Source organism: Arachis hypogaea, chromosome 19 (genome assembly GCF_003086295.3).
Source record: "Arachis hypogaea cultivar Tifrunner chromosome 19, arahy.Tifrunner.gnm2.J5K5, whole genome shotgun sequence".
Taxonomy (NCBI): Eukaryota; Viridiplantae; Streptophyta; class Magnoliopsida; order Fabales; family Fabaceae; genus Arachis; species Arachis hypogaea.
In genome coordinates, this window is record NC_092054.1 from 147,148,448 (window position 1) to 147,292,626 (window position 144,179).

Below are 144,179 nucleotides of genomic sequence, written 5' to 3' on the forward strand. Positions count from 1 at the left end.
TGTTGTATCCAACTTCACCACAATACATGCACCTGATTGGATTGTACTTTCTTTTCATCATGGTGCTTGACTCAGTTGGTTGTTCACCCTTGTCTCTTCTCCTCTTCTTGGTAGGCCTGCCGAGTTTTAGCTTAATTGGGGGTGGGATAGGGACAGGTGACGGTGTTTACTCCCACGGATCTTGTCCCTTCACCGGGTTGACATTGAAACAGTATGTCTTCTTATACGCCTCTACCATCAACCATACATGGCAGTACTCCTCAGTCCTCTTACCATTTTTATCCTAAATTGATGAGATTGCATGCATACATTGCATCTCTATAGCCAGCACATATAAATTTAATGAAAAATTGAAATCAATTCTTACTAAGTGAGAGTAAGGAAAGGAATGAAAGGGTTGGATGATTTACCTGTGAGTTTTCAGAACCTACAAGTGCAAATGTGCTTTTCCAGGTCCACCACCATGTTAGTGGGCCAGCCATGAACTTCAAACAATTCCTCTTTATCATCCCCACACCATTGGGGAGCCTAGTGACTAGATAACTTTGTCATAGTTTCTAGTCTGCTTTGCTGAACCAGGAGTAGAATTTCTTGATAGTTGCTCAACCTTTATCTGTTCTCTACCATGCTCTTCATGATTATTCTTCTCACCTTTTCAGTCAAAGTAAGAATAGGCTTGGTCCTTTCATGCTTGATTTTTGCATTGAATGATTTTCAAGCATTGTTGCAAATGTTATCAACCTTTGGATCCTCACTGAAGTACACTTTTGTCCAAGCTTCCTTTGGCCACTTGTCAAGATACTGCCAAGCCTGCTCATTAATCACCTTAACTCTCTTCATGTTCCTATCAAACTCATTGCATGTTCTTGATCTAGCGCACTCCCAAACCAGATCTTTTAACTCTGTGCTACCTCATTGTTTTGAGAAATTCCGCCATAGATGCCACACACAAAATCTGTGCTAGGCACTTGGCATCACTTCCTTCACTGCTAGAATAAGTCCCTGACCAAAAGAGACAAACCCAAAAAGATTGTTAATCATATCAATCCTTTAAAGATGCTCATTAAATCAATTTAGTCATACTAGTATATCTCATTAAATCAATTAAAACCCAAAATGATGTATTCGAGTATGAAAATGGTCCTCACCTTCTGTATGTCTGAAATGATGCACAACTTGTTATCATTGTAGTTGCCAAGGTCTGACTGCAACAGGTCCAAAAACCATTTTCAGTTGTCTTTATTTTTGACATCCATAATTACATAGGCAAGGACAAAGATGTGATTGTTGGCATCTTAGGCATACGCAGTCAATATTTGCCCACCATGCAAGGTCTTAAGAAAAGCTCCATTCAATCCAATCATAGGTCTACACCCAGCCTTAAATTCTTTTTTACACGTATCAAGACACACATAGAACCTCTCAAATTAAGGAGGACCCTCTGGCATCAGGATGACACCAATTTGAACTGTAGACTCGGGATTACTTGTGAATAATTCATTAGCATAGTCCCAGACTAATCCATACTGAGCAATTTCATCCCTATCTATCACTTTCCTAGCAGCTTTCAATGCCCTAGTGATGCAGGTGTTATTCAGATTTATATTACACTTTCTGACAAACCACTTATAAGCCTCTCAATGTCTCATAGTAGGATGCTTCCTACGCATTGGTACAAGTTTACTCAAGGTCCACTATTGTTTACTATGTGTACAGTATACTACCCAAGGACAACCCTCTGCCTTACACACAGTCCTAACCCAAATTTTGTCATTCTTTGTAAACAATATGTTTCTACCCCACTAGATTGTGTAGTCTCTAGTTGCTTGCATGAAATGATTCTTTGATTTGAAAATCATACTAATATCAAATTTGAGGTCCCCCAAACTTTGCTTTGTCATTATACTGAGGATAGACAGTTAGTGATTTCTCATCAGAGTCCAATTCCTGGCCTGAATTCTCTGAGTGCCATGAGTTGACATCCGAATCACCATCATCAACATCATTATCTTCTAGGTCTGTCAAATAAAAAACACCATGTAATTAGTCACTTTACCTAATTTAATCACCATAACATGTCAACTCAGTTAGTCAAATACCTGAATCACAACTTTCCTCATCATCAGAAGCTTCATAGCTCGAATTGTCAGTCTCTATTTCTTTATCTGCTAATCTGTTTTTAGCAGGCTTGTGTTTCTCTTTGGCCTCACTTTTTTTGTTCACCTTTGTAGAGTTCACACCGTCATCACTGTCACTACTGTATTCATCATCTCATAGCGCCTTTGGAGGCTTGTAAAGGTTGTCCTCACACTCTCATAGGAGTCATGAGAGTCACTGTCTTCTTCAACCTCTAATGTTTTCACATGCCTTCCAGCTCTTGTGGTGGTAGTGACATTGGTCTTTGCTTTGGTCTGAGGTGGAGCAGAGGTCTTTTTGGTAGGCTGAGTATACAATTTTTTGGACTGTGATAGAGTTTCAATAGGGTGAAGTGATTTTCTGGTGGGCTGAGATGATGGTCCAATGGGCTTAGATGATGGTTCAGTGGGCTTGTTGGGTACCTTAGTGGGCTGAGATGGTTGCTTAGTGGCTTGGGTATGCAATTTAGTAGGCTGACTTGGTACCTTAATAGGCTAAATAGGTAACTTAGTGGACTGAGAAGGCAATTTTGAGGGCTGAGAGTATAATCTGGTAGCCTCAGATGAGGCCTTCGAGGATTGAGAGCATGCTCTTGGATGGGATGGTAGCTTAGTGGGTTGAGAGTGCTGTTTCTTGGTTTGGGATGTTTTTTTCCACATCTTCTTCCTTTTCATCAACCACAAACAGCTCTGAAACATCATGTTCGAAATACAGGTTGATTAAATTGAAGTTTCTCCTACAATCATTGACTATTGCAATCAAATCATGATCTGTGGCTAGCCTCCTCAACCCAGATTCAAGGGAAACTCCGGGAGATTTTCACAAACATTCCCTAGCCTCAACATATCCCAGTTCCTTAAAGTAACCCTTCACAAAGAACACATCAAGTGTGTCACTGTCAACTCCCATTAACACCTCCGTATGATCGGGCTCATAGTACAGATTTCCACCCTCATTCCTCTTAAACTTTCCACCATAGTGAAATACAAATGTCATAGGAGGACTCTCCATCTACAAAAGTAAAAATCAAATAACCTTAATTAACAACAAAATATGCAACAACCTTAGAGTAACAATTGCATGTAAACACACAACAAAACAACATACTCATAATCATCACAAACCCTCGACTAAGACCAAACACCAAAATAACCCACAGCATAATAACCATGAAACCTGTCACAGAAACCTCATAGAGAACATGTTCTTCCTAATACCGTGCCTTGTCTAGCAACGTCAACTCCAAACCCTAGTCTAACTAAATGTTTCTTACAACTACGTCAACATAAAGCGACACACACCAACACTACAAACTCAAAAAAACTGACAAAAAAATAAATTTTTACCTATGGCAGTTACTGTCCCTTCCTGCAACCACGTAAGTTCTCCGCAAGCTCCTCCAACTTTCCACTCTAGTAGCGCCAACTTCTCCACAAATATTGATGCGCACAAAGGTCGTCAAGTAAACATGGATGTTATGATCATAGGCAAGTGTCTCAGGGCAGAGAGTCACAGAATAGAGAAGAGATGAGGGGTTTTGGAGCAAAAGTTGAAGAGGATTGTTATGAGAAGAGGTGATGGGGAGAAACATTTGAAAATTCCACTTTAGACCACAAACGACGTCGTTCCATGGTTTTAGGGTGGAGGATTGAAGCTACGTCGTTTTGGTGTGTTTGCCACGCTGTAACTTAACGTTTCAACTCAGCAAACGTTACACACCTCAGCAACTGATATGACGGAAGAATGAATGCCACCAACGTCGGTATCTTCTGGGGACGCTTTTGATTAATTTTATCTTTCAGAGACCAAAATAAAAATTAGGATATCTTTTAGGAATGATTTTAACTATTAACTTATTTAATTTTCTTTTCTTTTAGTTTTTTTTCCCTTCGTCTACTTTTTCCCCCTGAACTTACACTTAATTTTAATATAGAAGAATTCATTTTATATCAAATCACATATAAACATCTAGACTTTTAAATCAAACAATTAACTAAAATATTCAATCATATGTAAGGTAAAAGCTTGTTAGAATGCCATTTCACAATAAGATAGTAGTGTTAATAACTCTTTATATATAGCTAACTTTTTAAGATTAAGATATGTTGACTCAATTTTAATGTCTTATATATAATAATTTATCTTTTCGTCTATCATTCAAATAATTTTCAATGCAGACTTGTACAAAGGCGTGAATCTTGAATACTATATACTTTGGATCTTTTCCAGCTAATAGTAGAATAAGGAGAGGGAAAAAAAATTAATAAAACTAGCTCTTTCGATAACACATTCAAGCATAACTTAATCATTAAGAATTTCCTCATTAAAATTAGAAATTAAAAGAATTATATTTCCTTTTTATACTTTATTAGGCATCGCTATAAATTTGAGATATTATTTTCTGATGATGCTTACAGCTAAGAATTAGAATCTTGCCTTGGAAAGAAATTAAAAATGTACATTTCGAGAAATTTCTTGCCTTGTCCACCTTATTTGGATGCATTATTCTATGCATTCCAAATGTGCGAATCAAATATGAATTTTATATATGTGTGTGTGTAGGGCATATTCGTTCAATGCAAACCACATAGTGTTCTTACTTTTCATATATAGGTGGCTTTATTTAGTTCAGTCGTTTAATTATCTTTCAGAAACGAAATAAAATAGAATAGAAGATTGGAGAGGTTATTTGATTTGTACGATGAAACAAAACAAGAAGAGAACAAATATATTGGTTGATTGATAGTATTTTCGTTGTTATTGGTCAACAACTCAACTGCGTTCCCGCCACAGTGTCATGGCGTTGCAAATTTGCAACAAATTAAAGCGATGTCGTATGCTCATAGCTAAAATATTATCTAAATCTTAAATGAGATAACACGCTTTCTTGTCTTAATACATATGTTACTAAAATATAATTATGATTAATCAATTTAGTTTAATCTAGTAATTAGTTTATTATTTAGTTTAAGCAAGTATCGAGAATTTAAATTTTACTTTATGTATACAAATAACTCATTAATTCGTGACAAATTTTTAAATAGAGTTCAGAGCTAAAATGGATTAATCCTTGAGTTGACGGACATCAAGTATGCGTATGAAAAAAAAAAATAATTATGATTAACTACCACGGTTGAAATTATGTCGCACGGTTTCCTTAGCTTGGTTCTATTAACCAAAAAAACTAAAAAAGTTGTGATGTCACACGCCTTAAAAAGTCCTAAACCACTAATATAATATTGGACTTACGGCAATGTCTCTCTCTCTCATGTAGTCATGCTCCTAACTAAATTTGTGGCTTCAAACACCTTAATTAGATCTTAATCTCATTATAACACTCATTTTGGGACATAATCTTTTAAAATAAAAATTTAGTATATATAGATTGATTGATAGTATTTGAATAATTTTTTCTGGTGTCTATTCGAATAAAAATTTAATTATATATAAAAAGTTATTGTCATGATCCTCATTCCTCTATATTTTCATGCATGGGTACTTTAGAGTTGCTTCTGATGAAACACCTAGTCACGTTAATGTCTATTTGTCCAAAAAAAAAAAAAAAAACCTATCGATATGTTAATATCTACTAATTTACTAATAGCATATAGTATATTGCGTGGAAACTCATGCTTTAACTCGTTAGCTTAAATAAATTTTTGGTTTTTATAAAATAAAATATACTCTATTTTTACAAAAAAAAGTAATAATTCATATTAAAAATAAAATTAATATTTAAAAAATAAGTATAAATATGCATTAATATATAATTAATTTAGCGATTAATTTTTTACATGTAAGTTGCATTTTTTCTATAAAATACTCATTTTTTGTTTTGACTTTTAACATTTTTCTTTTAATTTGGTTCGACAAAATTTAAAAAGCTATGGTTCTAGTTTGAGTAAATCACCATAAATATTTTCAAATAATTAAATTGCCAACAAAAGTATCTTTTAAATTTGCTTATAACAAAAATATTTTTAAATGTAACAAAAAATATCCTTTTTTTATAAGTGGCAAATGGCATCTGCATTTAGCAAAACACATGTGTATTTAATTAATTTTTTTTACAATAATAGGATTCTTATTTAAAAAGTACATGAAAAATAGAACCAAAATTTTATATCTAGATTTTTATTTTAAAAAAATATTTTTGGTCATTTACAAAAAAATTCAAAAAAATTATTCATATAGTATAAAATTATCAAATTTTAACAATAAAAATATCTTGTTTTTTTAGTTATACTTACAAAAAAATACATCAAAACATATAAATTTTTTTTAAAATATATATTTAATATTAAGTATTTTTGTCACATTTTAAAATATTTTAAATTTATTTTTGTCTTTTAAAAAATTTAAAGATATTTTTGCCAACAATTTAATCATTTCAGGACAATTTTAATAATTTACTCTTATAGTTTCTAATATTGATTTGCTCCATTAAATACTAACTTGATAAGTTAAATGTTGACGCGACATGTCATTAGCATAAATAGAAACCAAAAACTTTTATTTCAACTAATTGAAATTCGTAATTCAATTCTTTGAAATTTATAAATCATTTTAATTGAATATATAAAAAATATTAGAAAGAATTTTAGTTATTTTCTAAAATCATTATTGCTCCATCCATACCGAAAATATTCGGGGAATAAATTTTAGTAAAAGTACAATTAATAGAAAAGCACAAAATATATTTTTTAAGAGTAACAACAATTTCATATTTTAAAAAATTATCTTTTTATATGTTACATTTAAATTTAATTTTATTCTTACAGTAGAAGTATAAACCTTACCTTTTTGAGGTTGACAAAATATGTTTGAATAAAAACAAGTTGTAGAAAAAGACATTAATTAAAAAGTAAATTTTGATGATATCCAAATCTTCAATAAATCATGACTCCCTCCTCTTTACTCTTTTAGAATTCTATTATCTGTAACACTGTTATCAAATAGTTATCATCTGATATGTATGAAAGACTTATTTTTTTTAAATAAGTAGTAGAACTAAGTATTAATCTCAAATCTTTTCCTTCCAAAAATTGCTCAACGAATTTTATTTATAACTCCAGGAGAAGGTAAAAATACAATTCAATATGGGTGATGAACAGAATAAAAACATATGATATTGTATCAAAGTACAGGAGTCCTTACCAATTTTACCATACTTCCATTAGATTCTATCCAAATTTCATGCAACAGAGGCCAATTTGAAGTCATTTATGGAAGTTGAAAATTCCTCACAAAATTTTGTTCTTTGCGTGTAAAATTTTCTATGATAAGCTTATTGTTCTACTTCTCATCCACCAATGGTTCCTATCTACTTCGACAACTTGTCCAACTTAATCTACAAGTAAGCACCAGAATCACTCATGCACTGTCTATTTTTCTGTGGAGACGTTATTCTAGTGTGGAAGAAGAGTCCTTTGGCTTACCTCATTGTAGATCCTAGATATTTTTTGTTCTTCGATTAGTGAAGAGATTCGGTGTTACAAATTGGATTTTAGGGAACAAGCTCTCATAGAGCTCGACTGATTTTGATTATAGTTTAGAATATTTGAAAGAACAGAGTATCGCCAATTCTTCGAGTATGTCTAGAAGTCTCCGAAAAAAGTGTTAACAACATCGCTTTAAGTTGAACTAAGAACTATCGCATAATACCCTAATATTTTTTTTTCTATTTACTTTTCTATATTATTTTTTTCTTACAATTTTATCTGTTTGTGAATATTTGAGAATCTCCTTTTTTTTATCTCTCTTGTCCTGACTTTTGGATATTGTATTTATTTTTCTATTAAATAAAATACCACTATTGTTTTTGAAAAAAAATGTTACATTCAATTATAAATCAAATTCACTTCAAATATCCAAATATAAACAAAATTTACATTTTAATAGATATTTTAACACCAAATCATTTTCTTTAAAAAAGTTTAGTTAATATATACTCTTAGTACATTTAAAATTACTAATTGAAATTTTTTATAAAAAACATATAATATTTTCAATGCATTAATTATTATGAGTTTATTAAAGTTAACAATTAAAAAAAATCTACTAATAATAATCTTTATTAGATAAATCCTAAAAAACAATCTTTCTAAAAAAATTTATCTTTATAAAAAAAATGCGAAAGCCTATCTAAACAAGTCGAGTAATCATACCAAATAGGAAAGAATAAAGTTCTACATTCAAGTAAGATACTTAACAAAGTCTAACCAAGTTGTTATAACCACCTTTTAAATCATCGTGCTCATTCTCCTTCTCCTTCTTCTTTCCTTCTTCTTCTCCTCCTCCTCCTCCAATGTTACATCTTCTTTTTCTGTTCCTTTTTCGTTATTGTCATCACCAATAACACCAACATTTTGCAAACATCTTTATTAATTCTGATTTTTTCTGATGCCATCATTAAATAATTTCGGTTTATTTGTGTGTTAATTGAGGTTCACTTGATGCTACTGATAAGTATTGACCAAATTTTTTATTCTTTAAGTAATTTTTTAATTATTTGTTTAAATTTGAATATAATTTGATTCATTTGTGAATTAAGTTAGGTTCACTTGATACCACTTTTAAGTATTCACCAAATTTATTATTTCTTAAGAAATTCGATTCTAATTTAATATTTCTTATTGACCAATATAGTCCAGTATTGCTAAGAAACATTACACACCAATTAAATAATTTTACTATTTTTTTAAGTTACCAGCTAATTTTGATCCTAGGCAATTATTATCCAGGTAAATTAATAACATTAAGATTACATAATTCTTTCAATTGAAAGTAATTATAGTCAATTTCTGGACTTCAAATCTTCAAACAAAATTTCTTTTCCAATGATAATAATTGATTGAAGCATTAGTTCAATAGTGTAAATGAAAATAATACGAAAGTCTATCTAGATGCAGAAATGAATTGAAATGTGGTTTTTTTACTGATTGAATGTTTTTTTTTTTTGTTTAAATCTGAACTGAATTCGGTTCATTTATGAATTGAGTTAGGTTCACCTGATACTACTTTTAAGTATTCACTAAATCTGTTATTTCTTAAAAAATTCGGTTCATCTCTTAGTTTAATTGAGTTCATTTACATGCAGAAATGAATTGAAATGAATTTTTTTTGCTGATTGAATTTTTTTCACTTTTTGTTCAAATCTGAATCAAATTCGATTCATTTATGAATTGAGTTAGGTTCACTTGATACTACTGTTTAGTATTCACCAAATCTAAATCAAATTCAGTTCATTTCTAGATTCAAATGAACCTCAAATTAAAAGGAGGAAAAGAAAAAACACAGCAACAACAGCAACAATAAAAGAATGACGACTGAGAGAAAACACGCAAAGAAGAAGAAGAATGAAGGCGAAGAAAAAGAAGGAAGAATGCGAAGAAGAAGAAGAAAAAGTAATGTGAAGACAAAGAAGGAGGAAAGCGAAGAAGAAAAAAGAAGAATACAAAGACAAAGAAACATTATTGAAACGCGAGTATGTACATACGAATGTAATAAAAGTAATTTTTTTTAAGTTTGGACCTGCTTAATTAAACTTGAATACAAAAATACTTGAAATATGTTGTTGCACTGAATAGCAAATTAAGTCTAATCATTACAAATCTTGATTTATCAAATTTTACTCTATTTTAATCTATCAAGCATGTCAAGTGGGTTAAGTGCCAATGCAAGTGCCAACTGATGAGTTAGAATGAAAATACTTTTAGATCTAGATTGGTAATTTTTTTTGGAGTTGTTTATGTTTTTTAAAGACACAAATATTTTATTTTGTGTTTGACAAATATAAAAAACCACATACTCATATTTGTAATTTTAAAATGTTAAGAATGATGTATTTTTTTAAAGTTAAATTATATTTATTAAAATTAAAAAATTTAATATAATTTTATATATTAATAAATATTAAAACTATTCTTAATCAAATTATTTATGTCAAATTCTATATACGATCAAAATTCCTTTTTATTTATAATTATTATGATATTTTTAAATTTTGAAAATTATTTAATAAACATAATTATTATCATACATGATTATTGAAAATCACTTTTAGTCTCATTTATCAAATAGAAATGTTACTGTTTTAGAAAATTATATTTTAAAAACTAATTTTAAACTATTATTTATGAAAAATAAAATCTTTATCATACCAACTTTATTATAGGATTTTAAAAAGTATTTCTATTGTATGTTAATGCTTTATGTAAAAATATTATAATTTAACAAAGCGAAATTAATACTTTGGTTGACATCAATTAAAAATTTGATCATTTAACAACTTTTCACATGTAATTTTTTTCTGAACCAATTTATTTGTTATAACTTGCAAGTGGATCACAAGATACTTTCTGTGCCTAAATTGATATTTTCAAACTTTCAACCTATTAATTATTACAAGATCCATTGATAAACCACCTAATTACCACCAAGCAATTCCACAAACATAAAATCTTATAAATCTCTGTATTAATTGGTCTAGTAAGTTATCTTTTCCACTTAATGATATAAAATATAAAAATAAAATAAAAAATATGAATTGAATATTTAGAGCAACATATTCCTGTTCATTCCACCTAGGAAATGGTAACACTAACACACAATATGAAAACAACAAAGAAAGAACCCATTTTTAAAGTGTAGCAAAGCAGAGAAGTGCCAATTTGAAGTAAAACAGAGAGGAAGGTAGTGTCTTTGTTTTGGCGCTTTCCTTCATTAAAACCCCATAACACTTCTCTCCTTAAATTTTTCTTTTTTAATATTTTTCTTTCTTTCTGGTTTTCATCGCCGTTCTTTGATTAATTCAAACATCTTTCAAACCATTTTCTTTCTTCTTGTTATATTCTGTGGGCTAAAAAGTTTGCTCCTTTGTCCCTATCATCGTCTTCTTCTTCTCCATGATCACAACCAGCATTTGAGTTCGTAGAAAGAAAAGATGGGTTTGTTCGGCAGTTTCTTGGGGATCATTGGTTTTGTATTTGGAATCCCTCTTGGCCTCTTGGTAGGGTTCTTTGTGTTTGTTTACTCAGAAACCAAACAAGTGAAGGTAATCTTTTTCTTTCTGGGTGTTCTGTTGTTGTATCATGGTTATGTTATTCACTTTGATTCAATGCAGATTGAGACGCCTTTTCCGTTTTGAATTTTGGGTGTGGTTCAAAATCTGATATTTGTGTTTTGACTGTTGAATTGCAGGAACCTGTTGTTAGGCCAATCAGTGAATTAGGCCCACATGCATTGCAAGAACTTCTGCCTGAGATTCCTCTTTGGGTGAAGACACCTGATTATGAACGGGTTTGTAATCTTCATAGTTTCTTTTCTTTTTGTTTTTTATTCTGTCTTGTGTCAATGTTACTGTGCCATTGATGTTGCATAGTTCTCTCTTCTATGCAGGTTGATTGGTTAAACAAGTTTTTATTGGATATGTGGCCTTACTTAGACAAGGTACCTCAGAAATTCACTTGCATATTTTTCTTTTACTTTTTCTTTCTGCTATTGAGTGATTCTTCAATAATTCAATGATATTTGGTTTTGATGTGTAGGCAATCTGTGAGATTATTAGAAGCACAACAAAACCGATTTTTGCTGAATACATTGGAAAGTATCAGATTAAAGCAATTGAGTTTGAAGAGTTAACGCTTGGTACTCTTCCCCCAACTATTTGTGGTATGTCTCTTAGCTAAACCATATGACTTTTAATTTTAGTTTTTTGGTTGTAAATAATTTATCCAAAGTTCTGTAGAAAAAATCTAGGATTAGGTATGGTAAGTTGGGATAATTTTTTCACAGAGGATATAACCTCCTTTGGCATGAAATGTATTGGATTATATGAATCCTTTGAAATTTGAAGCACAATGCATTTTCAAAAGAAGTGCACTTGAATAACTTCTTGTGTTGTGATGAGAGGGAAAAGAAAATGTTGAGAAGAAAACCAGAACTATGTTTTTTCAGCTTCTAGACTATGAGTTATTGCAGTATTAATGCACCAATTTGATTCTTTTGTTTGTTGTCGACTGTGCAATTCGGCAGGCATGAAAGTCTTAGAAACAAATGAAAAGGAATTGGTCATGGAACAAGTTATCAAATGGGCTGGAAATCCTAACATAGTGTTGAATTTGCAAGTGTCATCGTTGAATATCACAGTTCAGGTTAGATATATAAGCCTAATTTTTTCTGCAGTTCATTCAACAATGATGCTTTGTTTTCTGGAATCATTCTTTTTTTTTTCCCTAATTTTTCTTCAGTTGGTTGACTTACAAGTATTTGCAATGCCAAGGATAACTTTAAGACCTTTAGTTCCTACATTTCCATGTTTTGCAAAGGTTGTGGTATCTTTGCTGGAGAAGGTAAAAGGAAATTTTGTATTCAAGCTTAGCTATATTGCTTTTCTTTTTCTAATTTTTGGAGTCAGAAGAAATCCCTTCTTATATGATGATATGTAATCATGTTGAATATACAGCCTCATGTGGATTTTGGGATGAAAATATCAGGAGGAGACATCATGGCAATACCTGGTCTTTATAGATTTGTTCAGGTACAACAACCTTACTTATTCTATTCTTTTTAATGATAGATGTTCTTGTTTTTGTTACTTTCTTAAGGTTGTTCATAATCCATTAATTCTATGCACATCAAATCTCTAGTTCCATCAAATGAATTGAACTGTGCTCTTCTAATTGCTGTGGCAGTTTATTATTTAGTCATACTTGAAAGACTAACTACTTTGTTTGCTTACAGGAAACGATTAAAAAACAAGTTGCGAGCCTCTATCTGTGGCCTCAAACACTAGAAATTCCTATTCTTGACGAATCGACGTAAGTTTGTACAAAATCATTTTCCATAGTCTACAAGCTTTATAAGTTTCTTGTCTTGCATTGTTGCAACAAAACCTTCATGGATCATGATTCTACCTTATCATTCTTTTCAGTGGTTAATATGAGCATCTAAAAATGGTTGTTTCTGATGTGTATAGGGTGGCGATAAAGAAGCCGGTGGGAATATTACACGTGAATGTCATTCGGGCGCATAAGCTTCTGAAGATGGATTTGTTGGGAAGTTCTGATCCTTATGTCAAACTAAGCCTCACTGGGGACAAACTTCCAGCAAAGAAAACCACTGTCAAAAGGAAGAATTTGAATCCTGTGTGGAATGAGAAATTCAAGCTTGTTGTAAAGGATCCTCAATCTCAAGTTCTCCAATTACAAGTCTTTGACTGGGACAAGGTTTCCCCTTATCTTTCCTCTAGTCAATTTCTTCTATGACAAGTCAACTATAGTGGCCGACGTGCCATAGTATAATTGGACGATAGTGTAAAATGAAAATTTTCTTACATTGTCAGTATATTCAAATTAAATTGATTTTTTATTTACATTTTGGTTGAACCACAAAAACTCTGAACTAGATCTTTATTCGGGTCCGATTTCCAGGTTGGTGCACATGACAAGCTGGGAATGCAATTAATCCCTCTTAAGATGCTTAAACCTTATGACAACAAAGAATTCACACTTGATTTGCTAAAGGACACAAACATAAATGAAACTCCAAGTAAGAAGCCAAGAGGGCAAATTGTAGTGGACTTGACATTTGTTCCATTCAAAGAAGATAGTAACAAGTTTGGTGGGAACTCAGAAGGGTATGGAAGAAAGGAAAGTGGAATTGATGTGGTATCTGATGATGAGGTGCAAGAAGGAGCAGGTTTGCTTTCAGTTATAATCCAAGAGGCTGAGGAGGTTGAAGGGGAGCATCACAACAACCCTTTTGCAGTCTTGACTTTTAACGGCGAAAAGAGAAAAACTAAGGTATACTTATTTTGTATTAGAGTGTGTTTGGTTTGCGATTATATTGTTTTTATTCTCAATGTTTTTTGTTTCTAAGATTTTCTGAAGGTTAAAAGGAAAGCGTTGAAAGCAATAAGGGTGCATTCGGTTTGTATTTTTATTTTCTGCTTGGATTTTGTGAAGGGAAAAAAGAAAACAAGTGGTGAAAACAGAAAATACGATTTAATTGCTTTCACCGATTTCTTTTTTCTTTACAAAATTCTAAAAATAAAAATACAAATTAAACGCAGCCTAATTTTTTTTTTTTTTGAGTTTTTTTTTTACAAAATTCTAAAAATAAAAAATAAAATTGCAAACCAAACACAATAGTTTTTCAAACGTAGTCCGTGTGTAATTTTGTGGTTTTATTATTTTATATTAAGAAAAGAGAAATGATTTTAATAAACGTGCGCAGGTAATGAAGAAAACTCGTCACCCACGTTGGAATGAAGAGTTCCAATTCATGCTAGAGGAGCCTCCTCTACGTGAGAAGATTCACATTGAAATTATGAGCAAGAGGAAGACCTTTAGTTTTCTCTCGAAGGTGCCATTTCACTTGATAAATGTATATATATTAACATTTTTCATCTTTTTATGATTATGAAATGATTATTTTGTTAATGCAGGAATCACTGGGGCATGTGGAGATTAACCTGAATGATGTAGTGCACAATGGTCGCATTAATGATAGATACCATCTTATAAATTCAAAGAATGGTGAGATACATGTTGATATACGTTGGAAGGTCGTTTGATAAATCAAATCATAAATAATAATATAACAACAATTAAACCAAACTATTGTGGTGTACATTTTGTCATAAATTATCAATTATTTATTTATTTGTTATGCTTGCACGATTTCTAGACCTTTTTTTTTATATTTTTTTATTTTGGTTAACAAAAGGCTCATTAATCATGTGTGGCTACTGGCTAGCTGGCTGAAACGTAACTTGTCAATAACAGAAAACAATATTGACATATTCATACCAAAAATAAAAAATTAAAATCAATTTTGTCATGTATTTTGCTTCAACACGTGGCACTGTCCGCACGGAAAATAAAGATTACGTGATTGACAATTGGCAAAGCTGCGTTATGAAACTTCGACTAAATCACGTGAGAAAAAAATTAGACAATTTTGTATCATATAATATTTAAAGAATTCAACGTGTGTGCTGGTCATTGCCTCATTGGTCAAAAGATAGAAATATTTCTTTTTTTTTTTTCTGATCAGATAAATTGGTCATAAAAAAAAATTTGAAATAAGACCATTTAAATAAAATATTTTTTTATAGAATGAAGGAGAATAATAAATAAATGTATTAATATATTTACAGTTGATTTTGTGCTATTAGAGTTTGTACTTGTTTTTTAAATTATTGACTTTATTTCTGTACTGCTGTCATGTAGAATATTTCGTTAATTATTTAACTTTGACTTTACAGTGGGACTACATTGAAATTAAATGAAATCTTTTAGATTTAAATAGAATATTTTAAATTTAAAAGATCAAAATAGAATTATGTCCAAATATAAAAGACTAATTTAATACTTTACCCTAAAAAATATGTTAAGGTGTATTTCAACTGACCTAAACTAGCTGCAAAGATAAAAATACAATATTTTTTTCAATTTATTTATTTAACAAGTACCATGTGTATATATAACGAAATGGTTGAATTTTGTCATTGTCATTAAAGATTTAAGTACAATTGACAATATATTCAGCATCATAGAAATTATATATTACAGAATAAAATATATGAATTAGGTATATATGATTTCTTGTGCAGTAATAAATGAGTTCAGCATTAACTCTGCCCAACCAGGACTCTTAATGCATGTTCATAAAATGAATAAATGAACATTTATATTTATGAAAGATGAAAATACTGACATATGTATTCATATTAGATAGAAACTGAACTTATATCCACGTAAGATATTTTTCGTGTGACAAAAGTACTCTACGTGGCACTCTAACTTTTCAAAGATAGAATACTTTTGTCACACAGAGAGTATCTTACGTGGATACAAGTTTAGTTTCGATTTAGTGTGGATACATATGTCAGTATTTTCATCTTTTATAGATATAAATGGTCATTTATTCTTCATAAAATATATACATACGACGAACGAGTTGAGATTTGAGTTAAGGTTTTTCTTCTTTTTTTTTCTCACAAATATCTAATGCCATTAAACTAATAATTTAATTTACTCATAATATATAATTTGATATTATAAAATGTGAAAAGGTTAAATATTATATTTGATTGAAAACAAATTTATTTTCTACAACTATTATATATTTCTAATGGAAAAGTCTAGAGCCAGCAACTTTATTAAATTCTGCCCAATATGTAATCAGCAAAGAAAAATGAGCTATTTGATGAAATTTCACATCAATCTCACACCATTAAAACCATCATTGATGGCTATTTGATGGTTACAAATCACAAAAGTTGCTGGCTCCCTAGCATTCCTCGTTACTAATTATACAACTAAATTATATATATGTCACTTTCTCATTACAATTGAAATGAAATCTTTCTCTTTAAAATTAAAGAGTTCTCCCCTAATTTCTCTCATTTTTTCTATCTCTCTCATTCTTTCACTCACTCTATCTCTTTTATATATTTCTCTCATTCTTTCACTCATTTTATCTCTCTTATATATCATTATCAATGACTAATTATAAATTTGACAATCAAAATATATAACATGGTATTCTCTAATTACATTTAAATTAAATTAAAATAAAAATATTAAAATTAAAATATAAAAATTAAAATATAACTATATTATATTTATAATTTAATAACTAAAATGTGTCAATGTGTCATATGACACTCTCTTATTAAAATTTAAAAACAATATTTACCTCCAAAATTCGTAAACGTCCTTCTTACATTCTCTTATCTACCTCTCTTTTTTTATTTCTCTTTATCCTTCCTACTCTATATATAATTTATAATTTATATTTTATATTAGTAATTTGACAAATCAAAATGTATCACCAGATATTTTTTTACTACAATTAAAATAAAATTATTCCTTCCAAAATTAACAAACTCTCTCTCTCATTTTTCTTCTTTGTCTTTCTCTCTATTTTCTCTCATTTTCTATTTTTCTCCATCTTTCTGTTCTACAAAAAATAAAATTAACAACATAATATAATTTAAATAAAAATATTATTATATGATATTTTTTATTTAATTTTAAATTTTTACTGCTTATCTTTCTAATCTATATTTTTACTTCTTTTTTTTTCAAATAGTTATTACATATAATTTAGAGAAATATAATTTAGAGAAATACTAATGTTGTGATTAAAACTTGGAATCAAGATTTAATTGTTTTAAAAAAAATAAATTTGAGTTAATTTTATAATTATCATTATAATTTTTTTATGCTAATATCTAATTATAGTTTTACATACACAAAGAAAAAAATATTATTTTTAAATAACAAATATAAAAATTAATTATTTATATTTGTGAAATAGACTTAACACCTAATCAAATATAAAAGTATACATATTATATTTTTTTTAATTTTTTAATTTTAGATAATGAATATTAAAATTAATTATTAGTAAAAAAAATAAACTCTTTCATATAAAAATAATAACTAAAAATCTTATTATTTGATTTTTTTATCTATGAAGACCCTAATCTTCTTAGCCAATGAAAATTGTTGTGCCTTACGACCTTTTTGGTAAAAGTAGTTTAATGTTATAAATTTTTTGTGCCATAATTTATAATATCATGACCGACATAATTTTAAAAGATTTATATTCTCATAATGTTATTACGGGTAAGAAAAATTCAAATCAAAAGATTTTTTTTCTACGATATCCTCCAGCCTGATATGCTAAGGACTAATTCGTCGCGAATCGGAGCTCCAAAACATAGATATGGGCCTGCAGAGCAACCAGTTCGTTCAAGAAAAACGATGTGGCCTTATCTTTGGTTTTGAACTGGGCTAAAGCCCAAAAGAGATATTATTACCTACGCCTAGGGATACTTGACACCATGTTTAGGCCCACATATCACCATTTCCCTGATGGGATTCCTTTACTCTCTTTCTTTTCAATTTAATTTTCACCCTCAAAAGTCAAACCAAAAAAAGAAAACTTTTTTCCATGCTTTTCTTTTCCTTGTTCCGAGAGACGATATGGACACCAGGTTGATGACAATTGACAACAAACAAAAAAGTCAAAAGATTCAAAGATGGCTACACTACACTTTTCTATTAAATTGACATAGGATAAATTTTTGGTAACAATTAAAACCAACCAATAATCAACAGAATCAATTGATATATATAGTATCCTCCCGCCTCTCTAAACTCTAATATTGATCCCATCATATGTATTAACTGTAATAAAAATGGAAAAAAGAAATGAAAATTAATTAAAAAAAAAAAAGAGCTTAGATATACAAAATCTAAATATTTAAATCTATATTTTGGTGTGAAAACTTATAATTATATAAGGAGTTGAATGTATATGAATATGATGTACTAAACTATTTCTAGTACTATTCAGACCTTTTTCCTTGGCAAATTAAAAGCTTTGATTGAAAACTCAGTCCTTTTGGGTTGTGCAAGTGCAACAGTTATACCAACCACTCTTCAAAAAAAAAATTTTCTCTTTAATTTCCACATTTTGCTGAGTGTGTGTGTTGTTGGGGTCTAGGGCGTCCTTAATTATGCCAATCAATTAACAAAGGGTCCTCAAATATTAACAAAACAATAATAATAATAATATGCATGCATGGTACATCAAAAAAGAAAAGGGGGGAAAAATCAACTTTGGAGAATCAAAAGAAACTCCCCAATGAGACTTTCTCTGTGCAAAGATTTGCATGAACCTTCTTCTCATGTAAATTTGTCAGGGTATTTGCATGATAGTGTTTTTAAGGTACAGCTATGCAGAAAAAAAAAAAAGAAAAAGAAAAAGATCAAGATAGCTTAGCTAGCACACACTAAACTACTAAAGCATGTAAATAAATAATATATAATTATATATACGTATAAATAAATAAATAAATAAGAGTTGGATTTCTTAGCACAATCTGGGACAATGATTTTGAACAATGTGGACCCCACAGAATGTATGGATTAAGTTTGACTTCTTGATTATCAAAACATGTGACATCATAATTAACAAAAACTAACATGGGTTGGTTAGTTCTCCTCTTACGCTATGTTTGGTTTTAAAAAAAATAAGAAAAAAAAATTTATTTAGATGTCAAAAAAAATGGAAAAAAAAAAACTTTTTATGTGAATTTTACCAAAAAAATTTTCTATCTATTATAAGTAAGAAAACAAAAAAAAAATATCTTTTATGTATTTATGATGTTACCCATAGTTATATTATTATTAATAATTATCAATATAAATTTAATTTTAATAATTTTAATATATTATTGTAATAAAAATTTATATTTAAACATTATATATGTATTACATAAATAATTTAAATCATATATGTAAAATTATAATATTTTATAATATTTATAAAATATACATAAATAAAAATATTTATATTTTATTTTATTATAAAAATATTAATATAATTTTATATCATTATGATTGTTTTTATTTTTTTATCTAAACAAAAAAAATTCTCTTTATTTTTTTTATTTATTTTCTCTTCATTCAAATACACATAAATAACTTCACTTTTTCTTTTATTTTTTCTTCTCTCATTTTTTTTTAATTTTTTTGTCCATTTTTTTTATATCCAAACAAAGCCTTAGGGAGATCTGCATGGTTGCAACCCTTTTTTTTCATATATTTGCATACTTGGATACACAAAAGAAAAATAAAGTAGCTTAGTAATAATAATTATCACTTATACTTGTAATAATACCTCAACTTTATGGAGAAAATGAAAAAGAAACCTAGTGCTTGAGCTTTATGCATATATATATACTCCAATCACACAGTCTCATCAAACCATTGATAAGAAAATTAATTAATGTGATTCTTTGGAACACTTAGCTTGCTTAAACTAAATTATCTCAAAATTTGTTTCCATTCGGGATGGATAAGCAATGAGCCTTGGGAAGCTCTCTCTCTTAAATTAATGTATGTACTTTAAGTGCTTCGAATATGCTTTGTTAGTTTAATTAGTTGGGATTAAATAATTAATTGTAGTTTGTCTACTATAGTGATAAAAGAGACATGGACATATAGCAAATTAGGGTTTACAGAAATCAAATAATAAATCTTTGAAACATATCTCACAAAAATCCTAAACTATAAATTATAAATTTACAATAACATAATATTATTAAAATAAAAATTCAGATGCAGTTAATTTCATGTGAGTTAATAACTGAAAATCATTAAATGACAATTTAATCAAATTTATTAAACCATTTAATAATTCTTAACTAACTTTACATAAAGTTAACTGTACTTAAGTTTTTATCTATCTATTATTAATGTATTTTATATATGTAGAATAAAAAGATAAGTATATAGTAGCATATGCTAATTGCTAGCTTGAAGAAGCATTAGAAAAAGTGGGAGGCAGCATGAGAGGAGAGGTTCCCTTTCTCGTTGACTTAGCCCATAAAGTCTGGCAAATTTGAAGGTAGTTTAAAGGGAATCCAATCCTCCTCCCCACAAAAAGGGGGAGTTATTTGATGAGGGATTCTCTATTGAATGGTTCTCCACTACTCATTCATATATGTATCTCTCATACACACACACAAACATACGCTCTCTCTATCTCTATCTTCAATGTATGTGTGTTGTGATGAGGCATGTGTGCCCTCAAAAGGAGGAGAGTGATATTGAAAAGTAGTCACTTTCTTCGTTGCTTATTGATGTTTTCTTGTGGGGGAGAGGAATATATCATTTTTTTTGCATACTAGAAAGCTAGGGAGTTTTTTTTAAATATTTTTTTAAGAGTTTTATACTTTTTAATTTTAATATATTGAATGCATTGATCAAATTTAAAGTTCTTTATCTTTTTAAGTAAATATGTTTACTTTACATATTTTAATGAGTGTTAACATTTTATTGAAAACAACCCTGCTACATTACTAATAGCATTTCTGCTAACTTCTGCGAATAATGCTAACTTCTGCGAATTCTTGTTTATAACAGTATTTTATGGAAGTGTCTTTGTGGATGTGTCCAATAAAAATATCTTTTTTATAACTATGTCTAATGAAAGTATCTTTATAAATATATTTTTTAGATGTATCTCTTTATACATGTGTTTAAAATATAATAATTAATTATTATTGATAATTAGTTAACAGATAATATATTAATATCCTATACTTTTTCAAATATATATTTCGTTTGGGAGGTTCGTCAAGGACAAAATATTTTAGTAGGTGTAGTTCAAAAAATTTAAACAAATAAAAATACGTTAAAAGAGCACTCTACCAACAAATATATTTTGCATAAATGTTTTTCTCTCGTATGAAATAACGTTTGGCCTCTCCAACAATTGAATTTTCTCTCCCCAAAAAAAATTTCATCCACTGTGTATTACACTAGTGAGATCCACTATGTAAAATACCATTTTTTTTTACCTCTATATAAAACATAAAAAGCGAACAAATTTTTATTTTATTTAATATTTTATCTTTAAAAGTGACCTTTTGGGGGGAGTAGATTAAAGTAAATGGGAATAGGGCATACCACTCAAAAGCAATGTATAGCTTAAGTATCATTTTGGTGTTCCTATTCCAATCTCATTATGTGGATGCTCTTTGATTTGATTAGGCTTAGTGCATGAAAAGTGGTTGTCATGGAGATTCTTTATTGGAAGACCAATGCATAGAGGAGTGCTAGCCAGTGTAAGAACCCTTTGATTCCCCCCCTCAATATATAGACCAATTAGGGATATGTCAAATGGGAACAAGAATAGTTCCATATTCTTCAAAAAAGCAATACAAATAAGGTGGTTGTTATAATAATGCCTAAAAAATAGTATCTAACTTATTAAAAAATATTAAAAATTAATATTTAATTTTAAAAATATAAAAATAAATAATTTGTAAATATTTAAAATTTATTATAAAAAATAAATTAGACAAAAATTACACACTAAATTAATATACTATAGAATTCACCTAATAATCCAACTATCCATGTTTCTAATAAAAAAGGCCACTAGCCATGGATGTGTTATGTTATCTATCTACTATTCAATATAATAATAATGCACCAAATTTCAAAAGGAACCTAATTTCTTAATGCATGATGGCCACAAATCCATTGCAATAATCCACACAAGCATATATTCTCTAGAATTTTCCACTCCTCTGAAAAATCAACTTTTCTTTCTTTTTTATAATAGTGAAAATTAAAAACATGAAATAAAGTTTCTTTACCCCATTAATGGTTGGTACCCTTTGCCTTATTATATTCCTTTTTTCTCCTTAGCTAGGTTATGCCGTTATATTAGATTATTAGGACTTCTCATCTTGCTTGAGTACTATATTCCATTGACGCCACATAACTTAGTAGCTTTTTCCCCTTTAATTTTTTCTTTTCTCAAATTATATATATTAATTATTTGGTGAGATTAATTATATTTTGTTATATCAATAATTAAATGACTCCTAATATCAGTCAATTATCTTTTGTATATATATAATTCAAGCATAAGTATAATAGAAAAATTAAGATTAAATGACATGACAACAAATAATTGATAATAATTACACTAAAATACATCTAAATAAAATATTTTCTTGATCATAAAACGTGTTAGCAAATTATATAGTGTGTAACTATATATAGCTAGCAAAAGATTAACGCAATTTGAGTCAAGGTAAATGTTGATATTGATTATTATTATTATTATTATTATTATTATTATTATTGGTGTACCAAACATCTTCCTGATATTTTGCATGGGAGTTTTTCTAGAAAATCATGTGACATGTTATTTTGCTCTTCAGATTTGGAAGGTTTGTATAAAATTCGATTCAATCCAAGTTTTTGATGCGTGACATTTCAAGGCTCTAGATTTTGACTATTCGATTCAAATTTTGAGGTCTGTGTGGTTCATTGACCGAGATTATGTTCGTCATCATAAAATATAAAAATAATGGTTGTGTACGACGGTTGTTTTCTGTCCTAGATTTATTAGTTGATAATGTTAAATATTTGATATATACAACTATTTTTTGTCCAATCTTTGAATAGATAGTTAGATTCATCCAATCATAGACAAGTGTACGCTTTTTAATTTTCATATTGGACCGGGGCTGGGGTATCACAGGGATATGGGGGTGGCTGGTGTGTAACCAGGTTGTGTGACAGGAGGAGTGGGACTCGGACCCTCCGAGTTCAAGCAACAAAACGCACGGTCCGAGTCCAGTGCATGGTGATGAAGCTGGTGAGGGACTCGGACCCTCCGAGTTGGCCTGCGTCACGGACCGTCCGATTCCGGTCTGGGTAGTCGCACGGTCCGAGTCCAGTGCTGCAGTGTACACGCGGCGCTTCCCCCTTGAGTCCCTATTCGGTGGGCATCACACACTCAGTAAAGGAGAACCCTGCTCCCTTACCATCCGAATCCCTCCTTCACTCTCACCAACCTTTCTCCCCCAAAACCTTCATCTTCATTTCTCTGAAAGCTTGCATGGTGGAGGAGCATCATTGATGGGGAAAAAATTAAAAATTAAAGATGTTGATCGATCTGAGCTTCATATTATTCACTATCTCAGTGATCCTGATTATGTAAGTATTTTTTGAATTTCTTTTGAATTTTTTTAATTTTTTTATAGTTATAGTTATTAAAAAATAGAATTTCAATATTATGATTGTTGTTAGGATACACATTTGAAGAATATAAATAGAATGATTAGGACTGATTTGTTAGTATTAGTTAGATTATTTTAAATTATGTTGAACAGATTAATAATTATGTTTATGATGATTAAAATTTATTTTATGATTATATTATTGTTGTTAGTTAGACATGCATTTGAAAAACATAAATAGAATGATTATGACTTGTTTAAATTTATTTTACAGATTAATAATTATATAAATCATGATTAGAAAATTTGTTATGATTATGTAGTTGTTAGAGATTTATGTAGTTGAAGAATATAAATAGATAGAATGGTTATGACTAATTTTAAAATATTTGTTAGGTTGTATTTAAATATTTTTTTAAGTATTATTAACTATAAATATCATGATAAGAAAATTTGTTATGGTTATGTTGTTGTTCTTCTTTAGTTTTGTGTTTTTGGCTGTAGTAGTAAGTAGAACATAATGTAAATTTTTAATAAATTTATTTAATTGTAGTATAATTATTATTTGTAAGCCAATGGTATTTGAATGAATGTGTTTTTAAGAAATTAAGTGTAACTGTTATCGATTTTGCATAGATGTTATTATTATTGTGGTGAAGTGTTAATGCTGAGTTGATTAGAAAGGTTTTTTTAATTAAGCCATGTTAGATATTTCTTTATGGGAAAATTTAAATAATTTTAAATGTAGTAATTATTATTAGCAAGTTAATTATTAGCGTTGTTAGAATATGAATGATGGCATATATAGATTTATTCAAATTTTTGTATTGTATTGCAGGGGAAAATATTTTTAACAAAAGTGTAATTAATTAATTAATGTTCGATATTATTGTGGATGTTGTAAATATTGTTGAGATTTATGATTAGGAATATATGTATTTGTAATGAGTTTCATTAGCAATTCTTAATAATTTGATTAGTAATTTGTTATGTTTTTTTGTAGAAATCAAGAATGTTGACATGTAACCATCCACTTCCTCCGGATCGGTACAACGAAAGGGTGGAGGATCATCTGCGAATTACCGGGTTCTATCATGCATCTCAGATTGGGATAGTGCAGTGTCAGAAAGCATTGGTAAATGCTCTAATTGAACGTTGGCACCCAGAGACACATACGTTCCACCTTCCCATTGGTGAATGTGCTGTGACACTTGAAGATGTAGCTATGATTCTTGGTCTTCCCACAGATGGTCTTCCGGTCACAGGGATGACAATGAGCAGTTATGAAGCGTTGGAGGCGGAGTGTTTGCTTCAATTTGGAGTTGCACCGCGTATGTCTGACTGTAGATCTAGTTGCATAAAACTTACCTGGCTGCGTGATTTAAAAGAAAATTTACAGTTGATTGATGATATCAGTATACAGAGGTATGTGAGGTGCCATATTATGTTGTTGATCGGGACGATCTTGTTTGGGGATAAGTCTGGGGCAGGAGTGCATTGGAAATTTCTACCCTTGCTACGTGATTTTGGTAGTATTGGTCAGTATAGTTGGGGAGCGGCATGCCTGGCACATCTCTACAGGGCATTATGCCGTGCATCCCGTTTTAACTGCAAGGAAATAGATGGTCCACTAACACTTCTACTCTGTTGGGCTTGGATCAGGATGCCATACCTATCGCCGCTACCTAGGGAACCTCGAAGTTTTCCACTAGCAAACAGGTAATAATTTGTTAGAATGTACCCGTATGTTGATATTTATGATTCATTTAATGGTAGCTGAGGTAATTGAATATATCATAATAGGTGGCGGAACTGGGAGCGTGGTGACCGACGATTTAGATACTTGAAGTTAGCTCACTTTAGGAAGTCATTTGATGAACTTCAGGAAGGACATGTATGTTTCAATGAAAGTAGTATTAGTTTTATGTTTAGGGTCTAAGACATAAGTATACAGCATTGTCTTTGTAATTGGCTTTGTGGACTGTTATGTTGAGGTTCCTTTATTTTTTCCAGTTTGTTTGGGTTGCTTATGCTGTGGATCGGGTGGATCCGAACATCATTCCTCCTGAAATCTACATGCAGTCGGTGGTTTGGAGTGCTACAGTTCCGTTGGTATCATTTGAATGTGTCGAGTGGCATGCTACCGATAGATTTAGGCGACATTTTGGTTTGGTTCAGGGACTACCTAGTCAGGAGCGGAATCTAGAGAAGGCGCATGGAGAAACCCTGAAGGGGCCCAAGAATCTTAATTGGGCCACGGAAGCGAGTCATTCAAAATGGGTGATGCATTGGTCAAACAGGTATAACTACATTCTATCTGAGCTTCCGATGCCTTCACATGATCTACTAGATAGATACATGCATTGGTACCGATCAAAATATGGGAACCACTTGAACATGTCAAATCTTGTGGGTCAAGATAATGATGAAGGTGATCAGGATATGGAGGAAGGTGATCAGGATTTGGATGAGGATAATCAGGATACCGATGAGGGTAGTCAGGATATGGATGCTGACAATGAAGTAGAAGAGCCACATTCGCCGCATATATTACCTCCAACACCGATTCCAGAAGAACAACCTCAGTCCTCAAGCCATTATGTACCTCAGACACAGTTCCCCCCATCAGTTCCAATCAGTCAACAATATTGGGGTACCTCACAATTTGAAACAGGAGAAGGAGGTTCCTTTAGCCAGTTGCTTGGGTTGATGTCTGCAGATCCTGGACTACCACAGTATGGCCAACAGCCTGACTTCATGGCTGGTAGGTATTCATTGGATGCTAGGTATCCGGGCCATACATCATCGGTTGCTTCTGGGGGGTTTGTGTCGGTTGACTCTAGTAGGAGTAATGACGGACGCGGAGCTTTTTTTAGTCAGAATCCTAACCGTGTATCCATGGGACTCATTGAAGAAGATGCTAACACACCCGAGAGGGAGACAGATGCGTATCTAGTAGATGACCCGGATGACGAGGAGGATCATGATGACGATGAAATAGAGGAGTTTGACGAGGATGAAGAATCTCGTAATGATGGTATTATGTTTTGTATTCTACTTTACATGTTCCATTACTTTTTTATTTTATGTTCATAACTGGCATCTATTTTTTACTTTTAGTAAATCTTATCTGGTTTATGTCTTGCTGTGATTACCTGCTGCGCATAATTTACATATTTTTTACAATTTCTATACAGGTCATGCACGCACTCCGGATGAAACCTCCAAAGGTTATAATCTGAGGATTGATCCACCACGTCGCAGTGCTAGTCGCTACACTCCATCTGTCTTCAAAAAGGCGGCCAAGAAATGCAAGAATTTAGTCAAGGATGTGAAGTGGGCCATGAGAAAGTAGTTGCCTTGTAACTTATTTATTTAAGTAGTAATCAGGTGGACCATGTTGATCATTATGTAGTATGTTTTGAGTATGTACGCACTACATTTATGTTGTATGTTTAGAGTATGTACGCACTACATTTATGTTGTATGTTTAGAGTATTTGTGCACTACGGACACTATTCAGGTATTGCTAACCTTTAGTACGCAGTAAGGTACAGGTGCTGTATATGTACCCATTATTGTTGTTCAGTCATACAAGCAGATTGGACCGGAACCTGCCGGTTCATTTATACATTCAGATTGCACCGAAAAGGCCGGTTCAATCATAAAATCAGATTGCACAGGCCAGGCCGGTTCATTACGAAAAACAGATTGAACCGGACCGACCGGTTCAGTTATACAATCAGAGTGAACCGGACCGGTCGGTTCATTCATAAAATCAGCTTGAACCGGACAGGCCGTTTCATTCATAAAATCAGATTGCACCGGACCGGACGGTTCATTTCGAATAATAGATTGAACCGGACCGGCCGGTTCATGTATACAACCCAATTGGACCGGACCGGCCGGTTCATTTATACAATCAGATTGCATCGAAAAGGCCAATTCATTCAAAAAATCAGATTGAAGCGGACCGGCCGGTTTTTTCATAAAATCATATTGAACCGGACCAGACGGGTCATTCATAAAATCCGGTTGAACCGGACCGGACGGTTCTACAAGGAACACATTGCAATACATAAACCGTTTTAACATAAAAACATCAGAAAAACATTACATAATGTTCCACATATCAGGTCAAGTTCTATCAAAATGACAACCCATGACATAATAGTGACGTGCCACACCAACCACAATGTGAACCTACTGAGCATCTCCGTCGGCAGTTCTACCAGCTGACTGACGGCATCTACTACGACTGTGTCCCTCAGCTCCACATAGCGTACATCGCCTAGGACGACGTAACATTCGCGTGTCCATCTCATTCAAGAAACGCGTCATCCTGGGGCGCCCTTTCGAGACACGTCTCAGATACGGATTCGGTACGTAGCGAGGACCGTTGTACGCAGGCCACGTCGTCGGGTTACCTAGTGGCCTAAATCTTGCTCGGTACACCCGCCGAACTTGGTCCATCTTATACACATCATGCACATATAGCTTCCAATCCAGTCGCTGGTTTGCGCAACATGCGAACACATGTCTGCAGGGGATCCGGTCCACCTGGAACTCACCACAATCACATCGAAGGGCGCGTAGATCGACTGCAAACTCCAGTCCGCTTGGCATCTCACGCACCTCGAAGACCTCATTCTGCCGGTCAAAGCAACTGACCTGTATGTTTCCTGATGCAAGTTGGTTTGCATGCAACTTCGAGGTCACGACTTCGGAGAACACATGGCCAGCATTAATCCGCGCTTCTGCCTCTGCTCTTTTTCTGGTGAAAAGCTCGTTTAGCCTGTAGAATGTTGCCTTGACAAGAGCAGTAATAGGAAGATTGCGTGCACCCTTCAACACTGAATTGATGCATTCCACTAGATTCGTTGTCATGTGACCCCATCGGTATCCACCATCAAACGCCAATGCGTACTGTTCGCGAGGAATTCGGTTTAACCAGTTGGTATACGCTTCCCCCCGTTCCCGTAATCGCTGGTAACGCAGTTCATACTCCCGCACCGTCCTGGAATATCCTAGAGGAAACCAAAGAAAAAAAAATCATAAAAGTCGAAAACAAATATTAATATTTAACTACTGTTAATAAGTTACTTAAATTATTACCAATGTTGACGACCAATTTTTGGAGGTACGGTGCCTTGAATTTCCGCAGAAAATTCGACTCTATATGCCTGATGCAGAACATATGAAAAGCTCTAGGAGGTGACCATGCTCCGTTACTCCGTTCCACAGCTGCATTGATGGATTCGTGTCGGTCCGATATCAGTCCCACACCATCCCGAGTGACAACATGTTGACGCAAGTTACTAAGGAAAAAGTGCCACGCATCAGAAGTCTCTCCCTCGACAATAGCAAACGCAATTGGGACGATGTTGTTGTTGCCATCCTGTGAGACTGCGACTAGGAGACAACCCTTATACTTTCCGTACAAGTGAGTCCCATCCACCTGGACAACTGGCTTACAATGTCTGAATGCCCTGATACAGGGGTAATAACTCCAAAATACTCTATGCAGTACCCGAATATGACCAACCAAGTCATCGCCTTGGTATGCAGGCATAGTCTCAAAATGGACAACAGCTGATGGCTCCTTATGACACATGGCCTGAAACCATATAGGCAACGCTTCGTACGATGCCTCCCAACCTCCAAATATTTTTTCTACTGCCCTTTGCTTAGCCAACCATGCTTTCCGATAGCTAACAGTATAGTTAAACTTCGATTGCACTTCTGCTATAACGGACTTTACCTTTAAGGAGGGATCAGCCTCAACCAATGGCTTTATTGCTTCTGCAATTGTGATGGAGTCCAGCTTCGCATGATCCTGTGAAATCGTGGCTCTGGTACAAGTGTGACTACCATTATACCTCCGTATAACCCAACAATACTTCCTGCTGATCAGACTAACCCTGATAAGCCAATCACACCCTGACCCATACTGTGTACACTTGGCATAAAATGTCAAAGGCTCAGACTCATAAACCCGGTAATCTACGCTTCGTCGTATGGTATACTCTTTTATTGCCTTAATAACAGCTTCCCGGGAACTAAACTCCATCCCAACAGCAAATTCACCATCTGCGACAATAGGAACTTCTGCCAGGACAACAAGCATGGGAAAAATTTCAATAAATACATATATATTTCAAAACCATACTAAATCAATATTAACTGCATCAAGTATGACATAAATCAGACCCTAACGTAAATAATAATAAAATATTAAATTCTATGTTCTATATTCGTTTAAAATAACGTGATATGTTTCAAACATTACTTAACACATATGTTGACTTTTATTTTTTTAACTTCCTACTATTTTTAAATTTTTTTTTACATAGGATCAGGTCAACCGGTTCAATGTCTAACACATACATGACATCCACGCATGCTTAAATAATGGGTAATAAATAATAATTCATTCTTAAATAATTCAATAAATAAATAAAAAAGACAATAATTTAAATATTAACGTACCTGCAGTCATATATTCCGGAAACTCCGGAACATGCATGGCTTCCAAGTCCAGAACTCGCATGAATGAAGGCTCCCCAAACGGCATATCGTTTGCGAGTGCATCTGCCACCTCTGTCACATCCGGATCCATATTTCCCTCACCATGATCGTCATCTCCATCTGCACCAACACATTCGTAGTTGCTTTCGAACTCTTCTTCACTGTCACTATTATAATCTTCCCGTAGAATGTTTCGGTCTGCCTCAGATTGTTCAAACTCAACATACAACTCGATAAATGAGATCTGCGCCCGGTTTTCAATATACATTGAAAACATCTCCTGCATGCTCGCTTCGTCCGTCACATATCTTGTTTGAAATTGGACAAACCCACCAAATACCGGTACGGGATATCTGTATAGAACACAGGATATTTTTTTTGCCCTCTCAGAATCAATCTTTTCACAGATCAAACCTTTCAGTTCTTCAAAGGAAATGATAAAAGGAATAACAACATCTATTGGATTTTCACAAATAAATTTTACCCCTTCAGATGTTTCTAATAAAATTTGACCAAAATAATACACCTTTATTAGTACTCTATCACTCATTTCTCCTACTCACAAAAAAAAAAACATAACACTAACTACACAATCCTTTGATTTTGAACAAGCATATAAGAGATCCAGAAGAAGGAAACAGAGGAACGAAGCGGCGCATAAGAAGGGGAAGAAGAAGGGTCCCCAAACGCTAACTCGTTGCACACTTTTATATACACTCTATACTCAACTCGGACCATCCGACTAGGTTAACTTCATTCAAAAATATACTAAGCAACCAAATCGGACCATGCGTGTTCATAAACCGGTTCTGCCATCCCCAGCCAAAACGGACGGTCCGATTCCACTCCATGCACGCAACTCGGACCTTGCGTGTTGTACCTCCCCTATGCCATCTCGCAGGGTCCGATTCCCCCCCCCAACTCGGACCGTGCGTCTTCCGGTTCACCATAGCCACGAACAGAGAACTCGGACCGTCCGAGTCCTCCTCCCAAAACCTGCCAAAATTCTGCCCCACATCCATGTCTAACCCACCTTAACTCCATATCCATGAAAAGCTCACATACGAGCTCCATATCCAAAAAATTGACCCGACAAGTGTATGTAGAGTTTATAGGGTAAAAGTTAGTTTATTATAGTTATTTATAGAAAAAACAACTATTATACCCCCATAACTTTATAAATACTACTATTAAATAGGAAAATCAACGTTATATCCCATAAAAAATGAATTTTTTATAACAAAAATACTTAAATTTTAATTTTTTATTATTTTTTAGTAAAATTTTTAAATAATTTTTACTCTTTTTTTTTACCTCAATTACTCTACACTATTTTTTCTTTTTCAAATTTTAAGGTGGAGCTTCTGACGGTAGTAACAATACTTCTGTTTGTATTCATAAAGGTGCAACAGAAAAACGATGAGTTTGGATTGATGGAGAAAATAAACAGTATAGATTCGATGGTAAACATTCACGTGGCGAGCACAAATGATTACAGGACGTCGAAAGAAGAGAAATCGATGATAGGAGTGGGGACAGCGAAAAGAGGGGATTCGAATAGAGGAGGGGCGCGCGGAGAAGGAGAGGGGGACCTTGTAATGGTGAACGACAAAAAAGGAGTGTTTGGACTGCAGGATTTAATGAAGGCGTTGACAGAGGTGCTGGAAAACGGGGTTTATCGATGTACAAGGCAACGATGAGGAACGGGGTATGGTGATGGTGAAGAGGATGAGGGATATGAACAAAATGGGGAAGGAATGTGTGTTGATGCTGAGATGAGACATAAGAATATATTGGGGCGTTTGACTTACCATTACTGTCGGGAGAAAAGAAGCTCTTCGTTACTGAGTATATGCCCAAATGTAGCTTGCTTTATGTCGCTGCCCAGAACTGCCGGAAGCTCTACCTTAGAATTTGGGAAACAAAAGATGGTGTGAAGTTGAGGTTGAAGATAAAGGATGGGGTAATTTAGAATTTTTATTAAAAAGTCAACAAAAATTTAGAATTTTGATACTTTTATCACACAAAATCCATCTTTTATGTATAACATTAGTTTTCTTATTTGATAGATATTTTTGTCAATATTCGCAAAGTTCATTGGTACAAATAGTTATTTTTTTCGTTATTATATAAATTTAACAATCCCAATATACATACAAGTCTTTTTGCCAAACAAGTCCAAACAAGTTAATCATAACCCAACAAAACCCACTTACGTAACACGCGCGTAAAATCACCCCGTTTTTCTTCGCATTCCTCATCCAATATTTATATCCTGCGTTCATCCTCCTCTTCTTCCTCCTCCTCCTTCTCCTTCTCCTTTTTCTTTGCGTTCCTCCTCATTTTTCTTCGCATTCCTTATTCTTCGCGTGTTTTATCCTCATTGTCGTTCTTTTTATTGCTGCCATTGTTACTGTATTTTTTTCCTCCTCCTCTTTCTATTGGTTTTGCAACGTTATGTATATTTTTTTCTTCTTTGTTTGATTTTTTTCTTTCAAAAAGAATTATGAAAAATAAAAGAGTAAAGTATCATTTTTGTTCCCAACGTTTGGAGTAAGTCTCAAAGTTGTCCCTAACGTTTCAATCGTCCTATTTAAGTCCCTAACGTTTCAAAACTGACTCAATGTTGTCCTGCCGTTAGAGATCCGTTAACAGAATTGACGGCGGGACAAAATTGAGACAATTTTAAAACGTTAGGGATTTAAATAGGACGAAAACGTTGGGGACAAAAATGATACATAGAAATAAATTTTAATTGTATCCTTCAAAAATATCATTTTTTTACTATACATAGTATTCAATTATTTTTTAATTACATCTAAGTAAATTACACTTAATCATATTACTTTCATTTTAAATAAATTAATTTTTTTTATAATATTACTCTTAAATATTTTTAGTTATCATGAAATGTTTGTAGAATGACTAGTATATAAACTTACAGAAAAGAAAAAAATAATATATATACAATAAAATATAAATTATACCTTTTGTCTCTAATATATCAAAATTCTTTAAAATTATAAAAAAATAAATTTATTTAAAATGAAAGTAATGTGATTAAGTGTAATTTATTTAGATGTAATTAAAAAATAATTGAATACTATGTATAGTAAAACAAGTTAATATTATTGAAAGATAAAATTAAATTAAAATTTATTTTTTATGTATCGTTTTTGTCCCTAACGTTTTCGTCCTATTTAAGTCCCTAACGTTTCAAAATCATCTCAATTTGGTCCCGCCGTCAATTCTGTTAACGGATCCCTAACGGTAGGACAACATTGAGTCAATTTTGAAACGTTAGGGACTTAAATAGGACGATTGAAACGTTAGGGACAACTTTGGGATTTACCCCAAACGTTGGGGACAAAAATGATACTTTACTCAAAATAAAATAAGAAGATGAAGAAGAAGCAGCAGCAGAAGATGAGGAGGAGGAGAAAGATGAAGAGTTTTGAATTATGTAGAACTTATCAGAATACAAATACATCAAAAAAATTCCAAAATACATCGAAAGTTTTCCAAAATACACCGAAACGAGAATGGAACAGATTCATCACAATAATAATTCAAATTCATAACTCCTACACCGAAATTTTGCTATAAATGCACAAAAAATATTTCTTTTAATGCATTTTTTCTTCTTCTTTTTTTCTTATTTCTTTTTTTCTTTTATTTGAATGAATTTAGGTTCTTCATCTTCCAAGTAATTTTTTAGCATTATGTGTTTCTTTTTTTTCTTTATTTAATTTTTTTTGTTTTATTCTTGTTAAGAGAGCAAAACAAAAAGAAGGTTGAGAAGGTAAAATAAAAAAAAGATGAATTAAAAAAAAGATGATGATGATGAAAAAGAAGAATAAGCAGGAGCAGAAGATAAAGAAAGAGAAGAGGAAGAGTTTTGAATTATGTAAAACTTATCATAATATAAATATACCGAAAAATTTTTAAAATACACCAAAAGATTTTTAAAATACACCGAAAATTTTTTAAAATACGTCGAAGCGAGAATGGAATAAATTCATTACAATAATAATTCAGATTCAGAACTCTTATACCGAAATTTTCTTACAAATGTACAAAAATGTTTCCTTAATGCATTTTTTTCTTTTTTTTCTTTTTTTCTTTTTTTTTTAGTTGAATGAATGTATATTCATCATATTTCAAGTAATTTTTCAGCATTATGTGTTTTTTCTTTTTCTTTGTTTGATTTTTTTTATTCTTATTAAAAGAGTAAAACAAGAAGAAACTTGAGAAGGTAAAAGAAGAAGGAAAAGATGAATAAGAGAAAAAAAAAAGTGATGATGATGATGAAAAAGAAGAAGAAGCATCAGCAAATGATAAGGAGGAGAAAGAGGAAGAGTTTTGAATTATGCAGAACTTATCAGAATAAAAATATACCGAAATTTTTTAACAATAACACATAAATTTCTTAGTTTTTATACCAAAATTTTGCTACAAATGCATAGAAATATTTTTTTTAATGATTACGACATACAAACTAAGTTTGAAAACAACACACAAAAATGACTGAATTATCAACAAAAACACATCCAAATCAATTTTGGATCAAACAACGTCATCAATATGGCGAAAATTCTACGATAACGATAATAATAATGACGATACGTATAAGAAGAAGACGACAATGATTATAACGATGATGATCATGATGATGAAGATGATGGAGAAGAAGGAGAAAAAAGAAGTAGGAAAAGAAATTTTAACAAGAAAAGGAGGAGGAGGAGGAGGAGGAGGAGGAGGAGGAGGTGATGGCGATAATGAAATAGAAAAATAATGAAAAAAAAAAAAGAAAAAGACGAAATATCATAAGTGAAGAAGAAGACGTGTGCATCAAGGATGCGAAGAAAATATATTTGCATGAGTGTAAATATGACTTATTAAATTTATTTGGTTAATAAATTTGTATGTAGAAATTTATTCTATATTTTATTTTATATTTGTATATAAGATTCAGTTTCGTGTTCAACTCTTGCTCTTTTTTTCCTTAAATATTTTATAAAATAAATTTTTTATTTCTTATTGGTAGAAAATAAAAACGATAAATAAGGGTATACCAATTTATTAAAATATAATACCTGAAAATATATGTAATAGCAACAGATACAAGTACCTCTGTTTTCTTAATAAATGGTCTTTTGAATTAAACTTTTAAATTCGTTTAAATTATATTACAATATATGAATAATTTTTTGAAGCAATGTTATTTTCTAATCTAGACTCGGTTGAATTAATCAACAATTGAATTAACCTATCAAATCGATATATAGAAATAAACCTAATTTAAAAATCTTGGAATTTATTATGATAAAATGTTGAAAAATTGTGTGATCTTAAGCTAGTTAATATAAGACCTATCTATCAAAAGTATAACTTTTTATTTTTATTTTTTTACCCCTCAATTTAATTCAAACTTTGTTGTCCGCGAGGGTACAACTTAGGATTTGTTTGGGTGAACTTATAAGAAAAGATATTTTTTCGAGTTATCTTTTGAAAAGATCTTATGGAAAAACAAAAGTAATTTTATGTTTAGGTATCTCATGTAAAAAGATCTTTTTATCTATTAATTATGTTTGGATATAACAATATAAAAGTACTTTTTTGTTTATTTATTACATGAAAAATATTTTTTTTAAGGAAAAAATATCTTTTAAAAAAAGATGTAAATTACAGCTTCTCAAAAAAGATGTTTTTCTAATTTTTCTAGTACTTTTACTTTTACTACTCGAAATTTGCCAAACACGCTAAAAAATAAAAAAAGATATTTTTTCATTGAAATTTTTTTTTTTAATAAAAATAATGACATCCAAACAAACACTTATTATATTTTTTAGATTTAACTAATATATACCTAAAGTATAAGTTAAAATTATCAATTAAAAAAATTATAAAAAGAATGTAAAATTGAGTTTTAAATAAATGTATTTATTGTATATTTATTAAAATAAAAAGTTAAAAAACTTCTATTAATTATAACTTTAATATGTATTCTTAAGATATATAATAGCTAAATTCTTTACTTTTTTATTTTCGTATTACTATCTTTCTTATTTATTTAATAAATGACTCATTTATTATATTCCAAGCATAATTTTTTCAGAGAATATCAATGGTTCAATCAAAATAGGGATATATGTCAACTATAATTTTCAAACAAATATTTCATCTTCTATTTTATTTTTCTTGATTTTCCACATTTAATTTGTAGTTCTTGTAATCTCATTTAGTTTGTAGTTCTGACCTTAATACTCTATGACACATAATGTCCCCAAAAGTAACTTGACACACACTTGTTTAGAAGAGATACTGAAATTGAGAGATAAATATTAAATTAAATTTTTTATCATATTTGATATAAAATATATATAATTAAATTATGTCTCATTATTATATTTAATTTAAAATAAATATAAAAATTGAGAAATAGATTTAGAATTTAAAAAATTAAATTAATACGTATTTTAAATATTCGTAATATGAACAGTTTAAATATTATTTAAAAATTATTAGTTTATATTTTTAGAATGTTCAATTTAATTTGATATATTTTGACTTTGTTTATTTAGTTATATATTAAATTGAATTTTATATGTGTGGATTTAGAAATTTCTTTATTTTAACCTAATAAGAAGAGTGTTAAAATACTTTTTAGTTTTGTGACGAAAGCACACGAAATCAAAAGGTATTTTGACACTTCTCTAATCTCTCTATATAACGAGTACAATAATTTAATAGATATTTATAATCTTTTATTAAGTTAAAATGAAAAAAACTATAAATTTACATATATAAAACCTAATTTAATAACTAAATAAATAAAATAAAAATACATCAAATTAAATTGAACATTCTAAAAATATAAACTAATAACTTCTAAATAATATTTGAACTTTTCATATTACAAATATTTAAAATACATATCATAAACAAAAATATTTTTAAAAAAATATTATTAAAATTTTAATTTTATTTTATTTTTAAAAATTCCAGTATCTTATGTTCTTATTTTTTAAAAATATTAAAAAAATTAAAATTTATATTTCAAAACTAAAATTTTAATTTTAATTTTATTAAATATTATTCAATCCCAATTTTCTAGTTCCAATCCCAAAAAACAAAGGCCGTGTAAGGAAATAAGTGGACCATATACCCTAATTTGCTTTTTACCAAAACATTTAATGACATGCGCACATAACAAAACACTAATTTCCCTCTCACATACCTTAATTAGGGCACTTTCACTCCCAAAAAAAAAAAGGGAAAAGAAAAGAAAAGAAAGGACACTATTTATATTATATTAGGTAATTATAGAGTTTGCACGCCACAACATTTTTAGTTTGATTTCAACGAAGCATTTAGTCAACCTCCTAAATCATTTTTACCACTTATTGAATCAACAAGATATATTTAAGGAGAAAGGACGATAATCTCATTTGAGGAAATAAAAGTAAAAAACAATGACAAGGGCAAAAGGGTCAGAAGAGAGAAAGATGAAATTAAAGGGAATAAAAAATCCAAGACATGTGATGATGGGATCCATGGAGTGGCACTAATGTCAACTAACGGGGTTGACATGGGCACCACAATGTGCACGTGTGCCACTCTCTTATATCTCCCTAGCAAAATATTATCTATTATCTATTAAATATATAAAGGAAATATAATACGAGTTTATTGTATACATTTCTTTTTTAAAATATTTTTTATTATATAATTTATAAAAAATATTTTTAATATCTCAAAAACTTAAATTTAAAATCTCTTAATTAGATATCAGATATTTACTGTCTTAATTAACTTATTTATTTGTTATTATTATATACATCTAATTCATAAAACGATAGATAAATAAATACGTTAATATACTAGTATATATAAGGGAAAAAAATAAAATATATATGTTTCTAACGTTATTATTTTTTAAGGGTCTTAATTATTTAAGGTATATAATATAATGTAAAATATTATTAAAAATTCAAATTAAAATTTTTTAATGTATTTATAAAATATATAATATATATTAAAAATAAAGTTTTGAAAATTCTATTTTTTGATAATTAACAAAATCCTTTTTAAATGACAAAAAATAAGTATATCATCTTTAATATATTTTATCACAATATTATATACCATTTTAATTTTAAAATATTTTAATATTTTCTTATTCTTAACTTGTATTTATCTTGATTATCAAATACAACCTCAAAATGTTTGAAAATCTTATTTAATATGATTAAAGCCAAATCTTTGTATACTTCTTTGTTAAAATAAATAAATAAATAAATTGAAAACGGGGCAAAAATTAGTAATTTTATATTTTCAATCTACAATGATTAAGAAAATCCCACCATTTGACTCATGCCTAGCAATCATCCATCATGATGCGGATGAAGGCCATACCAATTCATGGAACTGAGTCATATACACAAACCAATAGGGGCAAATCAAAATACCCTTTTTCAACATTTTATTTATGGTCATGATCTCTCACCTCTAGAAGGGATTATGGCATGTTTCCACTAAACAACTTGTGATGATCAATATTTTTATCACTTAATTGATGAGGATGAAGAAAGAGAAATAATTAAATAATAAACCACTAATACACATGGATGCCCACTTAAAATTTAAACCTTTTCACAAAAGGTGAAAGGAGCTTAAAGGTTAATTGATCTTAAACCAAAGATTGCAATAATTGACAGAGTTGTTTTTATCAATTAGGTAGAAATATATGAGATAGATATAGCTGTATTAGCCTACCTATACTTTTATCTCATAATCTTTGTTACTCTATTTATTTATTAATTGCTCATTGAACTCATCAAGTGTAATTAAGTGTGGAAATATATAAACAAATTGAGACAAAAGCAAGTATAGATGGTAATTATCCTAGATAAGAAAAATATATTCTTCAAGGAGTTTAATATAACTTAAATAATTAACTAAGACTCATAAAGCCATTGTTGACTTTTACTATAAATAAATGAAACTGTGCCTAAAGTATAATCAGTGTTTAGATATAGCACTCATCCATAATAAGTTAATTAATTCCTTTTTAAAAGAGGGAATTTGTGGACAATACAAAAAGGAAAAATATGTCATAGGCAGCAAGACACACACACACACATACACACAATATAATATATGAATGAAACCAGATCTCATAAACTCATAATTCTTCATCTTCTAATATATTAATAGCCCTAATGATATTCTTTTTAATAAAAACATGTATTTAACTATTTATTACTTGAAACAACTTTTAGATAGTAATTTACTTCATGGGGTCAAGGTGTTGCTAAAATTTGAGTAGAGTATCTAGAGTAGACTGACATGGTGTACCTCCAAGGCCCCAAGTGAGTAGTAATAGTATAATTTGAAGGGCACAATGCAAGTGAATCTGAATGCAAAGAAAGGAAAGGATGGTAAAGGGGCAATAAAGGAATGCAGAGACATGATGATATGATACCAAGTAAAGAGGATAATAAAGCATCTAACTTTTTTCCCATTCAACCCAAAACGTGCTTTTATTTTATTTTATTCTATTACTATTGAAATTCAATGCCCTTTTACCCACTCTACTCCATTCATTCATTTATTACTCCTTTTTCCCCACAATAATCAAAAGGGTAAATAAGGAAATACAAGAAAATAAAAAGAAAAAGGAAACACAGGTCAAAATCCTCACCACCATACACATCCCATATTCCCATTCCATTATTATTCCATTAGCACCCCTCACAGCTAACACAAACTAGTCCATGGCCGCCACAACATCGTCAAAGACAGCAACATCTGCACATGAATAAATGAATATGAATGAATCAAAACACACAACAAAATTGAATGTTACAAATATTTCTACTACTTCTTTCTTCCTTCAAAGTTCCCTCCTTTGATATCCTCAACATTCAAAAAACACACTTCTATTAATTTTGCGTTCATTTCTCAACGCCTTGGTTCAATGAAGAACACTTCTTCCTCGGTTTTCGTGCCCCGTTCCTACTTTTCATAAAACCCCATTTTCTCTCTCACTTCCTCTTTCTCTCTCTATTTATCTCTCTTCTCTCCTTTCTCTTTCATTCTCTCTCTCTAACCCTCTCTCGTTACGAGGGCTCTCAGCTGAGCTAGGCTTGTCAAAGCTCGAAACTTTTCGCCGTTTGAGATCTGGGTTTTCAAGCATTTCGGTGGTTGTTGAGAGATCTCAAAGGGGTGTGAAGAAATGGGAAGCAAATGGAAGAAAGCGAAGGTGGCTCTGGGGCTCAACCTCTGCATGTTTGTTCCGAAGACATTAGACGACAGTGACTCATCTCCGTCGCACACGGAGGTTTCCGAGAGGCTTTCGAACGCAGCGCTGCTTCCGGCGGCGGAGAACATGGAGATGGATTCTTCTACGCCAACAGCGCCGGTTCCGTCGTTGAAGCTGTCGAGAAGTGTCAGCAGCAGCAAGTCTTCAAAGGTGGGTTTTTTTTGGTCTCTCTCTCTCTCTCACACACACACACACGCATTAATTATTGATTATGATTATTCACTTGTTTTGGGTAATGTTACTGCTACTATGAATATGATAGTTCTCTCTCCTTCGGTTTATTTTGGGGAAAAATAAATGCTTTTTTGTTTCTTTTTATGTTTTGTTTGATTTTGAATGTTAGGTTGCTAGGACAAATTAAATGCATTTAGGAAGAATCTTACAAGAGGGTATGTGCAAAATGGGATTTTTCATTTTTCTTTCCCTGATTAAGCAAAATGAAATTTTGTCATTAATAAAAATGGTTAAAAAAAATAACATTTCCGCCAAAAAAATATGCTTTCAGGCCAAAGAAGAAATTTTTTATAATTTTTTTTCTTTTTTTTTTCTTGGATTTGTGAAATTTGTTAAATTAGCATATAGTACTTTTATCAAGACCCCTGATGAGTGATGACCCTTATTATGTTGTCCCTTTTTTTTGGGAGTTTATTATGATTTGAGTGAACAAGCATTTTTGGGTCCACGAAAATATACATCGTCTACAATTTAGCCTCTAATTTGAATTAAGGCGTGTTTAGGCCCCAAATTATCCGAATTTAATTGAATGTGATGACAAAATAGTATTCATGGACAAAATAGAATGCATATACATATAGCATTAAATAAAGACTACATTGATTGCAAAAATAGTATTTATGGATACCTTCTGTTCATTTTGTTGCCTTCGACTCTTTCTACTTCCCTATGACGTGGGTTGTTGATAGAGCTGTGTTTTGTTGACCTTTTACCTTGTATACATATTTCAGTTGCAAGTTGCAACTATGAAGTTGTCATCAATTGTGTTTTTTATTTTTATTTATTTATTTTAATGCCTTGAACTAACATTATTATTTCTACCTTTAATGCCACTTCTTTTAGATAAGATTACAGGATTTCCCCATTTTCCTGTCCCCTTTCTATTGACTGAGCTATGTTTATGAAAAAAAAAAAAAAGCGAGAAAAAAAAATCAAGATATGATATTGTTAGCTGGCTTGTTCATTTTAGTCCAAGTCATAATAGCAGTCTTTGAGGACTAAGGTGGAAGTTTAGAACTGATTTTATTTGTTCAGATTAGATGTTTTACCATCCTTCTTTCATAATCTCACAATGTCGACAGCGTCATGTTTGTTCGAGATGCGTATGATTGATGGTAAAGCCTTCTTTTGGCAAAATGCCAGAAATGAAAAAGAAAGATTTGAATAGTTGGAAGGGATGTCTTAAAGCAACTTAATATTGGCCCTTTGCTTTTGTCACAATTGCTTGGTGCAAAAGCATTATTAACTTCTCCATAATGTTCTGATAGGACATCTCTTTTATCATAATCCGAAACTATTTTAAGATTATTTCCAATGGTGTACTTACTCTTTTGAAATTGAATATAGCTGAACAATGGCTAATGAAGTATTACTGCAACTTATTCTGAAATTGAGATGTGTTTTCTATGGAAATTACCCTTTGCTGATTTCCAGTAACACGTGAAAAATGAAAATCATATTTTCTTAGAATCTTTGAATGAATCGGTTTTGTATATCCCATCTGATTGTGGCCTTCATAGTGGTCTAGATGATTAAAGTATGCGGATAATAGAATACCTATATATCTGTAAATTATCTTTGTAAGAAGTAATATTTTGCACAAATACTTTTTTTCTGTTTTTTACATATGTTGTCTTTCATGAATTGCATCAGCATATGCAAAGTAATTTTCTTGGAAGTTTCTATATTCTTACAAGCCTTTTATTTTTCAATTTTCCAGCAAACTTGCGCAATATGCTTAACCAAAATGAAACAAGGATCTGGTCAGGCTATATTCACTGCCGAATGTTCACATTCCTTCCATTTCCACTGTATTGCTTCGAATGTGAAACATGGAAACCAAATATGTCCAGTGTGCAGAGCAAAGTGGAAAGAAATACCTTTCTCGGGTCCGAGTTTGGATCCTATACAGGGAAGAACGTCACCTAGTCCAATAAATTGGCACCAGAATGATGCTTTGATGGCCTTGGTCCATCCATTACCTCTACCTCTACCTCATCCTCCTCGACGAGACCTGAGTAGGCGGCATATTGTTCCCCTTTACCAAGAGCCAGGCATATTTAATGATGACGAATCATTGAATCATGAAACCGTAGTTTCTGAGAGAAGTCCTTGCAATAAGAGTACTGAAGATAACGATTCTGTTAGAGAATTGGAGATTAAAACATATCCGGAAGTTTCTGCTGCTCCTGGGTCCAATAGTTATTCTAATTTCACAGTTCTGGTTCATCTCAAAGCTGCTACTGCTTCTACAACAGCAGCTGAAGCCGGGAGTCAAAATGTCAGTAGAAACCAGCCTAGCTTGACACAGATTTCTCAGACTCCTCGTGCCCCTGTTGACCTGGTCACGGTGCTTGACATCAGTGGTAGCATGGCTGGAACCAAGCTGGCACTACTGAAAAGAGCTATGGGATTTGTTATACAGAACCTTGGCTCTAATGACCGCCTTTCCGTTATTGCTTTCTCTTCCACAGCCCGCCGTCTCTTTCCGCTGTCAAGGATGACGGATTCCGGGCGGCAACAGGCTTTGCTAGCTGTTAATTCTTTGGTTGCAAATGGGGGCACTAATATTGCCGAAGGGTTAAGAAAAGGTGCTAAGATAATGGAAGACCGAAAAGAGAAGAATCCAGTTGCCAGTATTATACTACTATCAGATGGACAAGATAATTACACCGTCAATGGCCCTGGAACTAACCAACCTCAACCAAATTACCAGTTGCTTTTGCCTACTTCTCTCGGTGGTCGTGATAATTTGGGATTTCAGATTCCCGTGCATGCTTTTGGATTTGGCACAGACCATGATGCTTTATCAATGCACTCAATTTCGGAGATGTCTGGTGGTACATTTTCTTTCATCGAGACTGAAGCTGTGTTACAGGACGCCTTTGCTCAATGCATTGGAGGACTTTTGAGTGTGGTTGTTCAGGAGCTGCAGGTGGAAATTGAGTGTATACATCCAAATCTTAGTCTTTCTTCCCTAAAGGCAGGGAGCTACCCAAGCCGTGTCGGGGCCGATGGACGCAAAGGTTTTATTGATGTTGGAGACCTATATGCTGATGAAGAGAGGGACTTTCTAGTTTCAGTTGATGTCCCAGCTACATCCAGCAATGAAACATCATTGCTTAAGGTCAAATGTGTTTACAAGGATCCTTTAACTCAGGAAACAATGACACTGGAAAGCGAAGAAGTTAAAATCGAAAGGCCTGAGCAAGCCGGGCAGGTTGTAATGTCACTTGAGGTAGATAGACAGCGAAACAGGCTCCAAGCAGCTGAGGCAATGGCCCAGGCACGGCTTGCAGCCGAACAGGGAGACCTTTCCGGCGCGGGGCTAATCCTGGAAAACTGTCGAAAGATGCTTGCGGAGACCATTTCTGCTAAGTCACATGACCGCCTCTGCGTTGCATTGGATGCTGAACTCAAGGAAATGCAAGAGAGGATGGCGAGTAGGCATGTGTACGAAGCATCTGGGAGAGCATACATCCTTTCCGGATTGAGTTCACACTCATGGCAACGAGCAACAGCAAGAGGTGATTCTACTGATAGTTCAAGTCTTGTTCGGGCATACCAGACCCCATCAATGACCCAGATGCTTACTCGATCTCAGGCCATGTTGCTAGGTAGTCCATCAGGCCAGAGGCTTCTTCAGCCTCTGCTGTCGTTCCGATCACAACCAAGCCCAAGGTAAATAAAATCCAACAGAATTTGTGAAAATCATCTTGAACATCAGCATTGGCAATGATTTTCCCTTTTTTTTTGCTTATAAAAGATCTGGGGAGGGTGGTAAACAGGAGAGAAACAGAAGAATTTCTTTGAGCCGTGATTTTGCTGTTTAATATAATGTATAAATGAATAAAAGATGAGGAAAGGGTTAAGGGTGGAGGGGTTACAATTTTACATTCAATGGAGAAAAGGGGAGTAGATAGCAATTTACTACATTATGTTTCTTCTATTTTGGGGGGTTTAAGGTTTTACTTTCCTCTGATTATGTGGTTTTGGTGTACATAGAGAAGAATGGTTTTTTATTTTCTGGGACACCTTGGGGTATAAAGTTTGTAATTGTGCAAATGTGCAAATGGTTGGGGATCTCATCAGTATAATATAATATGTTTTCAATTCTTTATGTTTTCATTTGATTCCACCCCTTGGCAAGACAAATAGTTGAGTATTAATAACCTTATCTAATTCTTATGAGCATTGATGATTCCCAAAATTCAAAAGTACTCACCTTTAATCAAATGCATCTGTGTATTGTGGTACATTTTTTTTCACTTGTAAAGGTAGTAAACTTTTTTTGTAAGTGAAGAAGTTTCACCTAAAAATCTAAAATGTTCTTATTTATTTGGGTTTAAATTCACACGCCTAAATGGCTAATGCGCAAGTATATGAATTACAGCATCATTTCTTTTGAAACAACAATATGTTGCTGATATTGTATCATTGGATGAAATAAAGTAGAGAAAAAAAAACTATAATGTACAAGAAAACTATTAGAGTAATGATCAAATTCAAATACACAACTCATTATAATAGTAACACAGTTACACACACTCATGAAAAGAGAAGTGGAGTAGGTCGCTGTCCAATTTGGTGTAAGTAATCTTTTGTACCGAGTCACATGTGAGAGAGTCACAGGTCACAGACGAACGAGTTGCTTGTGAGTACTCACTACTCAGTAGTGTGGTCCATTCAATCCCATGCTTGGTCATTTGTGGGATATTGTTCAACTGTTGCATGGTGAAGGATTATTACTTCTTTATTTACTGTCTATGGTATTTAATGATGGACCCATAAAGCATTAAATTATAAATATACCAAAAAGGTTGAACCAAAGTTGAAGTTATGACTGCAAAAATGGAATGGCCTAATAAGCATTATAGTTACTGCGTCCAATGCGCATAAATTGAAGAAATGATTAATATTGACCAACCAAATATGAAAAGACATATATACACTCTTATTAAAGTAGAATCTAACACAGTAACACACACTTAGGATGTGCTTTAAATTCTGTACTTAAAAATCCCATTAAAAAAAGAGACTCGTACAATTAATCTCAACTTCATCTTCCATAGTCAAAACATAATAAGTGGCAATAACAGCTTCCCTACTTGTATGTAAGAACCGACTCTTTGACCCCATAAAATTGGTTCTGTGCTTGATACAAGAGAAGTTTGGAAGTTGTTTAAAGTTCACAGCTATAATCTAATCTTACTTGCCCTCATTCGGTTTGGGAATTTTCTTGTACTCGTAATCGTCAATGTTCACCTTTTGTTGCAAGGCCTACACAACAAAACAAATAAAAGTGAACCTTTGGATAGTCATTATTACCTGAAATTACTAATGAAGACAATAATAACAACAACAAAGCCTTATCCCACTATTTGTTGCAAGGCCTACACAACAAAACAAATAAAAGTGAACCTTTGGATAGTCATTATTACCTGAAATTACTAATGAAGACAATAATAACAACAACAAAGCCTTATCCCACTAAGTGGAGTCGGCTACATAGATCAAACAATACTATTGCATTTTATTATATATCATGTCTACAGTGAGAATGTTTACCCTGAAATTTCTAATGGAAGGGAAGAAAATTTCTTAGGCCTTGCAACTAGATTATTTCTCAAAGCACTATATTCAATAGTCAAAATGTACACCAAAGCATTATCTATAATGGTGCATTCTTCATGCCAGTCCCATATTTTTCAACACGTTTAAGTTTAATATTAAATACAGTGCTTATTGAAAAAATTCATGTAAGTAGATACAATGTGTTGAGATATATTAATTTTCCATGTATTTAGGGGGAAAAACACACCTTGAGCTCATCCTCCAATGAGATGGTTTTTGGATTGTATGCATATACTGGTCCAAGTCTAGACAATGCTTTTCTTGCTTCAGTTATTTCCCATTCCTGATCATCCTTCACCTTTGCAATATCCTTGCTGCAAGCATAAGAGAACAAATAAAAAAGGAACATCTAAGTAGATAACATAACTAACTAAAATCTAGGGCTTTATCCTGTTTTCTTAGTTGCATTTAGGAACAAGTGACATTACTAGAAAACCACCATAAATATGTTTATATATATGCATACCAGTCTTGAAAACATGGTTAAGAAATTAAGAATGTGAACAGTGTTCTCCATGCATTAGATTCTATTGAATAATGTTGATCCAATATTATAAATAACATGAATCTTTGAACCTTGAATGCCTTCAATAAGTGAGATAATAGATTCGGAATGAGAGCTTCAAAAACCGGAAGAAGCATGAGTTTTCTGTGCCTTCCAAGATAAGCCTAATTGATAATGCAATATTCATATGTTTCCCGTTGTGTAGCCATATATACCTTTGGTTTTATAGACCCAACACCTTCACTTCTTCACATAACACAAGAATATAGATTTTCACTATTCACACCTAAAAGATTTGGATTTCAGAGAGATCAACATACCTGCCTTGCAAGAGATGACCAAGGCCAAGAGCACCAAGAACAGTAAGAGATATCATGGGAAGGCCATATCTCAGAAAGGGGCTTTTCCTGCCCCATCTCTTGAAGGAACCAGAAGAACCTGGATTCTTAGCTGTAGCACTTTGCTTCCCATTTTCTTCTTTTGCTTTTGCTGTGTGAATTGTACTCATTGATATCCAAACAACTCAACACCACACTGGGAGTAGTAATTCTCCTAAACTTTGAATTGCACACCATCATGACATGGTTTTAGATTTGAGAATGAATTCTAATTTCCATATTTTTATTTTTTATATTGTCTTAACTAAAAATCAGTTAGTTATTTAGTTAGTTACAATTCAGTGATGTTGGGTTCAATGGACTGTGTGTTGAGGCTAATATCATTCATTGAGACATTGTATCAAACATTTGGTAGGCACAAATTAATATTAAATCTTTTGAGGTAAATACCAAACCTGGATTATGTTGTTTTTAAGGAAAAGGCAAATGATTGTTTTCCTTGTCACTTGCTGCTGCAAAGGTGAAGATCCACTTCCTCCGAGAATGTCTCTTTAAGTTTTGTTGCAGCTTGCAACACACAGAACAGGAGAGAGAGAGAGAGAGAGAGAGAACCTCAGTGAATGACACAACGTCAGAGAATTATGGCCTGTGGGCCGTAAATTGGGCTATTTTCTTTTTTGTATACTGGGCTCTATATTTTGATATAATGGGCTATACCCTGTTCTAATTGGTTACTTATCTCTACTTTTGTTATGTTAAATATTTCATTGAAAGAGAGGTATCTGTTTTTTTTTTTTTTTTTTTTTTTTTTTTTTTTTTTAAATTTATTTGGAAATAAGTATTAAGTATTAAGTATTATCAGAGACCTTCATTCAATCTCCTTAATTCATTCAATGGTTCAATACAAAAGTTATATTATTTATTTATTTATTTATTTATTTATTTTTAAGCATATCAAAAATATTATATATACACAAAAAATTAACACTAATTTAGTATTATCTATTTTTTTATACTAAAAATAGAGAGACTCGAACTCGCGACTTCTTAGATAAGTATAGAAAAATTATGTTATTTGAGTTATAACTCATTGTCAATTTAGCATTATCTATTTATCTATAGATATATGTGGTATTTAATTCATTTTCAATCTATATTTCATATTGCAATATATATTTTGTATAAATGATTAATTTTTTGTATATACCTAATATGGTTGTAAGTATATAAATGTCAAACCAGCAAATCTCATAAAAGTTACCATATTCAAAGTTTAAGTAAAAATCATATCAAAAATTTAGAAGGGAAAAAAAGTTCAATCAAACTAAGAAAATTCATATCCAAAATGAACAATTGCTATCCACTCTAGACTAGATTGTATTTGCACTTATTTTAATGTTTACCAAAAAATTTTGAAAATTCACTTAAATTTATAATTTGATAATGTCAAAAACATTTTCCTAATCAGAAGTGTATTCTCTTTATTATGATTTCCTCAACCTTATATCAATTAATTTTCATGTCAAGTTTTTCTAAAATTTAGTCCAAATATTGACATTCTATGTGACCCAAAACTTAAAACAACTTGACAAGTACAATAAAATGTCTAATTAAGCAACTAAACATAAAACTTTAGAGTAATTAATTGCAAACTTTAGATACCAAAAAAGCATGTCATATTTCCCAACTTTATAATGTCTAATTAAGTTGCAACATAAGAAAGTGATAATTATTTAGATACATTATTATCAGCATAAGATTAAGAGCAACAAGGGAAATCTCCATTAAAACCAAACTAAAACAACCAAAAGTGAAAGCAAAGTCGAGAATATTCTTTCAACTTCAAAATCTTTCAGTTGAGATCAATTCACTTCAGTCATGGCCTTTTGATCTTCCATGGTGGTGGTGGTGGTGGTGGTGATGGTGGTTGATGTTGGTGTTATCTTGGTTTTTCTACATGATTTTGTGACCTTGTTGTTATTAGGGGCCTTAGGTATTAACCTACACCCCAATTTCTTGAGGATCACGTTCCAACTAATCTTGGACTTAACCATCATCTTCTCAAGCTCTTTCTTCATGTGCAGGTACTCTTTCTCAAGCTCACTCACACGCTCCCTCACATTCTCAAAGGCCATGAAGGGGTTAGTTTGGTCATTTCCTATCAGTGCTAAGTTATGCTGTTGTTTCTCTGAATTCTCAAGGCTGCTGCTGTTGTTGTTGTTATCAGATGAAAAGAACCAACCAGCAACTGACGTTCTGAGTTTGAGCTGCTCAAAGAACAGGACTTGGACCACAACTCGGAGCGGAAGCCTCTCATTCTGCGCCGCGTGTGTGCTGGCTTCCAGGGACAGCTTCTGGCAGTTCATGAGCTTGCAAATTTGTTCCTTCTCTGAGTCTGTTAGCCATGGATGAGCCTGTCAAGTTCACAATGAATTTTTTAGTAAATTATTAATGTGAATGTGACATCAACTTCTAGATAGCAACTATAGGGGTGGAAACAGGCTAGGACACACTAGGCTTCGTCCTCGACAGTCCAGGCCTGTAAAATAGTTAATTGGCTTGAGCCTGATCTAAACTTGTTATTGAGTCTGGCTTCGCTGAAACTTGTTAAAATGTCTGGCAATGGTGGCTTATTTTAAGAGCATTTATAATGGTGCAATATTTGAGCTCTAAAGATGTTATTTTCACTATTAAAAATATCAGGACACAAGCTCATGTTAGCAAAATTTTAAGGATTCAAAGAAAGAAGAACTGTGATTTGATTGTTAGTACCTTGAGATATATATCAATGGCACGATATAAAGCATCATCAAGGGTCCTAGCATAATCAGGAATGACAGCAGCAAGTGCCTGAAACTTTTGAAGCTTCACATTGGAATCAGGTGCAACCTCAGCAAGATAACTATCAACAAGATTAGCCACTTTTATCATTGGAGTTTGATGAGAGCCTTCAACCAATCCCCTCTCTTTTTCTTCCTCTATGTCATTAGAAGATGTTGTTGAATCAATAACATCATGCTCCACAATCATGAAATGATCAAGCATCCTCTGAACACAATCAATATCATAAAGGGTTTCCATTGAGTATCCAATGTTTGGGATCAGAAGATCATCAAGATCAGCTTCATCTAACTGAGCACCAATCTTTTTCTCCAAACTTGCACAACAAGATGAGCTAGCATACAATGCCATTGCTGTTCTAAGAACCCTTAACAAGAACTTGGTTGGTGTGATACCCTTTACATTTGGAAGCATTTCCACAATCTCTTCTATCATGTTCCTTTGATCTGCTTCAGAAGGAGTACAACAAGAAATTGATGATGACTTGTTAGAATTGTTACCACTGAATTGGCTTCCCAATAAAGGAACATTCTTTTTAGCATAGTAAACAAGGGAACCAGAAATTTTCTCAGCTTTCATGTGCCTTCCACTAGCACCATGCATGAATCTTTTGTATAATGGCAAGCTAAGTGAAGAAACATCCTCATACCACCAATCTTCGCATGTTATCTTCGATACGAGCCCTCCTGTTCTGTTCTCTGGACTTTGAACAACACTTTGAGAAGTAACCAAGCTTGGATCTGCAGCTTTCAGCACCAAAGATTGTATGCACCTTGAAGTTATGTGAAGCTCTTCAGCAAAAGGCAAAACATCTTCTTCACATGTTCTTAGAGCTCTAAGAGTGTCTGTCCAATAAGTGAAGATGTGGTTTAGGAAATTCTCAGTCTGTATGATGAGATTTCCCTCTCCATAGTCCTCGGTCATTTGGAGGTACTCGGCCGCACACCGGAGACTAACCACATTTGATGGTGTTAGCTCCATTTTGACACCATAACAGAACTTTGCTATAAGTAGAAAGGCCTTGGCTCCTCCTGGTAGTTCATGAAGTTCAATCACTGATTTTTCATTGTCTTCTTTCATAATTGTTTCTAGCAATTCACTTCTTGATATAAGTGGAAACTGGTGTACACAAAAAAAAATGTTTTTTAAGAATCTAAATATGAAAAGTAACAAGAACAAGCTAAGAGATACTCTTACTGATTTATTTATTACAGACAAGAGAAACATTTATGTTCCAAGAAATTCTTAGGTAACTAAATGATCCTAATAACATTTATGTTCACATAATGTCATATAAATACAGATAACTATTTTACATTGTTTGTGTATAACAATTAAATTCAACTAATTATCAGCTAAATTTTGGAATTAGAACAAAATTAGTTAGTTGAATTAAAAATGGACACAACCTCCATTTGTTATATGCTTTTTTAATCAATTTCATATTCATCTTAAGAGACATTTCTGTAAATTAGTCATAATAATAAGTAAAATGATGAAAACAAAATCTTGGGGTGAGGATTGAAAACACAAACCTTGTGAAGATGAAAGGATGTTTCACCAATTTCAACAATGACATCACTTGGAAGCCCAGTTGAGCAAAGCCTAATCAAACACCATGAACAATTTTGTGATTCACATACCAATAATTTCAGATAGGGTGTTAGGAACACGTTTGAAAAAATAAATTGCAAGAAGTGAAAGAAGAACCAAACAAGTGTGTACTAACCAATTTTGCCGATCAAGATAAAACACATCGGATTTTGATCCAAGCTTCATGCATGCCATGTCTGTCATTCACTACTTCAACGTAAAAATGAAAAGAGTCTCTCTTACAAAGTGATAATAGAGAAATGAAAAGGTAATAGTGTTAGTGGTAGTATCATAAATAATTATATGCAGTGCAATAAAAAGCTTTTAAGTAATTAGATATTCCTTGTTTTCGTTTTTTATTTTGTTTTTTCTGTTTTGAGTCTCAAGATTTTTCAGTTGTGTATGTGAATCTAGAAAGAGTACACACGTCAGTGTGAGTTATTTGATTATACCGAGTCTAAAGGAGGGAATTAAATCTAGGAAGAAGAATAGGCAGCAACCGTTAAGTGTGTCAATAAGTGCTTTGTTTTGGAGTGATTATCTGTTGAATTTGTTACAATATTATCTCATTTCTTCTGGAATGCTTCCCAACCTATGTAACATAATTTTATACCTCTTATTTATCTGTTGATTGTTGAAAATTGTAGTCTTCCTGACATAATTGTTAAAAATTATTAATAATACATAATTGAATATACTTATAAAATTTTTTATATTTATCAAAATTAAATTTATCATATTATTACCAAAAGATTTTGAAAATAACAATATTTTGATAATAAATTTTAAAAAGAATAAGATATTGTAAAAGAATCTATAACATGTATACATGACATTATTCTAATTTAGGTAATATATTCTAGGATATATGTCCATATAATTTATATTCAATTTATATTTGTTAGGTTTTATAGATGTACTCTTTAGTAATTTATTAAATATATATACATTCTATTTTATTGTATAGATATTCTTAGATAATTACCCAATATATATTATGATTTTTAATAGTTATAAAAATAATATAAATTTGTAGTACATTATGTATAATTAATAAAAATGACTATGTTACAATACAATACAATAAATAGAATTTCGTATTTAAATAGAATGACTAAAATAGGCATATTGTAAATTAAATAAGTAAGAGACAGATGGACAAACATGTAATAATATAATTAATTTAAAATATAATCCAGATTATAATGTCACATAAATCAACATATTTTTCTTTATATCTATTTTTATATTTGACTTAATACTAGTAATTTTTTTTACTAAAAATGTTAGTTTCTTAACCTTTGTTTGGAAAAGATTTTATAAAAAAATATTTTTAAAAAATAAAAGTAATTTCATATTTAAATATTTTATATAAAAATATATTTTTATTTAACAATTATATTTGAGTATAATAATATAAAATATTATTTATTTATTTATTTATTATGTTAAAAATATTTTTTTAAATAAAAAATATTTTTAAAAAAATATAAATAGTAGCTTTTAAAATATATATTTTTTATTTTTTTATTTTTATTACTACAATTTTTGTTAAATACATTGAAAAATTTAAAAAAAAAATTCATTGAAAAATAAATTTTAACAACATAATGACATCCAAACAAATTAATATTTTCAAATTCACAAAGGTTAAGTTTAATATTTTTTTATATTTATTTTGTATATAAACTAATACTGCTAAACTCTTATCTCTATTCACATATTTATTTATTTGTTTATTTATTTTGGACTTGCTATTTATTTATTTATGGCCAGATAATATACTTTACTCAATGAACTAAGGATTTAAGAAAAAAAATTCAAAGAATCAATAAAATTTATTATTTTTTACCAATATTTTGAGTCATTAGTCTAATTGTTTTAGTCTAAAAATCTAACAAATATATTTTTAGCTTATATTTTTAAATATTATTAGCAAACTAATGGCCAAAAATAATAAATTCTATTGATTCTTTAGTATTTTTTAGAACTTAATATATCGATAGATAAAATACTGAAATTTTAAAGACGGAGACTGAAATTTAAGTATCAGTCTCTATCTCAACAAACATAATACTGAATCTCTGTCTTCTAGTCTCAGTTCCAGTCTCTGCAAACAAACGCTACCAATTGATTTGATAATTAACTTAACTTGATTGAGTGGTCAACTTATTTATTTGTTTAAATAAATATTGAAGGTTTAAATTCTATTTTAGTATATACTATATAGGCCATGGATTTCTTACTCCTATTTTTATACAGGTGTATGATTCACCACTATTAAAATATTTACAAAATAAACCCCATGTTTTTATTTTTGAAAGAATTGATAATTAAACATTTGTCCTCTGCTTTTTTTGTTTTACACATTCCTCCTGTTTCTTTTAATCTGAGTTTCAAAGAGGAGAGTCCAAAGCTCTATTAGGGCTTTTGCCCCTCTGCTTTCCATCAACGTCGCTCGTTCTTTGGTCCTCCCCCTCCATGGTAGCTCGCTCTCTGATCCTCTCCCTGCGTCGTGGTCATTCTCTAATCCTTTCCATTCGCGGGATTGCTCATTCTCCCTTGTATTGTGCTTGTTCTCTGATCGTCGACGCCGCAACACGCTGTCGCCGCCGCTGCTATACTCGGGTCCACCACTTCATTGTTTTCTGTCACCTCTCTGTTCCTCTTCTTCACCAGCGACACTGATCTCTATCCTTCTCCCTCCACCTTTGCCTCTGCCACCTACTCCTTTAAGGTTCCATTTTGTTTTTATTTTATTGTACTTTATTTTCTTTTCTATAAAAATTTTATGTGAATTTGAATGTTCTTCGTTTGCCAGAGTATTGAATGTTATTTTGATTTCAAAAGAATTTGATAATAAACCAATAAAAAGTTTCAAAATGGATTAGGAGTCCTTGATTATGCTTGAATGATTAAATTTGATTGTTGTGATTTGGTTGGTAGTAACTCTTTTGATTTCTAATTGAATAAGGCTCCTACTTTTTTGTGGAAGTAGGCAATGATTGTGAAGAACTAAAATATAATACATGGTGTCTTGTATGATGGGGACATTTTGGTTAGTATGAGTTAACCAACCATTTTCCCTTATCAGTTAGTTTCACTTTCTATATTCAAATATTTAAGGCTTTAAAGTTCATGTTCTCTCTTTTCTTGTTCTGTAGTTATGTTGCACCGGAGTATGCATGCACTGGAATGCTGACTGAGAAGAGTGATGTTTATAGCTTTGGGATACTTATTATGGAAATAATTACCGTAAGAAGTCCCGTTGATTATATTAAACCCCAAGGAGAAGTTAGAGGCTATAACCAATAATAGTATACAGTTTTGGTTTTAATCTTCTTACATTGTTCTATGCTGATTATTTTCTCTCTTTTTCTGTTTTTCTAACTAGAATTTGGTATATTTGCAGATTAATTTAATTGAGTGGTTGAAAGCTATGGTTGGCAAGAGAAAATTAGAGGAACTCATTGATCCGAACCTTCCTGAAAAGCCGTCTTCAAAGGCTCTTAAGCTTTGCTCTGTTGGTTGCTCTTAAATGTGTTGATCCAGATGCCATAAAGAGACCTAAAATCGGACACATAATCCACATGCTTGAGGCCGACGAGATCCTATTCGGTGATGTATGTTCTTTCCCTTTCTTGAACTCTGTATTATACATAACTGGAGAGCAAAAGTAAGATGATTCAGCATTGCTATAATTTGATTCTCATTTATCACTATTTTATCATTCTTTCTTGGAGGAATGGAGGACTAGAGGGGAATCGTTGTGATCCCATGGCAATTATCATCATGAGCAAAAGGACTCTAGCAGAGATAGAAAGCTAGCAGAGAGAGAAAGCGAATAGGTGGAGAGATCATTGATCGAAGTGAAGATGATAATAGCAGTAAAAATCTTGTCCATCCCACAAGGTTGAGATGATAGTTGTTAAATGGTAAATGTAGCTATGTATTTATTATTTTTGGTTTTAGTAGTTTGCCTATATTAATTTCTATCTCAATCTGGACAACATGCAATGAGTGTATTCTTGCTGCATAATTTTCTCTCCCACCACAATTTGGGATTCATTGTATACTCGTTCATTATTACTAAAAAACAAAATTTTGATGTCGTCCTTCTGATTTATAAGACAAAAGTAGCTCAAGTGTTTTATAAAAAGTAATAATATTTTCAAGTTGTTCAAACTGTAGTATCAAACTACTGTTGTCTCATTCTGGTCCCATCATAACTTATGGCCCCATCATAAATTAAGTGCTTGTCATTTTGTGAGTGTAGTTGTTATGAGCACTAAACCTCCCAATGTGAGAGATAAAAAAACCTAGACAATGTAAAAATTTTCACTATTTTCCAAATCAAAGCTACAAACAAGTCTCAAAAGTCAAAACTTACAAGCACTACTAAGCATACATGCAGAATTCTTGTACAAGAACATAAACAAATAAACTAAATGGTGAAATCAATGATACAATAGACGACCGTTACTTACGAACTTTTTGGCAACTTTTTGGCTAGAGAGCTCGGATTGCAATCACACCTCAAAGTTGAAGGACTATGAGTGAAGAACTCCAGGTAAACCAGAAAAGAATTTAACCATCCGATCATTCATTCATTCAAGTTAATACACTAATTGTGATGTAGAGGAATTTTTTAAAAAGTGTTTGTTTGGGCCTCACACAAAGGAAAATGATCATAACCTGCTTGATAAATACACAATGATGTATTATTTCTTTATAGCTTCAAAAGCATAACCGAAAGGGACAAATTTAGCTTGAGAAAATATTGACACAATAATAATACCACAATGCAATATTTTACAAAAGTACTTATATCCTCACCAAGTTGCAACTGCTGCAGAAGCTGCCTAATGCACATTTTAATGGTTGAATCCAAAAAGAAAGTAGATCCTCAACTATAGCAATTATCTATTTTTTGATGTCCTTGGAAAATCTATTTGAGTTGGTATTCATATGAAATGATATGAGATAGAGCAGATTCAAAGGAGAAAAAACTAAAAATCTATTTATAAGTGATTTACAAGTTTTGAAAAGGATAATAACTTTCTAAGGGGGAAAAACTAAAAATGTAACTAAACTTATACATCCTCAATCAGAGGCTTCAAAACTCAAAAAAGGGAGAAAATTGAGTTTATAGAACTTCTAAGATCATTCCTACTACTGAGTACCAATGCTATATCCTATGGTGCATGGAATATAAGTGATAGTTCGAAGAGTTACTTATAGAATGTTGAATATAGATAATCATGATATAGTAAGTACACTTTCTTCCTTCATCTTCTCTATAAAGAGGTGAAAGAATGTCTAGCACAACACAAGGTGTTATTGCTGTGAAACAGTGCACATTTCCACCATGCTTTGGATATAAAATTGATGTCTCGCATGGTGCAGTCATGACTTTATCAACAGCTAGCTTAGCCAGTCTAACGACAACAAAAATAAATTACAACAAAATTATTTTAAAACATGGATGCAGAATAGCAAGTTTTATAAGCCACTAAATATGATATCATATTATTTAATAATGCTGATAAAAAGATCTCCTGAATGAGATATACAATTATGCAATTTTATGTCCTCAACAATAGTAGCAATTAGCCATAGAAAATTCTATAGAAAAATGATTAATCTCCCTAATACTCTTACTAATAATTCTTCCTAACTAATAGATTTAGAAAATCTTGAATGCTTTTTATATATATATATATATATTTACAAGGCATTGAATATCTTTACTTTTTCACTTAATACTTTTTTTTAATTTAATATTAGAAGGACTATTAGGAGTATATGTTAGGAAGATGTATCATTACTCAGTGCTTTTTATATTTACATGCTCTCATACAAAAGTGTAGGACAAGACAAAAATGTGTTACAGCGACAAATCAACAAAAAAAAATCTATTATTCATAACATTGAGAGTGTAATTCAACTGACCTATTGATTTTATGTTTATTGTATTTTTGCTTTTATGGAAGAATTGTTAGTATGAAAAAGAGACAGTTGGACCTGATAAAAGTAATAGAGGGCTCCATCAATTTAGTATGAAAGGTTTTTTATCTATCCTCTTTGATTGATTTGTTCTTCAACAAATTGATTCCAATTAACAATAACCTAGCAATTAAATCAAAATATTTCTAAAGTTTAAACAAACAAGTTTTACAAAATACATCATGAGGTAAAATCAATCAAATCTCTTTCTTTAGTCATCCTTATTTTATTTTATTTTACCGGGTAAATCAGCATAATTGGAAATATTATTGACTTCCTAATGATACAATCTCTGAAATTTACTCCTAATCCAATGAGTTCCCTCATGCAAGACACCATGTATTGTATTTTAGTTTTTTACAATCATTGCCCTACTTCCACAATAGAGGTTAAACTTCAAACAAGAAAAAGTAGGAACCTTATTCAATTAGAAATTAAAAGAGTTACTACCAACCAAATCACAACAATCAAATTCAATCATTCAAGCATAACCAAGGACTCCTAATCCATTTTAAAACTTTTCACTGGTTTATTATCAAATTCTTTTGAAATCAAAACAACATTCAATACTCTGACAAATGAAGAACATTCAAATTCATATAAATTTTTCATAGAAAAAAAAGTACAATAAAAATAAAAACAAAATGGAACCTTAAAGGGGTAGGTCACAGAGGCAGAGGCATAGTTGGAGGGAGAAGGACAGAAATCAAAGTTGCTGGTAAAGAAGAGGAACAGAGAGGCGACAGAAAATAATGAAGTGGTGGACCCGAGTGTAGCAGCGGCGGTGACAGCGTATTGCGGCGTCTACGATTAGAGAACAAGCACCATATAGGGGAGAACGAGCAATCCCGCAGATGGAGAGGATCAGAGAACGACCACGACGCAGGGAGAGGATCAGAGAGCGAGCTACTGTGGAGGGGGAGGAATAAAGAACGAGGACTAAAACCCTAAAGTGGTCCCTGAGATTGGGCGAGTTACCTATAATTGTCCTTGACTTTCAAAATTTCCTAACAGTATCCCTCACATTCAGCTCTGGGACCCATAGTTGTCCTGCGACCCTTTCTGGCGCACAGTCAGCAAACAGAGTAATGATATGGCACCTCCCATGGCATGCTGGAGCCAGCAACGGCTAGCTGACGTGGCAAATCTTAATTTTCTACCCAATGTGGTCCTGGTCCCATTAAAACCCTAAAAACTAAGAATGATTATTATATGTCGTATCTCTTCTTCCCTTCTCCTTCGTCCCATAATTGTGGTTCACCATTGTGATTTAACGGAAATTCCATTGATACTCTGAAGCAATGTTTGGAGGTGAAGGACAAGCCAGTGATTATTCAGCTAAACATAAATGCCTTTTATCTCAATCTACTCATTCCATTAATATAATATAATGCTAAAATACAAGAAAAAAATCTTGGACAAATGATAAATATTCATAAGTGAATTTCAACCCTAATTTTTAAACATGCAATCCAGACCACTGTGCTAGATTGATAATAGGAACAGAAGAATAATTAATACCTGGTTCTTCCTCCTACCAAGTGGGTGATTAAACTTGCAATTGAATCCAAATTTGCAAGTTCCATTTTTAAGATAGAAAGCACAATCTTCAGCATCAGGCCTCAGTGAATATTGCTGCTGAACTCTACCACTACTTCTATCTTTCTTCTTCTCCACTTCTTCATCACCTTCAACTTCAACTTCATCATCACCATTACCATCACCATCAACATCAAAATCTCCACTTACCTTATCAACCTCACTCTCTTTCACATTCTCATTCCAGCCATAACCCTCATCATCATCCCAACCATCATTATCATCACTCCCTTGTGCTTCACCTGTTTTCGGGGCACAACCACCTTCACCACTCAATTTCTCACCACCATATTCTCCACTACCAGCTACAAAGTCCGAATCTTTCTTCTCATTTTCAGCTACCCTTTCATCCTCATCCTTCAAATCCAACTTCTTGTGAAATTCTGCACCAAGTTCATCACGAGTTTCATCCTGCAACCCCAAATTTTCACTGAGATCTGGCTCTGACAGGTTGATTTTATTATGTGGAAAGCACCTTTGCACATGTCAATAGAATCTCCGTTAAATATTAATGGTGAACCACAATTATGGGACGAAGGAGAAGGGAAGAAGAGATACTACATATAATAATAATTCTTAGTTTTTAGGGTTTTAATAGGACCAGGACCACATTGGGTAGAAAATTAAGATTTGCCACGTCAGCTAGCCGTTGCTGGCTCCAGCATGGCATGGGAGGTGCCATATCATTACTCCGTTTGCTGACTGGGCTCCGGAAAGGGTCGCAGGACAACTATGGGTCCTGGAGCTGAATGTGAGGGATACTGTTAGGGAATTTTGAAAGTCAAGGACAATTATGGGTAACTCGCCCAATCTCAGGGACCACTTTGGGGTTTTAGTCAAGGAACGAGCGATGTTGATGGGAAGTAGAGTGAGGGGCAAAAGCCCTAGCAGAGCTCTGGACTCCTCTTTAAAACTCAGATTAAAAGAAACAGGAGGAATGTGTAAAACAAAAAAAATAAGAGCAAATGTTTAATTATTAATTCTTTCAAAAATAAAAAATGGGGTTTATTTTGTAAATATTTTAGTGGTGGTGAATCATACTCCTATATAAAATTAGGAGTAAGAAATCCGTGGCCTAGTATATATAATAATAATTCATTAGACATTAATAAATTATTAAATAAAATTTATAATTTTTTTACATGCAACAAAACTAAAATTTATAATGAATTAGTTTTTGATATTTTTTTTTTTGTCAGAAGACATTGATAGTTTTTGTTTTTGGTATTACATTGGTGTTTTCTGTTAAAAGAAGAGATGACTACTTTTGTCTTAGGCCAAATTCAATAAAATTTTGCGGAAAAAAATTGAACTGATTTTGGGCTTCAGTTTAATTCTCTGTACTCAAAATCTTAAATGATTCCCAAAACAATGACCAGAAAAAAAAGCTCCCCGAAACAATGACCAAAACCGAATGAGACCAAAAAAGCACAGAAAAAAAAACAATAGAAAAACAGCGTACTCCAATCTCTCTTGGAGTCTCGTTCCCTCAGCTTCGTCAACTGCAACTGCTCTCAATGCCAATGGAAGAACAACCTCACTTCAGAGTTCCACTCTCTCTTCCTCTCATCCTCTCTCTCTTCCTTCTTCCAACTTCCTTCTCTTCTACGCACGACCTTCAGATCCTCAATGCCGAACGCAGAGTATGCTCTCCTTCATTCATCTCTCTCTTATTTCGTCAAATGAAAATTCATCGATCTCTTTTTACCCCAATTCTTAATTCTCATTCCAAATTCTCTATTTTTTTATTCTTCTCCTTAAGTAGTTCTTCGTTCCTCCGGTTTCAGCTGAAGATCTGTTGGTGGAACTGAGATGAATTGGTTTGGGGGTTCAAGGGACTGTGTGAAAAATCTGAACTTGCGAGATGGCTATCATAATATATGATAAATTCGTTGCATAGATATTATATATGTATACCTTGTTTTGTGGAAACGTTTCATTTGTCTCTTTTGATGCCACTTTAGTTCGTTAGAGGGCCAATTATAGTTTGGAGGTTCGATTTGGATTTGTTTGTTATCTAAGTTTGGCTATTAACATGTGCTCTCTCTGTGAGTGTGATATTGAGGAATATGATTGTCTGTGAAGTAAGTTTGGAAGATTAGTGTTATTATAGTACTTTGATTATTTCCATATCATTTGTTGAAGCTGATATTTGAGCCTGATGTTAACTTATTTTAGAAAATGCTGTATGTCTTCGACACTTCGATCATGTTTTGTCCGGCGACGTTCACATAGTCTGTTTTAGACATTCTTTGACTGACAGTATTCCCATGATCCTTGCAGATTGATTTGACTTCTCACATCATTAAGGTGTACTTGACATTGAAGGTAACTCCTCTATCCTGTTTCTTGTATAAATTGGGTTCCATATTCTGCTTTGACTGAGTATTCTTTTACGTCGAGTTATGGACTATAGTCGCTGGATCATTTTATTATGTCTAGATGTAATGTGTGACTATGTATGCTGACTTACATTTGATAACAGTTATCAAATCGTGAATTGTATTCTGTTCTAGACTAGAATTTATTCGTGTAATTTTTGAACCTTGAAGGGATTGGCAGATCATTTATTTTCGCACATTTTCTCTTTCAGGTTGAAAATTTGGGAACATCCCCTGCTTCAGAAGTACATCTTGCTTTTTCACCTGCTGAAGCCGAACATCTTGCAATAGTCAAAGCTGCAGCAACTTCTGGGAAACGGAAGAAGAAGACTTACATCCCCCTTGATGTTAAATCTGCAGAGCTACCAGATGGACCTAATGGAACTAAATTCTTCACCGTAACTTTGTTAACTCCACTAAATAAAGGTGAAACTGCAACACTAGAGGTGCTTTACATATTGACACATTCTCTGGAACCTTTCCCTGTAGAAATAACTCAATCAGAGTCACAGCTGGTCTATTTCCGTGATAGTGCTATATTGTTGTCTCCCTATCATGTCAAGGAACAGACAACTTTCATTAAGACACCAAGCACTCGGGTAGAATCATTCACTGTGGTCGATCCCGCTAAACGTGCTGGTACAGAGCTGAAATATGGACCTTATGAAGATCAACCCCCATATTCATATTCTCCTGTTCTGGTCCATTTTGAAAATAACAATCCATTCGCGGTAGTTGAGGAGCTAGAACGTGAAATTGAAATTTCTCACTGGGGAAATGTACAGGTCACAGAGCGATATAGGCTGGTCCATGCAGGTGCTCGACATAAAGGAGCTTTTTCGAGGTATGTTTTCCATCACTTTAGTTCTTTGTAAAGCGCAAGATCTTGTCTTTGTTCTTTGAAGAACAACATAAGTAGTCATGTATCTCAGAATGCTCTCTTCAAAATCTTGGATTAGATGTCATTTTATGTTGAACTTCGATACAAGGAATGCAATTTTTAACCACTTTGAACCCCCCGGCGTGGCGGGGGTTATTAAATAATGGTAGTTATTGCATTAGTAAGGGGTGATATTCAAATGAGTGAATAAAAAGGTATTTTAGTCATTTAAAAATATTAATAATTTCCATGCATTGCCTTGAAAGACTATCATTTAGGAAGGGTGGGAGTAATAATTTTGTTTGCATGCAATCTTTAAGTTTCTTTTATTATGCATGAACTTAAAAAGTGGTTTTCTGTGGATAGGGTTGAATATCAAACTAGACCAGATGCTACTGGTGTATCTTCATTTAAACATCTTCTCGCAAAACTGCCCCCCAGGGTTCACTCTGTGTACTACAGAGATGAAATAGGAAATGTTTCCACTTCAAACTTACGTACAGATTATCGGAAGGTATGGCATATGATTGAGTTTTAAATGAAGCATACCATTTCACTGATGTCATGATTTCCGATCTTATACTTATTTACATGCTTATCATTTGCAGTCAGAACTTGAATTTCAACCTCGGTATCCCCTGTTTGGAGGCTGGAAATCAACCTTTGTCATCGGTTATGGGCTACCATTGCAAGACTTCCTTTTTGAGTCACCAGATGGTAGAAGATACCTCAACTTTACTTTTGGATGTCCACTTACTCAGACAGTGGTTGACAAGTTGATTTTAAAAGTGGGTTTGAGCTTGTTCTTTTGCTTTGCGACTTGTGATTGATATTTTTTACTGAAATCTGTGACCTTTGCTTTGACGGCTTGTGTACACAATAATGGAGGTTTAAATTACCCTTCTTAAACGATTAAATTTCAGGTTGTACTGCCAGAGGGATCCAAAGATCCCACGGCCGTGATTCCTTTCCAAGTGGACCAACATCTAGAGGTAATATTCTCTTTGGATAATCTGCATACGCTGTTACGCTGCATTGCGTTGTTTACAATTACACAGCTGTAGTGACAGCTTCATCCGAGTTTAACTGCCAAAGATAAACTAAAATAAAAAAAATTAAGTGTTTTCAGAGAGATTGCTTAAAACATAGATGGAGCAATGTGTACTGTTATGACAGAATAATTGTGTCAATGGAATTTCTGCATTATCTAAGAAACAATTTACGAAGTTGTCTAATTAATATATTGCTTTTCTTCTTGTTTTAGTTGTGGTGGTTATGAATTTCTGTTTTCACTTGTATTACTATAGCTTAATGAAGCATTTGTTTTCCTGCAGCTGAAACAGTTTTGCTTTTGAATTTTGCAGATCAAATATTCATATCTTGATGTGATCGGAAGGACTGTTGTTGTTCTAGAAAAGAGTAATGTAGTTCCTGAGCATAACGTTCCTTTCCAGGTATTACAGGCGATAAACCTGTCCACGGCAACCACAATCATGATTAAGATTCAAAGATTACATTTGTAGTTCTTTCCCGGGAACAAGCTTGGGACAGAGATTACTTAGGACTTGCTTTTTTCTAACCTTCATAGACTTTGAAAATGAAAACCATGACACTTTCAAAACTTGGCTGTTCGCAGCATAAAGACCAAAGTATAAAATATTTCATTTTATCTTTGGGCTACTGCGTTGAGTCTTAACACATAGTACAACATGCTAGTTGTGTCCTTGCCTACTCTAGTATGCTAGTTGTGTCCTTGCCTACTCTAGTATGCTGTTGGTTTCGTTCTACTTAAATAACGTTGTGCTTTATTCTTTGTCTAACCTTGTCTTCTGTTATTCTTTTCGCAGGTATACTACACTTTCAACCCTATATTCATGCTTGCCGAGCCATTGATGCTGTCGATTGCAATTTTCTTGTTTTTCGTGGCCTCAGTGTCATACCTACACGCCGATCTTTCCATACGAAAATGATGAACATCTCGCTAATTTCAGAAAGGCATGTGTTAAATCTCGCTTCAACAACTTTCTTTCGTTGTCTTCTTTGTAAAAGAAAAGAAAAATCGTATTCAAAACATTTTCTCTTGGCTGAGCTCTCACTTACCAACCATTATTATGTCTTTCTTATTGCAGTGACTGAGGAGATCCAAATTTTTTGGGGAGTATGAGAAGGTCATATACCATTATTGTATGCATTAAGAGAACTAATTGCAACTATAGATTTACTTGTTTGTACGATCTTCCCCTGAAAATTTGATCACATGCCATTCATCCAAAACTAGCATTCAACCTCCCTTTGAGAAAATTATAGGGTATGTTAGTTAGATCTTAAAGGCACTACATAATGGTTAACAAACTTAAAGGATCTTTCTTCTTATGTATTGAGAAACATTTCAAGTTTGAAAATGTGGTTTTGAATGTCTCATATTACATAGATTAAACAAGTTAGTTCTCGCTTACAACAAGGATTTTGATTTATTTATTTATTTTTCTTTACTAATCATTGTTGAGTTGAGATAGAAAACATGTGGTCTTGGTTGGCTAAAATGAACATTTCAAGGCAATTTGTTTAGAATTCTTGCCATGATTTGAAGAAAAATGTATCTTCCCGTAGTTGACATTGAATTATCTTGAAGCTAAAGAAGTTGGTGGATACTTTTTTCATTTTCTATATTATTAGCCTGTGAATTCTAATCTGTATTATAGTTTCCATCAACCTAAGCCTTGTGATTAATTATGAAAATGAAACGTAAAAAGGAAAAAAAAAAAAAATCTATTCAAACCATAAAAATAAAGAAAACTATTAATACTTAATAGTGTTAGAATTTAAGTACTCAGTCTATTCTCTGTAGAAAACATTGATTGGTTAATAACTGATTAAAGAAAGAAGGTAAGAAACAAAAGAAAATAACTTCATTCATAATATGGTCATTGTTTCTTTTCTGCAAATCAAGGGAAACTAATAAAAGAAAAGTACCCTCATTCCTTAATACTTGGCCCCATCTTCACGGCAATTACAATGTAATAGCTTTATTAATGAGGTTGAATTAATTTTAGTAGATAATTAGGTAGTATTTTAGAAATATAAGATAGGGTAGAGTTTATATTCTATTCTAAATAAGTGTAACCATAGAAGTTTAGAATCTTTTCATTCGATCCAACTAATAGAAATTTTTTTTCACCCAATTAAATCTGTTCAATCCATAAAAAAAATTAATAAATTATTTTAAAACAAATGTAGCGTACATGTCTAAACTACTAATTCGGTACTTAGAAGATTCAATTTCTAACAAAAATATCTCTAAAAAATATTATAGACAAAACCACCTCTGAATGATTTAAAAATACGACAAAAAGAATTAATAATTATTATAATTTTTGTAAGTAACAAAATAATTTTTATATTTAGCAAACAATTTATCTATTAGATCTAAATTTTATGTTAATATTTAAATAAATATTTAAAAAGTGCACAAAAGAATTTGGAGTAAAATTTTATCTCAAAATTTTTCTTTTTATTTTTAAAAAAATGTGGTTATTCACAATAATTTTTTTTTTAAATTCACTTAAAAAAAATTACCAAATTTCAAAGATGAAAAGATCTTATTTTTCTAATAATGTTTGCAAAAAATTGCATCAAAATTTAATCTCTAAAATATTTTTAAAAAAATACATTTAATATTTAATTTTTTTTTATCGTATTTTTAAATTTTTCGAAAATTTATATATCATTAACGTCTTTTAAAATTTATTTTGTCAGTAATACAAACTTTTGAATACCATTTTAATAGTTTACTCGTATATTTAAAATCTATCTTACACAACTCCACATACTCTAAAACTCTAAGTAAATAGGATATAGACCATGTAATAATTTATTTATTTATTTATCTATACCTATATATCGTTAATATTTGGTCAAGATACATGATGATGAAAACAAAAGAACTATCAATTACTTCACCATTCACATGGAAAACTTTAAGCATTATTATCAAAGAGTAATTAGATAAACCTATATGAAAAATTAAATATACTACGTACTACTTTTCTAAAGAATCTATTATATTTGTTATCTATCTAATATATTATTAATTTTATAATTAAAATATATCATATGTCATTTTTTATAGTCTTATTATAATTGAAATCAAACCTTTTTTTAAAAATTAAAGATTTCTGATCTCTCTCTCTCTATATATATATATATATCATTCATTCATCCATTTTTTTATATATCATTATTAATAATTAATTACAAATTTAACAATTAAAATATGTAATATTACATTCTCTAATTATAACTAAAATTAAATTAAAATTAAAATATAATTATATATATTATCTATTATTTATTATTTATTACTAATTTTACAATCAAAATATATCATATGTCTTTTTCATTGCAATTGAAATCAAAATTTTTTGAGTAAATACTCAACCCGGCCTTGACAATTACCTTGAAAGGACTACGAGGTCCTTAACAAAAAAACAATAGCTAATCCGGCCCCTAAACTTTACTTTTATGGGATTGATTAGCCCATGTGCCAAAAAAAAAAAAAAAAACAGACACAAGAGCTAATCAGTCCCATAAAAATAAAGCTTAGAGATCGGGTTGGCTATTGCTTTTTGTTAAGGGCCTCATAGTCCTTTTAAGGTAATTGTCAGGGTCGTTTAAGATTTTTCTCAAATTTGTTCTCCAAAATTAAATATTTCTCTCCTCTTTCTCTCTTCCTTTTTCTCTCTCTCTTATTTTTTTACCAATCATAAAGTTGGGTCAGGATATAAAATTGCTTATGGATTTTTTCATTCTCCTACTTCATTGAGGCCCCAAAACATAGAGTATGGAATAACATTTGGGAATTAAAATTACCTCCTAAAATTAAGATTTTTCTATGAAAAAGTCTTCATGAAAAGCTTCTGGTGTTGCAACAAGTTCACAGCCGGTTTGCGTCCACCCCTGCCACTTGTCCAAGATGTATGTTGAAGGATGAATCAATTTCTCATGCTTTGTTCCAATGCCCCTGTTTTCAACAATCTGGAGCCTAAGCTTAATAACTCATGACCTATGGATGAGAAAAGAAGAGACATTTTTTCAATTGGTGGCAACAAGCCTATCCTGAATAGCGGTTCAATTCGACGGTAGACAAAAGACCCTCTTCATAGCAGCGCTGTGTTGGAGCACTTGAAAAGCGAGGAATCGGTGTGTTTTTTAGAAGGTAATAAACACGGCACCTGAGATAGTGAAAGAAGCCAGGAGTTTACTCTTACTTTACTCTTTTTTAAGCTCTTAGTCTTTGGTGATAAATGAGAATACAAATTCTTTTGTACTTCCTTATAAGAACACCTTTATTTTATATTAATAAAATAATATTTATCTTTGAAAAAAAATAACTAAAATATATCATATGACACATTATTAAAATTGAAATAAAATATTTTTTTTAAATTAATAAACTTCCTTCCTACATCACTTTATCTACCTTTATTTCTTTTTCTATTTCTCTCTATCATTCCAAATTTATATATAACTTATAATTTATATTTTATATTACTAATTTGACAAATCAAAATGTATCACGAGATATTTTTATTACAATTAAAATAAAATCTTTCCTTTAAAAATTAATAATCTCTCTCTCCTTTTTCTTTATCATTCTCTCTCTTTTTTCTCTATTTTTTATCTCTTTCTACATTTCTATTTTACCAAAAATAAAATTAATATAATAATATAATTTAAATAAATTCATACAATTATAAAAATACATTAAATTTATAATTAAATATAACTAAAAATATTTTATAATATTATTCACATTTTTATTAATATTATTATTATATACATAATTTTTTAGTTTTTTTATTTAATTTTAAACTTTTACTGTTTATCTTTTTAATTTATATTTTTTACTTGTCTTTCTTCAAATATTTATTACATATAATTTAGAGAGAATACTAATATTGTGATTAATAATTAGAATCAAGATTCAATTATTTCAAAAAAATTTGAGTTAATTTTATAACTATCAAAATAATTTTTTATACTAATATATAATTATATTTTTATATATATAGAAAAAAATATTATTTTTAAATAACAAGTATAAAAATTAATTAATGAGTTCTCTCTTCTCCCTCTTCTTCTTCCTCCTCCTCCTCTTCTCTCTCTCTTTCTTTTTCTATTTCTCTCATTTCTTCACCCTCTCTATCTCTCTTAAGATAATGATTAATTACAAATTTAACAATTAAAATGTGCAATGTGACATTTTTAATTGTAATTAAAATTAAAATATTAAAATTAAAATATATAAATATATATATATATATTACTAATTTAACAATCAGAATATATCACATAACACTCTCTTATTAAAATTGAGATAAAATATTTTTTTCTAAAATTAATAAAATTTCTTCCTCTATCCTCTTATCTATCTCTCTCTCTCCTTTTCTATTTCTCTTTATCCTTCCCAGTCTATATGAGTAAATGGTCAAATTCGTCCTTGAAAGAACATTCATTCTCCAAATTGGTCATCGAACGATTTTTTGAATCAAATTTGTTTTTCAAAAATTTTAAGTTAGTTACATTAGTTCTTCTGTCACTTCTGTTATTAATATTAAATTTTGCTAACATGGCATGTTAAGTAACACTACTACACTGACCACACAGCATATACTTGGTAGTCCTAATTGACTACTAACATGATAGGTTTATGTAATTAGATCAAATTAACCCCAAATTGAGGGAGACTTTGAAGCATTGAAATCTTTCGATTTAGAGTTGATTTGATATAATTTTATAAGCTTATCATGTTATTAACCAATTAGAACTGTCAAGTGTGTACTGTGGTGTCACTTAATGTACCATATTAGTAAACTTTGACACCATGATTAATAGAAGTGATAGAAGGACTAATAATGAGACCAATTTAAAATCATTGAAGGACAAATTTGATTTAAAAAAAATATTTTGAGAATCAATTTGAAAAATGAGTGATCTTTTAAGGACAAAATTGACCATTTACTTCATTTTATATATAATTTATATTTTATATTTTATATTACTAATTTGACAAACCAAAATGTGTGAGAAGATATTCTTTCGTTACAATTAAAATAAAATATTTTTTTTTAAATTAACAAACTCTCTCTCTCATTTTTTTTATCTCTCTTTTTTCTCTCTCATTCTCTATCTCTTTCAATATATCTGTTTTACCAAAAATAAAATTAATAAAATAATATAATTCAAATAAATTCATAAAATTATAAGAAAATATTATATTTAATATTAAATATAATTAAAAATATTTCATAATATTATTCATGTAAAAAATATATTATTATATACATATTTTTTTAATTTTTTATTTATTTTTAAATTTTTATTGTTTATCTTTTTAATTTATATTTTTATTTCTCTTCTTTCAAATATTTATTACATATAATTTAGAGAGAATATTAATGTTGTAATCAATAATTATAATCAAGATTCAATTATTTAAAAAAAATTTAAATTAATTTTATAATTATCAATATAATTTTTTTATACTAATATCTAACTATATATATATATATAGAGAGAGGATATTATTCTTAAATAACAAGTATAAAAATTAATTATTTTTATTTGTATAATAGATTTAATATCTAATCAAATATAAAAGTATAAACATTAAATTCTTTTTTAGATAATAAATGTTAAAATTAAATTTTAATAAACAATTAAACTCTTTCACATGAAAATCATAATTAAAAAATTTATTATTTAATTTTTTTCATCTACAAGGATTTTGGTTTTCTTAGTCGATAGAGATTTTTATCCTCTAAACCTTTTAATAAAAGTAATTCGATTCTATAAATTTTTTTTGCCATAATCTATAATATAAGGATAAATCTGATATAATTTTAAATTTTCGTAATATTATTACAGATAAAAATACTAGTTAAATATATACCTAAACAGATTCTTAAAAAAAAATTATTATATCAGGCCTGCTACACATACAAGCCTTTTTGGCTTACAAGCTATACAAGTTGCTCCAAGTCCAAGAAAAAAAATACACGCACCACTCTTTTAGAATCAAGCGTCCAATGCACGCGCCTTAATCACCCTTCCACAACACGTTCACTCTTCCTCTTCTTCCTCAATCAAAACGCAAACCGTCGATATTCAAGGACATTCGAAACAAACTACGATTCTGCAGAAACGTTTCAATTCCTCGCGAAGAGTAGAAGAAATCAAGAAGAAAATATACAAATCTCTATCAAAAATCACCAGAAAAAATGAAGAAACATTATTTAAGGTAATGTTTTACTGTTTACTGTTCTTCTAGGTTTTTCTTCTAGATTGTCTCTGCCATGTGCCTCATCCTTAACCAGCAAAACATTAAAAGATTTGGGTGTATTTCTGCAATCGTTTGGGTGTATTTCTGAAATTCTATTATCTTCAAAACGATTTCAAAGCTTGATTTCAGAAATCATGAAAATCGAAAAAAATGAAGTAAAGAGAGAACGCACGAAGGAGATCCAACAAATTTGGCAAGAAACTCAAAAAAAGAAACGAAATCTTTTGAAAAATGGAAGTTATATATTTGCGCGTGAATTGATTTAAAAGTCTGTTAAAGAGGCACGTAACATAAGCAGCGCGTTTAGTGGGTTTCGTTCTCTTCACACTTGTAAAGCTTGTAAACACAAAACACTTGTATGCAGAGATTTTCTATTATTATATTAAAGTCTCTGAACTTTATAAAAGTAAGATATATAAATTTTTATTTTAATAAAATTTATTATTTTATTTGGACAAATAAATTTTTAAAAGTGTGAGAGAAGGATTTATATACCTTATTTTTAAAAACTTTAACGTAACAAAATTTTTTTAAAAATAAAAATATCTGATACAAAATTTTTTAAAAACTTATTTAAGTATATCTTCTAAAGTCTAATCTTCTAAACATATGCCGGAAAGTGGAGTATTACATTATAGAAAGAGAATATCAATAATGCAAATAAGTTTGACATTGTTAGAAGAATAAAATAAATAAAAAAAAAAGAAAAGAAAAGAAAGATTGACATATGTTTGTGATATGGAGTTCACGTCACAACAAAAACATGCAGAAGTAGTTATCGTTGAAGCGGGAAAATAGGAACACAAAACCAAACACCAACGTTGATCGTTGTTCGTTGTCATCATCACTGCCATCTCAATTCCGATTCTCTGTTATCCTTCCTTCATTGGCGGTTTCAGAGGATCAACCACCAACACCTTCTTCTTCTGCTGCTCCACCGCGTTTCAACGCTTCTTCCATGCCCCTTCAAAAAAGTTTCTTCCTTTCTTTTTCTTTGGGGTTCAGCGACAATAAAGATGGCTTTTTGACGATCATTGTTGAAGACGAAGCGCCAATCAATGTTGTGAATGTAAATAACGAATAACAATAATAATGGGTGTTCCTTCTCAGAGTAGTAGTGGGGAAAAAATGGAGGGTTTTCTCTATCTTCTTCGCCATAACAGGTTTGGTCAACATAGCTCGCGTAAGAGGTACTTCATCATCAAAGACAATGTCCTTAGAAGCTTCAAAACCAAACCTGTTTCTCAAATGGAGGTGCATTTTTAATTATATCATCCTTATTCCTTTTCTTTTTTCCGTTTAATTTGGAATGTTTAATTAGTAGGATTTAATGATGCTTCATTACAGGTGTTGTATTTTGCTGATGATTTTTAATTTTATACTCAATTTCTAATAATTGCTGATCTTTTAGAAATAATGATTGTTATTTATTATTATTATTATCATTGTTATGTGTTTTGACACTTTGAATCTGAAACATTGAAAAAATGTCACTTGTAGTCTTTGGTATTCTGCTTTGTTCTTCACATTGGAAAAAAAACTATTCCTTCAATTAATTACTATTGGTTTAATTTCACAATTAATTTAAATAATACGTTTCGTTGCTCTAATTAGATGACAACAACAATAGAATTTTCAGAAGGGTTAGTTTAGTTTTCACATAATTTAAGACAATAACCAATTACTTTTATAATTATTATACATTATAACTAATTCATAGTTGTAAATTAATGAACAAGCTGCTGTATATTTTCAGGAGCCAATTAGAAGTGCAATAATAGATTCCTCCATCCGTGTTACTGACAATGGATGGGAAAATATTAACAAAAAGGTAAGAATATTAATTAAGATTAAAAAAAAAAACAAAAAATTATTTGAATATATTTCCTATTAAATTTTCAGTGCTTTGAACAAATCAAGTGGTCGTATTGATATCTGTTTTCTGTAGGTGTTATTCACTTTCACTGCATATCATACTTCAAATCAAAGGGATAAGCTTAAGGTAAATGCATATATGACAGTTTATTTTCATTATATATTGGGTTGATGCATGGTGGTTGTTTAAATTTCAATTTTTTTATAGTTGGGAGCAACTAGTCCAGAAGAAGCTGCAAAATGGATAAAATCATTGCAAGAAGCTGCATTGAAGGTTCCACTCTGCACCTTAATTAAATGAGTTAGAATGCTTGTTTGTCTCATCATAATTAAGAAGCTTAAGTTTCTTTCATAATATATTTCAGGATTGCCCAAGTCCAACAAGGAAATATGTGACTTCCCACCGGAGAAGAAGACGTTCATCTTTGAGGTGCATTAATGACATAAATTTTATTTTAATATTATGAGCTTTTGTTTTTATTATTATTTTGTACTAGTCATTGCATATATACAAGCTATGTCTGCTTGATGTCTCAAAATTGTTGTTTAAAGCAGAAATGGAGGCACAAAATCAATAGATTGGAAACACTCTGAATTGGATTTAAATGGATACATATACTCAGAAGCAATGACATCTGATGTTATTGCACCTTCAACATGGAAGATATTTGGTTGCCAAAATGGTAAAAGATTTATTATTAGCTCATTGTCCAATACAAATTAAATAGTGACTTGGTTCTTATTTCACATAGTTCAATGCCTGTTTTGCAGGACTAAGGATGTTCAAAGAAGCAAAAGAATGGGATGCTCTTGGAAGGGTAAGTCTAATAACATTTTGGTTCTTTTTTTTTTCTTTTTTTGAAAAGTGAACATTCTGTTTCTGCATTCAACAGTGGGGTGATAGTCAAGCAATAATGGCAGTTGGTGTGGTTGATGGAACTTCAGAGGACATTTTTAACACCCTTATGTGTCTTGATCCTTCAAGATCAGAGTAAGTCTCGAAGGACTAATCAGCCGTCTTTTTTCGAATGTATTGAGGAACAAATTCCATCTAATTTGTTCTTGGAGTTTCCATATATTCATATTCCAAAGCTAAATTAGCAAGTGTGTTGTTGCAGATGGGACTTTTGTGTTAATAGAGGAAGTGTGGTTGAACACTTTGATGGTCACACAGATCTTATTCACCTTGAACTTTACAATGATTGGCTGCCATGGTAGATATTGGTACCTTGTATACAAGTTACAATTCAGACATAAAGAATATCAACCATGTTGCTAATATTAAGATGTATATTCTTCCTTTGAAGGGGAATGAAAAAAAGAGATTTTCTGTTACAAAGATATTGGAGAAGAGAGGATGATGGCACATATGGTACTTTTCTGTGTTTTTTGAGAAGCAAAGTGCATACACAGTTATGTTGTTAGTTATAATTTGTGTTCTGTTTGGTTGTTTTTCTTAACAGTGATACTATATCAGTCTGTGTATCATAAGAAGTGTCCACCACAGAGAGGCTATGTCCGAGCTTGCCTTAAAAGTAACGTACGCTTTAAATCTCGATATCATTGTTTAACATTTCACTGATTCCATAACAAGAAACTCAATGGAATGTTACTCCACAAGAAATTTTTGACAGAAATGAGAAAACAAATATGTAGGTTGGATGAAAGTTCAAGTAGGATTTTCCTGAAATGATGTTTTCTATGTTTCTTCTTCTAAATCTACATGTTATCCATGTATTGATCACATAGAAACAAGAGAGAATAGAGGGAGTATAAACAAGGATGCTTATTTTACTTTCTGTAACAATTGTGTAAATGGTTGGGCAGGTGGAGGATATGTAGTTACTCCTGTTAACAATGGAACACAATCAGTTGTGAAACACATGCTTGCTGTTGATTGGAAGTATTGGAAACTGTATTTGCGCCCTGCGAATGCAAGGGCCATAACTGTTCGCATGCTTGAGAGAGTTGCTGGTATGTTAGACTATGTTTGTTCGGTAAGTATCTCAAGACAGTAAATACAGAAACACCGAGACCATACAAGACTGAAAGTTTCTGTATTCATATCCTGAGATAGTTGCCAATTGAGGCTTTTAGATTGTAGAGTTTGCAGCTTGTTATGGATGAAATGTAGCAAGTCCTTAAATTGATTTTGACCCTTTTGCAGCACTAAGAGAACTGTTTAAAACAAAAGGAGGAAGTTTCCACACTGAATCAATTGCAGGGACAAAAGATATTGTTGGGTTGCCACCACTTGATGAGGACCAAAAGGATGAAGTTGAAGAAAAGAACAGCAGCAAGAATATTGAGGAAGGTTCTGTTGTGGAAGATGAGGTTCAGAAAGTTGCTGCTTCTAGTCAAACAGGCTTAATGGGATTCAATGATTCTAAAGATGAGTTCTTTGATGTTCCAGATTATACATCAGATTATTATGACACACCAAATGATTGGAACTCTGAATTGGAGTCAGAAAAAATGGTACATTACCATTTAGAATATGATTAATGATAACTTCAGATTGAATATGATTAGTTAAGATAACTAGGTCCTCATATAATTATGAATTCCTAATGATGCTAATGGAATGTGCAGCCTTTGACTCACACCAAAGCAAGCCCTTCTTCATTGGTCAAAAAATTACAAGACCTTGCAAGTTAGTGTTCATGTGTGCATCATATTATTCATTTGTTTAAAATATGAAAATAGATGTGATATTGTGAGAGAAATTAAATGTGGCAGTTCCAAAGAAGGGGTTGGAGTTTGATGTAGGCAAGGAGGGAAGTGGAAGATGCTATTATGGAACCACACTCCAAAAAGATCCAAAGTGTGCATTACCATGCTCCTGGGCTGCTTCTGATCCATCTTTGTTCTTGATTCGAGGCGAAACTTACTTAACAGATAATCAAAAGGTATTATTTTCCCAAAGTTATAAAACACTATAGCACTTTGGAAAAGTTTAATGGTCTATATTAGTATATTCAATGAAATTTTTGCTCATTTTTCCAACTATACATACTTTTTACCTTTTTTTACTGCAACAACAAAAAATTTTTGTTTTGCAGGTCAAGGCAAAAAGAACCTTAATGGAACTGGTTGGTGCAGATTGGCTTCGATCCAATCAGCGCGAAGATAATCTAAGTAGTCGTCTAGACTCCATAGTTCAGGTCTGTTCTCCTTTCTTCGCGTGTTGCTCATGTATGGTTTTCTTAGGTCCCATTTGGTAACTGTCTTGAGACAATTACACTGCTAAAAAATCTTAACCATAAGTCCTTTTGGATTCATTCAGGAATATGCGGCAAAAGGTGGTCCAGAATTCTTTTTTGTGATTAACATTCAGGTGAGTTTGACCACTCTAGATAGATTATCATATCCAAATAATTAATTATGATTAGCAAGCATTGATTTGTTTACCTGATATTGATTGAATTGTGATGGATCAGATGCCAGGAAACCCCATGTACTCCATGGCACTGTATTACATGATGAAAACTCCCTTGGAAGACTATCCCTTACTGCAGAGCTTTGTTGATGGAGATGATACTTACAGGAACTCAAGATTTAAGCTCATACCATATATTTCTAAGGTTAATCTTCATCTCTTATAAAACTACCGCACATCATACAACATCCTATTCAATATACAATGTGATCTTTGTTTTCTATCAGGGATCATGGATTGTAAAACAAAGTGTTGGAAGGAAAGCATGTTTGGTTGGCCAAGCTCTAGAAATCCGTTACATTCGAGGGAAGAACTACCTTGAGGTAACAATAACATTACTAGTCATTACTTTATATATAGTTTTAAAGAATCTAACTTGTATGTATATATATATCAGCTTGATATTGATGTTGGATCTTCAACGGTTGCAAGGGGGGTTGCTAGCCTAGTTCTTGGATACCTTAACAACTTGGTCATAGAAATGGCATTTTTGATACAGGTAAAGTTATATATCAATGTGATCAATGCTTATAGTTTTAAGGTGAAAACTCGCACTTGTCTTAATGTAAAGTTGATATTTGAGAACCGTTTGATGATTTGACAAGTTTGACTAAATTAACTTCAAACGGTTTTCAACTATCAACTTCACGTGAAGACAATTGCATACGAGTCTATACCTAGTTTTAAATTGCGGCCGCAATATTGCTGTGTCATGGTGACAATTGTGAGTGGGCAGGGCAACACACAAGATGAGCTCCCAGAAATCCTGCTTGGAACATGCAGAGTCAATCATATGGATGCATCAAAAGCATTTGTATTGATATAATTAAGTTGAGGATCAAGAGCTTGCTTCATATGTTGTCCATTTATTCAAATATCTGATACTTGTATTGATATATGTATTTATATCTGTGTTGCACAAACACTTATTCTTTGATTGATTCCATGAATTAGTGTAAAGTGTGAAGCAAGAATAACAGAAGAAAGGAAAAAGGGTAATAAAGTATGAGCCAATGAATAAGAGAATATGATGACTGTGGTGATGTTTTGTTTTGTGACTTTTATTTGTTTTTATTTAATTTATTTGTCTAATTATTTTTTTTCTACACGACTGAGTATCACAGAGAGATGAATTTGTCCAAAAATTAATGCTACTTAATTGAAGGACCATTTTAAAAATTTCATATATTGATAGGAATGTTTTTTACAATAAAAAAAAATTGGAGACGATTTTATTTTTAACATAAATCTTAAAAATTAAAATAATATTTTATTCTTATTTATTTCTTGATAATTATTGTTCACCTTTCACAATTTCATGTTTTATCTCTCACAATTACTACTTATACTAACTCATGACATGACACAATTGGTTAGGGTTAGTAAACTATAAATTCAATTGTACTGATGCTTCGCGTTTCACAAGTGTGGTTCATAAGTCATAACAATCAAAATTAGCATATAACTTCAAAGAGGTAATGTAACAATTTTTTTCTTTATCTTTTTTCAATCTATCATAATGGAATTAGGAGTGGCAACAGCAATTCTATTCACATATATCTAATCTAATCGAGTAGGATTGTCAACTCGAATGAGTTAATCTGTAGATTGAGACTTAGTCCTACTCAATCGATTTGCATCCACTATATATATAATGTATCAGGAGTAAATATCGAATCAAAAACTTTTCATTCGTATAAAAAGATTGTAACCACTAAATTAAGATCTTAATTAAAAATTTAATATTTTTACTTATATAAAACCTAAATCTGTTTAGTGATATATAAATACTAAATTATAACCCTAAGATTTTATTAAATTATTTAATATTGTATTTTTTTTAATAATATGCGGATAATGTCGGATACTTACAAATTGAGGGCTAGTGGAATTAAGATTGGCATGTTATAAATCTGATAGGGTTGAATTTTAATGAAAAAACTAATCTACAAATAGAATTAAGGTTAGGTCTAAATCCTTTTCTATCTTATCCATTATCATCTATAAATAAAATTATTATATGAGAATATCATGGTTAAAAATCCTACTAAAAAATTGAATCTTGTTCTCAAAATTATTTCGCAATTTAAATAAAAAAATTAGAGTAATATTCTTTGTAATTACAACATAACATTTTAGGCTTTTTTTTTTTTTAAGGCAATGGTAAGAAAAAAACAAGTAAGGTTAAACTAGATTTTGTCGTTAAAATATCATATTAGTATTTTAGTTATTTAGCCTATGGCGCGATAAAAGTATATTTAGATACCTAAATCTAACATGTTCAAAAGGTTGGCATGGTTTGAAACCTATTAACAAGTCTATTAATCAATAAAAAGTTTTAATTGGATTAAAATTTTCAATGAATCTAAGATCTAAAAAGATAGAAACAAAAATTTTTTATACATTTTGTTCGGTAGGTCGATTACCGGACGGTTCGGGTTGTGATCCGGGATGATGGTAGGGACTCGTCAAGTCGTGGACTGCCGGTCAACGATACGCGAGGTCCCGAGTACTTCGTGTGGAAAAAAGGGGGGGTGCCACCTACAAAGACACTCCGACGCTCTTGTCAGTAAATGTGCAGGCGGAAAGGGTAGTGTGATATGTGACGTACCTCAGGGGAAGAGCAGGTCTTCCCCTTATATACCTGTCAGAGGTGGGCCCGATGAGAACAGGCCCATGTTTCTAGGGACGTTGTCCCACAGCTGCACATGAGCTGTCTTGGACGCGTGTCCGGGTCGGTTGCGGGGCGTATATCCGGACCGGGTGGCGTTCGGGTCGGGCCGACCCGCATGGATTCTGGGCCCGGCCGTAACAGTGCCCCCGACGCACCAGTGATGGTCGTGAGGGACATTGGTGGCGCGTGATTTCTTCGTTCGTGTGTTGTCGTCGGGTCGGCTGACCGTGGGAGGGACGTGCCCCCTGCGCGCGTGTCTCTTGGTTGCTGAGGCGACCGTTTTGTCGCTTCGTTCTTCGCGCTGAGCATTAAATGCTCATAATGGGTTACGAAAAACCCCGCGCGCAAAGACCATTTTACCCCGGGCCTTTTCGCGCTTTATGCAGTGGTTTTTAAACAGTTTCTTATTTCCTTTGCTCCCACTTTCGCTATTCCCATTTTCTTCTCTCCCTGATATCCAAACCTTCTTGTTCGAGCGTCTATGTGCCTCTTCCTTCACTTTCAAGTTCCTGCAATCAACTCAGGTAATTCTAGAATCCTTCTCTTTTCTGTTTCGTTCTCGCATGCTTGTTGTATGTATTTGCTTTGCCATTTTTGCTGTTATGTGGCCTTTCGATGCTAGTTAGACGTGTTAGGGGAGGGGTACCATTCTTGGGTAGGTTTCTAGGTGATTTGTGCGATTGGTATAGTTCTTAGCCGTATTTGGTCATGATTGAGTGGAAAGGGTATAGTTTCTGGGTTTTTCCCGGACTCCCGACCTCGTAGACTAACGGAATGGTACCCCGCTGTAGGTATGCCACGTGTCGTCTCCCGGGCTTCCCCTTCCGCAGCAAGCTATGATCCGTACGCTTGGGTAACCTCAGATGTAAAGGACTCGCCAAACTAGATGGACCTGGCGGAGTTGACGGAGTTCCGGCAAGCCGGGTACTTATGCGGGGGAACAGACGAAGAGGTCAATTATGAGACCTCCGTGCCTGCCCCCCATGAGCGGCTGTACGAGATCAATCTTCACTCTCCCCGGATCGCCGACTGGATTTGGTTTTACAAAGCCATGTTCACCCAGGTCAGGGTTCGCCTTCCGTTTTCCGAGTTCCAGATGTCGCTCTTGAATCGGATATCCGTGTCGCCGTCACAGCTCCATCCGAACAGCTGGGCTTCTATCCGCTGTTTCGAGATGGTTTGCGAGTATCTCGAGCTGCCGGTGTCGGTGGATGTCTTCCTTTTCTTCTTCAACCTTACCAACCCTTCCAAATAAGGGAAAGCGAGGAAAGGGTTCCTCTCTTTCCAGTCTGCCCAGGGTAGGAGAATATTTGGTCTGTTCGAGGACTCCTACCATGGGTTTAAAGATAAATTCTTCAAAGTCTGCCCCGTTAAAAGTCGCCATCCCTTTTGGTTGTCTTTAGAGGGGGAACGCCTCATCCCCACTTATTGGAGTTTTGGGGCGGGGTCGAATCCTTTTATTAAGGTGACGTATAAGAGGATGTCCTCGGTAGATAAGAAAATAGCCGATGTGCTATTTGCTCTTTTTGAAAAGAACCTCGTGAATCCCCATCTCCTCATGGGTGAACGGGAGGCCGCCAGGAGCTATATCCGTGAGTCGTCTTGTTTTGTATTTTTTGTGTTGTTTATTACTGTTTGCTTTACGTGATCTAACGACTGATGTGTTTGTTTGTTTGCTGCAGTGGAGATGTCTGCTATAGTGACGGGTCTTGAGAACCTGATGAAGACCTTCTTCGAGGAAAGCGATGAAGAGAAGGCCAAGGAGAAAGACACCGGGAACTCGGGTGGCCCTTCTGGGGATAAAGAGGACCAGACTGTGCCCCCTCCCTAGGATACCGACATGTCGGGCAAGAACCCAGAAGGGGCGCAGGCTTCTCCCCCTCCTGAGGTCATCGTTGGCGGGCACTCGTCCTCTGCCCATCAGGAAGATGACGATGTGGAACTTATCCACACCCCTAAGAGGCGGAGGGCGTCTGCGAGCCCGGAGGGGACTCTCACCATCATGGAGAGAAATTTCGATGCCACAACCTTTATCGACTCGCAGCTGATCCCTGGGACGGAGGAGCATTTCCATGGAACCGACCTGGCCGGGCAGGCGAGATGGATGTACCGGACTTTGCTCCGGGGGGCCGTGATAGCTCGAAAGGCTGAGTTCGAGTTGTCGGGAATGCAGGCCCTCCGGAGGAAGCTCGAGTCCTCTGCCAAGGCAAACAATGACTTCAAGATGCAGGTTGAGCTGTTTCAGAGCCAGTTGTCTGAGATGGGGGAGAGGCTCAAGGCATCCGAGGAAAAGACGACATCCGCCGAGGAAAATTTGAAGGCTTCCGACGAGACAGTGGCCCGTTTAGCTGAGCGGGAGATGACCTTGGAGAGCCAGCTGAACGCCGCTCAGGGTCGGGTAGCGGTCTTGGAGAAGGAGCGTGACCAAGCCGTGTCGTCGGCTAAAGCCGCTAAAGTCGAGGTCGAGGAGCTCCGGAAGAAGCTGAAGGTGACCAAAGAGCAAGGGAAGAGCGCGATTTCTATGACTGAAGATGCTCTGAAAGCCTAAGTGAAGATCGTGGCTCCCGACTTCAACACATCGGCTATTGGGGTCTTCAAAATGATCCAAGACGGCAAGATTGTCGACATGCCTAGGAAGTGACTTCTTATGACTTGAACATTTTGATGTAGATTTGTTGAACATTTGTTTCGTGTTTTGTAATTTGATACTTCGTAACATTTATGTTAGGTTGGTCGTTTGGCCGGGTGGCCGTTACTATCTTTCGCCTTGCTCGTCGTATTATTTTTGTTACCGCCTTTTCGGGGTGGGCTCATTGCTTGTGCCCGTTTTGTCGTTTTTACGTTGGTAACGATTTGGACCGAATTGGTCATGTTGTCGCCGTGTTAATTATGGCTATGGTCCATCTGGCTCCCGGGGTGATCAGTCCCAGGCTGCCGTTTTAGGACGCAATCGTGTGAAACGCGTATTGGGAAGCAACAGATAAGTAGGAGAATATTTTGACAAGTGGGAATTAATCGTCAGCTAGGCAAGCTTGTTAATATGGCAAGTATTCGATAAGAGTAAATAGCTAAAAATTGACTAAAAATTAACATGTGAACAGAGCAAGCATACATGAGTCCGTTAGGCCTCCTGGTCGGCTTGTCCGAGTCAGGAGTAGAACCTTCTCAAGTTACCTGCGTTCCATGTTCTAGGGATTTCTTTGCCGTCAAGTCTCTCGAGCTTGTAGGCACCCTTACCAAGCACTTCTCTAATTCTGTAGGGACCTTCCCAATTTGCCGCCAGCTTTCCTTCTCCAGGGGTCGGCAGACCGACGTTGTTGCGTCGCAGAACGAGGTCTCTTTCTCCAAAATCCCTCCTGAGGACTTTGGCGTTGTAGCGCAGGGCTATTCTTTGTTTCAACGCTGTTTCTGACAAATGGGTCATCTCCCTCGTCTCCTCCACCAGGTCCTTTTCTACCGCTTCGTCCACACCTGCGAGCAGTAGCCGCGGGCTCGGTTTGCCGATTTCGACGGGTATCACGGCGTCGACCCCGTATGTTAGGCGAAAAGGGGTTTCTCCCGTAGCGCTTTGCTCGGTTGTTCGGTAGGACCACAGGACCGAAGCGAGCTCGTCGGCCCAAGCGCCTTTCTTATTGTCTAGGCGTTTCTTGAGGCCAAGTAAGATGACCTTGTTCGCGGACTCTACTTGTCCGTTTGTCTGGGGGTGTTCAACTGAGGAAAACTTTTGCTTTACCCCTAGGCCGGTGAGGAACTCCGTGAACTTCTTGTCAGTGAATTGCATTTCATTATCCGAGATGACGACCTCCGGGATGCCGAACCGGGTTATCACCTGTCTCCACATGAACTTCCTGCAATTAGAGGAAGATATGCTGGCCAGTGGCTCAGCCTCTATCCATTTGGTGTAGTAGTCGATGGCCACTATGAGATATTTGACCTGTCCTGGGCCAACCGGGAAAGGTCCTAGAAGGTCGACTCCCCATTGAGCGAAAGGTTGTGTAGTCGTCAGAAGGCTCAGCTCGGAGGCCGGCGCCTTGTGGAAATTGGCGTTTTGTTGACACTTTACGCACTTTCTAACGAATTCCCTGGAGTCCTTCATCATTGATGGCCAGTAGTATCCAGCTCGGATGAGCTTCCTCGCTAGGGCTTTGCCCCCGATGTGGTGGCCGCAACATCCCTCGTGGACTTCTCTAAGTACATAGTTGGTCTGGTCGGGGTGCAAGCACTTCAATAGGGGCTGGCTGAGCCCCTTTCTGAACAGTTGCCCTTGTATGATTGCATATCTGGCCGCCTCCCTTCTCAATGTTTTGGCCGCTTTCTCATCGTCAGGCAACTTGCCGAGTTCCAGGAAGTTTGTGATGGGATCCAACCACGAGGGGCTTGACTCCGTCAAATGGAGGGCGACCGTTGGCTCGTTCACCATGCCTTGGATGAGAGACCGGTTACCCGCTCCTGGCTTCGTGCTCGCTAGTTTAGACAGGAGGTCCGCCCGTGTGTTCCTTTCTCTTGGGACATGTTGGATCGTGACCTCTTGGAACTGACTTGTCATTTCTTTAACCTTTTCCAAGTATTTTTGCAGGAGGGGGTCCCGGGCTTGGTAGCTTCCGTTTACTTGTGAGGTGACGACCTGTGAGTCACTGCATACTTCGACCTTCGTTGCCCCGACTTCCCGCGCTAGTATTAGTCCGCTTAAGAGAGCTTCATATTTCGCTTGATTGTTCGACACAGGGAACTCGAACTTGGTCGATTGCTTGTAGATGACTCCTGCCGGGCTTTCTAAGATGACCCCGGCTCCCCGGACGTTTGGTTGGAGGCCCCATCCACGTGGAGCCTCCACCGTGTGCCCGTTTCTTCGGGGGATCACCCGTTACCTCAACCAAAGTCTGGCATTGCCTACGACTATACGGTGGCCCTGGAAGTATTGCCTTAACCTTCGGGAGGAAGTTAGGAGTGTCAACGCCAGTTTTTCCAGTTTGCTGTACCTCAGCTCGGCTCCTTGTAGAGCTCTGCTCACGAAGTAGACCGGCTGCTGAGCTTTCCCTTCTTCTCTTACAAGCACTGCTGCAAGCGCTTCCTCTGTTATTGCCAGGTAGAGGTAGAGTGATTCTCCGGCCTTGGGCTTCCCGAGCACCGAAGGTGCTGCTAGGATCTCCTTGAAGCGGTTGAATACCTCCTCGCATGCTGGGGTCCATTCGAATGCTATTCCCTTTTTCATTAGATTGAAGAAGGGTAGGGCTTTTGCTGCCGATGCACCGAGGAAACGGGATAAAGCCGTCAGTCTCCCCGCCAATCGTTGGACATCTTTGATACAACCCGGGCTCTTCATCTGGAGAATCACTTGGCACTTCTCGGGGTTGGCTTCTACTCCTCTTTGGGTGATCATGAATCCCAGGAACTTTCCGGCCTCCATGGCAAAGGCGCACTTGAGTGGGTTAAGCCTCATGCCGTGTTGCCGGAGGTATGCAACTACGCCCCCGAGGTTGTTCAGGAGATCGTCGGGTCGTGTGGTTTTTGCGAGGATGTCGTCCACGTAGACTTCCACTGTCTTGCCTATAAGCTCACTGAATATCTTGTTCATCAATCTCTGGTACGTGGCGCCAGCATTTTTCAGACCAAATGGCATTACTTTGTAGCAATAGGTCCCTCCTGGCGTTATGAACGCCGTTTTTTTCTCGTTGGGTCGGTGCATCGGTATCTGGTTGTACCCAGAGTAGGCGTCCATGAAGCTCAGATACCGGTACCCCGCCGCTGCGTCGACGAGTGCGTCAATGTTGGGCAGGGGATAGTAGTCCTTAGGACATGCCTTATTGAGGTCAGAGTAGTCCACACACATTCTCCACCTCCCATTGTGTTTTTTCACCAAAACTATGTTCGACAGCCAGGTCGAGTAGTCCAGTTCCCGGATGAACCCTGCTTCAAGGAGGCTGGCCGCCTGCCTGGCCACCTCCTCTGCCCTTTCCTGTGACATCTTTCTCTTCCTCTGGCCACTGGCTTGGCTTCTGGTTTGACGGCCAGATGGTGTGACATGAGCTGGGGATCTATCCCTGGCATGTCGGCTGGCGTCCAAGCGAAGAGGTCGGCATTGGCTCTGATCATCTCCATCAAAGGCTCCTTTAATTCATGGGGAAGGTTTCTGTTTATGAACGTGAACTTCTCGTCCCCATCACCGACCCTAAATTTTTCCAAATCCCCTTCCGGCTCAGGTCTGGGCTTGTCATCTATCCTGGCGTCCAGGTCGGCGAGGAAGACCCCAGATGCCTCTTTGGATTTTTTCCTAAGAGAGAGACTGGCGTGGTCGCAAGCGACTGCCGTTTCCAAATCCCTTCTGATGGATCCCACGGATCCGTCATCCGTGACAAACTTCATTACGAGCAGCTTCGTGCTAATCGCTGCCCCAAGATCATTGATGGTTTTTCTCCCCAAGATGATATTGTAAGCAGTGGAATCTCGTAAGACAACAAAATCAGCCATTACCGTCCTCCGCCTCTGTCCTTGTCCTAGGGAGGTCGGTAGGGAGATGATCCCATCTGGCTTGATGAAGTGATCACCCAACCCTACCACACCGTGCTGGTGGGTAGCCAGGTCGGTATCACGAAGTCCCAAGGCGTCGAAGACGTTGCGAAACATGATGTTCGAGTCTGCCCCCGTGTCCACTAGGATCCGTTTGACGAGTCCGGTTCCGACTCTGGCCGTAATAACCATGGGAGGACTTTCCGGTACCTCGTCGAACCATTGGTCCTCAGGGCCGAAAGAGATGGATGGGTGTCCCCGGGAACTCCTAGCAGATGAGGAGGAGAGCGCCAGGACCTTGCCGTCTTTCTTCTGTGCTGATTTCGACCTCGGGGCGGAGTTTCTCGCTGTTACCACATTTACCACCGTGAGACCGTGGTTTTCTCTCTCTGGCTCTTGACGTCGTCTTGTCGCCCGGGGCCTGTTCTCACCCTCGTGATCTCAATTCCGTCTCCTTGGTTCCCTTATGAGGTGGGAGAAGTCGGCAAGCTTTCCATCCCTGATTGCTTGCTCCAGGGCATCCTTTAGGTCGAAGCAGTCTTGGGTCTTGTGCCCGTACCCCTTGTGATATTCGCAGTAGAGGTTCTTGTTTCCCCCCGTCCTGTCCTTCAGGGGTCGGGGCCTCGACAGAATCCCTTTCTCGGCTATCTGTTGGTAGACCTCCGTGATCGGTGCCGTGAGGGGGGTGTAGTTGGTGAATTTCCCAACTCGGGGAAATGGTTTTGTCGTCTTGCTCGAACCACCGTCCCTAGCGTGTTCCTTTTGTCTTTCTCCACCATCGTAGTGCCGGGTTTGGTTGTAGGGGGTTGTCGTTTGTTGGCAGCCACGACCTGGCTGACTTCCTCGTCGTTGATGTACTCCTTAGCCACGCACTGGATTTCCTGCATTGTCCAAACTGGTCTCGTGGTAAGGTGCTTCCTGAAGTCCTCATTTAGGAGCCCATTCCTCAAACATAGACTCGCTACCGAGTCCGTCAACCCGTCGATTTCCAAGCACTCATCATTAAAGCGATCCAAGTACTTCCTGGTCGGCTCCCCGATTCTTTGGGTCACCCCTAGCAAGTTGATCGGGTGCTTGGCTTTGGCGATCCTGGTTGTGAACTGAGCCAGGAAGGCATGGCTGATGTCGGAGAACTGGGTCACCGAGCCCTGCGGGAGGTTATTGAACCACCGTATTGCAGGTCCCGCCAGGGTGACCGGGAAGGCGCGACACCTTACCTCATCTCCTACTCCTTCTAAGTTTATCCTGGCCTCGAAGGCCGTCAGGTGCTCCAGGGGGTCTTGCGTTCCATCATACCTCATGTCCGTTGGCTTGTCAAATGTTTTGGCAGCCGGACCTCGAGTATGGAACGGTGGAATGGGGTCGCTCCCATTATGACGGGTCCCCGTGTTCCCGTCGTTCTTCCCTCGTCGCTTTCCCGACGAGTGTCCTCGTCCCCGCGGTTCATGGTATGTCACCTTTCATGTCTGGCGTAAATGACAGGGTCACGACGCCTTCTCGCGCGCCCCCTTTCGTCGGCGCTTTCGGATTCTGCATGGGGGCTAGGCGTGCGTCTGGAGCGACTCCTGGAGCGAGATCGGGAGTAACTCTGCTCTGGGGTGCGCTGGTCGCGTTCTCTGTCTGCTAACCGGCGCTCTAAGTCTTGCATTCTATGGCGTAACTCTTGCATTATTCTGGCGTGGTTGTCGCCAGTCCCCCCGAAGGGGCGTCTCTCGTGCGCCTGGGTTACGTCCCTCGAGGGGGATCTCGGATGTTGTCGGGCTCCCGTCCCGGCGGCGTCGCCTCCGGGTACGGCCTCGCGGCTTGCCTCCGTTTCGACTAGCACGAAGTCCATGGACGAGTCCCCACAGACAGCGCCAATGTTCGGTAGGTCGGTTACCGGACGGTTCGGGTTGTGATCCGGGATGATGGTAGGGGCTCGTCAAGTCGTGGACTGCCGGTCAACGATACGCGAGGTCCTGAGTACTTCGTGTGGAAAAAAGGGGGGGTGCCACATGCAAAGACACTCCGACGCTCTTGTCAGTAAATGTGCAGGCGGAAAGGGTAGTGTGATATGTGACGTACCTCGGGGGAAGAGCAGGTCTTCCCCTTATATACCTGTTAGAGATGGGCCCAATGAGAACAGGCCCATGTTTCTAGGGATGTTGTCCCACAGCTGCATATGAGCTGTCTTGGACGCGTGTCCAGGTCGGTTGCGGGGCGTATATCCGGACCGGGTGGCGTTCGGGTTGGGCCGACTCGCAGAAATTCTGGGCCCGGCCGTAACACATTTATTAAGAAAAATTGGTAGATTAATGGTAAATAATAAAATTTTTAAATTAAATGTTTATAGTTCAAACCTCATTTATAACACTTTGGAAAATATATATATATATCGATTTTGTAGACTTTTCAATGAGTCTCAACTTGATTTCTTAAAATAAAGACTTTATTATAATTTTTTTTAGATGAATTAGACTGCTTCCAATTTTTAAACTCAGATAAAGCGTATTAAAATATGAAAAAGTATAGGGTATCAACATATTATCTGCTAACTTATTGTCAATAATAATTAATTATTATATTTTAAACACATATATAATGAGACACATTCAGAAAATATATCTATAAAGATACTTCTATTAAACACGGTTATAAAAAAGACATTTTTATTAGACACATCCACAAAGACACTTCCGTTAAACACAGTTATAAATAAGAATTAGTAGAAGTTGGTAGAAATGTTGTTGGTAACGTAGCGGGATTGTTAAAATATACATGATTTATCACTTAAAATAAAACCTCATCCCTTAACTACAAATTTTTTTTTGGTAGTATCTTTAGCTACATTTTTTTTTACGGTATCTGCCACCCAGCAGTTCAAGGACTAATCTATCACGGATTAGAACTCTATTTAAGAGTTTGTCACTGATTAATAAATTGTTGCATGAATAAAGTATAATTCAAACTTCCAACACTTGCTTAAATGGATTACCAAGCTAACAACTAAACCAAACCAACTTTATTATAAACTTGACCCTGAAATTCTTTTTATATGACCAGCCTAGCCTAGGCCAATTACAAGCGAGGCCCAAGGCCTCTTTTGTGCTAATGACACTTTTCTTTTCACTTTTTATCCAGAGTGTAAATGAAATAATGAATGATGAAAAATAAAAGCTTATGGTTTTAAATTATGGCCCATATAATTAAACAAGGGCTGGCCCAACCTGAGCCACCAATCACCATAAATTGATTCTATTGTTAATTTGTTTTTAGTGCCTACCTTATCCAAACTCAGACGAAGAAAAAAAAAACAGCAGCTTTTCCCACTCTGAAGACAAATCACATGGTTTGGTGAGCTCACCACTCTTCATTATCTACTTGTCATTATTGTGAAACAACCATGCATGAATCAATGAATTATTGATTGGAAATACACGTCAAAACTTTTTCTTTTTCTTTTTTCAAATAATGAATAATAACAAACAATAATATCATGTGATGGTGCACCATACTATTTGCAAATCCATCAACATAGTGTGCATTTTATTCACCTTAGCATGCTTCAATCTACTCCTATTTCACTTCATGACCCCCCCCCCCCCTATATTTCATGCATTGCATTATACATGTGAAATTTCATTGACAAGGAGATGGATGGTGCTACCTATGTAAAACATTGTTTTCATCTCCCTTTCTAATTCTTTTTAATTATTTAAAAATAAATAAATAATTTTGATAAAATGTGTAGGAGGGTTATCAATATCATTGCAAATTAATGGTCTTTATGAGATTCCTTTCAAAGAGGAACACCATAGAAGTCAAAATCCAAATGAATCTTGAGTTTTAAACCATGTGAAAGTGTGGCTATAATTTCCTCAAATATGTCACATTTCTGAGTGAATGAAATAATATATGATTATTGTTGAAACACATTCTTCTCAAATAAATTTGTGAAGCCATGTTTAAATTTAAATTTTGAACAAAGAGACAGACAAAAATATAAATGATTAAGTGGAAGATGTCGGTGACATGAGTCAAATAGTTTCATTGATGTTGATTTAAGCATCACCATTTTTATTGCTTTGTTTCTTAGGTGGTGCCTTTCCTTCTCAAATTTCTTCTAACTTCTCTTCTTTTTTCCAATTGGTGTTGTTTTTTATATATATTCTTGTGTGGTGGACCTCTGTTGGTTTCTCCATTATTGTTTTGTACATAGCTCCAAGCATGGTTTGGGCTTTGGGACAATGCTGCCTCAAGTTGTAGAATTTTGAGTTGGCCCACAAAAGTTAATGTGTTACTTTCTCAACAAAAACAACCTCATAATTTTAATTACAAGCTAAAAAAAATCAATCCACCACCGTAGTTTACTTGCAAATTACAATATATAATAGTATGAATTTAATTTTAATTTTACACCTGCATCTAATTACGTAACGCCACATCAGTAAAAATAACATCTTTTTATATTAACTATGTAAATGATTATCTATGTAGTTGTACGACTATGTAAAACGCTTTATATTATCAATACATCATATTATTATTATTATTATTATTATTATTCACTAAGGTACATATTAATTCACTTTTTATATATTAAAAATGTATACAAATAATAAAAATATAAGTAGTTGAGAAGACAAATAATTTATAATTTAATTAAAAATTTTGATTCAAGTCTCGGAAATAGTATATTCATTTTATAAATTAGATATAATAAAAATATTTTAAAAAAATATTCTTAGTATAGATATTATAGCAAGTGTTGAACCCATTAATAGCTCAAAATTACTAGTTTTTTTAAAGAGAAAATTAGTTAGATAAGAAATGATCACATCAAAATTGTGTATTCTATACTTCGAGATTACTCTACCACTATTATAATTAAATTAGATTGTGATTGATAGATACAATGTTTTGAGCCCTCTGTAGTTGTGTCGCACAATGTCTCTTTGATGAGGAGTGGGTTGCCACTCTATAACGTTAATTTATTTTTATTTTTATTTTTATTCCTACATTCTATTTATTTGTTCCCTTGAATGGGATGCACACTAATGTCTCTCTTATTTTCTTATTCTCCAAAATGTCCTTGTTTTATATATAGAAAATCAATGTGTACCGAGGACAATTAGATAATTGCGTTTGCACATAAAAGTTTTAAAATTTGCAACGTCGTCCCCACGTTGTGTCACTGTATTGTGGCACTCACGTGGCACGTGCCTACATTCAAAGATGTTTGCTGTTGTCTTTTTTTTTTTTTTTTTCTTTTAAGAAAAAAGATACACACTATCCTTTTTTGTTTTTTTTTGGTGACTCTATCCTTTTTTGTTTAATTCAACTTCTTCCTTCTTTTTTTTTTTTAATTAAATTGTTTGAACTCTGAACTATTTTACTAATAGAGGATTAGGTAAATTCAATATCGATCGGCTCATTAAAATTAAACATACTTTAGAGATACATACATATATACGGAAATTCTTACAAATTGTCTATCAAATTAATATTTATGATAGAAATAACTCAAATCCATATACTTTGAAATTTTGCCATCTTTATCAACTATTCTTTTGCATCCAACTTCTTTATTATTTGCATTAAAACACACATATATCTCAATAATTGCAATTTCTTTCGGTTAAACTATTTTTTGTTATGACCTTTTTTCAGCTAAACTTTGAAAATTTATAATTGAAAAGTTTAAAAAAGGCCTTCTTGGTCCTAAGCTCACATGTACGCATCACTTTCAGTTCCCTATTCTCGGCGTTCAATTCGGGGATCGAAAATATCTTTGTTTAATATATATTATATATTATGAATTTAATTTTAGTATATTATTAATGTAAAATAATTTTATATTTATATTTAGTTATATAATTATATTAATAAAAATAATTATTTTATATTAACAATATAAATAATTATTTAAAAAATATATATAATTATATGATTATATAAAATGGTTTATATTATGTGTGTATCAAAATTTTTTTATTTACATTAAAATATCTATCAGGCCAAAAATTTAATAATTAATCTCTCGAAAATCTGAAAAAAATGGTTAAAAAATACATAGTCACAAACTCTTATTTATAGGTTTTTTCACTAAAATAAGATAAAAAAATTAGTATTTTCTCAAACACAAATTTTAAACTTTAATTTTTTTAAATACAATTTTTTTTTGTATCAGAGTAAATTTGTCGCACCCCGACGAACTTTATAAAAATTAGCAAATTCGCCTTAATCCATTTTATAGAGTTTGCCTTATCTCAATGAACTCCACTTTAAATATATCAAAATGAATTTAAAAAGTTAACCATTATCATCTCCAGAATACATAAGAGTACTGCACAGTAATTAATAAGTCGTATTTTATTTTTGAAAAATAGTTATTTTTTAATTTATAATTAAAGAATTCTTGTTAAATATCGCTTATCCGGATGTACTTGTGTAATTTTTGAAACGATAATAATAGTTGTGATTGTTAAATATGGTTTATTTTTTAAAATTTATAATTAAAAAAATTTTCAATACTTGTTGTCTGTGTATTTTTGTGTACTTCTGTGTACTATTTATAAATCTATATACTATTTTAGAGACGATGATATCGATTAAAAACATAAATTTTAAAAAATTTGAGTGGAGTTCGCCGAAGGCAATACTAACTTGTTAATTTTTATAGAATTTGTCGGGGTACGAAAAATTTGCCCAAATACAACAAAAGAAATCGTATTTTAAAAATTAAAGTTCAAAATTCATATTTAAAAAAATAATAATTTTTTATTTTATTTTAGTGAAAAAATCCTTATCTATGTGTTAATTTGCGTGAATACGTGTGCATCAAAATTTAACTTCAAAGAAAAATATTTTGTCCTACGTGGCAAAATCACGTGCCCCATTAATTCTGCTTTGCAATCCAGCACCCTACACATGCCGTAACTCATAAGAATGCTGAGAAGTTAAGAAAATTTTTGTCTACAAAGTTTTACACAGTTTTCATATCTTTCTTCTTTTCATTATTCCTTTAAAAAACATTTTTTTATAAAATAACAAAAGGAGCTTACAGGCAAAAAAAAAAAAATTTAATATCGTTAGTTAATGGGTAAACATTTTCAATATTTTAAATGTACAATTCCTCCCGCAAATTAACCTTTCAAATTTTTATTTTTTATAATGCAATTCGTCTAAAGAAAATTGAATTTTTTTTTTATTATAAAGCTTTTTAAAGCAACGATTTGTTAGGACAAATTGGTAGGGTAAAATTCACTCTATTAAATTCTCAGATTAATCATATCTAACCCATATAAATAACAAAATTATATCATTCATGCATAATATTCACTTTTATAATCATCTTGAAATTTAAAAAAAATGATAGCTTACGTACTAGTTTGTGATTACATAAATAAAACGTAGCGACAAATCTAACCGTTGCCATAGTGTATTCTGCCTCGATATTATTATAGAAGCAAGGACAATTTCAGTGTTTGTTTTGTAAACATAAGTAGTTGGAGTGTACCAAAGTGAAATAAATTGTTCTTGGCTTTATTGATTTTCCTGGCTAACTTGAGAGAAAACCGCAATGGAAAGTATGTTCATTTTTAAATCCATTTAGTCTTTGACCTACATATATTATTAAAATCAAATTACACAAACTTATAAGATACTTTACTTATATATCATAGGATTCATTTAAAAATATTAGTTAAATACAATAATTTCTTTCCAATCCAGGGCTTATGAGTTGTAATACACATTTCTTTCATATTATTCATTTTGTTTTTTAACGATATGAAGATGGTGAGTGAGAAAATAGAAAAGACTAACGGAAAACCGTTGGGAAAAAATGTTAGTAACGGGATCACAAGAAAGTCAAAATAATACGCACCGACGATGTGCATCGGATTGAGCTCCACTTTTCTTCCTTAACCGGTAATCAACCCTTTACTTCCGGTCACCCTGTCGGTGCCTTAACTGTCGGCACCGACACGCCAGATTCATTCCCGGTTATTTTTTTTTTCCATTTTCCTTATTTTCCTATGCTTTTTTAATATTTTCATAATCCAAAGAACTGAAGAAGTGTATAGTATAATATTTGAAGCGGTGCACTTTGTTTCTTTTTACGTGCTATCACTATCCTAGGAGATTTTTTGATTTTTTCATTCACTGGAAATTTAATACCGTATGACGTGGCACTACTTATCCCGTGGGAATGTACTAGGGTGCGGTGGGCAGCATGGTAATATGAGTGTGGACTGAATGGAGTGTTAGAGAATAGGGTTTTTTTTTTTTTTAATATTGGATGAATATTTGGAGTAATGTGTGATTATGATGTAATTGTGTATTTTATTGTGATATTGAAAGTTAATAGAAATTGTTTCTCATAATTTGTAGACAGTAGTTAAAAGATAAAAAAAATTAACAAAAAAATTAGAAATCACGATTAAAAATATGGTGAGATGATTTGATGTATATTGAGAATAATTTGTGAAGGAAATAATAAAATTTGAGATTTATAGTCGCTGAAGTTCAATTTTTTTATTTCTCTCACAAATTATTTTCACTGGACATCAAATTGCTTCTACCATATTTTTAATTGTTCCCTCATTTTTCTTTTTCTTACTATTTTTTTATTTTCTTGTTGTTACTTACAGATTGCAAAGAGCAATTACTACTAGCGTTTAATATTGCAATAAAATACACAATTATATCATATATAATCATGTATTACACTAGCGAGCAGCCAATATTTAAAAGAAAAATGAATAGGGATTAGAGAATAGTGATGGATAATTTGATATTTGTATAGTTAAGTGGGGCCCATAATGAGAAGTGCACTTCCGTGGGTGAGAAGTAGCAGATCATGGACGCACGTGACTAACAACTAAATTTTGCTAAGTATCAACCTCAATAATTATTCCCGGACTCTAAACCAAGAAAAAGAAACAAAAAAATGAAGACCGTATCTATATTATTAAGCAGGTTTATTTGGTTAGATTATAATAAAAAATGCAATATTATTATGAGCCACAAAATTATGAGTAACTAGAGAACGTAGCATGCACATATATTGTGGCCTTCGTTTTGTGTTAGTTTGCTATCTTTGTTTAGTTGCTAGCGGTTTGTGTTTAAGAATCATGTCCTCAAGTTTAGGACATGCAGCAGGATGCAGTGTCTTTTTCCATTTGGTTACTCGTGTCTTTGTGTGTTTTTTCAGCCTTTGTTCGTGTTGTTTGTTGTTGCCATTTCATTTTCGTTTCTGGTGAAGAAAAAGGATAATTACGCAATTTCCTTAAGTATGTAAGTCCCCGTAACATTTATGTACATAATTTCATATTCATTATAATTCCACTTGGTAGTACTTCTTCTATCGGTACGTCAATAATGATAGGTTTTGTAAAGAAAATGTGAAGTCATTGGGACGCTAAATATTTTCTTGTTTCTATTTATTCAATTTTTTAAGAAAATATATCTCTAACATACAACAGTAACCAACATTTCCAAAAAAAATATATACTTCAAGAATAATAGTTGTTGATTAATGTAAGTGATATAATCATTCGTATGTATTTTTTAATTATCTGTTTGAATTTTTTAGATAAATAATTTCATAATATAATATATATTAAATTAAATTTTTATAATCAAATAATCTAAAATTTAATTCTTATTATTTGTAAAAGAAAGTAATTCGTCATAAATTAAGGCAAACTAAAATGAAAGAAAAAGGGGCATGACTCTTTTATGAGGAGCATGTTAAAAAGGATATATAAAATTTATACAATTTCGCTGCGTGCAGACCTTTTATATTTGACATACACCAGTATTTAATAAGTAGACACTTTTTTTTTGTTAATTAAAGAATAATTTAAATGCACAATTAATTAGTAATAATTAAATTTATATATAAAAAAATTAATAAATCAATAAAATTTATTATTTTTTGGCCAATACATTTAGTTACCAATTTGATTTTTTTAATTTAACAATTTAATAATATTTTTTTAGTCTATATTTTTAAATATTGTTAGATAATAACTAGTTGTTAAAAATAATAAATTCAGCTAATTCTCAAACGTTCCTTATATCATATGAATATCAAGAATGTTTAGTGTATAAATAATATTTTTTAAATTTATATGTTATTTTTTTATCTATTTAAATTTTAGAATAAGTAGTTTCACAATAGTTATAGTATTGCTCCACATAGGTTAGTAAAGGAAGATTAAAATTTTAATTACTTCATTAAAATTTGCTAGAATTATATTCACTCTTAGTGTTTATGTGCATTACTAGGTAGATTACATGTGAAATTATTAGAAAAGACAAAAAAAAAGTGGTAAGTGGTAAAAAATGTCATGGTTATGGTGGAAGTAAACCTAGAAATGGGCAAGCTTTAACTTTATTTATAACGCTAGGGTTTGAAATTATATTTGCTATTTTTAGCTAGGGAGGGTTTAATTTTCCCTAGTTAATTATTACTTTCGAGTTTAATTTTCGTTTTCTATTAATGACGTTTGCCAATGGTCAATAATGAGATAGGCCTGTAATAATTGGGCATAATTAGGAACTCATCACGAACAAGTTCGGAGTTTGGACATCGGTTGAAGGAGAATTTGCTCTTCTAGTTGAAGAGGAAACTGTTTATAACAACCATCTCATAGAAAATAATTAAGAGTAGCAATGGAGTATAATGGTAAAAATTCAAGTGCAGTTGATTTCACGTAAAGTTGATAACTGAGAGTCATTAAATGAAAATTTAGTCAAATAAGTCAAATCATTTAACAGCTCTAATTATCAACTTTACGCGAAGTCGACTGTACCTGAGTTTCCATCGAGTATAATAGGGTTTACGGTTTATGATTTAAGGTAGAAATTCAGGTGTAATCGACTTCAAGTGAAGTTGATACCTGAGAGCCGTTAAATAATTTGATCTATTTGACTAAATTTTCATTTAACAACTCTCAGGTATCAACTTCATGTGAAGTCGACTTTACCTGAGTTTTTATCATGATTTAAGCTTTTAGCTAACATACGTGATTGAATTAAAACACTATTGTCTATTATTCGCTACTTATTATTTGAACATGCAACTATGTAAGTCTACACTACTATAGTGCGAGTGCGTACGGCTACCGAGTTTTTTTCTTATAAATTATTTTTTTCCACTCCAATAAAATTAGTCTATAATCATGGTTTTTAAATATTTTTTTGTCACATTTAAAAACCGTGACGGTTTTTAACCCTAACCTTAAAAAAATTCTTTGATTATTGTTTTTTTTTTTAAATTGTAACTATAGAATATAAATATTCATTATCACAATTTTAAAGGATAAGATATCTAAAATTTGTTTTAACCGTAAAGTGGTATCTTAATATGAGTTGATTGAAGTCCTATAAAAGAATTTTATTTTTTATTGATAATTTTTTTATCTTTAAAATTCAAATGTAAAACTACTAATTAGTAATAAATAACTCTTTCTTTTCTAAAGATGTGTCTGTGAATTGGAAGTTTAGAAAGAGAGAAAAAGTAAAACTAAAATAAACTATATATACTTATAACTAATTCTATATTTAATGATCATCTCTCTCTCTCTCTCTCCTCAACTAGCAGCAAAAACAATCCTCTTAAAACATTTTTTTTTGTATATATATATATACGAGTGAATGTAATAATAGCAATTTCTCTTAAAACATGTTTAGGTTCATATGATCATAACTCTAATTAAGATATCAAATTACCGTAACTTTCACTTATAGGGGCTATTTATTATTCCGTTTTTTTATACGAAATTGATTCATTCATTTCATTTGATGAAGGATAATTCATCTAAAATACTAATCTGTGCTAGCACTGATGATGATCAGTACTTTTAAAGCTGTTGCAGTGCAATTTATTTATCTTAGTCCGTTTGTTAATAATTAAGATATTAAACATATATAAAAAAATAATTAAAATTAAAAATTTTAGAAAAAATAATAAATATATTTAATTTCTAACGTTTTGTTACAAAGACAATTAATAAGATTTTTACCAAATTTAATTATAAATAAATCATTAATTTTATAAACGGTAATACATACATAAGTAATTTCTCTGAACTGAATTCAAACTATTGTTAGAGACTTAGAGGGATCTATATATTTTCAATTTACAAAGATCAAGTATAGCACTTGTTTTATAAAGAGTGTCTAAAAATGAATCGTCAATATGACTTGTTTATAATTAAATTTTTAAGGAATTTAATTATCTTCACGATAAAATTTTAAGGATTTTTTTTTATTTTAAAATTTTAAAACATTTATTGCGTACAAAAAAGTTTTTGAAGAAAATTGAAATAAATAATCTTGATTAGAGGTATGTATTTAAAAAAACCCTTAATTTAATTCTCTAATTAAGGAGCATAAATTATGTTGTATATATGTCCATAAATGTGTAATCTTAGGAAATATAATCTGGTCCAACTAGAAAAGGGACAAAGAGCATTGTCACCCCACCAAAAAAAAAAAAAAAAAAAAAGAAAAGAAAAGAAAAGCGTTGGATAATATTACATGAAAGTGACAACTAATGATTGTCCACTAGGCTAGAAATTTTATTCAGATAAAAGAGGGTAAGAATAAATTGAATTAAAAAGAGTGGTAGAAGTGGAAAATCTGTGTATTGGGATCCTGACAACTGGTTTCCAAAACATTATTAAATAAATATTCTCATACTAACTATATAGCTACATACACCATATTCCAGTCATTTAATAATGTTAGGAATATTATATATGGTATCAATTCCATCTCATTAGTCAAATACTCTAAAAAACATGCATACTACTCAACTCTCCTCGTTGCTTCTCCATTATCATGCTATTTGAATCAAAGTTTCAGTTCAATGCAACGAGCTCGTGAGCTGTAATATCTGCAATGCCTCAGACATTCTTATCTTCTTGTGCTTTTCTCGTAACCAAGCACCTTCCATTGTCCTCTTTTTTTTTTTTTTTTCCCATCTATAATAGATAAATAATCTAGAGACCGATGATTGAGAAAGTATTATTTATATGCTGTTTTGAATTTTTGGTTGTATAGAATAATATGGCACATGACTCGTTAAGCCTAGTTGAACAATTGAGCATATTCCTAAGTTGATCTCATATGGAAAAAAGAAAATTTAAGAAACCCTCTTTTTTTAATATAAGAGTGGGAAAAAGTTAAACATCGTGTGTCACTGTGGTTAGGAGCATTGACCCGCTATAATTTTTGAATAAATCATACCATAATTTTTAATATTTATGCAGTAATAATCATTATTTGTTTATGAAAAAGTATAGGATACCAATATATTATCTGCTAATTTGTTATCAACAATAATTGATTATTATATTTTAAACATATATATAAAGAGACATATCCAAAAAATATATCTATAAAGACACTTTTATTAAACACAGTCATAAAAAATACATTTTTATTAGACACTTCCACAAAGACATTTCTATTAAACACAATTATAAATAAAAGTTGACAGAAGTTAATAGAAATATTGTTAGTAACATAACGAAATTGTTTGTTTATTTATAATCACCGATTTTAACTGCATAAAGAGTAAGTTGTCAAAAGTAATATTAAAAAATTTAGCCACCAATAAAAATATTTCAAAGTTGAAAACAACAAAAATATTTTCAAAAAATTTAAAAGATCACAAAGTGTCCCGATGTAAAAATATACAGAAATGAGTTTATTCTATATTAGTTCTTTTTATCGCTTAAATTTTTTAAAAATAATTTTTATCAAGACTAAATTTTCAAATGGTATTTTTTTTATGGTTAAATCCTTTAAATTTATCATTTTTCTGTTTGTTATATGTAGTAAGTAGTCAAATGGAAAATATTATTTGAAATAAACAAATATTTTTTATTTGTGGGTATGGAAAAGAAACAAATATGTTGAATCACTTAAATCAACCCAACCTTTTTGGCTAAATGATGATGGATACAATATAATAATATATATGTAAAAAAAATCTTTTATACTATATGTTAGTATAGATTTTAAAAAGGTTATATTTTTCGCAATGAATTTGTTAATAACTTAAAGCTTCTGGTGCTGAAGTTTCTATGAGCGCCGTTTAGGTTTTTTCACGCGATGATTGCATACTCCTTTAACTTATTCTGCTAGAATTTGTTTTAAAATAAAATTTTTGTACTGACTAAGTTAATGTTTGATTTTGTCAATATTTTTTTAAATTTTTTTTATTCTCTTTTTTATTCCTTCCCTTTAATTTGTCATGAGAATTTTTTTATAGAATTATCGCAGTTTGAAAAGATCCCTTACACGTCATAATCTTAAAGGGATGTGTCAATCTCACTCTCTTAAAATCGTGTTTCTATGTGAAACAAAAAATCAATCTCGTTTGGTAGAAAGTAAATTGAGATCTTGTCATTATATAAATTGAAAGATTGTTAGTCCGACGGGTATCGCTGGTGGATTGGCTTTAGCATAGAAGGAGGACACAACGGTTGAGATTATTGTTGAAAAAGAGTTTTTCATAACTACTAAGGTAACTGATCATGCTTTGAACTGTTTTTGGAGGCTGATTGGAGTACATTTAAATAGCTTGGATAGATTCGGTCTACCCAATACACAGAACTTTCCTCTTTTGTACAAGATTTCTTTGAAAAAGTTATAATTATGAGTGATTTTAATGCTATAGTGAGTCTCGATGAGAAGGAATGAGGGGGGTTAAAATCAATTTGATATATTTCTGAATTTGTGAATTTTATTGATGGTGGTGGACTGAAGGACTTGAGTATGATTGGGAGAAGGTTCACCTGGACTAATAGGCGACAAGGGCAGGACCAAATCAGGAAGCGGCTTGGCCGTGCACTTACAAACAATTAGTAGATCGCCACCAGCCTCGCTATCTCGAATCGCAGAAAACGGTTCAGATCATGCGTCTATCCTCCTTGATACAAATCTGGTCATAGAAAAATCTAATTCGAGGTTTAAGTTTCAGGAGAGATAGTGTGGTTTAGAAGAAATTCGGGTAATTATCACTGAAGTTTGGAAAGAATTGGTGGATGGCTCAACAATGTTTGTTTTGGCTAAAAAATTGAAGCATTGTAGGCACCATATTGTTCAATGGCAGCACAGAACAAATCTAATTCAAAAAAGAACATTGGTGAACTCACATTTCAGCTTTAAATTCTCAGAGAGGAGGGTATTACAGGGGGAGAACAAGTTGAAGCCTTGAAAAATAAACTTGAGGATGCTTACTTTAGGGAGGAAAGCTATTGGAGGAAAAAATCTCGTGTAAAGTGGCTAAAAGAAGGGGACAGAAATACAAGTTTCTTTCACCAATCATTCCAATCCAGAATCCGGATAAATAAAATTTGGAAATTGAAAAGAATGATGGTACGTATGCTACCACCCGTGAGGAAATTGCACAAGTAGCTGAAACATACTTCAAGGATATCTTCACATCGATTAACCAAACTAATCCGGCACATGCATTCGAAGATTTTGAAACCAAAGTTTCAGCAATCATGAACAGAAAATTAACTAGACCGATCAGTTTTGATGAAGTAAAACGTGCAGTCTTTAGTGTTCACCCCCAGAGCGCCCTTGGTGATGATGGATTTACGACTAAATTCTTTCAATTCTACTGGAGTTTAGTAGAGGAGGATGTTTTTAAGGCTGCCCGCTGTTTCTTTGTCAGTGGTAGACTACTAAAGAACTTCAATCATACACAAATCTATCTCATTCGTAAGATTCTTAATGCAAAGGATATGACACAGGTTAGACCCATCAGCCTTTCCTCAGTTGTGTATAAAATTATTTCTAAAGTACTAGTCCATCAACTACAGAAATTTATAATTTTGCTGATCAGCCCTAATCAAAGTGCCTTCATTAAGGCTAGATTGATTTCAGACAATGTCCTAGTCGCTCATAAATGTATGCACTAACTAAATACAAAGAAGAGGGACCTATCGAGTGAAATGGCTGTTAAATTAGATTAGAGCAAAGCCTATGATCGTGTTGAGTGGCATTTTCGTTGGTTCATTTTGGAGAAGTTGAGATTTGAATCTAGGTGGATTGGTTGGATATAGGAGGTAGTGACTACAGTTTCTTACTCTATCGTTGTTGAAGGTCAACCTTTTGATTTTTTTAAACCAAATAGAGGTATCTGTCAAGGAGACCCTCTATCTCCATATCTTTTTCTTTTCTATGCAGAAGGATTATCCTTTTTGCTAAATAAGGCAGAGCAAAACAGTCTCATTGAAGGTATTCAGATCAACCAAAGATGTCCTACTTTTAATTATTTATTGTTTGCGGATGACTCAATCCTTTTTTGCAAAGCGTCAGAAAATAATTGTGAAAATATTCTCAATCTTCTTTGGTCATACGAGGAGTTTAGTAGTCAAAAAATTAATTTGCATAAATTAGCTCTATTCTTTAGTAATAATACTCCTCCCGCTGCTCGATTACTACTGGCTCGCAAATTGGAAATTGATCATATTGGTGCACAGGATAAATATTTGGGTCTTCCATCTACAGTCAAAAAATAAAAAAAGGCCACCTTCGAAGAAATCAAGGACAAGGTGAGGAAGTGAGTTCAAGGGTGGAAAAGAAAATTTCTCTCCTCTGCAGGCAGGCATGTTCTAATCAAAACTATTGGGGAGGCTATCCCAATTTATTCATTATCATGTTTCCGTCTTCCTAACACTTTAATTAGGGAGATTCACAACATACTCTTTCAATTTTGGTGGGGTAAAAAAGGTACAAAATGAAAAATGGCATGGGTTAGTTGGGATACTATAACAAGACCGAAATTGGAAAGTGGACTAGATTTTAAGGACCTAAGGGCTCAGAATTTGGTGCTATTAGCAAAATAATGTTGGAAAGTTGTCTCTCAACCACAACCATTCTTAACTAGACTCCTCAAAGGTAAATATTTTCGATACAGTTCTATAATGAATGCAGAGATCGGAACAGTACCTTCGTGGGGATGACGTAGCATATTGGAAGGGTGTAAGGTTCTTGAAAAGGGGCTGGTTTGGCGAGTTGGTGATAGATCCAGTATCCGAATCTTCAGTGATCATTGGCTTGCTCCTCCACATCCTTATGTTGTTTCTTCATCTGAAACTTCTAATCTACAAAATCAACTACTCTTGATGGTCAAAGACTTTATACTTTCTAATGGTCAGTGGAATCAAACTCTAATTAGAAGTATTTTTTCTGAGGACACTAGTTAGCGTGTGCTAACAACAACAATTGGGAGTGGAGAAGATAAAATTTATTGGGCCCTTAATAAAAGTGATTTGTATGAAGTGAGTACTGGGTACCGTGTGACTTATGGATTCTCGCATCCTCCCATTGAATTTTGTCCAGAGATTATGAGGCAACGAAATTGGTGGCGAGAACTGTGGAAGCTGAAAATTCCAGGGAAGATTAAGATTTTTCTCTGAAGGAGCTTCCATGAAAAGCTTCCAGTGCTGCAAAGCTTCATCATCGCATCTCATCGATTCAACTTATCTGCCGAAGGTGCCTATAATTTTCAGAAACAATCAATCTTTGCATCTTCCATTGTGTAAAATCAAAGGAAATTTGGTCAAAAATAGGCTTACCGGCTACTAGAAGGAGCACCGAAGACTCTGATTTCTATGTTGAGTGGAACTTGAGAATGGGAGTCTTGCGTACCCAACCCAATAGCTCCTCTCAGATAATGATGACGGTGATTTTGAACCGGTCCTTATGGAAGACTAGAAATAGGTTCATCTTTGATAATGTATCAACTAGTGTGAAAGAAATAATGGCGTCAATTTTGAAGTTACAAAAAGAATTTCAACAAATTCTCACTTTCTAATTGATGAGTACGTTATTTTTTTATCTCTCTTATTAGATTATTATATAATATTACTTTTATAGTAGAGTGTTAGAAATTTGATATTTCTTTTATTTATCCCATATATAAACACCTGTATGTTTCTTTATTTTATGAATGGAATTATCTGAGTTTGAAAAAAAAAAAAAACACTTTAAGCTTGTGGTAAATTAAACTTGTCACATGCTTTATGATTAAATTAACAAATTGATGTTGAAGATAGTCAATACTTACAAGTATGAAGTATCCTTCAGAGGACAACTAATTGCCCCTCTTGTTCATTTTGTTTGTTCCATTTCCATATGTTTGCTAAACAAATTAATTAATTAAGAATGATTTTAAGTTATGATGATTGTCCTAAATTAAGGATTGATTTGTGGGGCAGCATCGTACGCGTCATGACCCACAAAAGTCCCTGAGATATCACATTGTCTCAAACCTTGTTTAGGTACGACGTGGGCCCTACCACCACATGATTATGCACCCAAATATCTTTCAACTGTACCATACAAAAGAAAATTAAAATAAACAAAATTTTCTTATTAATAACTCAAAGTTTGTTAACAAATCACATATGTTATTTTTTATTTACAAATTTAAAATTTCGTATATATATATTATACATATTGCAAAGTTGGAAGTCATGCTACGATTTCAAGTGTATGTCTTGAGTTTTATTTATAACCCTACCTCGGTAACCAAATTTACACAATATTCTTTGAAAATATTAATTAGTATAGATAAACAACTACTAACTAACTAACTTTAAATAACTACAATTAATAATCATTAATTTATATTTTTTAAAAAATAAAATTTAAATAATTATTAATTAATTAGTATAAAATATAATTTAAAAATACTTGTTGACTTATTGTTAACTAGATCTTTATTAATTATCTAACGGAATTGAATATTAATTATTATATATATAACGTAAAAAATTGTTTAAATGTTTATAAAATATGCTTTAGGGTTGTAAATGAATAATTAGGATATTTTCTATCTATCTATATGGAGAAAATTCATAAATTTAATATTTATAAAAAGATTAATGACAGTACGATATATTAGATATTTAGATTAGAGTAATTTATTTATGTTTTATTCTAAGTATTCTAATAATCACCTTATAAAGAATGGTTTAATTTTGTTAATGATTAATATAACAGCACTGTTAAAACCTTAATAATTAACAATTTTCACTTTAAAAACTTTTAATTCATAAGAGGGGGAAAAAATCATAGTAGCACTCCTTTTTCTTCTGGAAGCAAAAGAGGAGAAGAAAGCCGAAATATGGCCCAAGAAAGAAAGAAGATATGGTACTTGGCTACTTGGTTTGAGGCAAAAGTCAAAGAACACGTGGCAGTAGGTGATACGCAAGAGTGACGAATGAAAGTAGAAAAATGTGGAGAGCAGGGCCACGTGAGTAGGTCCGGGAGTCACGTGCGGGAGAGGAACAAAGACACTTGCGCGCACACACAAGCCAGCTCAGCTGGAAGGAGGGTAGGGTTCGTTCCATGGGTGGGGTCCACAGAAGATAGGGGTGGGTCCCTGAACGCCACGTTGATGAACGTGTGGAACATGCAGCGTGGGACCCACCCACGAGAATGAAGATGGGTGCTTAAGGAAGGGGCTAAGGTTAAGTAATGTAATTTAAAAGCCTTCTTTCTTTCTACTACTTGCTTGCACGCTCTGCCCGCTCATCTCGCCGGAAAATGCCACCTCATCACTTTTTTTTTTTTGTCTGGGAAAATTTATGTGTAATTTTATGCATAATATTTATTTATCAATAAAAAAATTTAATATTTTTGTCTTAGACTAAATTTAATTACATTTCTTATAACTATAAGTCATTTGACTTAATAAAGATTTCACAAAAATGTTTAAATAAATTTGAAAAAAGTCTATGAGTGTATATATAATACCAACTATACTACAAATTACTGGTCACGGGAGTAATTTATATATGTTATTCCTTAAATTAATAGTTTAAAATATGAAATTTTTAAGATGTAAAAAACATTGTTGGCCAAGACTTAATATACAAGAATTAGCCAATAAATTAAATTAAGTTCGTAATTTTTTTTTATTTCTCCGTCTCCCTTAATATGGCACTAATTTGAGCTTTATTAAAAATTTATTTTTATCAATAAATTGTTATATACATAAAATAAACTAGTTTTGAATTTAGGACATTTAATTATATTTTCACATAAATAGTTTATTCACGTTCCATTTATCGTCAACTTGTTATTAATAAGATAAGAAGGTAATTATAAGTTATGTTACATGTACACTAAAAGTAGCCACTAGTATAAAATATATGTTAAAATATAAATACACATTAAAAATAAATTAAATCACACATGTATTTATACACAAATACATTAGTGGCTGATTTTAGTGATTTATTTTATTATACAAATAGTATAGCATTTTTGTTAACGATAATATATAAATGTAATATATGTAAAATTGTGCAAACTAAATAATTATCAAAAGAAAAGAAACGCAAATGAGCTAATTATTGTTGTAAATATAATAATGTGCTGGGCCTTCGAGATTAACATTTGCAAATTCATTTGTTCTACAACATAAGCCAATTAATTCCTCAAAAAAAAAAAAAAAACTTGTGGAATACAATAAGACTAATGTATTACAGAGGACATCAAGCAATTGAACTCAATTATTTCATATAGATAGCGACCAATAAACAATTGATGCATAAGTAATAAAAATTCCAAATGATTGAAGTGTAAAATTTTGTACTTATTAGTATTTACTATTTGGGAGGGTCAGTACGTCACATGCACATGTGAATTTGCTTCGTTCAGGAAATTGGATAAATAGTATATAGCTATTACATTAGCAATTTGTTAATTAATTAGCATGCACAAAATAAACAAAATATATGGGGTCACATATGTGCTGAACATTTTTCCTTTTTTTAGGAAATCATTAGCATTAATTCTTTGTTTATCATATAGTATATGATGCATGCTCACACAATAAGGGAATATGAACCCATGTGCCATTCAAATTCGTACAAGTACATATTAGATCACATTATGCTCCTTCTACCGACACACACATAATTATTTTTATTTTTTATTATTACTATATATTAGTCCGATACTCTTGTAAAAAAAAAAAGGTATAAACATTGTTCAAATTTGTTAAATTTTTGGACAGAGAGATGTGACCTTATTAATTATGAACCTCAACTTGTGATGGAGTGATATATAACCGATAAGAGCGTCGGTGCAACTTTAAGGTTTAGACCTTCATCACATGTATTCTATTTTTTTTTTCCTAAAGAAAAATAGATTAACCTTTCCATGGTTTAATAATTAATTCCATTTTTTAATACAAAAAACTACTCGATATTTTAATAAGAGAAAGAAGGGAAAGGATAAACTTCAAATAAATAATTAAACATATATATAACATGAATCATATTTTGCAATGTGAAGTCAAAAAGTGTACAATAGTTGTATTTTAGCGTATAAGCGTGTTGAAATATACCAGAACAAACAAAACCATTTTTTTTCTCTTTCTCTATCTCGGTAATCTTGATAGAACTATTATTATTATTATTATTATTATTATTATTATTATTATTATTATTATTATTATGTTTAATTACTCTGCTAGTTTCTATAGTTTCGTAAAATTTTCAATTAGGTCCCTATATTTTTTTTAATTGAGTCCTTGTACTAATTTTTTTTAATTGGATCCCTACACTTTTTTTTCCTTTTATTTAGGCCCCTGTATCAATTCTTTTTTTTTTTAATTGGGTCCTTATAAAATTAAACCAATTACTATTAAGGGAGATTTAATTGCAAAAAAAAAATTAGTGCAGAGAACCAATTAAAAAAAAATATATAAAAATCTAATTAAAACTTTCACAAAACTATAGGACCAACAGACTAAACAGAATAATTAAACATTATTATTATTATTATTATTATTAGTTTAAAACATTAAATATATCATAAAATAATTACATATCTAGATGGAATAATAATAACAAAACAACACAAAAACAATTACAATTATTTTTAATTAAATTATATAAACATAAATAAATGTTGACATAAATAATATTATAAATAAGCAATTATATATTAAAATAATATAAGTTTGATTTTTTGTTTATTATCATTCTCAAATCATCATAACCAACCACAGTTAATAAGAAACAAAATTTTTATGTCAAAATTGTCAATTCCAAAAGCAGGGTGGGGTAAGGTGCACTGTTATGGTGTTAGTGTAATCGGACTGATATTTATTTTAGATATTTTTAGATTAATACCTTAGATTGCACTCATTTAACTTTACCAAATTTTATAAAATACATATATATCAAACTCGGTTGTTTTTTCAACAAACATTAAGGGCTGCTATATATTATTAGTTTAGGGATGATTGATTATATTGATTGCTAATAAGCCTAACTCTTGACTCTGAAAATCTAAATTGGGTTTTGAACCAATAATTATTTTCCCTTAATTTTTTCTTCGGTTGAAGTAGAAGTCTTTTAGAAGAAAGAGATTCATAGAGTGCAACTCAAGTTAGTTAAAGAAATTAAAGGATGAATATGGAAACAGCACCACTGCACTACCACACACACAGTGTCCCCTTGATCAGTTCTACTTCCCCTTTTTTAACAGTTTTTTTTTTTTTTTTTAAAGGGTGAGTATTTTTTAAGGGATTGATTCAAAGAGTGTAAGTCAAGGTAGTTAAGGGCCAAAAATAAAAATAAAATAATACGTTAAAGATAGAGATGAAATTAAAGTTGAAGATAGAATGTGAGTGTATGTGAACCCATCATTTCTATTTGGCCCAAACCAAACACACTTCAGTTATGCAGTCACTTTTGTTAACCTTTTTCTTTTCTTATTTTTTAACTTTTATTTTCTTTTGCCTTTTTTTTACTAAATAAAAAATCAAATGCAAAATTTACATGTAAAAATAATTCGTAAGAATGAATTACGCAGATTAAAGTAACAAGTTTTATTTATGAGGAGTGGTAGGAGGTCAGCAACTTTTATGATTTGTAACCATCAAATAGTCATCAATGATGATTTTAATGGTGTGAGATTAGTGTGAGATTTTATCCAATGACTCATTTTTTTTTTGTTAGTTACATACTGGCTAAAATTTAAAAAAGTTGTTGACCCTAGACTTTTTATTTATTTATTTATTTTTAACACTAATTATTATTTTGGCGTGTTATTTTCATTGGTTGACTTAACTAGCTAGCACATTTTATAGGGATACGATTTCATTATGAAATTTTAATTGACTATGATGAGCTTGGGATTTCAAGAACACTGTGTAATGTCAGGCCAAATATAAGCATAAGCTAAGCTTTGATTGGAGATTAAAATTATCTATCATCAAGTGGGTTTGGTTCTAACTATTTTTAGGACATAAGTTCAATCTTTAGGTAGGTTGCATGTGACCATATAATTCAATAAATATACTTATTTTGATTGGGTGTCATAAATAATTCATATATTTGTATATCTTATTTTCTATTATTAATGTCTCGACGTACTTTACTTCTAAATCGAAATTATATAAATAAAACATATTAAATTAAAGATATGCATTTTTCTTTTTTAATAGATATTTTGATATAAGTTCAAATAACGTTTGATTATTATAAAATTAGGCTAACATTTTCAATAACTCCACAATAATAGATCAACTTAGTAACTACAATATAACATATTCGAATTTAAACATTATAAAAAAAATAAAACAAAAAAAAGTACGTTATTCATCCTGAATAACATTATATTCATCTCTTATTTTTCTTATTTACTTTAGTGTCAGAATATTTTTGTAAGTACACACAATTTGATTTCTCTTATAATTAACATATACTTATTCCACTTCAGACAAAAGAAAAATCAATCATTAAATAGGACGAATTATACTTACTAATAGGCTTATTACGCAAAAATACCTTACAAATCAAAACTTTTAAATTTTGCTAGTAAATTTGAATGGGTTGAATTGACACTGCAAGAAAAATGCTAAAACTGTTGCATTTATCGTCGAATTAATGTCGGACATTAGCAGTGAATTTACCGACGAATTTGACAATAAATTTGTTTGATAAAAAGATTATCATTGGATTTAGTTTTTCAACGATAAATTCGCCGGTTATAATTGGAGTGAAAAAAAAAATGGCGTGATCATTATCGACGGATAAATCCGCTAGTCTAATCTAAATTAGTGCAACACTGTGTTTTGGTCATTTGCAAAGTATTACTGTCAAATTTATTTACTGATAAATCCAACAGTAATTTTGCCCTAAATTCAAACCGCAACCCCTCTCCTCCTTCATTTTCGAACCACTCTCTCTCTGACCTTCTCCTCCTTGTTAGTAACCACTTTTAATTTATCCATCTAATTTGTAGCCCTTGTTTATTTCTTAAAATATTGAACTTAATTAGTTATTAGTATTGTATTTGTAGCTTGAGATTTTAGTATTTTAATTTTAGACATGGATTATGATAGGATATATAAGGATGGAATTTGATTTATATAGCTTGATGGTTAAATGTTAATATACCCTCTAAATTTTTTAAGTTAATTAGTTGATTGTTGTTAATTGTCTGATTTATTATCGAGGCCATTAAACATTTTATTGACTTATTGTTTATTGTTTTCAATTTTTTAAATTTATTATTATCTGAGTTAATTGTTTTGTGAGTTAATTAGTGTTGTATTTTTTAATTTATTAGTTTAAAAATTATTAAATTTAAATATTTAAAATTATATATAAATTTTTAAACAATTTTTTAAAAAAATTAAAATTAAAATTTAATGTTGAATTTATCACTGAATAAATCTGTCGATAAATATTAATTTAATTATTAATTATTAATTAATAATATATTATTGTTGAATTTACTGTTGGATAAATCTTATGGTTAAATTATTAGTGAAAATTTTCTGATAGTAATTAACGACAAATAAAAAAATTTGTCGATAAATAATTACTATTAAAATTTATATCATTAAATTTATTTTAATAATAATTTCGATGATAAACATATTACAAATAGATTTTTTTTTTAATAAATTTAATGATACTCAATATTTTTCTTATAATACGGAAATTATATTAGATAGTTGAACAAAATATAGCTATATAATAATAAACAAGTCGGGTTGAGATTTGAGAACCAATTGAGTCCTTCATGCATGGAACTAATAATTAAAATGTGTTTGACTCATTTAGGGTGTCACATTTTTAATATTGCACTTATTATTAATATAGCTAGAACCAAACTTGTTAAAATAATTTTTTAAAGAGTAAAAAATATGTAGTAAAATTTTGTCACAATATTTATACCTCCTTATTACGGGTAATACCAAGAATTTAGAGAAGTATTATTAAAATAGAAAAAATAAATATATATTATATATTAAACAGGTCTTTATTTTATTCCTTAAAATCTAAAAAAATTAAGTTTTCTTAATATTAGACAAACAAGTTTTACAACACATCCAACAATTATACATATAATATGCCTAAAAAATATATTCCTGAAAATATAATTTCACGCGTTGAAACTGAACATGCCAAATTATCTAGACCCAATTAAAATATATTTGTATCATTACACAAATACACAGCAGCATTTATTGGAATTATACATTTTGCAATTAAAGCACTTAAATTTTTAGTCAAAGCTATGAAGATAAGTTTGAAACAATTTGCCTATTATATTATCTTATGAAGTAAATATACCGTGACTGAGAAAATGAGACCCGTTGAACTAATTAATTACATTTGTATGGCATTTATCTTTTTTTCGTAAGAATATATATTATCTTTTTTTCCCATATATTCCATATAAATAAAATTGTCTTAATTCCTACACGATATAAATTTTGATTTTAAAAATCACAATATTCATAATTAAGAATTGCACGCACGAGGTGTAACATAGAAATGACACTCAAAAAATGTGCCATAACAAATATAATGAGATTTTTTATAGCAACTAAATTAAATTATATATATATATTAAATTATTTTGATTTTTTTTATTTTTTACGTATTTTGTTTACATTAAATCTAAGATATATATATTTTACACGTGCTATCGTAAATGAGATAAACTTAATATACGTATACTATTTTATATTCAATATAAACGAAATAAGTAATGAAATATAAAAATATAAATAATTTTAAAACAAGATAGAAGTATAAACATAGAATTTAATTAATTAATCTTTTAAAAATCCAATATAATGTAACCAAAATAAGCATTTGATAATAGAAAAATGAGTGTTTCGAAAATAGAAAACCAGGGTGCTGAAAAGAGAAACTGCCGAAGTATTCAAATTGATATAAAATGACAGAAAAAGAGTATCTAGAACTCTTTTTTGGGCGTATATGGCTGAAAACACGGAATTTTTAATTTGGACATATATCCAAAATTCTTGATTGAATTTTCTCTTTTGCATTCAAATTTGTACGGTGACTAATTTTCATAATTGTCACTACCTTCGATTTCGTAACATAGTAAAAGAAAGGATTTTTCCATGCACAAAAGGAATGCTCTACCATAATTCGGAAAAGTCAATAATTTAAAGAAAAATGAAAGCTGTAATTTGCAAAATCAAAGATAACACTGGCGAGCGCGTAAACTTTGGCTAACACACGTAAATATTTAATATTATTATTATTATAATTTTGGGGTGGCAAGCGCGTAAATATTTAATTAATAAAATACCCTATCCAAGATTACCACGTAGAGTAGAATAGTGGACAGAGGAATCATCGAATTCTGGACCCTCCGAAACCAAAAACTGGTAAGTAGCACACTTTGCGTGTATGTCACGCGCTTCAAGCGAAGTCAGAAACTCTGACTTTTTGGACATTTTACGATACTACTCACACTTTACTGCTCCCTATGCAGTGGTAAATAAGACAATAATTAATTATGAAAATGAAAAAAATGCAGTTACTGTATAATTATAGTAATAGTAGTACTATGTTTTTGAGGTTAATGAAAAAGAAAGAAAGAAACAGTGTGTCTGAAACAACGGCGGTTAAAGGCCTGACACATCCAATGTGGGCACACATTTCTTCTTCCTATTTATGCAAAGCCTCTATGCGTTTCTCAGCTTTTTTTTTTTTTTTTTTACCTTGTTTTTATCCCTACCAATAATAATCTTCAAAGTTCAAACTCAAACTCAAATCAGTGGTTGCACTCTCCGCAAACAATGAAAAAGTAAAAAGCCAGCCCCTATTTTATTTTATTTGTTGGCTTTGTAATGCTAAAAATGTAGTCAAATCTTTATTACTTGAAAAAAAAAATATTGCGTTAAAGCTTTGTACTCCTATATACCATAGCATTGGCTTAGATGATACATGGATTAATAGTAATAGTTTTTGTAATTGTATGTAAATTTAAATTTTATTTAAGTATTTATCGTCGGTCAATAGATTACATATAACAAATATAGTACAAAATTTGAACCTTCTATAACTAATCAACTAATTAATTGATTAATTCAAATTAATTAACTCTTTGTTAATAATAATAGTTATAATGTTAAGACAAGTGAATGGGAAGAATTGAATATCCGTGAATGGAGGAGATAGAGAGAAGTGGGGCCAAAGAGGGTAATATGAAGAGAGAGAGAGAGAGAGAGAGAGAAGACTTCAACATCAAGACAGTGAAGGGATAGTAAAAGACAGCTAGCAATGAAGGAGGAGCCTCACCTACCAGTGCTCCTCCACCCTCTTTCTCTTCTTTTCTCTTGTCTTGTCTTGTGTTGTGCCTTCATAACCCCCCCTTCCTTCATTTGTTCCCTTTTAAGCCTCCTTCATTCTCCTCTCTCTTCTTTCAAAAACCCCTCCTTCTCTCCTCCCTCTCTCATTCTCTTCTCTTTCTACAACTAAGACTAAAACTACCTCTCTCCTCCTCCTCACTCACACACACTCTTTCTCTCCTTTCACCTTTCAGTTTGAGCTAACATACACAAGCAAAGGAGTTTCCTTTTGTAGCTTCAGGTTTGGCTCTATGCCTTATTATTATTCTCCCCATTCACAAATTTTTCATTTTTAACCTTAACCCATGCATATCATCAAACAATTGGAATGGGTGGTTTTCTTAAACCTACACTTTTGTTTTCCCTTTTTGGGTTATGTATATAGGACTTGAATTTGAGGTTTAATTCTACTTCATGCTCAATAATTCAACAAGTATAGTGGGGGCAGAAAATGGAGTTCATTATCCTCAAGAAAATTATATAAAATAAAAGTGATTTTTGGGATAAAATGGAACCAAATTGAAGCTGGTGGGTTATTACTTTTGGGACCAGCTGCCACTAACGTGCGCCCCTCTCAAACTTGAAACTTTTCAAAGTTGTATTCATATCCAGATGCTGCAAAATCTTCAATTTCGGCTTTTCTCATTTCGCAAAAAAAAGGAAAAATATATAATTAAAAATGATAAAAATATTAAACCCGCTTTCTCTTTATAAACTTTTTTTATTTCTCCTTCTGTCTCTTTCCAATGATTTTCCTAAACAAGGAAAATTATTTATTTAATTCTCGAAATAATGCAATAAATGATTCACAGTCACAGCAAATTGCTAACATGCGCCGCCATTAATAAGCTTCTCCATTCAACAATTGCTTCTATAATAACAATATACTCTTACTCGTTTTCTCAGTTCTCACCCGATTTTCCTTTTCCTTTTCTTTTTCTCTCAAATTTTCTCAGGAAAAAAATCTCTCCGTTGCAGAGAAAATGGTTGGACCAAACTTCATGGACGAGCTAGACTGCGGCAACTTCTTCGATCACATCGACGACCTCCTCGACTTCCCCGTCGAAGACGTCGACGGTGCCGGAGCCGCCGCATTTCCCGCCGCCGCAGCCGCCGGGAACTGCAACTCGCTCGCCAGTATATGGCCTCCGGAGACCGACTCGTTCCCCGGCTCCGACTCGGTGTTTTCCCGCAACAGCGCCTCAGACCTCTCGGCGGAGCTTTCAGTTCCGGTGAGTTGCCCTAAACGACGTAGTTTTATCTGCGTTTCTAATATTTCTTTTATTTTAAATTAAAAAAATAAAATAAAATAAAATTGTCGCTTTTCACATGAATTCCATGACCTGGCAAGTAATTATATCAAACGCTCCCGGTTTAATATCTTCGTTTGAGTAGTTCAATTTTTTATTTTGTTTCGTTTTTTGGTTTTATCTAAGTTTTGAATTAAATTGGAATTTGGTGACACTGAAACAGGTACTTCCAAATATTGTTGTGATGGGAACAAAATAGTTTTTGTTTATTTCGTTAAAGCTTGTCCATTGATGAAGTTTTTAAAATTTAAAAATTATTATCTCTACTAATTTAAAAAATTTTAAATATTATCAGAGGAGGACATTTTTGACATTTTAAACGGACACTTGGTTTTGTCGGTGACATGTGGCATGTCACATCGTCTGTACCCTCCGTTGCGGTTGCTTTGTCTAAATTATTTGGGTCATCATTATTGAGTATCACGTGATTTAGCATGTGACGATCACGTGATGTGACGAATAATAATCACAATAAATAAATAATAAAGATTGGAAGAGAGTGGTTGCTGAGTTGCTCTAGCTAGTTGTAGCAACTAGCAACCCATGCTTGATGATTATGCTTTTTTGGTACATAAGCACAAATTCATATTCTTCAAATTCAATTTGAATAGCTTAGCATGTGACATTCTTTTTTGGTATGGCCTAGGCCTATGATTTGATTCCATACTTGGTTTTTCTTTTTTTTTTCTTTTTTTTTTTAGAGAAAGAGCTTAACACTTGTAGGAGAGCTTATTACTATTGAAAAATTAAAAAAGAAATGAAGACAACTAAAGTGCTCCATACTTAGTTGTTTACGCATTAGTTGAATTGTCAATTGTGAATGTATTAGGATTAAAAATAAATATGTTATGTGATTGGATATGGTTTTGATCAATGTGTTTGTGAATTTGTTTCAGTACGAGGACATTGTCCAATTGGAATGGCTGTCCAATTTTGTGGAGGACTCTTTCTCCGGTGGGAGCCTCACCATGAAGAAGGTGGAGCAGCCATCCTGCACCACGAAGGATGACTCTGCTCACAACCAATTCCAAACATCCAGCCCGGTTTCTGTCCTGGAGAGCAGCAGCTCATGCTCGGGCAGCAAGGTGCCGCCTCGCAGCCCGGAGGTTTACATCCCTGTGCCGTGTGGGCGTGCACGCAGCAAGCGTCCACGCCCGGCGACATTCAATCCTCGTCCGGCCATGCAGCTCATCTCCCCTGCCTCATCCTTTGTTGGGGAAAACATGCAGCCAAATGTCATCTCGGCCACCAAGGCCTACTCGGATTCCGAGAATGTTGCCGAGTCTCAACCGGTCATGAAGATGCCGAAGCAAGTTTCCGGGGAACCCAAGAAGAAGAAGAAAATCAAGGTGACGCCTCCATCACTAGGCCAAGCTGATGATTCAAACCAGAATGCTTCACAGCCAGTTAGGAAATGCATGCATTGTGAGATCACCAAGACACCTCAGTGGAGGGCAGGGCCAATGGGGCCAAAAACACTCTGCAATGCATGCGGCGTTCGCTACAAGTCCGGCCGGCTTTTCCCCGAGTACCGGCCAGCCGCCAGTCCAACTTTCTGCCCATCCGTGCACTCCAATTCCCACAAGAAGGTCCTTGAAATGAGATGCAAGGGCATTGAAAAATCCGGTTTTGCAAATCATCATGCAGATGCCTCACCAGAACTCATTCCAAACACTAACAGCAGCCTTACCCTGGAGTACATTTGAGGGCGGGGGAAGTGATCCTAATTGGAGAGATTATTTCTCTTTACATTACCTTCCTCTTAGAGAGTCATGGTCTTATGCTATTTCTTATTGATATTTCATTTCTTTTAATTGGTTTTTGTACAGGGTTGGAATGGGGGAATAGGAACAATAGATTATGATGATCATATTTTAGCAGTTAGGGTAAGATTGTAATGAGGACTTAAGAAGAAAAGAGGGGTTATGGAAGTCAAAAGGGTAGGGCTTTAGGTCTAGTAATTGGTAGGTCCCTTAAGGTTATATTAGGAGTTGGTGTCTCCGTTGTCTTTTTTTCTTTTGGCATTCTTTTCATTTTTTCTTCTCTCTTTTTAAATATCCCTGTTGTGGGAATTCTTTTTGCAGTTCATTTGTAGCAAAAATTCTGAGTTGAGTAAGAAACTTTTAAATTTGTTATTTCCCCATTTGCTCTCTCTAAATCTCTCTATTGATCTGCTCATTTCACCTTACATATATCATATGCTCTATATAATATATATACACACACTCTTAAGTAAAAGTTGAAGTGTATCAGACTTTTATTTTACTCATGGCAGTATTAGATTCTTGGAAAATTGCCTTTATTTCAGTGCTGTAAAATGCATAAACGTACTATAAACATTTGCTGTTGGAACCACCTTTGTCTTTTTGGTTAGTTATGTGAGGACCATAAAGAATAGCTTCTTTTTCAACTAAGTTGTTAAGAGTTATGAGGTTGAAGAATTCTGCTAATTCAATATGTATGACTAATCAAAAATGTTATTTGCACACTAAAATTAATTATCAAAATCAGTCATTATATATTTGTATATAAAAATATATATACACTTTTATTTGTGTATTTTATTCTAGTGACTGATTTTGATATGTATTTAACATGGTTGATTATTAATATTTGTAGTGATTTTACGAATGCAAGATTTAATGTCAAAATCAGAATGGAGTAGAAAAGAAATATTTGACCCTGCTTAAGCTAAGGAATGGGGGTGTTAAGAAAAAGGTTAAAAGGGTATTAGTGTAACCTTGAACATTTATGTTAATTACTTACAATGGTGGAGTTGTACCAAACCAATAGGAAAAGGTAGAGATGGAGAGAAGGGAAATGATGAGTCTTATTGGTAAGACTCATTCATTCATGCCTTGAAAGGCAAGAACAATGCTTATATATAAACAAATCTAATTATGGGTTTGAGGCTCTTTCTAAAGGGATTTGGCAACATGTCATGATCTGTCACACTACTTTACAACCAACATTAAATTAAATGATACCTTGCTGGTAAACCCAATTGATTGCTCAAATTAATCCCTCACTTAAACTTCTCCAACCGATATGATATTTCTTTCAAATATCTACAACCCCCCTTCTTTAAGTTATGCCTCTAATTATTAATTTATTATTATTATTTTAAACCACATGTATCCTATTCAAGATAATTTTGCTTAAGTTGAGTAGGAATTATTTGAACGACAAAACTTTTCTTTACAAAAATTAATTTAATTACATATTTATAAAAATATGAAATCAAAATTTTACGTAAAATAAAAAATATAAATTAAATATGTAAAATATAAAATTGTAATAAGACTTAAATCATAAAATCAAATGACTTAATAAAATTTTATAAAATCGATTAATTTATTTAAAATTATAATATCAAAAAATTTTAAGAGTTAAATAAAAATTTTTGTTATTAGGATTGAATTGACCTATGGGATCATTGGTGCTTCTAACCCAGGGGTGAAATCATCAAAGGGACAAAAGTCCTCCATCAACAAATTTTGGTTTCCGGCCACATTGAACCCATGACTGCTCTGGGCTACTGAACAGAGGCCATTTTATTATGTGAAAGAAATTGGGTCAATTTCATCAACAACCTCTTAGGTCTAACCAATCTATTACAATGTGAATCTGTTTGAAGTTCTCTATCAAACTTGGGTTGGTCTGGGAAGAGTGAGGGCAACTTCTTCCAACCCTTTTGAGCAGAAAATGACCACAAAACAGTCCATTTATTAAATGCTTTATGCATATGCTTCACATTTCTAGCCGAAACTATAGAATTTACCAAGTTTTTGCCTTAATTTATTTCACATGACTAATAATGAATTTAGCATCAAGGGTGATTAATCATAGGGTTTATCACAAGATATCATAATAATACCAGAAATGTTAGAGAACCAATAAAATTTATTATTTTTGACAGCAGTTAACCAGTAATATTTAAAAGTGTGAGCTAAAATATATTATTTGATTGCTAAACTAAAAAAATTAGGTTGAGGACTAAAAGTGCTAGCCAAAAATAATAAACTCTATTTGTCCTTGCTTTTTTCTAATAATATTTGATCTATATAATAGACCCTACTTAACAGCTCCTGCTAATTGTTAGGTTTGGTAAGCAATGATGCTAAATTAACTTTTGTGCTTGCAATTTACTGGTTAAAAAGGATTCACCAAAACAAAGAAAACCTAGCCACAACCACAAATAGTCAATCACTCTCAGTGTCCTATTGATTTTTTTTTTCTATTGATTTTTTTGACAATGGCAATGAGTTTAAGCCTTGTTCTTAGCAAGTAAAAAGATCATAGGAAAATAGAGATAGATCAAGTTTTTAATTTGCTTCCCGCAATCTGTAAAAAAAACTTTCACTTATTAATTGTGATTGTGTTGAGCTGTTCTCCTTTTTCTTCTCCGGATTAATTGTGTTTATCTTAACATATTTGTGTAACTATGTTGAGGGCAAAAAAATAATGAAGAAGCAAATCTGGGCTTTTTTGGTGGTCTTTTAGGCTTTTTGTCTTTTGGCTATTGTAATAATAGAATTTGCCCTTTTGAGTGTATAATTCTTTTGGGCTATTATACATATGTTATTTCTTAAGAAATATGCTCCAGATTCCAGAGATAGCCCACAAAGTTTTTTAACCAATTGATGGAACTGCAATCCCACTTTAAACGAAAATATTCAGGACCAAAAAATGATTGCCACCTGCCACCAGATACTTGGATGAGAATTGAAAAGGAGACCACAAAATCAAATAAAAATATAAAAATACAGGCCGTACTAATAATGATAATAGAAGTTTTACTTAAAAAAAAAAACTTACTAAGGTTATCAATATAGAAGTTTTGTACAATTTTCTTTTCTTTTAAAAAGCAGTATTTTATTCTCATCTATATTTAGATTGTACAATATGTCTATATATAAAGGGGTTTGGTGCACAGAACTACTCCAGCATATCATCGTCTCATCTTTTACAATAATTAGCAAGATCTTTGTTGATTAATTGCAAATATTTTCTTTTTCAAATAATTTTTGTTTCTGTGAGAAACTTTTTGATAAAGAACTTAGAAGTCTTTTTGTAAGCGCTTGCTGAATTTTCTAGGTTATGGACAGAAAATAATATTTTTATCATTGTTTTTTTGGTAATAATATTGGAGGAATATAAATATTTTAAAATTACGTCTATTTTATCCTGATATTATATATTATGGCACAAAAAATTTATAGAATCAAACTATTTTTACAAAAAGTCGTAGGAAACAAAAATTTTCGCCGGTTAAGAGAAGATCAAGATCTTCATAGATTAAAAAAATTCAAATAATAAGTTTTTTAGTTCATGTGAAAGAATTTAATTTTTTACAAATAATTAAATTTTAACATTCATTATCTAAAACTTGAAAAATTTTAATGTGTATACTTTTACATCTGATTAGATATTAAGTCGTTGCACAAATACAAATAATTAATTTTCATGTTTGTTATTTGAAAATAATATTTTTCTCTCTATATGTATATAAATATAATTAGATATTAATATAAAAAAATTATATTGATAGTTATAATATTAACTTAAAATTAAATTTTTTTAAAATAATTGAATTTTTATTCTAATTATTAATCACAACATTATTATTTTTTTAAATTATATGTAATATATTTGAAAGAAAAAAAAACAGAAATAAAAAAATAAAAGGTAAAAATTTGAAACTAAATAAAAAATTTAAAATATATATAATAATATATTTTTTATAGAATAGAAAAATAAAGAAAGCCAGAGAATGAGAGAAGAAAGTGAGAGAAGGATAATAAAGAAAAAGAAAGAGAAATAGAATTTATTAATTTTGGAGAAAAAAATTTATTTTAATTATAATAAAAGAATATTTTGTGACTTTTTTTATTTGTCAAATTAATAATATAAAATATAAATTATAAATTTTATATAGAATAGGAATGACATAGATAAGAAGAATAGAGAAGGGAAAAAAGATAGATAAGATAATGGAGGAAGAGATTTTATTAATTTTAGAGAAAAATATTTTATGTCAATTTTAATGAGAGTGTTATGTGACATATTTTGGTCATTAAAATAATAATATAATATAATTATATTTTAATGTTAATATTTTCTTTTTAATTTAGTTATAATTATAACTATAATTAGAGAATGTCATAGTATATATTTTGATTGTCAAATTTATAATTAGTATTAATAATAATATATAAGCGAAATAAAGTAGACGAACGAAGAATGAAAAAGATAGAGAAAAGGAGAAAAAAAAGAGAGAATTCTTTAATTTTAGAGAAAAAATTAATTTTAATGATAATAAAAAAGTAATATATTATACATTTTAAATATAAAGTTAATAATATATAAAATAAATTAAAAAAAAATAATAATGGGAGTACAAACTGAAACTTTCTAAAAAAATTCAGAATAAATTAAAATAGAATTACGTAAGAAAAAATATTTAATTTGAAAGATACATACATTTGCAGTTTTTAATTTTATTATGGAGGTTAGAATGGGGTAGGACTCCATTATGGAGATCAGATGTGCTTTATCTGCATGTGGTGTCAACAGGTAAAAAATCGGACGGTGCGAATGGGGTGAGGTTTATCGGACAGTCCGACTTGTTCACTACAACACGGATCATACGAATTGTTGAGGGAAAATAAAAAAAAAAATTTATTCATGCAGAACTCGGAGGGTCCAATAAACTTCATGTAAATTTCAATATTCCCTCTATGCAAAACGGACCTCCGATTTGCTTATAAAAAATTTTCAACATAAAATCGGAGAATCCGATTTCTTAACACCAAATCTGAACAAAAGCTGTCCCACAAATTGGTCTACCACCTCTAACATTCATAACTACGCACAACACATTCACAGCTTCTATAACCAAAAAAATCAGCCCATACACTTGTCATAAAAACTTAAAAATAAATATCTGATGATCTGAATCTGAAGGGCATACAATAAGATTAGATGTATCCTAGCTATATCGATGAGACTTGTAGTCAGAACTTAGAAGACATTGAAAAGACTAAGAAATTATGCATTTCACTTTCAGGACCCTACAGACATTGGTTTATGCCAATGAAAGACTTTTAAATTATATCATTTAATTTACTGACTCCTACCCTACCGACTTCTTTTCCTTTTCGTCGTTATATGAAGTTGGTGTCTACCTGTAATTGATTTTCCTAGTATATATGATAGAAAAATTCGGTCTCTACTCCTAAAATTGTATGGAATTGAATGGGACAATATTTTGAATACTTGTTATAAAATATTTTATTTGTGTTCAAAATTCTTAGTAATTCGACATTTGAAGTTAGAACACATCCAATAACAAATATGGACCAAAATGCAATGTGTAATGTTTTGACGTACAAGTCATGGCAAATAATCACATGCATGGGTTGTTAAAATTCTGAGACATACATGCTCTACTAGTAATTAACATAGCATGCAACTTGTACCAATTATCCATCATATATAATCTGTTACCCTTAGACATATTGCCCTATATATATATATATATATATATATATATATATATATATATATATATATAAATATATATATATATATATATATATATATAAAAGAAGTGTAGGGTCAGTAAATTTTGTGATTTGTAGTCATTAATTAATTATTATTGATATTTTTAATAGTATGAAATTTTATCCAATAGTAAAATTACTCACTTTTTTTTTTATGATTAAGTGTTGGTCAAATTTTGATAAAAATGCTGGTCCCTAAATTTTCTCTTTCTGTCTCTCTCTATATATATATAGCCTTATATATATGTTTCAAATCAAGTATTTTTTTTTTAAATTTAATTTTAATGCACTATTAACATAAAATAATTTTATTTATATATCTAATTACGTAATATTATATCAATAAAAATAATTATTTTTTATATTAATCCTATGAATAATAATTAATTAGATAATTTAGATTGTTAGTATTTTAAAATTAAACTCTTATTTAAAAAAAAAAATACATTATTACCGTATTTTTTATTACTTATTGTCTAAAATAAAAATATTATTTGGTAATCTTTAAAGTGCTATACAATATTATTAAATTATTAGTATATTTTAAGATTCGGTTAACGATTCGGTTCACTCTATTATTTAATTTCTTATATGGTATAAGAATCTGATATATAAAATATTTCTCTAATATATATAATAATCATTGAGCGTGTGAGGGTGTATCAATTTCAATGCAAGATTGTTGTGTTTAAAAAACAGACCCCCCTCATAATTAAGTTAACTCACCGTATAGTTTGGCTTTTCCATGCAATTGTTATTGGTGTCTTATTAGTTTTAATTTGCTTTCAATATATCAATGTCTTCTTACCCTACCTCAGAACCAGTACCCCTATTATACAAACAACACACTTAATTACAATAATCAATGCCTGCAATTCACAGAAAACGACCTAAATCGTTTTCATGCATGGGATCCATTTCATCCTTTTTTTATTATTTTTATTTTTTTACCCATTTTCATTTTACACTTGCGTCACTAACTTCTAAAAGTGATGGAATACTTAGCTGTTAAAAATTGTTTTTTATTGTTGAGATCCAAATAATAATAATAATACATGGTCTAACAAATAATATAAGGGTTTTTCTAATAAATATACAGTTATTAAGGACACTACAAGTTGAAACTTTTTAATAGAAAATATAATTTAACTAAATAAATGCATTGACAAATTAAAATGATTTATTTTCATTCTCTTGACCAATATCTTTAATTAGTTAAATTCATACTATGTAAAGTAAAAAATAAAATACATTTTGAGTGTTATTATGGTCACTTAGATAATTTTTTATTAGTAGCAGATGTAGGCTTAATTGCGATTAGTTAGTCATTTTAGCATACACTAATAAAAATTAAGAAAAATGCTATTTGTACACCAAAATCAGTCACTAAAATCAGTCACCAATATATTTGTGTATAAATACATGTGTGGTTTAATTTATTTTTAATGTGTATTTATATTTCAACATGTATTTTATACTGGTGGCTGATTTTGGTGTACACATACATAACATAACCCAAAAATTAATTAGCTTGTTAATTATTTAACGTGTGGCTATAATTAATTGTAGAAGAAGTATATAAGGTGTAACCACCTAATTAATAGTTCAATTTTCACTATTTGTAATTTTTTTAGAAATAAAAAGAATTTACTTTCTTTTTCAACCTTATTCTTCATCTTTCTTCTTCAGTTGATCAAAACTCTTAACATCACAACTTGAAACGGTTCAGAGCATGAGATTTTTTTTATAGTGCAATAAGCATGGAGAGCAATTAAGCCGCGAATCGAATTGAAGAAGCTATGAATTAAGATTCAATCGTCACCATTTTTTTTCTTCCCCCACTCTTCTCTTTGACATTTTCTTTTCCACATTTAATTTCTTACCTCTTCTTTCAAACTCATCAATAGAGTTTTATGGGAGACTATTTCGTAAGAATTTTTTGGTGAATATAATTGTTCTCAACAACAAGTTAGAGAAAAAAGATTTGAATCCTCATTACTTATGATTTATTGATTTCTCAACAATATTAGACATGGTGAATAGATCTTCGATTGGTGGCTCTAATAGCCAGAATAACACAATACAGATGGACATACATGCTTTAGCAAATCTCCTAAATCAGCTCATGAATATTTAGCCCCAGATTTTGAAGAGCAACACAATCTCAACTCAAGATCAATCAAATTGTTATTTTTTTTATATTGAAAAAAATTCAGGTACACCGATTATTTCAATCATGTTGACACCTAGAAATGATAATAGTTAGAGTCATGCTATAATTAGAGCATTGAGTTCGAAGAATAAACTGAAATTTATCAACAGAACCGTAAGAAAATCTAAGACTAATGATGTTGAACATATTGGAGCATTACTATACCAAGTGGCATTCTACACCAAATTCATCATGTTGCTAGAGCATTACTATGATTAGAGCATTAAGTGGCATTCTACACTAAACTTTCTGTGTAAAAATACTAGAGAAAAATTGGGGTTGTAGAGAGAAAATACTAATATATTTTAAATATTGCTAGAGCACTATTATTTCAATTAAGAGTTTCACATTGATTTTTGTAATATGCAGTTGCTCACGCTATTCACTTAATTAATAGGATGCCTAACATTAAACTGGACAATCACTACAACAATTCCTTAAGATAGCGACGGTTATTTGGCGGCGGTTGTGTGAAACCGCCGCGAAAAGACAAACTACGGCGCATATAGCGGCGGTTAGAGGTAGGGTTTGCAATCAGGCCGACATTTAGCGGCGATTTTTTAAAACCGCCGCTATATTTCCATCAGGTTTGCATTTCGCAGCGTCTTTTCGAAAACCACCGCTATATGTCCGCCGGGTGATTTATTGTTTTACATTTTGTGGCAGTTTTGTTTAAACCGCCGCAAAATACGTATTGCCACATATTGCATTGTTCTCTTTAGAATAATCGTCTGGATATAATCTAGTTGAGTAAAGACTACTATCTGAAGCTACATATGTTTAAATCATTGTTACTTAAACTCAACACTTTTTCTACATTCGTTTTACGTAAAAAATTCACAAATTACTTGTAAGCTATATATGTTAACTTATGTGAACAAATTTACCAATAAGATTTTTTTGATTACGTTATTGCCATTTAAAATTGCATTCAATCATGGATGTAAAAGAAGAAAATATAATCAAACTCTGAATTTATAAAGTTAAAATAAAGTTCTACAGAATATAAATCAAAGTAGTTACTCCTCTTTGAAGTTAATGACATACTAAACCTAAATCAAGAAACTCTAAAAGTAAAAAAACATGTACAACTGCGACCCAAATCATTAAACTAAGGAAATCAGCGTAACTGTTATAATAAAAGATCAAAATTTCTCTCCAACATCGTATTGACCTGGCGAAAAATACTCTGTTATGAATCTATGGGCTTCACGTTTTAGAGGATCTGATATTTCATCTCCATACCATGGCATTTTATTCAGATCAAAGTACCTTTTCTTAACATGTATATCATCTTGTTTATCTTTTTGGTCTTCTAAAGTTTCATCCTCTTCATCTGGAACCTTATTCAGATCAAACTGCATGGATCTGTCGATTGCGACAGAGGATACATCATCTAAATTGTCTTCTGAATAAGACTCTTTTCCATCTAGATTGTCAGGAACTATTTCTCCGGAATATTCAGGTAAGACTGAAAATATCAACATGCACAGAATGAGTATACATAGAAGAAATTGAGAACTCTGGAGTCATTAAATACTGACTTAGAGAAAAAAACTAATCTACAAGATGCAAAGACAATTTTAAAACTAAACACAAATTTTCGACAATTACCATCACCCTTACTAGTAGTTTGGGCGATTTTCTTAAACAGAAGCTCTGTAGCAATTATTGTGCTTGAAGAGGATGACGAAAAGTCCTCATTTTTCATCGATGCTGTTCCACCGTCATGTTATTTTCACTATTGTTTTCAAAACATAACACTAGTGAAATTATATTGCGTAATACATAGCAAGATTATAAAAAATGCAACCCTAAGAAAAATAACAACTAGGGGTGGCAGTGGGGCGGGTAGGGGCGGATTTTAGCCCTATCCGACCCCGCCCCGCCCTCCTTGCATTCCACTACTACCCGTCCCACCCCTACCCGCGGGTAGTAGGCGTCTGTACCCTAACCCGCCCCCACGGGTACCCGCCCCACCCCTACCCGCCCCTATAAAAATTAAATGACATTTTATTTTTTACACATTTATTTATAAATTAAGATACAAACTTAAAATTTATAATTAAATTAAAATACAAACATAAGATTCATATAATATCAAATAACTTGAAATTTAAAAAGGTTCATACAATGTCAAATAACTTAATTAAAATACAAACATAAAGAAATTACATCGTTAAAATATTAAAGAGTCTTCAATCCTTATTCTTGATCACTTTCCACATCTTCATCATCATTAAAGGTTTGAAGATCAAGATTTAAACCTAAAAATCAAAAGAGATAGCAATTAATAAAATAATTACTATAATGTAAAAAATTAACATAAATGAATATTAAGTAATATGTCACCTTTATTCCCTAAAACTGCCCACAGCCAACTTTGGCCACACATTAAAGCTTCAATTATGCTTTCTTTGAGCTTTCCGCGATGAGGAGAAATCACACGACCACTTGTACTAAAAGCAGATTCAGAAGCAACAGTGGATACCGGAATGGCATATATATCCTTGGCTATTTTTGCCAAAACTTTAAATTTCATTTGATTGTTCTTCCACCATTTCAAAACATTAAAGTTAGGATCATTTGGAGGATGAATGTCCTCCTCAAGATAATGATCAAACTCAACATTCACACATGAACCCCTTGTCATCTTTCTTCTTTTAAGATACACCATATAATCATCACCCCCAAATATGCTTGTATTTCCACTTTCATCAACTTCTTTTGTACCAACATATGACACATCAGAACTCATTTTTTAATTGTATTCATTAACCAACTCATTACACAACTGATGAATTCTGTCAACTTGCTTAGAACATTCTATTGGATCTGGATACATTTTTCCAAATTGAAATTCAACCCCAACCATCTTGTACCTAGGATCTAAAACAGCAGCAACACCCATAATGCCATGAATCTCATCCCAATACTTCTCAAATTTCTTCTTCATACTAGATGCCATATTAGCAATTAAAGAATTACTAGAAAGTTGCCATTCATCCAATGAGACTTTTATTTTACAAACCAGAGTAAAATAAAGATTGGCAGTCGGAAATTTAGAACCAGAAAACAGTTGAGTAACCTCATAAAACAACTTCAATTTATCACATATTTCCTTGGCAAGTTCCCACTCCTCATTACTTGACACAGTTTTATATTGGGGTTCCTTTTGTCTTAACCTAGGAAAGACAGCTCTATACAACAATGCAGTGTCTAACATCAAATAAGTTGAGTTCCACCTAGTCGGACAATCAAGAACCAATTTCTTAGTAAATGGAATCGCTGTTTTAGCACACCAACTCACAAAAGTTTCGTTCCTTTTCGGCGTTGCAGTCCAATACAATACACTACTACGAATCTTTTTAATACTTTCCTTAACTATACTCAAACCATCCTTTACAATCAAATTCAGTATATGAGCACAACAACGCATATGCAACAATTTACCCCCAACATCAAGAATGAAGAATCTAGTCGCCCCAACAATTCATCTATCATAGCATCATTAGTAGAACAATTATCCAATATAACAGTAGACAGTTTTCTATCAACATTCCATTCTAACAATATTTTCATCAATGTTTGAGTAAGAACTTCACTTGTATGGGGATAAGGAACATAACAAAATCTGAAAAATAAAACAAACATACATGCATTTTAGATGTCAACATACTAATACAACACAATATATAGAAGTTTATGAAGTTTATGAAGTACCTCAATAGGCGCATTTGCAACTTCCACGAACTATCGATATAGTGAGCTGTGACAACCATGTAACCTTTTTCTTGATTGGAAGTCCACATGTCGCTAGTTATTGCAACTCTGCTATCATTTTCATCTAGTTGAAGAGTTAGCTTCAGCTTCTCATCCCCAAACATCTTCAAGATGTCTTTCCTAACCGTATTGCGACTAGGCATTTTAAATGTTGGTTGCATTGATGCAACCAATCGCCTCAGTCCATGGTGGTCCACACAACTCAAAGGATACTCATGCAGGATAATCATTTCGGTGACACACTTTCTTGTCTTTGAAGGATCAAACACAAAGCCATCTTCATTTACTTTTTGCACATGTGCTTGTTTTGCTAGTGATTCAACAATTGATGATTGCCTTGAGTTCACTACTTTTATTCTTTTACAGTAGCGGTCCACATGGTTTCTCAATGGCTTAGTACCATTCTTCGGATTTGCACTAAGCACACTCTTGCAAAATTTGCATTTTGCCTTCCATTCACCTTCAACTTTTAAACGATCAAAATACTCCCAATAAGCACTCTTAACATTAGCCTTATTGTCACCTTCAACAGGATTTGATCCTTCTGAATTTGAAGCATTATTATCCGTTGGTTGTGGAGTTTCTGAAGTTGGATTAGCGTTACTCTGAACTTCAACTTCAATATCGGTAGGAATATTATTGCTTTGTGTGTCTTCTCTAGCATTACTAGCCATGAAACTATCTTAACAAACCTACATTGAAAATACCTATATCAATAAAATCCTCCCAATAAATGCATAAAGATCAGAATGCATAAATGAAAGAGTAGAGAATCAGAAGTTTAAGCCACTAGCTAAGATAAGTAAACACAAATTGAAGTACACTAAAAATCATAATAAGCCACATAAACCACTTGACATAGTCATTGAACTATGCAGCAGGCAACCACAACCAGAACCAAAGCAAAATATTTTTTTTTCCTTAAATCACAATAGTTGAATGAAGAAGATATAGCTTTATAAAATTTCCACTGAAATGCAAACAAACTAAAGGCAATTTGACCATGCAGCATGCATCAATTTTCAAAATTAGGTTAGCATATATAGCGTGTGCTTCTTTTTCTCTAATAAACATGCTTGTCTATTAAAACAAGTTTGCTTACTACAATTGAATGAACTCCATCCAGAACATGCTTTTATTTCAATAAGGAGCACAAAATTCTTTGAAACATAGTAACCTATAGCTGAGGTGAAAGGGTAACATATGCTTTTGGAAGCAACCAAAATGCATGACATGAATGTTAGTTATATTAATTGCGTCTAATCAGTTAGCAAAGCCAGTAAATGAAAAAAGCAACATAATCTCAATTTTGTTTGTTATCTTAATTTCATTCTTTAATAAATAACATAAAAATCCATCCATGCTATCATAAGATCAGCTCATTTCAATTAAGCATACAAGATTCTTCATGCAAAGAATGAAAGGGAAGAGCCATAACATGTATCTTGAGGGACAGAGAAACAAAACTGGAAGCTTAGCATTATAATTAAGTGAGTGATATGCAATACGAATATTAAAGAATGAAAAAAGCAACATAATCTGACAATTTTGTTTTAATTTTATCCAATCTTTTCAGTAAAATTATATTAATTGAAATTTAGTAGGATTTAAATAGAATAATAAATAAATTAAAATTTCAGAGTAGAAACTCCTCATAAATTAAAAGACATTGCAGTCCCAAAAATCATGACAAAAAGTGGTTCAATTACAAGTATATTCATTGAGATACACAACTACTAAAGAAGAGTTTTCGAGATCACAAAAGTAAATAAACTGCATCTGTTTGTATACAAACTTTGAAATAGTAGTACAAGGTGGGAATTAGATGCATGAAGTTTTATAAAGCTATGGTTGGTGATTAACCAACTACAAATTAAATAGATCAAGCTTTTTCAATATTTAAATTAGAAATATCTGAAGTTCTTTGGTTACAATAAGCATAAAAATAGAAGAGAAAACACCACTCTTATATTAAAATTGGATCTGTTTACATTTATAGCTGTAAATGCTTGAAAGGTACAAATATGTTGGAAATTTAGAAATGTCTATACTGTATCTTATAGTATCATATAATGTCTCATATCATATCTTAAAATATTACATTATCAGTTTATCTCTTAGGATTCATGTTTATATTTCCTTATACTTCAGATTTGTTTCTTCATCTAAATAAGATTTGATTTTGTAATATTATTATAAATAGGGAATAGTGCTTTGTATTTTGTTTTTGTGTCATAGCACAACATACTCAATTTGACCACACCTATATATTTTTATACTACTGATAGTCTTAATTCTCTCTTCTATTTTTCCGTTACTGCCTAAAGTCCATAATCTGAATATGGCATTACAGTGGTGTTATCTTTCGTGGTTTATGTGACTATTATGCTAGAGTTTCATACAAATTGATATACAATATTTAAATTCATCACTGGACACATCAAAAAGGCTCAAATTAAAATTAACAAGCAATTGTATGAGAATATTGTGAAGACAAACTCTAGCATTAATTTGGCAAGCAAAACCTCAATCACAAGAGAAAACAGTAAAAACTCTAACTAGTTAAACTCTAACCAAAACTATGAAATTAAAATTAATTAAAGCTACAAATACTGTGAAGGCAATCTCTAGGAGGGCAGCGCAGAGACAGGGAAACTTACCACTTGGAGGAAGATGGTGAGAAAGAGGGGTTCACTCAGTAGCTTCGGTAGTGCAGCAAGGAGCCAACGATGAGTAAATTCGAGGGTTCAGCAGGGCGATGACACGGCGCCAACAGGACGACAGCGCAGTGGCAGCGACTCGGTGACGGGCTCGGCAGGACGGCAGCGCAGCGACGGCGACAAGCTCGGCGGAAGGCTCGATGGCGCAGTGAAGGTCACTAGATCTGAGGTTCACTATGGAGAAGAGGAAGTGAATTTCCTTCCCTCTTCAGTCTTCTCCGCTAGGGTTCTTTGGGGAGGGTGAAACGCGTAAATGGAAAAATGAAATGAGTACAGTGTTAGGGTGGTGGCTGTAAGGATTAAGGAATAGAAACCCTAAAAACTTAAAATGGTGTATATATATATATATATATATATATGTACTCCGGGGCGGGTAGGGGCGGGTTTAGCCTGACCCCGACCCCGCCCCGCCCCGCTCTTCCACCCGTCCCGGTCAAAACCCGCCCCGCTCCGGGTCGGGTTTAAACCCGCCCCGACCGGGTTGGGGTGGGTCGGGTACCCGCGGGTTCGGGTCCTCCTGCCACCCCTAACAACAACTATAGAAGGAATAAAGATTTAATGTAGACTAACTTTTTCGTATTAAAATCGTTGAAAGAACCAAAAAGTCTGCTTTTACTCATGAGAATTCACAATAACATAAATATTTAACTGCAAAAAAAAAAAAAAAAAAACTACACAAGTATGAAGTAACCAAAGAAAACAACGTACAACGCTGAGTTTATTTAACTTAGTTTATGACAGAAAGATCACATTTAAATTACATTAAAATGCTTCATAGAATACATTACGCGACATCATCGAAATTCTCTGAGGCATTTTCTATGAGGTCTTCTATATCTTCCTCCCTTGTCAACAGTAAATCTCCAATGTCACCTTCCGCTAACATGTTCAACTCTGGCTGTGGAGAAAAACCAACTTCAGCTTCTTCATTCTCTTCTCCCATGTCATACAAATCCCTTGGTTTCACATGAACCACAACACTCCATTCTTTAGCTACTTCATCATCCACATAGTATACAAGCTGAGCTTCTGATGCCAATATGTACGATTCATCTTCACGATTTTCAGTGTGTATTGAACGAGAGAAATTAACGCTGGTAAGCCCCAAATGGTCTTGTTTGATGCCTCTACTGGTAGTGGTATCAGCCCAAACATATTTGAACAATACCACTGTGAAGGAACAACTGTAATTCAATTCAATTATGTCTACAATTTTTCCGTAATACGGAACACCACCAACAGCCACTCTATTATCACGCATGCTTGCATAACTTCTTGTATTAAATGATACATATACTCCACTATTTTGTGTTTTCATCCCATTTTTCTTTGTGATAGTTCTAAACTTGTACCCGTTAATATTGTATGCCCCAAAACGTCTGGCCTGAATCATGGGATCGCACGCAAGCAACTTCAGGTCTTTCGATTGAAGCGTACTTTCCGTAAGAACCTGGAACCACATAACATTCATGCTTTATATTAAAATCGGTTTTCATATAGTACTAATTCCAGGCTAAAAAAACATTGGTCAGGTTAGTATTCTGTCAATCTCATGCTTGAACCACCGAGAAAATTCTGCATGGACGACACTATCTATCTTAGCTTGCGACCTTGTCTGATGACGCAAGCTTTGCTTTGTCTTTTTCCTAAATGTACTTTATTGGAGAGAAGAAAATTAGTCCAACTAGTCACTGGGAGAAAATAGTTATATTGGTGTTTTAGAAATACATGCGTATACTTACTCAAGGAACGGAACCACGGCATCGCAGTTGACTAGCACATGACGATGAGCTTGATGTTTTTCCATTGGAGTGAGTTCGAAATGCGAAACAGCCCCTAATGCTTTTCCAATAGATGGGAACATACTTTCCCCTGAATTATGAACAACGTCAATGGGCTCATCATCAACTCGCCCTGGTCGGTTGATTCTAGTCTCAATATTATCCAAATACCTAGAACAGAAAGTCAGGATTTTCTCAGATAAATAGCCTTCTGTAATTGACCCTTCCGATTGTGCCCTATTACGAACATATTGCTTCAGACGTCCTAAATACCTTTTATACAAATATAATAAAATGCTCAGTATATAAACAATTAATTGAACTAAATGTACTATAGGGGTTTATCAGAAAGCTAACCTTTCTATTGGATACATCCACCTATAATGTACTGGTCCACCAAGAGTAACCTCATCTACGAGATGCACGGTGAGGTGAACCATGACGGTGAAGAAGGATGGAGGAAAAATCATTTCCATCTGACACAAGGTTTGCACAACATGATTCTGAAGCTCAGCAAGCTGCATAGGGTTTATGGCTTTCCCACAAAGTTCTCGAAAAAATGACGACAAATTTGCAATCACATTGGACACCGGACTCGGAAGTGCATTCTTCACTAAAATTAGGAGTAATTGTTCCATCAGAATATGACAGTCATGACTTTTCAACCCAGATAACTTCCGTTGTCGCAAATCAACACAACGAGCAACATTGCTAGAGTAACCATTTGGAAAGACCACATTCTGCAAAGTCTTCAGGAATACATCCCTCTGTGAATTCGACATCACAAATATCGCAGAAGGATATTTACCACCTTCCCCCGGCCATAATTCAAGTCTTATTCCCATACATTGTAAATCTCTATGAGTTTTAAGATTGTCTTTTGATTTGCCGTTGTCATTTAAGATTATCACACACGTTTTTTTCTATATGTATCACATCGAGGTTATGACGCAACATTTGATCCTCCCAGTACAGAAGGTCAAAGAAAACAATCTTCTTCTTCCAATGCGAGTCATCTTCATCCGTATCCTGGCCATTGCATCTTTTTTTGGATGTCACACTTGAACTCTTCCCAAATGAAATGTGCACCTTAGACTGTTGACTCAATACATCTGTTTCGGATAACTTCTTTGGAGGATCTCTACCTTCGACCTGTCTGTCAAATCTATTTCAGTCTAGTCTGTATTTGTGTCCCTGATTCAAAAAGCATCGATGGCCCATGAAACACCATTTTTGACTGTCTTTCAGTCGATGTGGATTAGCATCCAAGTTACACGTAGGACAGGCTAACCCACTGTGCGTATTTCAGCCGGATAGGTTTCCCAATCCTGGAAAGTCGCTGATAGTCCACATCAGTGCCGCACACATCTTGAAAGTGTTTCCCTCTTTGGCATCATAGGTTTCAACGCCATTCCATAATTGCTTCAACTCATCTATTAAAGGCTGCAAATAAACATCTATGTCGTTACTTGGCATTTTCGGCCCAGGAATAAGCATGGATAGAATGAAAGATGTCTGCTTCATGCAAAGCCAGGGTGGTAGATTATACGGAATAAGAATCACAGGCCAGATGGAGTACTTTATGCTCATATTCCCAAAGGGATTAAATCCATCGCTCGCCAAGGCTAGGCAAACATTGCGCGGATCTGCCGAAAAATTAGTAATCAAACTTTTTCCATGCTTCAGCGTCCCTTGGATGCCTAAGGAAACCATCGTTATTAGACGCCTGTTTATGCCATAACATATCACTCGATGTCTTGCTGCACATGAATAACCACTGCAGTCGTGGTATGAGGGGAAAGTAACGAAGGGTCATGGTTGCTATAGGTTTTCCATTTCTCTTCACCGGTACGTTGAGCCTAAGAATAGAGCCATTTTTAGTCTTCTGCTTCCATCTTGAACACCCACATTTCTTGCACCTAGTCAGGTTCGCATCATCACCTCGGTACAGCATACAATCATTTGGACAAGCATCTATCTTGGCGTATTCAATACCCAGCTTTCTTATTGTCTTCATGGCTTCATACACTATCTTTGGAAGTTTTGCTTGTTCGAATGCGTCCCGTAGTAAGTCAAGAATCATTGTCATTGCCTTGTCACTCACACCGCACATACACTTGATATGATAAAGCTTCACTAAAAATGATAATTTGGAGTACTTTGAGCATCCGGGCTATAACTCATGTTCTCCATCTGACGGTAGATCGTTAAAATCCCGCGCTGCGCGACTTGGACCTTCATACAGGCTCGGTAACACGTCTTCATCATCTTCTGCATGTTCGATTGTTGTGATGTCCTCACTCCCATGTTGTATCGTGAAATTGAATGCCTCATTGACAATTTGGTGCATTTGATTCACTTGGGATATCAGATTGTCATCTACTCGTCCCAATCCAGGCCTCTCTTCAACTTGCTTCTCACCATGACGCACCTAAATAGTATATTCAGGGGGAAATGGTCGGAACAATAGATGGTCGTATGCATCATCTCTTGTTTGCATAAGTTGAAACCCACATTTAGGACATGGACACTTTATCATGTCATTGGAGGATGCATTCGCAAACGCAAAGTCTAAAAAATAGTTTAGTCCTTGCCTATATTTCACACTACTCTGTGATTTTGAAATCTAGGTTTTATCAATATCTAGTATAGTATCAAAATATATGGAACCAATTAATAGTGACGTATGAAAACATGAGAAAACAAACTGGTAAAATTTTGCATCCATCAGAATTATGACCACATAGTTTTAGCTAGCAACTTAGGTTTAGCGAATTACAGTTGATATGAAATTTAAAATGGTTTCCAAAATATAAAAAATATGTTTCCTTCGCTCACTGTCATACGGGAAATTATGACGAATAATACTTTCATAACATAGCACCACATACAGTCTTATTAGCATTTTTTATGGTTTTGGTATTGTTATTATTTAAAGTTTGTCAACGTACTTTAAAGTGAACAATGTGTAACTAATGTCTTTATTAAATATTTTATTACTTCTATTTGTTTTAACTAAATTATTGTTTAGATGTCATGCAACTTGGTTGAAATTGTTTTGGTTTTATGTTAACTACTATTGAAAAAATTAAATATTAAAATCTGAAAATAATGATTTCAATTTTTACTTTAAAAGAAATTATAAATTCAAATCAATAAATTATTTTCTATTCTCAGCCAATTTTTAATTTGGAATAAAAGGTCCCTTACAGTTTTATTTTGGATTTATCCATCATTAGTTGATTATCAACCATTATACATTTTCTTGTTAAATACCATTTTTAATTATACTTTAACATATGATAAATTTTTGTGATTTCCTCCTTTTGAACTAATTAATAAAATGCAGCGTTATACAAATATTAGAGTTTTTATTTATATTTTTAAACTAAAAATCTAAATTAAAGAGTTGAAATTAAATTATAAAAAAATAAATCAGTTTATGTTACCTAATATGTAAATGGAAAGGAAGAGCACTACATGTATTCCGTAGAACAAAAAAAACCGATGACAATATAAGTACGTAATGGGCAAACAAAAAACATTGTGAAAAATGATAATTACATTTTGTACCAAAATTTAAGATAATAGTTTACGTTATCATTGTTTAGTAATGGTAATAAGATGAAAAAATGCTATAATTTTTCAGGTATTTTATTAATTTTTATGATATTTTTAGTATTTTTTGTTCATGTAAATTCTTTTTGTCCTATCTTTTATTACATTGTATTTATGTTGTGTATGAATTTTTTTATTTATTATATTCATATGAATTTTATGTAATTTTTATTGTATTTTTTTTGTTTATATGATATATGTTGTTGGTTTTATGAAATTTTTATAATTTTATATCTGTATGATTTTTTTTCTATTTTTTGATGTATTCCATCTTTGTTTTATATTAATTTTTTATTTGTTATTTTGACTTTGTAAAATTTGTAATTGTAATTATTATATACTACATTTATTATAAAAAAATTTGTATAATATAAACTATGATCCTATAAAAAAGGACAAAATAAATAAAAAAATTAATTATAAGTAACAATAGAGCCATAAATAACAAAAAATTATAGTCCAAAATAATTCTAAATTAAAGAGTACAGGTAATACTAGAAATATTTTAAAATATTTTTTTGTTTAACATTATAAAATTTATAGTACACTCTTTCATATTTTTTAATGTATTTATTTATTTATATAATAAATATTTTTTATATTAATAAAGATACTAATAGTTATAATATTTATAATAAACATTATATAATAAATTATGATAAAAATAATATTATGTTCAGTAATAAAGATATTATTTATAAAAATTTTATACGGATATTAATATATAAATATCTATAGCTATTATAAATTATGGCTATTATACGCAATTATGATTTTAATATATGTATAGGTATTATAAGTATAATAATAGCGATTTATAGTATAATAAATATCAATAATTTATAATTATTACTTATTTAAGGGCATAACATAATAACGATGGCTAATTATGTACATTACTTATACCGATATTTTATTAATTATATGAAATCTTAAAATTAATTTCTATTATTAATTTTGGTTTGTCCGGTTTGAATAATCTCCCAACACGGTAGTGTTTTGATTTTTATTAAGAAAAAAAAAACCGATAAACCTAATGGACTACCCGCAAGCCCCACACTCCTCCTAGGCCCAACTCATGTCCCCTCTATTCTGAAAATTGAAATGAGAAAGAAACAAAACCTAGCAGCCACTGCCCTCTCTTAACCCCTTCAGTAGCCATCGCCCAGCGCAACCACTGCAGCCCCCACACTCCCGAGCTCGCTTTGTCGCCGTGGGTCGCGCCGCTTCGCTGCTCCTCGTCGTGGGTCATTGCCGCTTCGCTGCTCCTCGCCGTGGGTCGTCGCCCCTTCTCGGATCCTTGCCGTGGGTCCTCGCCGCTTCTCTCCTCCTCGTCGTTCTTCCTTCTCCCCTCCTCGCTGGCGTCGTTTCTGCTTCTTTGCTCTGCACCGTGTCCCACCGTCATTGCTTCTCCGTCGTGGATTCTCTTTTTCGCGTGGAGTTTCGCAGTCGAAGCGGCTATCTTTTGTCGCGTCTCAAGTCTCTCTGGTCTCTGCTTCAACCATCACAGGTATCAGATCTCAAGTTTCAAGTCTCTTCTTCTCTGCTTCAAGCCTTCAACCCTCTTAGGTCTCAAGTCTTAGTCTCTAACACTCCCTGATTCTATTTCCCTGACTCTATCCCTCTGAAATTTCAAATTTATTCTGAACATGCATATGATGTATTATTGATGATTCTGCTGAATTTTGAGATATTAATGTTTTAAATTTTTATTTCAATTAAGTCTGTTCATATTGAATTAATTCTACTGATATTGAATTAATTCTACTGATATTGAATTTTTTATATTGACGTTTTGCTTGATTTGTTCTCTTAATTTATTGTTGATAATATTATTTGAGCTGCTGGGTTAAGGTACTGATCATGAATTGTATTAGACTTTGTGAATTTTGTTAATTTTTATATGCTATTGTGGACAGGTTTTGTTAGTGATATACTTTTTTCGGTTAAAGATCTATTTTTTGAAAGGGCGTTTGTTTTGATTTAGACTGAGTTTAGGAAAAGTATACAAAAAAGGTTTCAAATAGAACATACATGAGACGCAGAAAAACAATGTTACTTACCTGGTTGAAGATCCACATAATTGGCTTTTAGTGTGAAAATTAAGGACTTCAACAAACTGAAAAACAAAAACCGAGGTTCATCGTGAGAAATGAAAACAATTTAATGTGAAAATAATTTAATGTGAAACAGTTCAAAGTAGCATATATAAAAATATTTACAGAGAAACCCAAATAGAGGAGAACCAGATAGGTGAATTTGGCTTCAGAAATGATTTGTGCTGAACTTGTGTAAACTGATTGTATTGCTTATTAGTGAAATTTATTTAATTGAATAAGCACATTTATAACCTTTGAGAATCACAGATTTTTATAACTGATTATTTCAACAAACTTTTGAAATTAAACCAATATTCTCTATTTTTATGTTATCCTAACCGTTTAAGTCCATTTAAATTATGCAGGTGGTTCATTTTACTTTTTTAAAGATACAATAGTTAACTTGTTTAAGTTAATATGGTAACTTAATAACAGATTTGGTGCAACAATAAAGGAACAGGTACATTGCATAACATAAATTTAAAAGTGATTTGAAAATACTCTAACAAACTATTTGAATTGATTAACGTTAAATCTGATTGTCAAACGTTGTTGTGATCTCATCCTATTTCTCCTCGTTTTCTGTTTTATCCATACACCCCAAAATTTCTATATATCTGAAACTCTCCCATCAGTTGCACGTCATTCTCAGCAGGTGAGAGACTTCTCCATTTCAAACCAGTTACGTGAGTTCAGTTCCCTTTCTCTTCGAGACTTTTTTCCGTTGTTGGTTAAACATAGGATTGTCTTTCCACAGGTGAGCCAACACTTTCGTGCTTATTAAATACTAACACTCAAATGAGTGGGATGTTCAACACAGCTTCATATAATTAATTCTTTTATTTTTGATATAATAAATACGGGTGGTTTGTTTTTTTTTTCTTTTTAAAATTATTTTTCCCTTTTTGTTTCATTCTTCCAGCTAATGTCTGCATTATTATGAAAAAAGATTAATGAGAAACCTTGTTTCGTTGTTCGCGTGGTTGGAGCTCGTTTATTAGGTAAGCTTCTTCTTCGTCATCTTCATCTTCTTCTTCACTCTATATTCATGAGAAAAGGGTTTTAGCTTTCTGAAGGAAAACAAAAGGGTCTAACTTTTTTAACAAAGGTCTTTCCGAAACCCAGATTGTGAAAGTTGGCTCCTTTGTATGAGAAAGTTTCCTCTGTTTTTTTTTATTAGCGTGTATATATATATTAAAAATGGTGATTTGTTGTGCTTCTCATTTAAACTGTTATGAACTATTTTAAAATGGATATTAAATATAATGGAAAAAAATTAAGCAAAAAGACAAAATTTGAAGTAGATGCCGGTCCATATTCTGTTACCAATTTTTTTGCACCAGAATTTACACACAGTTTGTGAACTTTTTTTTAAATATTGTTAGTTAGCAATTTTTATTGATATTCCATGTCAGGTTGTCTATTTCTTTGCAGAATCTTTAATTATTGGGACTCTTTGTATTATTAATTGTCATGCTTTGTAGGGCGATTATGTGTGGTTGCATATGGTATGGTGGGATTATGATAGCATCATTGTTCATCTTGTTCATGGTTCTGCTCCTTAGATACGGTTTCATGAAATACCCTAACGGAACAACATATCTAACTCTAGTTCCTGTTTCTTTGAACAATAAAACTGATCCTATAAAGTGGATTGATCCTATGGTTTTACCTATTTTTGTATATAGTTATATATATAGTAAAATATCGCTGTGCTTGTCTTGAATCCAGTGATGCAAAATAGAAATTAACTGCATCAATTTATTCAATGTTTGTGAATTTGTGCATGGTCTATACCATGATTTGGGTGTGTGATAATGAGATTTGCTCGATGGTCTAGAATTTCTCTTATAGAAAGAATTTCTTCGTTGTAAGCATAGCTTCCAAATAAACAAACAATTCTCATATAAAAAATTTGGTTTTGTCACAAGTACAAACCCCAATAAAAATTAACCGAAGTATTTAAACCTCGGGTCATCTCACAAGGAATTGCAATGAAGTGGTCAATTATTGGCTATGAAGAACAAGGGGTTTGATTTTATATTTTGGCAAGAAAATAAATTGCAAGCAAAGTAAAAGAACAATTGACTAAATAAAAGAAAGTGGAACTCTTGGCTAAGACATGAGAAATTGAGATCACCATCCTTGTCTACAAATCATACATTGATAATTATGAGGGGCCAACCTATTAAATCTACTTCTAAAAGCTTTAAGTACGCAATATCTACTCCTAAGCTTGAAGTACGTCAAATAGGCTTGATCGCATCAACCCATAAGTCCCAACCTATCTACTAATTAGATTAGTAGTGGGTTAGTGTCAATGAGTATTAAATTGATCACCAAGGGTTCTCAAATCACCAAATCATTGAGATCCAATGACTCAAGGTCACTCAATTCCCTTAGCCTAGGCCAAGAGTAAAGAAAACTACTCAAAAACTAAAGAAAACATTTCATTAAACATCTAGAGTGCAATAAAAGTAAACATAATAATTTGCAAGAATAATAAAGTCTACCAACTACCAATTGCAAGGAAAGTAAGATCACAACTCAAATCAACAATAGAAGAACATCAAACATTAAATTGTATTAAAGAAAAGATCCAAATCCAACAAGAGTTCATTATCACAAAAGAGACATAATAGTAGAATTAATACTACAAACTAAGAGAATCAAGAGTAGAAGCATGAAATTGTAAAGAAAACAAGATGAGAACATGAACTTGAAACTAGACGTAAGATGAAATTAACCCTAATAACCCTAATTCTAGAGAGAAGAGGGAGCTTCTCTCTCTAGAAACTAACCTACATGGTGCCAAAACTACAAACAATTGCTCCGCCTTTGCTTGGACTTCAATTCTGCATGAAATACACTCAGAAACAAGTTAGATTTGGGCCTGAGCAGCTCAGAAATTGCCCCCAGCATTTTGCCTTTAAGTGGGCCATATGTTGGTATTGGCGCATACGTGCCATGTGCGCGTGCGCGTCGATTGGCTATTTCTTCACCCGCGCGTATGCGGCATGTACGCGTGCGCGTCCTTATGTGAAATCACTTCTGTGCGTGCATGCCTTGTACGCGAGCGCATCTCTATGCAAAACCACTTTTGCGAGTGTGTGCCTTGTACGCGTGCGCGCCCATTGATGCATTCACAATCTTTGTTTCTTCATGCATTCTCCACTTTGTATGCTTTTCTCCTCATTCCTTCCATCCAATACTTGCCTTATGAACCTGAAATCACTCAACAAACACATCAAGGCATCGAATGGAATTAAAGTGAATTAAAATCACCAATTTAAGGGCCTAAAAAGCATGTTTTTACACTTAAGCACAATTCAAGGGAGAATTACAAAACCATGCTATTTCATTGAATAAATGTGGGAAAAGGTGATAAAATCCCCCAAATTAAGCACAAGATAAACCACAAAATTGGGGTTTATCAAATCTTCCCACACTTAAAATAAGCCTGTCCTCATGCTAAAATCAAGAAATAAGCAAAGTGGTATCAACATTTATTCAATGCAAACTAACTAAATACAATCTATCTACATGAATGCATCTACTTGGTCAAAACAATCAATTCCTAAGAATACATATACAAGTACAAGGGCTAAAGCAATAGCAATCAAATCAACCCACAATTGAATTGAATCATTGAAAGATCTTACAAACTTGCAAGAAAAGATGATCATGTGTGGAGACATGTAATTGAGCGATCGAACCCTCACCGGATGTGTATCTGCTCTAGGCACTCAAGTGTATGAGGTTGATTCACTCAATTCTCCCATAATCATGCTTTCCAAGATTTGTTTTTCATCTAACAATCAACAATTACTTTATGCATGCATACAAATATCATGAGGGCTTTCCCATAGATTGTAATGGGGCTATGGTCAAGGTAGGAAGCATATGGTCGAGTGAGCTTGAAATTTGAATCTTTGATTAATTTAAACTTCCCACCTAACCTATGACAACCTATACAATTCTAAACAAACCTAGCAATCCATTCCTCACTTTTTCACACACTCATGCATTCCCTTTTGATCACCACACATATGCATTGATTATTATTGAACTTCACTTTGGGGTACTTTGTCCGCTTTTTATTGCTTTTCTTTTTCTTTCTTTTCTATATTTTTTTTTCTTTTTGTTTTTCTCATTTTTTTTCAAACTAAAATGTATACAAGAACATCAATGCATATGGTTTACACATGATTAATACATGAGTATGTTCCCAATTCCCAAGATTCTCAACACAAATACAAAAATACACTTTTATCTCTACCCAATGTTCCCAACTTTCCCAAAATCAAATGATGAACACTCTCACTAGCCTAAGCTAATCAAAGATTCAAATTAAGGACATTTATTATTTGTTACTTAGGCTTGTAATGTGCTACAATTAAGAACAAATGGGTTAAACATAGGCTCAAAATTGGCTAACAATGGAAGATAAAAGGTAGGCTATTTGGGTAAGTGAGCTATTTGAACAATAGCCTCAATCATATAAATGCATGTATACACAAAGTAATGGACATAAAGAATCAAACAAATCAAAGATTACAATCATAGGAAGAGAATAATGCACACAAGAATTAAAGTAAGTGGTTATGTATGATGTAACCACACAATTAGGCTCAAATCTCACATGCTTGTGTTCTTAGCTCAAAAATCATGTTCTACAAAGTATATAATTCAAGCAAGTTCTAAAAGAATTTTTTTTTCAATTGGGGTGCCTATAGATAAAATCCTTGAAAAATATCATGATTTTGACTAAGCTTAATATATACATATGCAATGCAACCAAAAATCCTAAAAGACCAAAAAATGAAATGCAAAAGTGTTGGGATTAAAAAATTGTCACCCAAAAATGCTGAGCGGTCGGACGACCTCCCCACACTTAAAAGTTTGCACCGTCCTCGGTGCATCCAAAGATGAGCAAAGGGGGTACGACGGCTTTCCTAGTTGCTACCTTTAGCTGGTAGGTCAACCGGTGCTGCGTGTTCTTCTCCCGCTTTTGTTTTTTTGCTTATGATGATTCATGCTGAACATAGAAAACAGGAGATAATAAGACAAGTAAATGTACAAGCAAGGAAGCATGGATTGTTGGAATGAAGTAAATCACCAGAATTGAGTGAGTGAATTAGTGTGACATTAATGAAAAATAAATGTGTGGGTCCTAACTTGCATGCGGTTTAGAACTCACACTCTAGTATTTAGAAACCATGTCACAATTATACAAAAGAAGACACACATTTCACTCATTCTAGTGTGCTTGAAATACTTCAAAAGACTTGTAGGTTAAAACAACCCAACAAGTAGTGAAGAGGCATAAAAGCATTCAAGCAAAAATCAAGTAATTGTGAAATTGGATAATGCATGGACATTGATTGATGTGCAAGTAAATTTGATGAACAAAATGGTATAGAGAGCTCAGACATCAAACAATGACACATATTGAAGTTGTTGCAACACCTAAGTGACATAAAGGTGGAACACATGGATGCTATAGAACTTAGAGAAAAGAATATAGAAGTCAAAAATCATTTCACATAGCAAGCATGGTCCACAAAACTTGAAAAGCTCAAAAATACGTCACTAGGTAAGCTTTCGATCCAATTTCACAATTCCACAATCTCAATGCATGAAATAAGTGATGATCAATTAGAACAAGCATCCTAAAAAAATGCATTGATAATGTACAATTGCCTAACAATGGATGATGAATGCATGGAGGCCAAAACATGCAATTCAAAGAGTTAGGATGCATGAAGGCAACGTAACATGTACTTGGTGTTCAAAGACATTAAGCATGAAAAGTTCCAAACCAAGTAACCAAATACAACCTCATCACAGAAATCCAACAATGACAATTAAAACAATGATGTTAACTAACATCCCATTAGTAATAAGCAGTAGTAAATGGTAAACAAGATTAGTAATCCAACACTTATAATGGAAAACAAAAATTAAACTAACTAACTAACAAAAAGAAATGGTGTTACATGATGCTTGGTAGTGTCG

At 32.6% G+C, this 144,179-nt stretch overlaps 9 protein-coding genes and 1 long non-coding RNA gene across 14 annotated transcripts; 6 read left to right on the forward strand and 4 right to left on the reverse strand.

The window, feature by feature from the left end:
• The first annotated feature begins 10,585 nt into the window (after positions 1-10,585).
• On the forward strand, positions 10,586-14,819 carry LOC112779220 (synaptotagmin-3). 2 transcript variants are annotated; one of them, XM_025823471.3, is made up of 13 exons: positions 10,586-10,830; positions 11,057-11,191; positions 11,338-11,436; positions 11,536-11,586; positions 11,685-11,808; positions 12,172-12,290; positions 12,387-12,488; positions 12,602-12,676; positions 12,880-12,956; positions 13,115-13,364; positions 13,569-13,940; positions 14,374-14,502; positions 14,585-14,819. In XM_025823471.3, exons 2-13 carry the CDS (start codon positions 11,081-11,083, stop codon positions 14,711-14,713), a joined length of 1,638 nt encoding a protein of 545 aa, XP_025679256.1. In that variant the 5' UTR covers positions 10,586-10,830; positions 11,057-11,080; the 3' UTR covers positions 14,714-14,819. The 2 variants fall into 2 exon arrangements, with proteins under 2 accessions (XP_025679256.1, XP_025679255.1); XM_025823470.2 differs by lacking the exon at positions 10,586-10,830 and having other exon boundaries at positions 10,891-11,191.
• Positions 14,820-23,075: 8,256 nt separating this feature from the next.
• LOC112775073 (serine/threonine-protein phosphatase 7 long form homolog) lies at positions 23,076-27,213 on the forward strand. The gene is made up of 5 exons (XM_025818542.2): positions 23,076-23,681; positions 24,708-25,423; positions 25,508-25,598; positions 25,718-26,741; positions 26,902-27,213. Exons 1-5 carry the CDS (start codon positions 23,604-23,606, stop codon positions 27,057-27,059), a joined length of 2,067 nt encoding a protein of 688 aa, XP_025674327.1. The 5' UTR covers positions 23,076-23,603; the 3' UTR covers positions 27,060-27,213.
• A 12,604-nt stretch (positions 27,214-39,817) lies between these two features.
• LOC140182484 (uncharacterized) lies at positions 39,818-40,668 on the reverse strand. Its single transcript, XR_011878140.1, has 2 exons — positions 40,518-40,668; positions 39,818-40,045 (listed from the first exon to the last, which is right to left on the reverse strand). It is a non-coding gene; the product is annotated as an uncharacterized lncRNA (long non-coding RNA).
• On the forward strand, positions 40,041-44,921 carry LOC112776411 (E3 ubiquitin-protein ligase WAV3). The gene is made up of 2 exons (XM_025820572.2): positions 40,041-40,709; positions 42,514-44,921. Exons 1-2 carry the CDS (start codon positions 40,473-40,475, stop codon positions 44,476-44,478), a joined length of 2,202 nt encoding a protein of 733 aa, XP_025676357.1. The 5' UTR covers positions 40,041-40,472; the 3' UTR covers positions 44,479-44,921.
• Positions 44,922-45,174: 253 nt separating this feature from the next.
• Positions 45,175-47,918, reverse strand: LOC112776413 (uncharacterized). Of its 4 annotated transcripts, none has more exons than XM_072228951.1 (6): positions 47,726-47,918; positions 47,253-47,484; positions 46,615-46,741; positions 46,006-46,073; positions 45,606-45,636; positions 45,175-45,517 (listed from the first exon to the last, which is right to left on the reverse strand). In XM_072228951.1, exons 2-6 carry the CDS (start codon positions 47,438-47,440, stop codon positions 45,332-45,334), a joined length of 600 nt encoding a protein of 199 aa, XP_072085052.1. In that variant the 5' UTR covers positions 47,441-47,484; positions 47,726-47,918; the 3' UTR covers positions 45,175-45,331. The 4 variants fall into 4 exon arrangements, with proteins under 4 accessions (XP_072085052.1, XP_072085051.1, XP_025676359.2 ...); XM_072228950.1 differs by having other exon boundaries at positions 47,253-47,489; positions 47,726-47,868; XM_025820574.3 differs by lacking the exon at positions 45,606-45,636.
• A 1,031-nt stretch (positions 47,919-48,949) lies between these two features.
• On the reverse strand, positions 48,950-51,974 carry LOC112776412 (BTB/POZ domain-containing protein At5g03250-like). Its single transcript, XM_025820573.2, has 4 exons — positions 51,841-51,974; positions 51,647-51,716; positions 50,043-51,230; positions 48,950-49,684 (listed from the first exon to the last, which is right to left on the reverse strand). The coding sequence occupies exons 1-4, from the start codon at positions 51,906-51,908 to the stop codon at positions 49,133-49,135; spliced, it is 1,878 nt and encodes a 625-aa protein (XP_025676358.1). The 5' UTR covers positions 51,909-51,974; the 3' UTR covers positions 48,950-49,132.
• Positions 51,975-60,671: 8,697 nt separating this feature from the next.
• On the forward strand, positions 60,672-64,991 carry LOC112775998 (dolichyl-diphosphooligosaccharide--protein glycosyltransferase subunit 1B). Its single transcript, XM_025819942.2, has 9 exons — positions 60,672-60,952; positions 61,593-61,637; positions 61,903-62,534; positions 62,937-63,084; positions 63,179-63,358; positions 63,494-63,562; positions 63,935-64,024; positions 64,418-64,565; positions 64,700-64,991. The coding sequence occupies exons 1-8, from the start codon at positions 60,827-60,829 to the stop codon at positions 64,538-64,540; spliced, it is 1,413 nt and encodes a 470-aa protein (XP_025675727.1). The 5' UTR covers positions 60,672-60,826; the 3' UTR covers positions 64,541-64,565; positions 64,700-64,991.
• Positions 64,992-71,679: 6,688 nt separating this feature from the next.
• On the forward strand, positions 71,680-77,268 carry LOC112780121 (protein ENHANCED DISEASE RESISTANCE 2-like). The gene is made up of 21 exons (XM_025824462.3): positions 71,680-72,165; positions 72,668-72,742; positions 72,860-72,913; positions 72,995-73,060; positions 73,152-73,216; positions 73,342-73,469; positions 73,558-73,604; positions 73,680-73,777; positions 73,905-74,000; positions 74,094-74,158; positions 74,250-74,321; positions 74,614-74,760; positions 74,954-75,264; positions 75,379-75,439; positions 75,526-75,695; positions 75,849-75,950; positions 76,073-76,123; positions 76,227-76,370; positions 76,453-76,548; positions 76,623-76,724; positions 76,962-77,268. Exons 1-21 carry the CDS (start codon positions 72,004-72,006, stop codon positions 77,049-77,051), a joined length of 2,202 nt encoding a protein of 733 aa, XP_025680247.1. The 5' UTR covers positions 71,680-72,003; the 3' UTR covers positions 77,052-77,268.
• A 7,493-nt stretch (positions 77,269-84,761) lies between these two features.
• Positions 84,762-86,707, reverse strand: LOC112779009 (uncharacterized). The gene is made up of 2 exons (XM_025823272.1): positions 86,067-86,707; positions 84,762-85,827 (listed from the first exon to the last, which is right to left on the reverse strand). The coding sequence occupies exons 1-2, from the start codon at positions 86,705-86,707 to the stop codon at positions 84,762-84,764; spliced, it is 1,707 nt and encodes a 568-aa protein (XP_025679057.1).
• Positions 86,708-112,868: 26,161 nt separating this feature from the next.
• On the forward strand, positions 112,869-116,526 carry LOC112779876 (GATA transcription factor 8). Its single transcript, XM_025824230.3, has 3 exons — positions 112,869-113,314; positions 114,030-114,305; positions 115,280-116,526. Exons 2-3 carry the CDS (start codon positions 114,057-114,059, stop codon positions 116,087-116,089), a joined length of 1,059 nt encoding a protein of 352 aa, XP_025680015.1. The 5' UTR covers positions 112,869-113,314; positions 114,030-114,056; the 3' UTR covers positions 116,090-116,526.
• The last annotated feature ends 27,653 nt before the right edge of the window (positions 116,527-144,179 follow it).

Excerpts from the sequence above, each read along its gene's own strand:
- LOC112779009 (XM_025823272.1), bottom strand. The coding sequence starts at position 86,707 with ATGAGGTATGATGGAACGCAAGACCCCCTGGAGCACCTGACGGCCTTC. Across the intron at positions 85,828-86,066 it reads TCACGGCACCGATCACGGAG|GCCCCGGGCGACAAGACGAC; the intron begins GTCTACCAACAG and ends GGGTGAGAACAG.
- LOC112776413 (XM_072228951.1), bottom strand. The coding sequence starts at position 47,440 with ATGAGTACAATTCACACAGCAAAAGCAAAAGAAGAAAATGGGAAGCAA. Across the intron at positions 46,742-47,252 it reads GGTCATCTCTTGCAAGGCAG|CAAGGATATTGCAAAGGTGA; the intron begins GTATGTTGATCT and ends TTATGCTTGCAG. Across the intron at positions 45,518-45,605 it reads ACTTTGGTTCAACCTTTTTG|TTGAACAATATCCCACAAAT; the intron begins GTATATTTATAA and ends ACCATGCAACAG.
- LOC112776411 (XM_025820572.2), top strand. The coding sequence starts at position 40,473 with ATGGGAAGCAAATGGAAGAAAGCGAAGGTGGCTCTGGGGCTCAACCTC. Across the intron at positions 40,710-42,513 it reads GCAGCAGCAAGTCTTCAAAG|CAAACTTGCGCAATATGCTT; the intron begins GTGGGTTTTTTT and ends TCAATTTTCCAG.
- LOC112776412 (XM_025820573.2), bottom strand. The coding sequence starts at position 51,908 with ATGACAGACATGGCATGCATGAAGCTTGGATCAAAATCCGATGTGTTT. Across the intron at positions 51,717-51,840 it reads TATCTTGATCGGCAAAATTG|GCTTTGCTCAACTGGGCTTC; the intron begins GTTAGTACACAC and ends GTGTTTGATTAG. Across the intron at positions 51,231-51,646 it reads CATCCTTTCATCTTCACAAG|TTTCCACTTATATCAAGAAG; the intron begins GTTTGTGTTTTC and ends TGTGTACACCAG.
- LOC112775998 (XM_025819942.2), top strand. The coding sequence starts at position 60,827 with ATGCCAATGGAAGAACAACCTCACTTCAGAGTTCCACTCTCTCTTCCT. Across the intron at positions 62,535-62,936 it reads CATAAAGGAGCTTTTTCGAG|GGTTGAATATCAAACTAGAC; the intron begins GTATGTTTTCCA and ends TTCTGTGGATAG. Across the intron at positions 63,359-63,493 it reads TTGACAAGTTGATTTTAAAA|GTTGTACTGCCAGAGGGATC; the intron begins GTGGGTTTGAGC and ends ATTAAATTTCAG.
- LOC112780121 (XM_025824462.3), top strand. The coding sequence starts at position 72,004 with ATGGGTGTTCCTTCTCAGAGTAGTAGTGGGGAAAAAATGGAGGGTTTT. Across the intron at positions 72,743-72,859 it reads GGGAAAATATTAACAAAAAG|GTGTTATTCACTTTCACTGC; the intron begins GTAAGAATATTA and ends TGTTTTCTGTAG. Across the intron at positions 76,549-76,622 it reads GAGGGAAGAACTACCTTGAG|CTTGATATTGATGTTGGATC; the intron begins GTAACAATAACA and ends TATATATATCAG.
- LOC112775073 (XM_025818542.2), top strand. The coding sequence starts at position 23,604 with ATGGGGAAAAAATTAAAAATTAAAGATGTTGATCGATCTGAGCTTCAT. Across the intron at positions 23,682-24,707 it reads ATCTCAGTGATCCTGATTAT|AAATCAAGAATGTTGACATG; the intron begins GTAAGTATTTTT and ends GTTTTTTTGTAG. Across the intron at positions 25,599-25,717 it reads ATGAACTTCAGGAAGGACAT|TTTGTTTGGGTTGCTTATGC; the intron begins GTATGTTTCAAT and ends TATTTTTTCCAG.
- LOC112779220 (XM_025823471.3), top strand. The coding sequence starts at position 11,081 with ATGGGTTTGTTCGGCAGTTTCTTGGGGATCATTGGTTTTGTATTTGGA. Across the intron at positions 11,809-12,171 it reads TCTTCCCCCAACTATTTGTG|GCATGAAAGTCTTAGAAACA; the intron begins GTATGTCTCTTA and ends GCAATTCGGCAG. Across the intron at positions 12,677-12,879 it reads GTCTTTATAGATTTGTTCAG|GAAACGATTAAAAAACAAGT; the intron begins GTACAACAACCT and ends GTTTGCTTACAG.
- LOC112779876 (XM_025824230.3), top strand. The coding sequence starts at position 114,057 with ATGGTTGGACCAAACTTCATGGACGAGCTAGACTGCGGCAACTTCTTC. Across the intron at positions 114,306-115,279 it reads CGGCGGAGCTTTCAGTTCCG|TACGAGGACATTGTCCAATT; the intron begins GTGAGTTGCCCT and ends AATTTGTTTCAG.